Source organism: Polypterus senegalus, chromosome 8 (assembly GCF_016835505.1).
Source record: "Polypterus senegalus isolate Bchr_013 chromosome 8, ASM1683550v1, whole genome shotgun sequence".
Lineage (NCBI taxonomy): Eukaryota > Metazoa > Chordata > Cladistia > Polypteriformes > Polypteridae > Polypterus > Polypterus senegalus.
This window is the reverse complement of record NC_053161.1, coordinates 143,683,010-143,827,188: the sequence shown is the minus strand read 5'-3', so window position 1 is coordinate 143,827,188 and position 144,179 is coordinate 143,683,010. Positions and strand designations below refer to the sequence as shown.

The 144,179-nt window shown below is 39.8% G+C and overlaps 2 protein-coding genes across 2 annotated transcripts; both read left to right on the top strand.

Annotated features, from left to right (window-relative positions):
- Positions 1–8,834: 8,834 nt before the first annotated feature.
- On the top strand, positions 8,835–38,777 carry LOC120534604 (GTPase IMAP family member 4-like; the record flags this gene model as incomplete). The annotated part of the gene is given in 5 exon segments (XM_039762192.1): positions 8,835–9,012; positions 20,707–20,762; positions 24,215–24,261; positions 38,065–38,542; positions 38,544–38,777. Coding segments are annotated over 4 exon segments (780 nt in total), but the record flags the coding sequence as incomplete, so codon positions are not given.
- A 49,258-nt stretch (positions 38,778–88,035) lies between these two features.
- Positions 88,036–121,838, top strand: LOC120534603 (GTPase IMAP family member 4-like). The gene is made up of 4 exons (XM_039762191.1): positions 88,036–88,253; positions 94,746–94,882; positions 104,195–104,383; positions 120,468–121,838. The coding sequence occupies exons 1-4, from the start codon at positions 88,036–88,038 to the stop codon at positions 121,475–121,477; spliced, it is 1,554 nt and encodes a 517-aa protein (XP_039618125.1). The 3' UTR covers positions 121,478–121,838.
- Positions 121,839–144,179: the final 22,341 nt, after the last annotated feature.

Genomic DNA, 144,179 nt, shown 5'->3' with positions numbered 1-144,179 from the left:
TTCGGCCTTGACTCCTGGCGCCGCGCCATTTTATTGAGGAGGAGCCGGAAGTGGAGGAATGCCGGAAGGACCGCAAGGGAGGATGGGAAGGATAGCGTCAGGGCAAGATGGCGGAGGAAGGGGGAAGTATCGCGACGGCGATCAATCCAGGCCTATGGTGCAGGAAGGTCTTTTTTCTATGAGGAAGCAGAGGGAGAAAGTTAATACCCCACCATTCCCTGGCGGTGAGTGGTCCCAGGTGCTATGCTCGAATCAATCCGCGGCCTCCTACTCGGCGTCGTGATGATCCCCCTTAGCCCAGGACCGTCAGGTGAGGCCGGACCTAACCGAGAGAGCATGGAATACGAGAGGAGATCGGCATTGGCCTGAAGGGTGCCCGCCGATAAGTGACAGTGAACTTACTCGGCTGTAAGTCCAGGAACCACCTGGTGACCCGCGGATTCGACTCTTTGTGTAGGGACATCCACTGAAGTGCAGCGTGATCAGTCACCAGAGCGAATCGCGACCCAGCAGGTAATAGAGGTGGGTCACTGCCCACTTAATGGCCAAGGCCTCCCTCTCCACTGCAGCGTACCGGGTCTCCCGGTCCATCAGATTTCGGCTAAGGTACATCACAGGGTGCTCGACACCATAGGCGCTTTGGCTCAACCGCAGCACCCAGGCCTGTGTCCGCGCCGGTCTGAAAAATAAGCGGGAGCCCAAAATCGGGCGTCCGAAACACAGGTGCCGGCGTTAGGGCCTTCTTTAGGTCACTGAGCACGCTGTTCTGCTTTGTCGGTCCACACCACGTATAGGGAAGCGCCCTTTTTGTCAGGTCAGTCAAGGGTGCTGCTCTTTGGAGGCTTGAGGAACAAACCGGCGGTAGCTAACCCCAGCAAGCCCCAAGAAAGCCTGCACCTGTTTCTTGGTACTCGGGCAGGGCCATCCTAAGATGTCTTTAACTTTGGAGCTCTGTGGCCGCACCTGTCCTTGTCCCACGAGGTAGCCTAAATATTTGGCCTCCTTTAATCCAAAAACACTTCCGGGGTTTATGCGAGGCCGGCTTTAGCCAGTGTTCGAGGACAGCTGCGACCTGCAGTAGATGCTCCTCCCAGGTGCCGGAATAGATGACAGCGTCATCCAGGTAGGCGGCACTATAGGACTGGTGGGGCTTCAGCACTCTATCTACCAGAGCGTTGGAAGGTCGCGGGCCCGTGCAGCCCAAATGGGAGGACCTTGTACTGCCAGTGCCCGCTAGGGGTGCTAAAGGCCGCTTTTCCTTTGCGGATGCCGTTAAAGGAATTTGCCAATACCCTTTTGTCATGTCAAGGGTAGTCAGATATCGAGCCGTACTCCAGCCGCTCAAGGAGGTCCACAATGCGGGGCATGGGGTAGGCATCGAACTTGGAGATCTGATTCAGGCGTCTAAAGTCATTACAGAACCTCCAGGAGCCGTCTGGCTTGGAGGCGAGGACAATAGGGCTGGACCAGGGACTATGGCTCTCTTCAATTATGTCCATGTCCAAACATACGTTTCACCTCCAGTTCGACCTCTGCGCTGTTTTGCCTCCGGAGTCGGTAGGGCCTCTCCCGGACGATTACCCGGCTCCGCGGACTATATATGGGTGCTCAATCAGCGCGTCCGGCGGGCGACTCGCTCACTACCTCGGGGTGGCTCGGAGTGTTTGGGCTAACTCCTGCCGCTGCTTGAGGGTCAGCTCTTCGCCGAGGTTAAGGGCAGTGTATTGCTTGCGAAAGGGAGAGTGACCTCACGGGGCTGGGGAGCTCCTCTCTATCTCTCCAGGGCTTTAACAGGTTGACATGATAGATCCTCTCCTTTCGGTCGACGGCATTGGGCTGTTTCACCAAATAGTCGACAGTCCTTTCTCTCCTTAACCTCGTAAGGCCCTTGCCAGTGAGCTGAGCAGCCGAGTGGGAGGTCGGGGCGAGCACCATAACTCGGTCCCAGGCGGAACTCCCCTGAGGACGGAGTTGCGGTTGTAACACCGGCCTGCGCTTTGCGACGAAGTCACGCTTTTAGGAGGGGCCTGATCTTTGTGAGTCGGTCGCCAGTTGCGCCACGCATCTAAAATGTTAGAGGAGGGAAGAGCCTCGCCTCCCAGCCTTCTTTAGGATGTCGAGGATTCCCCGGGTTGTCGCCCGTTTGTAATTAAAAGGGGGGAAGCCCGAGGCCTGGGGGACCCCCCGGAGGCAAAAAACCCCAGCGGGGGGAGTTTCCATTCCCGCCGGGCCCACATTACCCTTTGGGGGGATCCTTGCCGCCTGATTAAATCGTCACCAACCCCCCTTTGGGGGGATAGATACGCTTTGGTGCTTTATCTGGGGAAAATTTTGGGTACCCCCTTTAACGTTCCGGGAAGGGCGATTTGGTCCGGAGGGCCCCTTGGGGTTCCCACGGGAAAAAAGTTCCAGTTCCCGTGGGCTTTTTGTATTAGCGAGCGAGGGAACCGCCTACCGGGTGGGAAATCCCCCAGACAGGATATACTTGTGGGCCCCCGGGGTTTGGGGGCCCCGGGGGGCCCACCAAACGACCCCCATCCTTTCAAAGGGGTGTCCAAAGGGGGGAAAAGGGGCAGAGGGACGGTCCCCCCAGGAATCTGGGGTCTGGCACGACAGGATTGAAGAAACCGGGACCTCCCATTGATCCCCGGCCGTAAAAGGGGGGGAACTTCCAGTGTTTTTCGGCCCGAGGTGGGGCCAGGGGGAAGTGCCAACTGTACTCCGCCCCAATACCCCGGGAAATTTGCAACAACTCCCCACCCCCCCGGGGAGCCACCGACAAAGATCGCTTCAAGACAAAGAAGGGGTTTCCCCCGGGGGATCCGCCGCTGTGAGCGGGGCAGAAATCGGATTCCGGCAAAGCGCAGGGGGTCATCATTCCACGTCTCTTAAAAGGGGGCCGGGGGACCGGGGAAAATTTCCCGCCGAGAGGGGGTTGGGGGCCCGGGGGGGAAGAGTTCCGGCGTCCCTTTCCCGGAATCTTTCCGGGGCGGGCCGAGCCCGAAACCCCCCGGGCACCAGGGCCCAGGGCCTGCCCGGGACGGGGGGAGGCCGGAGGGGGGCCTTTTCCCCCGACAAGATCCAACAGGCCCCCGGGGCGGGGAATGGCTTTCCCTGATCCTTTTTCCAGTCTTTTCCCAGAATCACTGGGGAAGGGGGGTCAGGGAACACAGCATCCCCTTTTTGGTTCCCCCTTCCAGGTAACATAGCAGGAGCGAACCAAAAAGTCCCCCCCTGCACCGGTAACCAACAAGTGCTGTTTTAACCACTGTTGGGGAAAAAAAACGGGGGAAAGCAACAATGGTAATGTTGCGCCGGGAAACAAACAAAACCACCACGGCGCCCCCAAACAACACCACCCCCAGATTGACTCGCCAAGGATGGGGAAGTACCCTCCGGGGATGTCCGCGGGGAGTCCTAGGCTCCGGGGAGGTGGGGGGGTTTTGGGGTGGGGGGTCTCCCACACTTAAAAAAGGCCGGGGGGACCCGCCTCTCTTTTCTTGGGCTTTGCAGCGCTGGGGGGGTTGGGGCCGGTTCGGGTTTCCCCCGAAAAAGGCTTTTCTGCCCCCAAATCGGGGAGGACCCCCAACTGAGCCCGACGCCGAGGGAGGCCCAAATTCTGATAGGGGGGTCCCGGGCCCGCCGGGGGAACTGGGGGGCCCACCAGGCCTTCCCGGCCCCGGGGCCACCACTCCCCCTCCGGGGTTCGGCGAGCGGCCCATCTTGCCCCAGAACTCAACGCCTGGGCGAAAAGGGTTTTTTGGGGCAAAGACCCAGTTTCCCCCATTCGGCTTGCTGGCCCCGGGGTAACCGGGGCCAGGTTTTTGGGGTTTAGGAGGTCGAATTGGGGGCCCCCCCCAGGGGGGCCAGGCCCCCAGCGCCGGGGCCTTCAGGTTGGGGGCCCAAAAGGACGCCCCTGACCGCGCCACTGCCCGGTGGCCCCCCTCAAAATGCCCAAAGGATCGACGCCCCGGCCCATCGGAACATAGGAGGGGCGCCTGGGGGGGTCTGGCCCCTGCTGGCCCACTAACCTGCCTTTTTGGCCCCAGCCCCGGAGGGTTGCTTGCTGCAGGGCCCGAGTGGGCGCCCTTCCCCGGGAGTTAGGGGCCTGTCCCCCCGCATTTGGGGGTTCTGAATCCTGCCGACCCCCTTTTTAAAAACCCAGAGAAGTAGGTGTTGTTTTTCCGCCCCGGATATTGTAAAATAAAAAAAAAAAAGGGTCAATATCATAAACAAAATAGTTCATTGCGCGACCCCCCGGCGTCGCGCTTTTTATTGGGGAGACCGGAAGTGGAGGAATGCGGAAGGAAGGAGATGGGAAGGATGACGCCAGGCAAGATGGGAGGAAGGCGGTATCGACGGCCAACCAGCCTATGGTGCAGGAAGGTCTTTTTCAGAGGCAGGGGGAGGAATACCCCATCTCTGGGGCAAGTGGTTTCAGGTGCATCAATCAACTGCCTCCTACTCTAAGGATAATATATATATATATATATATATATAGAGAGAGAGAGAGAGAGAGAGAGAGAGAGAGAGAGAAGAAAAAAATAGTAGGTTTTCCTGGGATTGCCTTGCAGGAACCGCGAGGGGACGGTAGAGAGCAGTTCATCACCCACTGTAATAGATGGCAGTGTCCCTCACACAGAGTCCAGGTTTGGATCCCTGCAGGGCTGCATGGGATTTGGGAGTCCACATGGGCAGAGGTAGGTGTCTCGGGCAGATGATAGAGGGTGTGCGGGGGTAGGCCCTCCCTTGCTTCTCATCACCCAGAACTTTTCCCCGGGCCCAAAGATAAGGACTGCCATATTTTAAAATGAGTCGACCTGGGAAAAAGGGGAAGGCACCCCCTGCTTGAAGAAAGAATAGTGTGGGGAGTAAATAGAGTAGAGAGGCAGAGTAGAGTAGAGAGAGCAATTGTTTATTGTTATACAAGATATTTGTGAAATCAAAAACCCTTTGATTTGAACAAGGGACTATTTTGTCATCTGTGTTTGGATTGTTTTGATTAGGATTTCTAGCCATCCAGGGCTGAACCTGTTTTAAATGTTTATTGTGGAAGAAAATCCCACAAGATTTTGCATTGTTTTCCTGTGACCGTCATAACTGTTATAATGGGGAGAAAATGCGGAAGGAAAAATAGAATGACCTCAAGAACTTATTTTGAGCTATCTGGTTGAAGAAAAGAAACAGGGTGACCCGAGAACCCTGCTTCAAAAAGACGGGACTATGACAGGAAAGAGACGGATGAATAACCTTGCAATAGCTACAATGAAAGAGGAATTCAGAGTGATTGTTTACCACCGCGCTCGCAGTCAGGGAATCATATTAATTATTCCCATATCCGCCTCTTCAGCACGGGGAAAGTGTATGTTAGCTCGCCACATAACGGCCTACCTGGATAAGATCCCCTACAAGGGTTAGCAACTTAGTACAACCTTGGGTCCCGTCCAATGTGAGGGTCAGTGGGCATTTCGAGGATCCTAAAAACCAAGATGGTGACTGAACTATTGGCCACCGGTCCTGATTGCAGTCAAAGCCAAGGAAAAGACATGGGGGTTCGGGGTTTCTCCTAGGGCAACCAGACAGAGCAGGACAAGTTTTCTGATCCCGAATAACCCTTTACTGAGAGAAATAGTCATGGTTGTAATCGTCCAGAGCCACCCCCCCTCAGATCCAACAATGTTTAATGGAGTCTCAGAGGAAGTCAACAGCGCCCGACCTAGGGTTTGATGGAAACACACAAAGTCCCCACCAGCAGCCAATATACAAAAAGTAAACCCCCCACGAACCTAGGAAACCTTGGTGGAGTTACAGAACGATCAAAACACTCTGGATCAACCTGTAAGAGGGAAACAGTGTAAGTGAGATCCTGAGAATTTGGAAATTCCAGCAAATTCACCATATTTATTTAGGAAGAAAACTACCCTCCCGAATCGTGGGCTTGGAGAGACTCTTTAGACTAAAAGTGAAGACAGGTAAAATTTGAAAAATGTGGGAAAATTTAGTAACACTCTCACATTAGTATATAATAAATATTTACCCCCCTGGTGTGATCCCCCCCAGACGTATTTGCTGAAAAGAAAGGGAAAAACAGGTGGATTGGAAAGCCAAAGTGCAAGAAATCAAAACTTTCCAAATAAAATTTAAGTCCAACACAATTGGTCTGTTCACCAACACCTTCTTCTTTTCAAGAAACCTACACAACTTTTACTATAAAGTTCTCTCTTTAAAACTAGAAGCCTTGAAGCTTACGATTTTTCACAGTCCCTGACCTTCTTAAATTTTACTGACATATGCCAAGAAGTTTAGCAGCCATAACTGCACTAAGAGCCCTGCTTTTGTTTTACCAATGTGCAGATTAGCAGATGGCACAGTGGAAAAGCTACTGGTTAGCATTCTTGAGTTAACAGGTTCAAATCTTGCCTCATCCTTTGATTTAGCGCTTTTGAGGGAGTTAGCTGCTGTTATTATTACATAATAAAAACATACATTTGATGTGAGCCTGTAGCAATCTTTTAAATTTATGGTCCTTGTAAAAGTTAGAACTGAAGCAGACATACAAACACATCTCAAACTCGAACATTCACATCAACACATTATTTGAAAATGTTTTTATTCAGTTTTATTCTTTTGATTCTGAAAAGAAACAGAATAATGAAAATGCCTATTTAATTCCTTACAAACGATCATGAGATAAACACTTCAACACAGACTTAAACTGTGAGGATTGCAACAGGGTTGTGCTCTTGTCATCTACACATTTGCAAAACAAAAGTGGCAGTGATAAGGAGCTATGAGCTTCTTGACGATGTCAGGAAAATTAAAGGTCAGATACAATGCAAAAATCATAAACTTCAGGATTCTAGTGTTAAAAAGAACTTTATGGTAAATTTTGTATGTTTCTTCAAAAGGGGAAGGCGTCGGTAAGTAAACAATCTCTCACCTGCTGGACCAGTTACACTTGTGTTGGATTCATGGGATGAATACACCAGATGCATGCATGAAGTAATGTCCTCTCTCACCACAGATGGCTTGTCTTTCAATAATATTTACCCTCATAGTTTACAAAGACAGGACAAACAGGATGCAGCTGGAGTAGATCCCCCACTCCATGTTGTTTGTTATAGTAGAAAGTCTGTTGGTGCTTCATGGCTGTATCATGCTCCTTAATAAGATCCCTGACTGGCCATTTGGAATGTGAGTACACTTTAACAGTGGCAAAGTAGTATGCAATGTGTGTCCCATCAATTGCTACACTGGGCTTTCATCCTGTACTTGTTGTTGGAGTAGCTCTGTAGCATGACAGCCAATAATGGATCCTTCTATCTGTGAATCTTTTAGCTTTTTGGACTACATGTTGAGCATGTCCATGTTCTTGATGTGTGGTGAGAACTAGATATTGCAAGTACAAATTCAAAGTCTTGTTAAATGCTTTAAAGGTGCTATCTGTAATCTGTAGCCCATTGTCAGATATTATTATATTTGTGATCTGAAACATCAAAAAATAGCTTTCAGCTTCTTTTCTACTTGACCTGTGGTTGTAGTAGATAAGTGTAGAATTTCCTAGTAATGTGAGTAATAGCCTGAAACTATATTGTGGCTTTCCCTATTGTACTCACATATCTCAGTGCCAATGCATTGATATGGATATTCCTGAAGAGGGTTGATGTGGGACATAGTGGATCTTAATTTTGTGATCTTTTCTTTTCAAAACAAAATTACACCTTTCAATTTTTTCTTGTAGATCTTGTAGATGGTAACCCATCACAAGGTTATTTTCTCTGCATTTAGGAACTCCTTGATGACCTTCGTGTGTCCATGCCAATCTGTCTTGTCTAAAACGTTTTGGTATGACAGTCTGTTTCCCAATATGATTAAACCCCCAATCTCTAGAAGAGATTCCTGAACTGGCAACCATCTCTTACCTTTGGTGGTATGTTTTTTCAGGCCATCTCTTATTAATTAGCCCTCTCATTCTCTGCAATACTGGATAAGTTTGGGTCATGGTCCTGATGTTGTCGCATTTGTGTTGGGAGATCAGAAGCATGTTTATAACTGCATCCACATAGTAGTTCACACCTGCCTCTGTGCTGCTTTCTCTGTCATTCACTGGGCTCCCTGACAAAGCATCTAGTACTGTCAAAGTTATTTCCCAGGTCATAGTCTGCTGTAATCCCAAATCTCATTAATCTGAGTAATAGCCTTGGCAATGGATGGGAACAGTGTCCATGCCTTTAGTGTTAATTAATGAAACAAGTGGCTCATGATCTGTGATTAGTTTAAACTCTGCTCATTACGCTCAGATACTTCTCAAAGCTCTCACATGCCCATACTCCCAGGAGGCATTCCATTCTCTACCTGAATATAACATGTTTCAGCTCCTGTAAGTCTTCTTGAACAGTTTTCAATGCATTTTCTTGAGATGCATCTCACCTCCATACGGTGCTATTTTTAAGGAAAGCATATGGTGTCCCCCAATCGTTGTGCTCTTGTGGCCATTTTGTGACTGGCTTTACCTTTGTTTGTTAGGAATGAGATTATGTTACGTGTCAAACAAGGGAAGAACTCAATGGTCAATTACAGCTTACAGACTTTATAAAACAGGAATTTATTCCAATTAGTTGATAAAAGCGCCCTCAAAACTTAAAACATGGCCATAGAGGACTAGCATGAGTATAGAAAAAATCTTCCTAGGCTAACAAGTGATTTGGGAGACAAAGGAAAAGGAAGCATAAATAATATTACATACCTGGTGTCTTTGATGAGTAATCACCTCCGGGTGCTGCTCCACCCTTAACCACCTGTTCTAATGGTAAGCTAAACAAAGACCTCCTCTGTTGGCACAACTGCTAGTTGTGACAGGACTTCTTTCAGAACAGCTATTCTCTCTCAGTCTTGCTATGCCCACACAAACATAGGTTTTCAGAGATATAAATATTTTTGCTAAACTAAGAGAAGAGGAATTTGCATAGATGAACAGCTTCATATTACTAGAAGCAGACTGAAAAAAACTTGGTAAGTTATTTATGGCCTGACTGTACTTGTATGCTTTATTTAATGGTACTACTGCATATGTGGGAGCAGTAGGGTGGCACAGTGGTTAGCTCCCCTGCCTCTCAGCTCCAAAGTCATCAGTGTGAATACTGGTTAGCACTGTGAGGTAAGATGGTTGCTGAATCTAGACTGGCATTGTTTAAGTGAGTGGTTGTACCCTGCAGTGAACTCAGGCATATGGCTTGTGAACCATTGTCAAAAGCAGGAGGTTAAGTACATGGATAGATACTGAAGATGGACAGCGCATGAATTAAATATTTAATTAAGAAAACATTAATGTAAAAAAGTATATTTTGGTAAAATTAAATAGATTATTTTATGTTAAGGTGAGCATATCAATGTGTATTGTTATCTCTTTTATTAAATTATATTTTTAAACACAAATGATTGAGATGGAATAGGAATAGATCAGTTGATATTAATCAATTAATTATTGGCTACTGGACACTTAAAACGTCTCACACTTTATTTTCCTTAAATTTCTCTGTAGATGGAACTTCCCCGACACACTAAAAATCATACATGCTTTAAGAAACAGAATTATACAATTGATTGATGAGATGCAACACAGACAATCAACTGAAAAGAAGTCATTTTACTTTATTTAGGGAGTTTCTTGACTTTAACAAGAATTATCCTTTAGGCCAGCATTTCTCAACCTTTAAGTATTTTACCCAAGTTTTTATAGCAGTTTTAATCACGCTCTAGGTTTTTTGAAAGGAGCCCACTAATACCAATTCTTTTTAATTAATGATATATCATAGATGCATATTTTATTATACCTACTTAACTTTTATCGACATTTATCTAACTCTATAGTTATTTTTCTAGTATCAGAATGTAGTTTAAGTTAATTTGTTTTGGGTTTCAATGGATGTATTTTTCATATTTTCTATTCTTGTTTTCTTTGTTTCACATCTTCGGTCCCTTTTTATTACTTCAGGTTGCGAACCCCTTTTGTTTCTTCACCCTACTAGGCCGCCTCACAGATTGAGAACCACTGCTTTAGGGTTTCACGTTTTGAATTTTACGGATGGATGAAATAAGGTTGAAGTGTTAGGTGGCAACTCAAAGCTCCTTTGTCTCCTATTTAGGGAAAAGACTGTAAAAGGTAGAAGGTTACTTGGCGCAGTGATTCATTAACTCCCTGCACAATAAAAATGATATTGAAAGCAAGTCTTGGCTGACAAGTCACTAGCTAGTTAGAGTTCTAAGTTAAGATGGCCCTGATGAAGCAGTTTTAAGATAACAAAGGAGAAGCCTGATGCTACGTGGTTCCATGTTCAAGTGAGGAATCTTGCTTGCTTAAAGTGTACTTGTTGTTTTGCTATGCGGTCCTTTGCTCAAAGTGTGGCTTTGTCTTCCTCGATTACACTTGATACAATCTTTGGTGTTGAAGGTGAAAATTTGAGCCTCTTGAAAAGCCATGGTTCCTTGTTCTTTCTACACATACAGTATGTAGAGCTTTCAAAAGTATCATTGTGTGCATGACTCTAACTCTACTGTTCGCAGCATGTGAATTAAATCAAAAGGTTATCCTCTGAAGTTTATATCCACAGAATCATTTAGATGAAATGAGAAAATATGAGCTATTATGATACGACGCCTGCCGTAGCATACGGCGGTGTAAGAATAGGAACAGAAAACGATGAGAATTGAGAAAGGAATTCAGAAATCAAGAAGAAATAAATACTTCTTGAAAGACGCAGTGTACATGTGGAATTTCCGGCCAAGCAGGATTACATGTGAAAGTCATAAATAAATCAGGCTTTCCGAATTTACGTACAATGGCCATGGCATCCTGATAGTTTTGTTGCATGTATCTGGACTTCCTGGGAATGTGGACGGTATTATGATCATTTTGCCTACATGCACGTTGTTATTTTCAGCGTTTGCTGCAGTGCGTCTGTATTCAAACATTGTATTGTTCCACGCGCAGATCTTGTTGATATAATCTAAAATAGTTGAGACGCGCGCCCTCTTTTTTAACATACGCATCTACAACGTGCTGTTGGAATAGTTTGCCGCTGGAATGCAAAATACTAAATGTATTCCTCATTGTTAATCGGGAACATGTTGTATATCTTTGTGCCAGCCAATGTCTCCGTAAGGGAATAAAAGTGGGTAAACGATAGGATCGCAATTCATATTGAGCGTGGAAATCTGTTTACAGGAGTTGCGTATAGGACAGATGCAAATGTCCCTTTCGGCAGGTGTTTCACCATCTTCTCCGAAGAAAATCGCTGCAATGTCGGGGCATTGTATCATCATAAATCCTGCCTAGGGTTTTCTTTGAAAACCATTCGTACAGATGCTGTTCGATTGGACTGAGTGATTTCAAGTATGTGTTTGTATGATTTAGCGAAGGGGCTGATGGTTCTGAGCACGGAATCTAGCTGGAGAAGTACATTTTCGCGGCATGCAGAGTTTGCTTTATTTTGTAAGCGTACTGTCGTAGCTTGCGCTGTGTCAAAACATACAACTGTCCCTATCCTGGAAAGGTAGAAGTGTTAACGTATAGTGGAGAGATTTGGTGATAAATTTGCCCATGTATTTTAAAACAGTATGGTCCGTGGCCAGGAGGTTGAATTATCTATGCACCCATGGAAGCAAACGCTAGAGAAGAGTTGTACTCTCAGATGTGTTCACGATCATTTTAGCTTCTGATGTTTGCTGTGTAAGAAGCTGTTGTAAAGACACAGGTGGATCCTGCAAAGCTGGTAAAGCTACTTTACCGCTGTGGCAGCACCTCGAGTACTTGTTGGATGTATTACGCTCAACAGGCCAGCATAGTGCATGACATGGAAGACGACCAATAGGAATCGAGAAATGCCGTGTCGGCTGCGTGTGGGCGGGACCGGTTTTGAAGTGGAAGCAGGACGAACCAGAAGAGAAATATATATGAGATTTTTCGCCAATTTTAAAATTAATGTTGGATGTAACCTGTTTGTACAGTTAATATTTTTTCATGTTTTTCTCTTGCATTTCATGTCTTGTAAGAGTTAAACTTGAACCCTGCTCTATGTATGCGCCTGGCATGTGTCTGAGTCTCATATCCTTCTGAGTTTATGCTTAAAGCTGACGCTGTTATTTTATTGTTCACTATGATACATCTATTTCTTGTTATTTTATATGACCACTTAAAAGAAAAATGGTATATTTATGGCATAACCTTTCTTCTATAATACCGTTTCCTGTTTTTTGTACCAAAGCTGGATCATAAAATATATATACATATATAGGCCTATATAGGCCATTGTTCTTTATTTTAAACCATGAGAAACAGGGTTTATGTGGTGAAATTCACATAGCTCCTAAAATAAGAATAAAAATAATACATTTAAACTGTCATGTACATCCTAGGCAAACAGGACTATTAATCAAGTTGTGGTCATCTAAGGTATCAACATCTGCCATGTCCCATTAGCAACTAGTTTTAACCAAATCATGTTAAACGTGTTCTGAATTTGTAATGAATTACTTTTAAATAATAGTGACCTAATCAATGGATTGTATAAATAGGATGCAGTTGACACTTTTTTCTTTGCAAATACACTGATATAATGCTTTTGCCTCTTTGGAGATTGAGAAAATCAAGAAAAAAAAAACTTAGCACTTTAAAACATTCATTTGAATAAGTGATTAATTGAAAAAATCTCAATCCTAGTTCCAGTACACTATTAATAAATTAAATATTAAAATAACAGAAATAACATAAATATATGGACAATAATAATTCAAAAGTAGCACAAACTACAAAAAATAGAAAATAATTACAAGCTAGGGAAGAGACCAATACTGAAACACAATATCAGCCTTTTTTATATACTGTGAATGTCAGAATTTTACCAAAAATCTTATATTGATTGACCCTCTTAACCTGTATTAGTGATGATTCTAACTTTTAGAACAGATAATAGACAATTTAGGATGTTTTATGGAATGTAAACAAAAACTACCTGAATGGAGAGTAAAATCTACTAAGATAGATAGAATTTTATCTGTTTCAAGAGGAAATGTTGCATTTACAGAAGCTCAAGAAATATACAAATATGGATGGTCAAATGTGATCTCAAGGCCATGGCAATGTTTAAAATACATAACAGTTGTATATAAATGTGGCATTTGGAAACATTTTTTTTGTGAAGTCATGGTTCTTTACTACAAGCCGTAAGAAATCTGTGCATAAACAATGACATTTAGGAGTCTTTTTGGGACTAAGAAAAACAAACAACCCTAACTGTAGTGGAAAATCCATTAAAGTTAAAGGTGGATCAAAGTGACCTGAAATGCATAAGCATAAAAAGTAAATATTTTTGCAACCTGTACAAATTATTGGATGTTTAATTGTTGAAATGTTCTAAAAGTCACAAAGTGTGACTTTAGTGATAACTAACAGTAAAAAGAACACTCTTAACAGCTCTTTTCAGGAGTTTCATAGGGTGGGGCTGAACTGATATCAAAAAATTAGATACCTGTTGTGAGGATAGGAATAACATAATTTTGGGGCAAGGGGTAATTTTAAAAGTTCATTAACAATGTCAACAATTATTCATTTGCAGGAGGTATTGGCATTAATTTTTAATGTTTGGCATTAATTTGGCATTCAGAAGCTGCTGAAAATTTTATCAATTAGATAGATAGATAGATAGATAGTGTGGAAACTGGCCCGGACACAGACAGAAGGACATCTTTTTTGCACCCAACACACTCATTTATTATATACAACTATTTACAAGTTATTTACGTGCACCCCCAGTGCCTCCAGCACCGATCCCCAATGTCCAGTCCACATAGTTCAACTGCCTCCCTTCTCCTGGCCGCCTCCAGTCCTCTCTCCAGCTCCGTCTCTCTTCCACCCGACTTACGCTCCTGACTGAAGGGAGGCGGCCCTAAATAGGAACCCAGATGGGCTCCAGCTGCTTCCCGGCACTCCTCCGCAGACACACCCCAGTGTGGCGGAAGTGCCGGCTGCGCACCCGGAAGCCCTCCGGGTGTCCCCTGTCTTCTTTCCCCAGCACTTACTGATTTTACCAGGGCGGTCGCCTTTGCGGTCTGAAGGAGGTACAAGCCCTCGTCCGGTCCTCCTGGGTGTCCCAGCCAGGCTCCAGCCCCGCTGGATGCCACAATAGATAGATAGATATATCTTTATTTGTCCCCAGGAGAAATTTGGCTCTTTAAATAAATAAAAACATAAATCAGCAGATAAATAAGTATATTAATTATACACACAATTTGGTCTAAACAGACATCAGAATGACAATAAAGCAAGAAAATTAAAAAGAAAAGTTCTGACTTGGCTGTCACAGTCCCTGTGAGACACTATGCAGATGTATTGCTGTTGGCATAAAGGAGCCCCTGTAGCATTTCTTGACACACTTCTGCTGAACAATTCATTGGCTGAAAGTCCTCAGTGTTAGTGTATCAGAGAAAGGATGTGCAGCATTGTTCATGATGGCACTCAGTTTTCTTTTAATTATCTCCTTCACTACAACCTTCATGTGTCCTATAACTGACCTTGCCCTTTTAATTAGCTTTTGATTTGGTGGGCCTCTTTGACGTGAGGTTACAAGCCCAGCACACCACAGTATAGAAAATTACACTGGCCAACTCAGATATATGAAAGATGTGAAGGATGTCACTTCCCACATTAAAGGAATGCAGTCTCCTAAGGAAAAAGAGTCTTTCTTCCATAGTTCCTCTGTGTACCGAGCAATCCAACCTTTCATTGATGTGGACATCCAAGTACTTGTAGGAGCAGACCACCTCTACATTCACCTCAATTATGACCAGACATAGAGGCTCTTTGATGCGGTGAAACTCAATAATCAGTTCCTTGGCTTTTCTGATGTTAAGATGTAGATTATTCCCTTGCACTAAGAAACAATATTTTCCACCTGACTCCTGAACTCTGTATCATCCTTTTATCAATACACCCTATAAGTACAGAAGCATCTGAGAATTTCTGCAAGTGATGTAACCTGGTGTTATATTTATTCTGAGTTGTACAGAGAACAAGAAAACAGGAGACAGGACAGTTCCTTGTGGTGCTCCAGTGTTGTTCACATTAGAGACACAAATGCACAGTCCTTGAGTCTCATAAACTGCAGTCTGCCCAAAAGATAGCCCATTATCTAGGATACCATAGACTCATCCACCTGCATATCTCTAAGTTTACCATTTAACAGGGACAGCTAGATGATTTTGAAGCTGTTGGAGAAATCAAAAATATAATCCTCAGAGTGCTGCCAGCTTTGTCCAGGTGATAATAAGCCTTGTGGAGCAGATAGCTAACCTCATCATCCGCTCCAGCCTTTGTCCAATAGACAAAATGCAGTGAGTATAGGTTGTCTACTACAAGAGGACTCGTATAGTTAAGGGCCAGTCCCTTGAAGGTCTTCATGATGTGAGAGTTTTCAGTGTGGATGCTTTACTAAATCACAATTTAGACCACCCTGGAAATTTTATATAATTGATGAGTCTGTAATGGAAAAGCATTTGTTTTTCCCTGGGTCTCCATTGACTTTTCAATGAATGATGAACCAGATTCTGCGCCCCATCACACGTAAGTCGGAGCACATCTCGATGATGTGGTCATTTTCAGTAATGACTGGAAGTCACATCTTAACCGCCTGCAGGAGGTGCTTGACAGTTTGAGGCTGGCATATTTAATGGCTAACCATAAGAAGTGCAGATAGGGTATATCGAAACTAATTATTTGGGATATTCCATGGGAATGGCCTAATCAAGCCCCAGATGGATAAGGTGGGGAGGTACTTGCATATCCCCGCCCCAAAACGCAGAGGCAAGTTCATACCTTCCTTGGGCTTGCTGGTTAACAAGCTGTTAATTATGAATTTTGAGCATTGAGCAACCCCTTTCACTGACTTGACAAAAGATAGAAGGAACCATGGTATTGTTTGGACTGCTGCCCGTGACAGGGCCTTCTCAGACCTAAGGGCTGCTTTAATCTCATTCTGGGTTCTACGAATCTGGACTTTCGAAGGAGTTTTTCTGCAGATGGATATAAGTGCTTTTGTTTTGGGACCTGTGTTTTCTCAGTGTTTTGATGGGTAGGAACACCCCATCACATTTCTCAGCAGGAAACTGCTTCTCAAGGAATGCCACTACTTAACCATTGTGAAAGAAGATTTAGTGATGAAGTGTACAGTGGAGGCTTTCTGGTACTACTTACAGGGCGGTAGTTTACACTGGTGTTGGACCACGCCCTGTTTCAGAGGCTCTACAAACAGAAGGATGTGAATGCCCAGCTCACTTGGCGGTTTATTAGCTTACTATTGTTTGCTTTTGATTTTCACCACTGTCCTGAGGCTGCGCAGATCAACGCTGATGTTCCCTCGCCTGACCAAGCCCGGCTTATGTGGTTACTAAGGGGAGGGTGGGATTTGAAGTTTCTGAGAACATTTGAGACCCTCCCCAAAGGTGCTGAATGCCAAAACTTGATTGATGCGTCTGTTTAGGGCTTCTTGTCCGTTGCTGAGGCAACCATAGGTTCATAGCACGCTGCAGGTTTGCAGAGGCACCAAGACAATTGTAAGGTCACACCCTTCCCCATAACACGCCTGTTGCCCGATGAGTGATGCAGGTAACATTATAAGCCTGCGCTGACCTGTATCCATCCCTGCTCATTTTCTTTGTTTGTGTGTAGGGAAGTGATACCTCCCATTTGAATAAATAACCTTACTGTTCTTGTTTGGACTGAAATAAAGCTGGATTTCATGAAGACTTTAGATTCAGCATTTTCTTTAGGGTGCAAGACAGTGGCTCATGCGTCACAATATCCTTTTGTTGCTTCCTTATAGAATCCCAGCATATACGTGAAATACAATTTGCTCTCTCTGAACTCTTGCTGACTGCTTTTTAATATTACTTGTCTTGACATGACCTGCTTGATTTGATCCTCAATAATTCCTTCAATGAATTCACCCATGATTAATATTAAGATGGCCCTGGTTATTTGAATGAGCACAATCACTCTTTTATATAACAAACTAGGGGCTCTGCCCCTGCTCACTTTGCTCGACCACCCCGGGTTTGGTTTTCTGGATATACAATTTAAAGAGATTGTTATTTTCATGGGAATTTTACATATGCATATTTTTCACGTTTACTTTAAAACTTTTGTAAAACAGTACTTGTCCATTATTTCCAGCCCCGGGCGTGGTTAAATCTTCTCGCAGGACGATAACGCTGCTTGTGTTGTGAAGGGGGTGGCTGTAGGATCAGCTGCTGGTGCTGTGTGTTCTGCTTGTCGCCAGCTGAGAACACAAGATGTCTGTCTGCCAAAAGCATTCCAACACTGCTTGGTTAGATGTCCGTGAACTTGTTTTAAATATTGTCTCACGTGATGTTAAAGTGTCTCTGTGGGACATCAAATTGTCTTCTGAGAAGATAACGCCTTGTCTCCCCTAGTCTCTGCCCCAAGATTTTTTTTATAACAGAGATATTTCCTAGTTTCCTATCTTTAGAAGCTTCCCCAGCTTACAAAGATTTTTGAGTAAGTAAGCATCAGCTTTAAATAGGTTATTGTGTATATATATTTTATATTTTTACAATTTTCTTATAGGCATTGATAATTAATAATCAATATGTCACCACCCAGGGGACTCAAATCTAAGAAAGAGTGTGATTTATGTGTCCATCTAAAGTGATGCCAGTAATTGCTGGAAATGGAAAGATGAAATTAACTTTGTTAAATAATCTGTTTTTCCTTCAGCAATACTGGTAATCAAATAATTTGGTAAGACTACTACATTATTTGCCTGACCTTTCTGTTTTAGGAGGAATCCTTTAAATTTATATCAAGGTAACTAAAGCACACTCAGTTTAAGAAACAGAATAGTACAATTTAATAGTAAACACAAAGATTATAGAAATATGATAATTGCATATATATAATTATATTCTGTCATATATATTGACATATAAGACAGGATGTAGATAGACTAGACTGATAAATATTGTATGTAACAAAGAAGACGCTGGCTGTTTACTTGCTGTTTAGAGTTCTAATTTATCTTGGCAGAGACAAATAGTTTTACTATACCAGGACCTCAATGGTGATGAATAATGTTCTGTGGAATGGTTGCTTTGTTGATGTTCTATGTTCAAGTGAGGTATTCTTCTTGCATTGGAGTGCACTATTTCTCTTTGCTGCATAATCCTTTATTTGTATTGTGAAGAGTTTCTTTCAGCTAAGCCTTTTCCTGCGTCATCTTCAGTTCTTTCTGGCACAAAAATTTAGAAGTTCTTTTCTTGAAGTGATGTCTGCTTTCCAGCTTTTTCAGCCCTCTAGCCCACTTGGCTTGGCAAAGAGATTGTAAATTGTGATACACAAAGAGAAAGAGGATGTTCCCCAAATAGAGGACAGCTCACCTTCTTTTAGTTTCAGAACGCAGGTTTCAGAAGCTTTCAGTAATTTTTGAGAGTTTTCCATCTGTGAAAGAATCCCAGAGGGGGGCCACAAGAAAACTTCCAGGAGTTCAGTTAGAATGTGCAACAAATATTCTGAATTCCCTAAATGGGATGAGTGTAATTAGTTTATGAAGAGAGGTGGAATCTCTCATGAGTGTATTAAACAGTGCCTCCTCATTGACGAGTTCTTCTGTCCATAATTCATTGTCATTCATTGATTTACATGTCTTTAATGTCCTTGCTTAAGTCCATTTTGCACCTTCTGGCTCAAGAAGTCTGCAGAGAGGAGACTGGAAAGATGTCAGTTCAACATTTGATATACTGTACATCTTTGTTATCAGATGAGGTCCAGGCAGATCCAGGTACAAACTGGAGTTCAGTCACTTAGTTTGGAATGTAAAGGGGGAGGGGGATGCAGCTGGAATTCTGCTAAATCTCATGCTTTAGCAGTCCAGTTGTGCCACTAAAGCCTAGCAGAACAGGCAATACTTACTTTGTCCTACAGTCTGTATATTTTAGTTTGTGTTTACCATTTATAGCACACTTCCTCCTCCTTGACCATTGATCCACCACAAAGATATTTAAAAAATCTTTTTGCATTTTTTGCAATATTTCTCCCCAAGTTCTTTTTAACTTGACTATAACCCTTTTAAATTGCTGTCATGTGCTCATAATCTCTATAGTTCTTTACTACTTTTAAATTTTGAGATAAACTTGTCCTTCCTTATACGTCAAAAAAAACATTTAAACCTGTCCCTCATCTCCTCAACTATCTACACATTTAAAACCTTATCCCAGTTTACCTTGATTTTGCTGTATCTGCACAACATTTTCCCTATTAAATTTAAACCTAACAGTTGTAATTTTTGAATATGCTGTCTGACAGAACATCGTTTAATCGGTTTAATCATTGACCCCTAAATCCTGTCCTGATATTTGCTGAATACTAAATCTAGACAAGCTCCCTACACTCATTTGTGCTTTAACATATTGTGTTAAAAAGCACTCACTGATTATGTACAAACACTCTTGTTTTTTTGGAGTGTGTAGAGCTGGTATAATAGCAGATATGTTTGCCTGACTGGATGTTATAAAACATTCGTAAAATAAGCTAAAGAAACAAAAGGTTGGTTGAATTTTAATTAATTGCGAGAAAAATATAAACATAATGAGTAAAAATAAATACAAGGAAATATCAGAAAAAAACACTATAGCCCCAATCCACACTTCCATCAACCCAGTGAACTAATATAATGGACTACAGGAGTTTCCCTACAATTCCTAATATCAGAACATGAAACAACCCAATAAGCTTCAAACAGAACATTCATCCAACACCTATGAGAACATTGAAGCACAGGAACTGAGAGGCAAGAGAATATGAATAGAGAACTTGACTACCACTTAAAATTGTAATATTGCAAGCAGCTATCTTTTACAATATATTAGCCAATAATGAAGATTAACCAGTTCTGATGAACTCCACATACTGTATGGGCCAGACTGAAAAAAAAAGGACTAATAGCTTCTGTAGCATGACGGCATAACCCTGAAAAATAAAATACATTTAAAAGTGGATAACAAAAATGGAAGTCCAAGGAGGTTATGCTCAACCTTTGTAACATATTGGCAAGGCCTCATCTGGAGTACTGTGTGCAGTTTTGGTCTCCAGGCTAAAAAAAGGACATAGCAGTGCTAGAAAAGGTCCAGAGAAGAGCGACTAGGCTGATTACACACTACAGGGATTGAATTATGAGGAAACATTAAAAGAGCTGAGCCTATACAGTTTAATCAAAAGAAGCTTAGGAGGTGACATGATGAAAGTGTTTAAAATTATGAAGGGAATTAGTCCAGTGGATCAAGACTGTTATTTTAAAATTAGTTTATCAAGAATATTGGGACACAGTTGGAAACTTGTTAAGGGTAAATTTTGCACAAACATTAGGAAGTTTTTCTTTACACAAAGAACGATAGACACTTGGTATAAGCTACCAAGTAGTGTGGTTGACAGTAAGACTTTAGGGACTTTTAAAACTCGACTTGATGTTTTTTTGGAAGAAGTAATAGGATAGGACTGGCAAGCTTTTTTGGGCTGAATGGCCTGTTCTTGTCTAGAGTGTTCTAATGTTATAATAATCCTGATATAGCCTTGACTGTATTCTTTTACCTTTGTTAAAATCCCTAACTCAAACTTTCAATAAATGTGTTCTTTTTCCACAGGGTGAAGTCTTATTTGGTGAATTAAACTGACAAGAATGAACAAAATAGAGCAACAGGTATTCTTTAATTGTTAATCAAATTTATTTTTATATCTAGAGAAGGTACGAATTTGTATAATAGTGCTTGTGTAGTGATAAATGTTTTATCAGTATTAGTACTCTGTAATAAGGTTTCCATAATTTGCAATAGTGGATGGTTAAAAAGTGAACTATATTGTATTTTAATTTTCATTTCATGGTATGCAAGCTGCAGAGATACCAACTACATCTTTAGGATGGGATCATGCCATAGTATTCTTTATGTAACAATTTTGTTGTTTTATTTTATTTTGTTTACATTTTATTTTCTTTCATTTTATTTTGCTTTATTTTTCATTTCAATGTTCATACACTGCAGTGGGTTGGCACCCTGCCCAGGATTGGTTCCTGCCTTGTGCCCTGTGCTGGCTGGGTTTGGCTCCAGCAGACCCCGTGACCCAGTGTTCAGATTCAGCGGGTTGGAAAATGGATGGATGGATGGATATTCATACACATATTGGTCATATTGGTCTCCATGAAGTCAGAGGTCACTTGGCGTACAAATAATATGCCTTGCAACTATGCAGCATCATAACAGTCAGACACACAAAATGATGTATAAACATATAGTCAGTCAGTCATTAGCTGACCCACATTTCCTGAACAGCGTCACAGGAGTCTGCTGCAGTCTATCCCAGCTAGCACAGGGTGCAAGGCAGGAACAAACTCTGGACAGGGCTCCATGGGATCTATCTATCTATCTATCTATCTATCTATCTATCTATCTATCTATCTATCTATCTATCTATCTATCTATCTATCTATCTATCTACCATCACAGAGTGAAAGCACACGCACACACACACACACCAAATACACACTAGGTTCAATTTAGAGTCACCAAGTCACTTGACCTGCGTATCTTTGGAATGAGGGAAAAAACCAGAGCACCCAGAGGATACCCACATACTGTAGACATCACGAGAACATGCAAACTCTATACAGGGAGGAACAGGGGTGCTAACCCTGGTCTCCTTACTATAAGACAACGGTGCTACCACTGTGCCACCTTATAGACATACAGAGCTACTAAATGTTTATGTGATTATGTCACCAAAATAATATTGTAATAAAGCCAGGGTAAAACTTTTTTACAGAAAAAGTAATTCTAACAAAGAGAACCAGAGAATCTCTGGTTGCAGTTGGATGCGTGATTTAGAAGTTACCACGTACCATCTGCATTTTTTTTCTCTGTCTCTCTGTCGCTAAGCCCTCTAAAACCATAACATTTGAATGTTACATTCTTATCACAAGCATCACCATGGACCATGCCAATGACAGCTGTGTTTTTAATTATTTATTATTTTATCAGTGTGTATATCATAGTTCTGTATTTCCTAAAAGGCTACACTACAAAAGCAATTGTATAGTTGCTGTTGTAACTATAACATTCAAAGCAGATTGATAATATTTTTCTTTATTTTTTACAATAAAGGATTCTGCATTACTTTTACAAGAAACCCTATTAAACGATGGTAGCCAGTGTAAATGATGCATTTGCATATTCTTTTTCCTTGAGAAATCCTCTCCTGCAACTTTTAGTGACATTATTAAATACTGTTGCCCAAGTTAAAATTGCTGTCTCTCTTCAACAGACAACTCGAAAATAATCACCAAAAAAGTGTCATACATTTACACTGTTTTGGTAAACGTTTAGAAAAAATAATAATTATTTCAGTTGTTTTATTGTTAAAGTGTCCACAAAAGCATTTTAGCTATTTAAGGTTCTTTTTCATTGGTGGACAAGTTAATCATAGAAATGCCTAAACAATGTTCATGAGCTTATTAAGCTTGATTCATATCCCACAATATTTACTTCTGGAATCTGTAACAAGAGCAGGCTACACACAGCTGAGACCAGTTTTGCTTTCAGTTTTTCATCTCTGAAATTAATTAACTCTTAATCTTGGAATACCTTAACAATGGCTGAGACCAATCTTGCTTTGTTTCAAGAGCTGAACTATATCTACCAAGGGCTAGCTACCCTAAAAGATTTTCCCTAGCCTGAGTGGGACACACCCAGTTATATTAGTAGACGTCATGTGACCTAGTTTAGGATCTTACAGAACCTGGATAAGTATCCCAGTCACACATCCTAAAGAACCTTTGATCCTCTGCTGATTGCTAGTGTCACAGAAATCACCAGGTAGTTTTAATGAGATGATGACAACATTTTATTTCTATCTAAACTGATGTTTATTTGAAGAGAAACCAGGAATCTTAAATACTAGAAGTTTGGGTCAGGTCAGTGTCACATTGAGGAGCTTGCATTGGTACAGTGTATTGGCACATCCACCACATGACAAAACACATCAGGATAATGCTTTGCAATCCTCCAGGCACACACACGGTCCAGTCCCACCCCCCAGAAATAACCATTTGTCTGCTGCAGCCAGGTGTTATATAGGAGTTCTCATGGACTGGTCACGCAGCTCGGTCCTCAACAATGAGTATCCTGTGAGCTGGATCATCCGCTAGAATCGCCTCCATATGGCCATAGTGCGTAACTGATGCTCCCTCACAATGCAGGTAATGTACCTCATTCAAGACTTTATGAGCAATATTGAGAGTTTTATTCAACAGATTGTAAAAGCAAAATATTTTATGCCAATAAACACAGTTAGGCAAAAAAAAATCACTATGAAATTGAAATGGCATCACAAAATGGCATCATGTTTTTTTGTCACAAATTTTGGAATGCAGAATACACAGCTAGGATTGATGTGATGTGGAGAAAACAAAACGCACCAGAACTGAAAAATAATTATTTGATATTTGTGATTTGTGAGCTGAATGCAGCTGATGCAAAGACAGTTCTTTTAAGCCGGGACTTGGCTGATTAAAGAAATTTTGACCAATTACTTTCAGGCAGAAGCCATGTGTGATTAGAGCTGGTGTACTGAGGGTAGACAGGGAAAAGGTGCTTTTTGGGTCTTAGAAGAGCACAATCCATAAATAACATATTCAAATACACACAAATGGTAGTTCCGCCATAACTGTCAAATTTCATACAAGCTCATAGAATATGCCAAATGTGTGAGTGTTTATAAGGTGAGGGACCATCGAGAAGCCAGAAGCCATCTGCAAGAAGAGTGCTACCTGGGCTCCATAGAACTGCACATACATATTTCTCTCATTTGCTTATTTCCACCATGGTTACTGAAGGATCATATATACAGGTTCTAGGTTGTCCTGTATTTCTAAAAAAGAATGCCTTGCGAAGGAGCAAGAGTTCCCTGCTGGAGACACAAGCACAACCAAATATTTTGTAATGAGACAAACAAATTTAAAGAATGTAATGTTTGATATAGTCAAAGAACTAAATTTTGAAAATTACAATTAAACATGCATCACATGATGGAATTGCCCGTGATCCATTTTATTGTACATGTACAGTAATTGATTTTATGGGGGTATTTTTGTAATTTCAGAAAGGACCTTCTACACTTGAGTCACAAGAAAAAAAGAAATCCATAAGGTATTTAAAGAGCTTTCAAGAATGAGTATTATCATTGGGTGGGAGTAGTTGGGTTGGGTTACTTTGTATGCTTATTATTTATTTATTGATATATCCTGTCAATTTGTCTTTAGTTAAAAAAGTTGATCACAAAAAAGAATAAGATTACTACCATAAAATTTGAATTGGCATGTAAATATATAATTGCCATTCATTGTGTTAATGTATTTATGTACTTTTCATCCACAACAATGTCAGTTGCATTACATAGAATTTAAAGAAGCTCATACTAAATATCAATCAATATAAACGTATACCATTTGAACATAACAAATTATCCTTCCTAGACAGCCCAGAAAATATCGAGATAAGTCAGTTAAAAACAGTTCCAGAATGAAAATGCTAAGTTAATGCATTATACAAATCAAAGTTAAACAGTGTTATGAAACACTGTAGTCTTGATAGCCCTAGCCCTAAGAAGTGTGTGATGAAATAAATAAAAGGATTTTCTTTTAAAAAATCACCTATCAAAAATATACAATTGTACTTTTTAGCCAGGTCACATAGCAAGTTTCCAGATACATTCACAAACAATCACTGGGGAATGCATGCACCTTAGTTGCTCTCCAGTCCTCACCCCTTACACTTGAGCGTCTACCATTGAATATTTCAATCTCTATACCAGTGTTAAACAACTAAAAAGGACTTTAATTTACATGTAGGGGGATCTGTGATGTTAGTCTTGTCCCTTACTTTCCTGGGTCTGCCTTGGGCGGAACTTATTATAGAAATCAATGCAAACTCTTTCACTGACCCACTTTTAGACTGAGTTCCACCCATAATTAATAAATGTGTTCCACCTGCCTCTCCCGCTCTGGCCAAGCTTGTTTCTGATTTGACATTGGTTGATTCATTTCGAGTCTTTAACCCATCTGCTAAAGAATCCTTTTTCTTTTCTACGTGTCACAAACCTTCCTCCAGAACTTTTTCTCTTAACATATCGTTCCACCTTCTATCTGATTTCAGATTTTCCATGTTAAATCCAACCATCCATCCATTATCCAACCCGCTATATCCTAACTACAGGGTCACAGGGTCTGCTGTAGCCAATCCCAGCCAACACAGGGTGCAAGGCAGGAAACAAACTCCGGGCAGGACACCAGCCCATCGCAGCCATGTTAAATCTTCATCTTCAATTTTTTCAAACTGCCACACTGCACTGAATTTATTCTACAGACCTCATGCATTTGAATGAATGTATTGAGGTAAATGTAAACTTGTAAAGCAATCTTTTCTTTGTGTACAGCAGATGGCTATTAATTGATTTATAAGAGAGTTTCTTATTTCTTTTGCTGCCAGTTGCACACATAAGGCATGGGAATATCTGATCTTGAATATCACTTACACAAATTTGAGGGATCCCAACCCTAATATCTGATCCACAATATGAATCTCGTATCTCTCAGGTTGAGGCAGAACTCAATGACTGTCTTTTAAAGAAAGCTAAATTTCAAAACCATGTACCCATACCAAATTGTATTTGTGAAACTTCAGAAAAAGTGACACTGACTTCTTAAACTCTCAGATAATTGTAGATGAAATTAAAAGGCTTTATTCTCTCTCGTTAAAGGTAAGGCACCAGCACCTGACAAGGATACAGCCTTAATAGTTTGGTTCAAGCTCGCACAGCTGTTGCCCCTTTGGCTTTCATATCTTTCCTATTTCAATTCTGCCATGTTCAGATTGCTTCTTAAATCTGACAGGGATCTTACAGATTGTTCTAGCTACAGGCTACTTTCCTTGATGAACTTTAATGTAAAATTGTTTGTCAAACTTGTGACCTCTCATCTTCAAATTGTTATATGTAAGCTTGTTCACTCCGACTTCATTTGCAGTGAATAGATGAATAACCGTTGTTGCTTGCTACATATTATTAGTAAGGATCACTCCTTATCAGCATCTTGTGGCACTCTTTTCATTAGATGCCGAGAAGGTTTTGACATGCTGAATTGAAGCTTTCTGTGGAACATGTTGTAAAAGATATTTCCATGTTAAATTTTACCGTATTTTGGAAGAGACAAGAAAATATCTCATTCCTTGGACTAATCTTACTTTTTCCTTTCAGTTCTATTTATCTAGAATAAAGACAAACCACATTGAACTATGTGAGCATAAAACTACCTCTCCTCCCTGCCTCAATTTTTAGAAAATTCACTACAGCTCTCATACTTCAGATGAAATGCACATCACATGAGGATTAACCAATTAGTTCTCATCTTGGCTAGGGCTGATGGAGATGTGTACCTTCCCAGCTCCAAGCCTTACTATTGTGCCTTTGTTTTGCATCCCTTATCTTTTTGTTGTTTTTTCTCTTCACCCTTCATGGATCTTAATGGAAACTAAAGTAACTCTGCGCAGCATCAAATATTCTGCACCAAATGAAGTCTATCTCTAACAAATTAGGTTTTATTATTTCATATGTCAAGTCAAGACACGATTGCATTTTGTGTAGAAATGGTGTTTGCAGACCCCTCTCTTTTATAATAAAGCTCCAAATACAGTATTGTTGTTCCACTTTAGGTATTTTTGGGGAATCACAGTTTCTTTCATTCCACGATCTTTTTTTTTAATTTTCACTACATTCTTGCACTTTCTTCTTTTACCTACAGCTCAGGTTGGTCTTTAAAATATGTGGCATCTTTTTTATTATTCCCTATCTCATCTCATTCTTTTTCAAAACAGTTTTCAATTAAAACATGCCTCAGTGCTTTATGCACATCTCCAAGATACTGGTAAAAGAATCTCACCATTATTGTTAAGTGGGATTCTATGGAACTGGAAGTCAATCATTAAAGAAATCAAAAACTGCTCTAAAATTGAAACACCAGTTAAATCAGTATAAAATTCTTCATGGATTTATACAACTTTTTAAAATTATGTAAAGGTTTAGCCTCCTACCCAATTTATGATCTCTTACAGTACTTGGTTCCTTTTTCATATGTTTTGATCTAGCCATTCTGCAGCATTTTGTGGACATCCATTGTCACCTCTCTTTTACTTGTTTGGGATGTCTTTATTCCTTGTTCTCCTCAACTTTTTAACTTCTTGATTTTTCATTATATTCTTTTTTCATCCTCTAATAAGAACTTGATTTCAGTAAGTTCTTTAGCTGCTAGGATCTTCCTGGCATCTCTTTGGGAAAAGCAAGATCAATGTCTAGTAAATTCCCAGAGGAACTTATTTTATAATGTATTTCTTTTAGAACTTTCAGCAACTCATGTTAAATTCTCTTCTCAATCCATTATATCATCCATGGAAAAAGGAGATGCACTTATTAAAATTGCTTATTTTGTTGTAATTTGGATGTGTAAGGTGTGCAGGTAGTACTTCTTGTTCTGTTCAGCCATCTCCGAAAGGGGAAGGGTGGAACAGTTGCCAGTGGGATGGGGACTTTATCTTTTTTGATATTGAACTTTTCTTATCTGGTTGTCCCCATCTTCTTTTGACTATATGAACTTGTCACTGAAACACACTGAAAACTAACTACATACAAATCTGAAATAACGAGGCAACAATCTAGATTTCTCGTAACATGAGAAGTGATGGTTACAGATAAATGGGCTAAGCACATTCAGTACACAGATTACAAAAGCCATGAATCTAAACGGAATACCATTGACAAAAATGGAATACACTTACTAGGAATATGAATACTAATGAACCACAATCTGAGTACACAACTTTTCCAGAAGACAGCTGTCCACCACAGAATAAAATGTTCTTGCCAAAGGATTAAAGTTCAGTGACAAAGATGCATCCGACACACATCATGCAAACCAAAAATATACCGGCAGACAATGCACAAAAATAAAGTGTGTTGTGGCCAACCAGTTACATGCAAAATTTCTGGGAGTGCTTGTCTCTATTATAAAAAAATCTTGGAAGGAGACAAAGACGTGATTTTCTCTGAGAGACACTTATCGTCCCGTGAGACAAGTCCACACCCAGGGCTGGAAATAAAGAAAAAGAGTAGATGACAACGTAGAACATAGTAAAGAATTCAAAAATGTTTATGCGGCACACATGCAGAGCAGGTTAGATATAATGGAAGTATGAAAATTCTAAAGTCTCAAAAAGGATAGTAAAGATCACCTTAAGCGCAAACAAATGGAAATTATTACTCTGTGAAATAACGGAACAGCGAAAAGAGATTAAATATATTGTTTGGATTTAAACTTTAAATTGGAGACTTGTAGATCATTTAATTTGTGATGCCAGCGAGAATTAAAAGATTCCAAAACGTTGGCACAGTATGAAGTCCGTGAGACGGAGACTTTTAACATGAGATTCTTTCAAGTCATGCCCTACTTACAACTATTTTCAAACAAGACCACTGTCATCTAACCTCAGTGGTGTGAATGTTTTTGTCAGTCACAATTCCTGTGCTCTCAGATCTTATTTGTGTGAAAGCTTTTGGCAGACACACTTCCTGCACTCTCATCTCTTATAAATTTTATGACATGAGATTCTCATGTCAAAATTAATATGTTTTAGATGACATGTCAACGACTAAGTGAAGAAGAAAGAGCATGGACAAACATTCGATGAAGTCATTTTATTAATTAGAGAGAAACAAACGATATTCACTCACAGGCAGTTATAAGTTGCATTATCACGATGCAAGTCCAAACATAGAATCAAAATTCAATGCGATCTTGAAAAGATTAATTCCAAATATTGTTTTACTAAAGTTTTAAACTAAAAGTGAAAATAATGTATATATAACAATTCCCAAGAAAATGACAATCTCTTAAAATTGTATTTTTGGCGTCTCCATGAAGACAACTTTTATTATGCTTCCGTAATAGAAGGAACTGGGGGAGTGAACACGCACAGGGCATTACCTAACCTGGAGCACTAGATGGCTGACCCCCCCGGGTTGCTACAACAACAACAACAACATTTATTTATATAGCACATTTTCATACAAACAGTAGCTCAAAGTGCTTTACATAATAAAGAATAGAAAAATAAAAGACACAATAAGAAAACAAAATAAATCAACATTAATTAACATCGAATAAGAGTAAGGTCAATGGCCAGGGGGGACAGAAAAAACAAAAAAAACTCCAGACGGCTGGAGAAAAAATAAAATCTGTAGGGATTCCAGACCATGAGACCCTCCAGTCCCTCTGGGCATTCTACCTAACATAAATGAAACAGTCCTCTTTGGATTTAGGGTTCTCACGGAAGGGCTTGATGATGATGGTCACGTAGACTTCTGCCTTTTAATCCATCCATCATTGTTGGAGCATCATGAAGCTTTGAGTAGGTGGAGGTGGCGCAGGCCACCACCACAAAGAAACCGGAAAAGAAACAGAAAAGAGAGTAGGGTCAGTACGATTTTAGAGCCACCATGAATAGTTATTATGATGAATTGAACATACAGAGTATCAGGATTAAGTTAAAGTGAAGTTATAAAAGGCCATGTTAAAGTAATGTGTTTTCAGCAGTGTTTTAAAGTGCTCTACTGTATCAGCCTGGCGAATTCCTATTGGCAGGCTATTCCAGATTTTAGGTGCATAACAGCAGAAGGCCGCCTCACCACTTCTTTTAAGTTTTGTTCTTGGAATTCTAAGGAGACACTCATTTGAGGATCTGAGGTTACGATTTGGAATATAAGGTGTCAGACATTCCGATATATAAGATGGGGAGATTATTTAAGGCTTTATAAACCATAAGCAGAATTTTAAAGTCAATCCTGAATGACACAGGTAACCAGTGTAGTGACATCAAAACTGGAGAAATGTGTTCGATTTTCTTTTCCTAGTTAGGATTCTAGCAGCTGCATTCTGCACTAGTTGCAAACGATTTATGTCTTTTTGGGTAGTCCTGAGAGGAGTGCGTTACAGTAATCTAGTCGACTGAAAACAAAGCGTGAACTAATTTCTCAGCATCTTTCAGTGATATAAGAGGTCTAACTTTACTTATGTTTCTTAAGTGAAAAATGCTGTCCTAATGATCTGATTAATATGTGATTTAAAATTCAGATTACAGTCAACAATTACCCCTAAGCTTTTTACCTCCGTCTTGACTTTTAATCCTAATGTATCCAGTTTATTTCTAATAGCCTCATTGTATCCATTATTGCTGATCACTAAGATTTCAGTTTCTCTTTATTTAACTTGAGAAAGTTACTATTCATCCATTCTGAGATACAAGTCAGACATTGTGTTAGTGAATCAAGAGAATGGGTCATCAGGTGCTATTGATAAGTACAGCTGTGTGTCATCAGCATAGCTGTGGTAGCTCACGTTGTGCCCTGAGATAATCTGACCTAACGGAAGCATGTAGATTGAGAATAACAGCGGACCCAGGATAGAGCCTTGTGGAACACCATATTGGATATCATGTGTCTTGAGTTGTAATTACCACAACTAACAAAAATTTTCTCCCTGTCAGGTAGGATTCAAACCAATTTAAGACACTGCCAGAGAGGCCCACCCATTGACTAAGGCGATTTCTAATGGTGTCAAATGCAGCACTCAGATCTAAGAGGATGAGAACAGATAAATGGCCTCTGTCTGCATTCACGCAAATCATTTACTACTTTAACGAGTGCAGTTTCTGTGCTGTGATTTGTTCTAAAACCCGACTGAAATTTATCAAGAATAGCATGTTTATTTAGGTGGTCATTTAACTGCATAATGACTGCCTTCTCCAGAACTTTACTTAAGAAAGGCAGGTTAGAGATGGGTCTAAAATTTTCAAGAGCGAGGGTCAAGATTATGTTTCTTAAGTAGGGGTTTAACTACAGCAGTCTTAAGACAGTCTGGGAAGACCCCAGTATCTAATGACGAATTTACTATGTCAAGAACATTATCAATTAGCAGCCTGATACTTCTTTGAAAAACCTTGTTGGTATTGGGTCAAGGACGCAGGTGGAGGTTTTAATTGAGATATTATTTTTGTAAATCAGGTAAATCTATCCTAGTGAAAGAGTTTAATTTGTTTATAACAGGATGCTGGGGTTTAGGAGGATCCTTAGTGTTGGGGAGATATACTATGTTATTTCTAATAGCATTAATTTTTGATTGAAAATACAGCATAGCCTCACAGGTTTTACTGGAAGTACTTAGGAGGCATTCCTTTGAGTTACCTGGGTTTAGTATCAATTGTAGAAAATAAGACTCTGGGATTACTAGCATTGTTATTTATAATCTTGAGAAATAGCAGCCTCTCAAGACGGACAGTGTTATTGTATTCTGTTATTTTGACTTTTAATATTTCATAGTGGATAGTAAGTTTAGTCTTCCTCCATTTACGCTCAGCTCTACGGCATGTTCTCTTTAAATCAGACACTCTTTGGGTCTTCCATGGTATAACAATGCTAGAAGAACTATGTCAACAGCAGCTCTCACTTTAGTATTAAATCTTTCCACCTTACTATTTACATTATCCTCGCTATTATAGTTGGCACTATAAACGGACTGATTGCTTAGAATGTTTGTAAGTTTTAAAGCTGCTGCTGAGTCAAAGAAGCGTTTTTAACAATATGCTTCTCATGAGTGTTTTTATCATTATTTCTATATTAAAAAGTAGAAGAAAATGGTCTGATAGACCAATATCAATGATCTGTTTTATATCAACTTTCAGTCCTTTAGTAATCACTAAGTCTAACGTATGACCTGCTTTATGTGTAGGCTGATTTATGAGCTGTCTCAAATCAAAAGAATCCAGGAGGTTCATAAATTCTTTTACTTTTAGATCACACTGATTATCTATATGAAAATTAAAGTCGCCAACTATTAGGAGTGTGTCATAGTTAATAATTAAAATTGACATTAAGTCAGAGAATTCCTCAAAAAGACGTTGAATTTTGGAGGTCTATACACGGATAATACTAGAACTTGAGAATCTCCATGATAACAACGCGAGATACTCAAAGGACTTGAACTTACCAAAACTGACATCTTTACATTTTAATCGGCTCGAGTAAATGTTTGCCAAGCTGCCCCCCTCTTTTTCCCTGGCGGTTTGCGCGAGTAAAACTGTAATCCGGAGGCGCAGATTCGATTAAAACAGCCGCTGTCTGAATTAAGCCACATTTCACTTAGTGCAATAAAATCTATTTTTATCACTAATAAGATCGTTGATAAAAACGTTTTGTTAGTTAAAGCTCTAACATTTAATAGTGCCATATTTAATGTTTGGAGGTGCAGAGATGAATACTATGTGCGTTATTGATATTTGGAATAGGAACTAAATTATTTTATTAGCCACTCTGTGTGTATTTTTGTTTAATCTGTGATCTGTTTTTATAGTTTTAATACATTGTTCCTCTAAAATAGTAATTTTAATTAGATTATTGGAGTTTATGCTGCATTTCCTAGATTTTCTACATTACATTGAGATCGCTATCGACGATCCAGACGCCCAGGGATGTTGCCCGATCCGGAGTTGGGAGAAAGGAGACAGAGCTTGTGAGGAGGGAGTAGAGGCCAGAGAGAGAATGAGAGAGAAGAGAAATGGGGTTGCAGTTTTGTACATTGTGAGGAAAAAAAGGAGAATAAACGTGTGTGTTTTGACTTTCTAGTGTCTGTCTGTCTGTGTCCAGGGGCTGACCTTCCACACTGGTTAATCAAACCTGGTCATGGGCAAGCAAGGTGAGCAGGGGCAGATCCCTAGTTTCTTTAAAAGAACAGAAGGTTTTAAGTTCTAAGGATAACAGCATTATTATTACACCAGCCGCCAAAGGAGGTACAACAGTTGTATTAGACAAAGAACAGTATGTCACAGCAATAGGAGAAATGGTCTCTGACACCACTATTTATGAACAACTAACCAGCGACCCAACTAACAGACTCAACACCAATCCGAATAAGATCTGGAGTAACAACCGTCTAAACTCACAGGAATATTACAGAATGAAATCTTATTATGCAAGCTACCCTGAATTCTATGGCCTCCCAAAATACATAAAACCCTTTGTAAAAGATGCAACAGGAGGCAACAAAAGGTTTGGGGTTTTCCGCCCCTTATATTGTCGACACTCCAGACTTTATCCAAAAAATAATTCGGTCAGACATAAACAAAACAAGATTCATGGTCGTAGTAAGCTGGCGCGCGTGGGTCCCTTCAGGTAGGGCGCCAGGATGGACGCCCACGGACCGCTGCCACTGCTCCGGTGGCCGCCCTTTCAAGATGCCGAGGTATGATTCGACATCGCCGGCCTCTGTCATAGGCACTAGGGGTGGAGCCGTGAGGCGAGGTGAGTCAGATCTTGTTCTCCGGGCCTTGGCCAGCTGGGCCTTCGTTTGCTCCAACTCCCAGTTGGTCGCGGCCTGTGCTTGCTGCAGGGCGCATTTGGTCACTCATCCCTGGAGTACCGAAGTTCAAGTCCTGTCCTTCAGAAATTTTATCGGACAACTATCCTGCCGGCTATGCCAATGTAAAAGATGCAACAGGAGGCAACAAAAGGTTTGGGGTTTTCTGCCCCTTATGTTGTCGACACTCCAGACTTTATCCAAAAAATAATACAGTCAGACATAAACAAAACAAGATTCATGCGCGACACCATACTAGGCGTCGTAACCATTTTATATGGGAGGAGCCGGAAGTGCAGGAATGCTGGGAAGGAGTCGTGATGGATGATGGGACTGCTGACGCCATTGAAGATGGCGGAGGAAGGGCGAAGTGATCGTACTGTGGGCAAGGTCTTTATGGCGGAGCATCTTTAGTTCTGGAAAACAAAGAAACAAGGTTAGTACCCGCCATTCCCCCGCTTAACGCCCTTCAAACGTGTTTTAAGATCCATCCGCGGTCTACTAATCGCATGCGTGACACCTGTCTAAAATTCAAACCGGTTGTGCAGTCTAAAAGGTGGTCCAACTTATAACTCATCTAAATGACTTTTCAAATGCTTAAACATTTAACATATGATTCAGAATATTCTGTTAATAGCACCAAGATGGCATTACAGCTTCTGAAAAATGTATCCATCACTGACAATCAGATCATGGTCTTGTCTGATATTGTGTCACTGTGCACCATGATTCCAATTCATTTGGCCACAGAAGCTTTACAAACAAAGCTAAATAACAACCCCACCATAACAACACAAATGAAGTTGGCCACGAGCAATATAATGCATCTAGTTTCACTTTGCCAGAAATCTCACATTTATTTTAATAGGAAATACTACAGATAAAAACAAGGCATGCCAATTGGATAACTATTATCAGGACTCTTAGCGGAACTGGTAATGATTTGAGAGCATGGCTCTAACACAGTACACACTGAAACCTTGGATATGCTAAGTTGATGACATATTCATCATATTAAAAATTGACCAGCTCAATGATTTCTATAACCACATTAACGCAATAAAACTTCATAAAAGAGAAAGAGACAAATTATTAAAATCAAAAAACAAAAAACAACACAAAGCTCCTTTAAAATTTTATTATTTTCTTGACAGGATTCAAATGGTTTTCAGAAAAAAGGATGAAGAATAATCTCAATGACACCAAATCTAGTACCTTAAATACAGGGGTCAAATACATTAAATCCAATAACAAAAAGAAGAAAAGATTTAAAAAAAGCTGAATCATAAACCTACTGCTGGAGCTGCTGTGCCTCGCCAGCGTTCTCTTAAATACTGCTGTAGATAGAACCCCAGCTACCGTAAATAGGTAGCCTACCTCTTTAGGTTCCACATACTGTACATTAAGCAGGGCAATGAACAGTCTGACACAGGCACTTAAAATAATACAAAATTGAAAAATAATTAATGAACAACATCATATTACATTGGCAAAATACAGGCAGAACAAAAAAAAAATAGAACTAATATCAACATTTGAATAATAATAAATAAATTATAAAAAGGTTAAATAACCAAGGAATAAACTTAAGCTAGACAGTAGCCCTGGGTGTTCCATAACAGATGAGATTAAAACCCAGAAATAAAAAGTGGTTTCCATAGCCAGGTCTGGGTCTTCTCCAGGCTGTGGCATGAGACATGTAGAGGCAATAGTGATCTTTGGGCCTTTAGGTTCACCCTTCAGTTTCAGACTCTTGGCCTAGCACTTGGTAATGGTGATCATCTTATTTAACAAATTTGGTTTCTTGTTGTAAGCTTCAAGCCTCTGTCGCCCTATAGTTCACATCCCTAACCTTACTTAATCCTTCAATAAAACCCATGAACCCCCTCACACTAAGAAAATGTAAGAATCAATGTCAAAATAATATTTTATTTATTAAAGAACAATGCAAAATACAATTAATTGTATTTTTATTGAGTATATTAATTAAAAATATTGAAATAACATAAAGTATAATACTTTAAGCTTCTTGCTTACTTTAACTGTTACAACTGCCTACTCCACAAGAACTCAAACCAGGCTAAGAGAAGAAAGCAGAAAAGTCAACCTGAACAACAATATATGGAAATCTACATAATGCCTGAGTACAAAATTCTGACAAACAAATTGAAATATTCAGCAATTTTTTAAGCTACAGGAGGTAGTTTTCTGAAGGTATTAATTGCAAATAAGTAAGGAATAGGACTACAGCAAACTAAAAACATTACAGTAAACATAAACATAGAAAATATACAGGAATGGGAGAAAATGACAACATTTCGTAAAGTGAAAAACATAACAAAACAAAGACAAAATCCTAAAGAGTGATTTTTCTGCATTAAGTGCAAGAAGCACAGCTTGTTGATGCAATGTGAAATAAGTGATACGTTTTCCTCAGTAATTTAACTTATTATTAAAATGTTTAGAACAACTTTCAGCTTTATCTTCTCAACAAAGTTTTCAAGTTTCTATCATTTCCTTAATGAAATTAGTTATGTACAATAATAGAATAGGATTGTTTCATTCTAATATGTGAAACAGTCTTCATGCCTAGTCCTGCAAGTCTGTTTTTGACTGAAGATCTGAGTCAATTGCCTCTTCAGTGTTCCCCGTACCCTTGGTGCAGTGTTCAACCTGAAATTTCCTGTTTAGCAATGGGGCTTGAAGGTCATCATTTCTATTCATTTTTGTTTAATCATGTTTGCAATTCCTGTTCTGAATTCTGGTATAAAATACCAAATTGAGTCTAGTGTTCAAAATGTTTTTCCAACAACGTTAATTAGGCTTGAGCCTACACAGTTGTAAACCAAAGGATAAACCCATAATCAGAAATCCTAAATAGTCAGCACCAAAAAGTTATAATAAGAGACATAAACAGTGAAAGCAGAAACCTTGACAACCTGCATGAGATATTGGCATGGCTTAGCTATTAGATAAACAAACAGGCTTCATGGACTGAATGGTTTCCTCTCATTTATCAAATTTCTTATATTATACCTTCTTATAATTGTCAAAATTGTCTCTTTAAAAATAGTGGACATTTATTACAAAAAAATGAATAATACAAATATTACAAAGTGCAAAAATTATAATAAATAGAGACCAGAACAAACACAGTCAGTATGAATATTAATACTGAAAAATCCACAAAGACAAAACCAAAGCAAGCAAACATAAACCAGAAAATCCACAAAAGTGGTCATGAAAAAGATTCTACTACATCCATCTGGATGGAGAGCCTGACCTCTCTGTCTGGGATATACAGGCTCAGGGTTGTCCTCCAAAGCTGAATTGTCACTTTGGCCCTTCCCTGAACTCCATATAAAGATGACAGAGCAAATAACTAAATGCATTAATACATAACTAATAGACAGCAAATATAAAAGTAACATTCAAAACACAAAGATATACATCATGATTAATGCCATAATATATAAATTAATATTTACCAAAAATAGAAATAATAAAACAAGTAGAAAAGTACTGTCAGGGATAAAGGTCCGGCTACACCATAATGATTTCTGTTCAAGCTTTTTCCAGTTGAGACAAGCATACACCAGTGAAGAAGCATGAAATGTCCAGTACTGTTTATATACTTATAGGCAACCAGAAAAATTGAAATAAAAATAAAATAATTAAAAAATGAAGAAAAAAGAGATCAACATCAGGAAAATATCAACTTTTACCCACCACTGAAATACATTTTTAAAAATCCCCAAGAAATCCTACATCTGCTCCTACATTTAGGAAAATAAATAGTATTATGTTTTTGTTTCAAAGAAACACAAGTATGTACAGTATGTAGAAAATTGTTTTTTAAATTGTTTTCTGGCCTGGGGCTGACCAGCCAACACCTGGGCAGGTGATAGTTACGCAGCATATGGAGACAAATGTTTAATCATTTGAAAATGGCATTTTAGCAGTTTTCTTTACTGGATAAATGTCTGACCTTTGAAATAAAGACATCTTAGTTACTGAAGTGAAAACCTTGTGCATGCTTGTAGTAGGCTATGCAGCAGCCATTTCGGCATTCTGTGAAGACAATGGGAAATTTAGAAAAACAGGAGCACCGCATTTTAACAGGGTAACTGTTAACTTTAAAAGTAACAGTAAGTAGAAAAATCACATCACTCATCCTCTAAAAAATTGCCTTATTGTCAGTCCTGGGAATAATGAATGGGGGCAAAGGTTAGTGCTTTCAAGCTACTGGAATTATTCAGCACAGTGTTACTGCACCATTCATTACTGTCATTGTGCAGAACAATTAAGGGGAGAGGCTTTACAAACTGGAGCTATTTATACTAGAAAAATAATGTAATAAATGTGCTCCTTCCTGCCTTTTTTGAGCAACTCAGAAGTCCAACTGTGACAATAGCTATGAGATACTTATATATACAGTTACACATAATCTTATACAGTGTGTATACTTAAGTTTTCATGTTTTTATTTTTTTTTTCAGACCAGAACCCTTTAGTCATGATGATGAGCACCTCAGAATTGTACTGGTTGGGAAGACTGGAGTTGGAAAAAGTGCTGTTGGGAATACCATATTGGGGTTTAAGGAGTTTAAATCAACAGCCTGTAGTAAATCAGTAACATCTAAGTGTGAAAAGAAAAAAACTAATGTTGATGGCACCAACGTGGCTGTAATTGACACCCCAGGGTTGTTTGACACAGAGCTTCGCGATTCAATAAAAGAAGAAATTGTAAAATGTGTTCAAAAGTCTTCTCCAGGACCTCATGCATTTTTGATGGTGATTCAGGTTGGAAGATTCACTGAAGAAGAAAAGAAAACTGTCGACCAACTTGTGGAAATGTTTGGAAAGGAGTGTTTGGAATATGTCATAGTGCTGTTCACCCATGCGGACGACCTAGATGAGGACATCACTATTAAAGAGTATATTGAGTCATCAGAAAAGATCTCAAGGACTTGGTTGAAAATGTGGTCACAGATATCATGCCTTCAATAATAAAGACATTAATAACCGTGAGCAGGTCGAAAAACTCTTGAGGAAAATAAAGAAAATGGTGGAAAAGAATGATGGTACCCATTATACTCATGCTATGTACCAAGAGGCAGAGCGGCTTATCAAGCAGAAAGAGATGGAGATAAAGAGAGAAGCTGAAGAGCAAAAGAAGAAGGAAGAAGAAGCACTCAAGAAGAGGGAGCAAAAATTAAAACAACAATTTCAGCAGAAAATGAAGGAGAAGGAAGAGGAACTAAAAGATAAAAATCAAAACGAAATTAAAAGAATTGAAAAAGAGAGAAAAGAGATGGAAGAAAAATTTAAGAATGAGAAGAAAAGACTCGAAGAAGAGAAGGTCAAAGTGCAAAGAGAAGCTCAAGAAAAGATGAAAGATGCAAGAAAAGAGGCAGAAAGAACAAATCTATTCAGTAAAGTGTGGAAATTTGTAACATCTCTTTTTAATGAGAAGAGTAGGTTCAAAGGTTCACTTACTGTATATTTAGTTTAGTTTAGTTTTTTGTTATTTCCTAAAAACTAGTCAAATGAGTTTGCAAATTATTCTGACTCCTCTCACGCAGTAATCACTGACATATTGTTTATTTTTTCTAATTCTTAATGTTAACAGTAGCCTATCAAATATTTGGAAAGAAGTTTATAAAATTCTGCCATATCTTGTAAAAGTGGATTTCTGTTGAGATTCTAAAAGCATTCTTTAATTCAAGTATACAAATATGCACAGCAGAAAACAACACGTTTTCCAGTTATTGTATAAGAATGCATATCACAAATGTAATTATTTGCTACTGTTGAATAAATAGAGATGATAAACATACAATTGTTTTGATTGTTCATTCATTCTGAAAATTTAAACTACAGTGTTATGTTCCTGATATAGCTAATGTTGTCTTTTTCTGTTAATATTTTTAGTACTTATTTTATAATACTTTTATTATAATTTAGTCATTTATTTATCATGGCCTGTACACAGGTACTGTGAGTGCTGTGCAGAGTGGAGGCAGAACCTCTGCATTTTTCCAGGTTGATTCTGGGGTTTGTTTTCTTGCTCCTACTCTGTTCAGTTCTTGCATGGACTGCGTGTTGTGCAGGGTTGTGGGATCCAGTAGCTGTGAGACATTCACTGATCTTGACTTTGCCGGCAATGCTGTGATCTTTGCAGAATCAATGGAGGCTCTGATTGGTGCTCTTGAGAGACTGAGTGAGGAGTCTGAGTGTCTGGGCTTGTGAGTGTCCTGGATAAAAAACAAGATCCAGGCAGTTAATGACCTCTTGGGCACAGCCTTGAGCAGTGTGTCTATCTGCTGAAAGAATGTCGGCCTTGTCAAGAGGTTTACTTACCTCGGCAGTGACATTCATGTCTCTGGTGATTCTTCCTATGAGATCAGTAGACTGATTGGGAGAGCATGGGGGTGTGTGGTGCTCTCGATATTTTTGCAAAAGGACAAATATCTAAGTCCTTATCGTTCTGGTACTTCCTGTTTTACTATATGATTGCAAGACCTGGATGCTATCCAGTGACCTGAAATGAAGACTGGACTCCTTTGGTACTGTATCTCTTCAGAGAATCCTTGGGTACCGCTGGTTTAACTTTTTATTAATCCCAAATTAGGCACATTACCTGCATTGTGAGGGAGCTTCAGTTATGGCACTACGGCCATGTGGCGTGATTCCCAGACTACGGACAGTGCCTAAAGCCTGGAGCCTTTCAATCACTGGTGGCAGCATATGACCATACAATGGTAGCTCAAGACAGTGATTTAGCATACAATTTTTTTTTTTTTGGTCTCATCCGATGATGAGAGATGGACGTCTGAAGTGGAGCTCCGCTAGCAGCGGTGTTATTTTTCATATTATTTGCTTATTATCCTGAGATATCCTGTATTTATTCAACCTGAGGGGACTGCTACAGTATATGTAAACATATATAAACATGGCCAACAAGAAAGGGGTCGAAGAATCGAAAACTAAAGCTGCACCCAAGCTAAGATCAGCAATCCCTAGTTCAAGATACGGCCTTTCAGAGACAGACCTGGATCAGATGGGCGAAAGTACAGACTCCTCGGGCCACGGTCCGCTACATCGTCGCCGGCTGAGAGCGAAAAGGGGAATGAATGTATTATCATGAGTGCAGGTCTCGATAGCTCATCGATAGGAGAAGATAACCTGAAACTGGAAAAGGCCTTGCAGTCCACAGTTTCAATTACTCCACGCGAGCCGGAACAGTGGGGACACCAGCTACAATAGAGTCTGCCGCTTCACCTACGGTGCAAGAAAGCACAATTGAACTGTCTGAACTGAAGGTGATGTTCGCAGAGCTCATGCAAGAGATAAAGAAAAGCGAGAAGGCAAATGAGAAGGCAAGAGTAAAGGCAAGTGAGAAACTGAGACAGGAGTTGAGACAGGAGTTGCAACACGCAAATGAAAGGCTGTGACAGGAACTGAAACAGGCAAACGAAACGTAGCGGCTGGAGCTGCAACAGGCAAATAAAAGGCTGCAACAGGAGCTGCAACTGGAGTTGCGACTGGTGCTGGGTTAAATTGAAGAGCACATTCAGGAAAACTCGGTTAAACTGAGCACACTTACTGATCAACTGGAGGATCTCAAGGAGACATTCATGACTGGATTGAAATAACTGAAAATTTAGCTGCCAGTGCGAAGAAAAAGCAGTAAATGTCAGCTCCGAATGCAAAAAAACTCGGAGACAGACTGGCTGCTTTGGAAGATGGAAGCAGAAGGTATAATGTCAGAATTGAAGGTCTGCCTGAGAATCGAAAAGTCAAACCCTGTGAAATTCGCAGCTGAACTTTTTCTAAAATAAGGAGGTGGACTTTAAAGCAGATTCTGAGATAGCAGCGGTTATCGCAGACGCTGATCAAATACCATTAGATCCAGATCTTTTATTATTCGCTTTGAAAGATTATCATTTAAGCTAGAGGTGATGGCACTCCTCAGAAACAAGCAAGAGATATATATATGAAAATAACCACATTGTATCTTCCTGACTTCTCTCCAGCAACAGCTACTAAACGCGCAGCCTTCTACAACATTAAACAGCGGTTACGGCAAGCCAACGTCAAATACAGCCTCTTGTATCCGGCCAAACTGAAAGTGGAATTGCAGGGTCAATTCTATGTCTTCGCTAGCAAGGAAGAAGCAGAAAAGAAATTAAGAAAGCTGATCCGGGACTATTCTGATACATAATAGTGAGTCATGGCGTTAATGATATGGCAAGGATTAATAATCTACTGTCTGATCTATTTGTTTAAAATACGGGTTTTTATCATCATATATTCTCATTATTACTTAGTATTACTAGGGCGCTATCTGTTTATGTTTTATTGTGCTTAATTACTTTTTCTTTTTTTTTTTTTTATTAGCTAATTATTTCTCTCTACCCTAAACGAGACTGTTCAACATCATACCCTTGGTTTATTGTTATTGCTATTATTGCATTAAGACTTATTATGCTTATTCTGGACAAATTTCTAACACCATCCCCCGGGTTTATTATCTGGGTATATTATCTTAATGCACGAAGATTGCTGAAGACCATATATATTTTAAGTGCACAATTTTTTTAGACAATTTTTTTAACCCTAAAACGCCGCTGCATGGGGGCTTGTTTTGCTTTGGACGTGCTCTGTCTCTGGGTATGTCAGAGGACTGGGACTGTGTGAAGTGGGTTCTAGCCTCACTTGGGGAGGCAAAAAGGAGGGTGGGGGTTAAGGGGGGAGAGAAAGAGAGCAGGCTTGATCTATACCTAATCTATCCTTTTAATCTTTATAATTATAACTACCAACGTAATAATAAGCTGCATGGCAACAACTCTAGGGAAATAGGAAATTAAGGCCAAGCTGTCTCACTTCCAGTTAAGACTATAAAATGACATCAAAAACTCAGAATCAATGTCTCCATGATGGGACAGTTAACTTCATGAGCTGGAATGTTAAAGGCCTGAATCACGAATTAAAGAGAAAGAAAGTACTCTCTCACCTAACAGGTCTAAACACTAAAATAGTATTTTTACAGGAGACCCACTTACTAAGCAAGGATCAGTTCCGGCTGCAAAAAGACTGGACTGGCCAAATGTTCCATTCTAGTTTTACAAAGAAAACTAGAGGTGTGGGAATTCTCATACATAGAACAGTACCATTTGTAGCATCAGATGTAGTATTGGATCCTGAAGGGAGATATGTAATGGTCATGGGAGACTTATCTAACTGTAAAATGATCTTGATAAATGTTTATGCACCTAATGTTGATGATAAGGAATTTATACAAAATTTATTTGCATCCATTCCCAATCTGAACACTCATAAAGTTATAATGGCTGGGGACTTTAATTGTGTTCTAAATCCACTTTTAGATAGGACTTCTTCCACAGGGGAACGCATCTAACACTGCAAAGATAATTACAAAGTTTATAACTGATCACAACTTATCAGACCCCTGGAGGTTTTTAAACCCAAATTCAAGAACATATTCTTTCTACTCACCAGTACATCATTGCTACTCAAGGATTGATTACTTCTTTATAGACAATAACTTCTTGCCTATGATTAAATCTTGCAAATACGATGCTATTGTTATTTCTGACCATGCACCTATGATCTTGGAGCTAAAATTACTAAGCCCCATACACTCACCCCGCAGATGGCGTCTCAACCCACTTCTATTAGCAGACGAGAATTGTACAGAATTTATATCCAAACAAATCAAATTCTTTCTAGAGACAAATACATCCTCAGAGATCTCTGCAGGAATACTCTGGGAAACTCTTAAGGCCTTCTTAAGAGGACAGATTATCTCATATCTTTCCCACAGAAATAAATTAGAAGCCAAGAAAGTAGCAGAGATAAAAAGTGAAATTACTAGAATAGATGAAGAACATGCCAGACTACCAAGCGAGACTCTACATAGAAAAAAGCAGGCTCTACATTCAGAACTAAACCTCTTGACAACTAAAGAAACTGAACAACTAATTTATAAATCCAGACATCATTACTATGAACATGGAGAGAAAGCTAATAAGCTTTTAGCTCAACAAATTCACAAGCAAGAAGTGCAAACGCAATCTCAGTAATCACCAACATGAACGGAGATAAAATCGTCGAACACAAAAATATAATGCACACTTTCAGAGACTACTATAAATCCTTATATACTACTGAGTTTAAAGAAGACAATACACAATCTAATGCATTTCTGGATACATTACAAATACCACAAATAGACACTTTTAGTGGGGGAACTTGATAAACCTCTGGCGTTCTCAGAATGACTAGATGCTATAAAGTCACTCCAAGGCGGGAAAGCAGCAGGCCCTGATGGCTACCCTGCAGAATTTTACAAGAAATTCTCTGCTCAGCTAGCTCCCCTCCTATTAGCAACATTTACAGAAGCCAGAGATAACCAATCTCTTCCTCAAACCTTTCATCAAGCACTAATCACCTTTTTCCAAAACAAAATAAGGACTTATTACAATGTGCATCATACAGACCAATTTCACTTCTGAATAACACGTTAAAATACTCTCTAAAATCATAGCTAGAAGGATGGAAAAAGTGCTCCCGTCAGTAATATCACAAGACCAAACTGGATTTATTAGAGGCCGACACTTATCTTCAAATAAAACATGACATGATTGAATGGAAACACCTTTTTACTACATTGGAGAAGTTTGGGTTTGGCCCGAACATTTGTGCATGGATTAAATTACTGTATACTAACCCAGAAGCTTCAGTTTGCATCAACAACATTTGCTCAGACTACTTTAAACTAGAGCGTGGTACTAGACAAGGATGCCCTTGTCACCGCTGTTTGCAATTGCCATTGAACCACTGGCAATACATTGTCGAAATACTGATCAGATAAAGGGATTAGCAGAGAAGGACTGGAACAGAAAATTTCATTATATGCAGATGATATGGTACTGTATATATTGGACCCAGAAAATTCTGTGCCTGCAGTCTTAACAGCACTCACAGAATTTCAAAAGATCTCTGGTCTCAGAATTAATCTGAATAAAAGTGTACTCTTTCCAGTGAATTCTCAAGCATATAATATTAGATTAGATACCCTACCTTTTATCATTGCAGAACAGTTTAAATACCTAGGGTAAACATCACAAGTAAACATAAAGCTCTTTATCAACAAAATTTCGCCGTCTGCATGGAAAAAATTAAACAAGACTTGCATAGATGGTCAACCCTTCATCTCACACTAGCTGGAAGAATTAACACTGTTAAGATGAATATTCTTCCTAAGCTCCTTTTTATTTCAAAACATTCCAATATACATTAATAAATCATTCTTTAAGCAATTAGATTCAACAATAACCTCATTTATTTGGAATTCAAAACATCCACGCATCAAAAGAGCGACCCTACAAAGACAAAAGGCAGAAGGCGGCATGGCTCTACCTAACTTCCAGTTTTATTACTGGGCAGCAAATATACAGGCGATAAGAACCTGGACACAAATAGAAGAACATACACAGGCTTGGACGCAATAGAAGTACTTCTTTGTATTCCTTGCTCTGTGCTCCAATAAACACACGTTATCGGCAATATACTAATAACCCAATTGTGCTCCACTCACTTAGAATCTGGAACCAATGTAGAAAGCATTTTAAGACGGAGAAGCTTCTATCTGTGGCACCTCTGCAAGAGAACCACCTCTTTCAACCTTCACAAACATATGCAGTTTTAATATCTGGAAAAATTTGGAATTAACTTGCTTAGAGATCTTTATATAGACAACGTCTTTGCATCCTATGAACAATTACATTCCAAATTTAACATTCCAGCTACAAATTTCTTTCACTATCTTCAAATCAGGAACTTTGTTAAACAGAACCTTCCAGATTTTCCTCATCTTGCACCCTCATCCATGCTGGAAAAAATATTGCTCAATCTCAAGGACTTAGACTCCATCTCTACAATATATAAAATCATTTTACAATCCCACCCTTTCAAAGATCCAAGAGGACACTGGGAAAAAGATCTCTCAATTAATATATCAGAAAAGGAGTGGAAAGTAGCAATGCAGAGAATTCACTCGAGCTCCATATGCAAAGCATACAATTATACAACTCAAAATTATATATCGAGCACATCTGTCTCGTCTAAAACTCTCCAAAATGTTTCCAGGGCATGATCCAACCTGCGAATGCTGCAACCAAGTCCCAGCCTCACTGGGTCACATGTTCTGGGCCTGCACCAAATTAACATTATTCTGGACAAAATTTTAATTACCTTTCAGACAGCCTTGGACTCACAATCCCTCCTAACCCATTAACAGCTGTGTTTGGGGTTCTTCCAGAGGGTTTAAAGTGGAGAAAGACAAACAAATTGTGATTGCATTCACTACACTTTTGGCACGCAGACTTATTCTGATAAACTGGAAGAACCCAAACTCTTCTCTTTAAGTCAGTGGGAAACTAATGTGTTATATTATTTGAAATTGGAAAAAATCAAATACTCAGTTAGAGGATCCGTACAGACTTTTTTCAAAACATGGCAGGATCTAATCAGTAATATTTTAAAATAAGCTCATAAAGCACAGAGAATTTATTAATTTAGGTATGTTTACAAGCCTTAAACTTCACGCGTTTGCTTGGTCTCTCTCTCTCTCAGGGGTGTGGATCGATTTGTCCTTAACTCAATTATTCTTTTGTAAAACTTGATTGATTTGTATGGATTGCAATAAAATTAATAAAAATAATAAAAATAAATAAATAAATAAACACAGGTGTCAATGGAAACACATTAGATGGAAAAAAAGAAAAAACAATTGCTAGTGCTTCTTCAGCAGTCTCCCTCGCTATTGGGTCATTACAGTATTTTTAAAATTTAGAAAAAAGCCTCACTTCAGGATACAATTTATTAATTAAACGATTTTAACGATTAATTTTACAACATCCTACTTTAATGACAAAATAAACTATGAGACTGAAGTGGACATTTGACCTTTCTTTCACTATGTCCCTATTTTTTTTTCTTTCCTTTGTACCCTAATATTCTGCCGTATGACACTCAGACAGTGGGCAATGACTTGCCTTTTACAGCAACTTTGATATCTGACCACATATTGATTTGCATATTAAAATATACAAAATTCTGGGAGGAGTCAGGTGGGGCAGCAGGTGTGTGCATGAGCATTACATTTCAAGCTGACCAGGATTTATAGAGCGGAGAACGTGTAAGTTGGCATACGCACAGATGTATGTATCTGATTTTTGTGCATATGCACATTTCTGGTTTTATCGGTACACCATGTTTTAGTGTGAATTCTACACAAAGTGTTATACATGATACCCCTGGTGATGATAGTGTAAGACAACCTCTGGAAAGCAAAGAATGTTTAGGACTAAGTCAAGCTAGTTTTCCTGATTCTATTATTAGAGTTGTTGGTGAGTTATTAGCCAAGACTACGCAGCCTTATAATGAGAATGCAGCCTGTTGTAGACTTCTCTTACTTTAAGGATGCATGCCCATTCCAGTGGGAGAAGAATGTTTTGATAATTGGATTGAACAAGTACAACTCTTAACAGAAGAATGCGACTGTTCTGACAGAGAAAAAAGATGAATTGTGGAAAGTGTGAAAGGACCGGCTTTAGAAATTAGACAGGCTGTGAAGGCTGCAAATTCTGATGCTGGCCCTGTTGAATATATATAGGACTTGAGTCTACATTTATTGACTTAGTATGTGGAGGAGAGCTCAATTTTGAATTTTGAATCTTTAAAAAAAGTTGTAAAAAGAGGAGGGTTACACAAGGGGGGCAGCTGAAAAAGCCCTGATTGAACAGCTTAGAAATAAAATTTTAGTGCCAGATGCTAGCAACAAAGTGCAAACTCTGAAATGTCAGCTTCAAGTTTTTCAGGAACAGATGGCAGTCATGAATGTCATGTCAGCTTCTAATGTACGAAAGCCAGCTCCGATGGGCAACAAAAGTCCCTATCTTTCTGAGGCTGCAAAACCCAGATGGACACAGGTATCAAATAATTACTTCTGCTATAGATGTGGAGAAGATGGACATATATCCCCTAATTGTGATGGTTCTGAAGATTTACCCAAGGTGATTCAAAAGTTAATTTAGGCACTGAAAAAGGCAATGTGTAGCCAGAAATGACACAACCTTAGCTTCCCTATGACTTAAGAAACTAATTGTTCTGTTTAAAAGAGTGGTGTATTTCCACAGGAACGTAATTGTCTTCCAAGGGGGCTTGTGCGACTTTCTTCAGTTGTTGTGGTGAAAACTAATGGACACCTGTGCAAAGCTTTACTTGATAGTGGCTAACAAGTTACTACAAAGAGTATCTGAGAGACGTACACATGCAGCCTATAAGTGGATTGGCCATATGAGGTCAAGTGACTCAAGCTATCCCGACAAAGGGTACATTGTGGTTAACTTAGGGCTTCCTGAAGAATTTACAGATTTTGAAGCTGATATGTCTGTTTTGGCTCTGATTTGTCCTGAGCCCTTGTGCTCCTGTCCAATTATTGGAACAAATGCAAGTTTCTTCCATAGGCTGGCTCATTTATGTAAAGAAAATGATGTAATTAGCAATGTTCACTCACAGCGGTCCACCTTTTGTTCTATCAGGCCTATATAAATCATTTGCATCAGTAAAAGCAAATCCAAGTTGAATTGGCTGGAAAAGTAATATGGTCTGTCCCGGACCTTTAATTAATGAAAATCAAGAATTGAAAGATATGTTACATATCATTCAGTTGTTCTAATAAATCAAGCAAAAGCCCCATTCAGGTAGATATACCATCTTCATTAACATTACTCACTGGTGTTATGGTGCAGCTGGTTGTGTTTCTGTCTTCTGTTTTTGATTCTAAAAGTTTCACTGTTACTATTAAAAAATTAATCTAGTAAAGAAGTACAGATTCCTGCAGGGGCTGCAATAGCCCATTTATTACATACCAATGTTGTCACTGAGACTAGCTACAAAAGCATGGAACAGCCAGACCAGGGCCTCATGCATAACGCCGTGCATAGAATTCGCACTATAACATGACCTGCTGTCCCACCCCAATTCCTCCCAGATTTACGCCTCTATCAATATGCAAATCAATATAAATAGCCCTTAAGCTCAGTGTGCTGTGAAAAGACAATGGGAAAAGCACGGGGCAAAATATAAGAATTTCAGCGAATACCAAGTGGAGGCAAAGGAAAAACATACTATTTGTTGATTTAAACAGTGGTATAATCAACAAAAGGAAGTTGGTCGAGTGACATAGCATATTGGACAAACTTGAAAGCTCAAGTTCACAAAGTCGCACAGTGCCCGAAATAAAAAAGAAGTTGTCAGATATCAAAGTCACCGTGAAAAGGTGAGTTGTAGCCCACCGTCTGAGTGCCATATGAAAACTTATTATGGTACACAGAAAAACAAAATAGGCCCACAGTGGGGAAAAAGCATGAAATGTCAACTTTAATCTTGAAATTTCCACTTTAATCATGAAGTTTATTTTGTCATTAAAGTAAAACATCATAAACGCCATCTTAAAATCATTTAATTTACTAATTTTTCTAATCCCATCAGTAACTAAAGTAGCATGTTAAATGCTTTGTTTTGTTTTTGATCTTCTATGTGCTATGTGTGTGAATCACTACGTGCTTCCGTTCTTTCCCTTTCTCCGACAGGACACAGAATCCATTACATTTGTGAAATTAAAACTCTCGGAATAATTAAAATACTGATATATATACGTGATATCATTTTCATGATGATTAAAATGAAAGCATATTATTAAACATGCGAACATGATGGCGTAGTGATTGTTCATGTCTCACACAAGATGCTGCTGCATATGCGTGACCTTCGATGAAATAATTTATTGTAGCAGTACTGTCTCTTTCAAACGTACTAACCTCCAATTCCTGTGCTTACTTTTCTTTCTCCAAATACCCAATCGCCACACAATAAGCTCTGTAATAAAGCGTTAAGACATCTGTAAGCTTACAACGACTATTCTTCAAAACTTTTAAGGAACATTGAAATATCTTCATAGTATGCGTGTTTAATTATTCTATCTGTCTATCTTTCCAGTGTCGCCAGCCTCAGCAAATATACAGCCTGAGGCAGGAACAATCTGTGAACTTACTAGAGCTGTGGCACTGTGTCCTCACATGTTTAATTATTAACAACTAGCAAAATGCCTGCTTCGCAGCGAGAAGTAGTGTGTTAAAGAAGTTATGAAAAAGAAAAGGAAACATTTTACAAATAACATAACCTGATTGTCAATGTAATTGTTTTGTCACTGTTATGAATGTTGCTGTCATCAAGGATTTGATTATCATTATTTCTTTCAATCAGGTTTGTATTTGGAGGACGTTTTGTTTTGAGGTTACATTCCGTGTTTGTCAGCCGTTGTAAAGATAATAGGTTTCATTCATCAAAGTGTTCACTATGCAAATCGCTACTCGTGAATGTAAGATGTTTAACAGGCATTCCCGGTATTAACTTGTGCTAAACGTACCATTTTGTGGCGTGGGGAGCCGACTGTAAAAGGCAAGGAGGCACGTATTTTGAACGAAAAGGAGAAGACAGCAAAGGAGTGGAAAAGTGAGAAGGAAAACTGTTTAAATAAAGAGCCAGGAAGGTGAATGGAAAGAAGCAGCCAGCGGTAAAGCAAGGAAAACCTCGTAATAAGCATGGTTGGGTGCATGTAGAAGGTGTAGCAATAAGATTGTTAAGCCTTATGATAATGTTCCCGCACGGAAGGTTTAGAGAGACGCACTGGGAGAAGTATAATCTGAACCTCTCTACAGTTTCGTTTATTTTCGGTTGTAATGTTCATCAAATTTACATATCATCTGGTGACCAGACCAGTGGCGGACCGTGCATTTCACACCTAGGCCTTCAGTAGTGCTCCGTCTGAATCAACCCCCCTCAAAATCTAATTTATGGTTTTAAAACCACCTTAATATGCAGAAATACAGTATAAAGAGCCGCTGCATCTCAGACAGATAACTCCTGTAGCCACAATAAATGCCTTTATTGAATAGACAAACCAGGGGTGAACAAGTTCCTTTCTACTGCAGCTACACCTGCGACACATAAAAACATCAATAATAACTCATAAACTTGCAATATTATTTAGGAAAATCGTAACATTTTACTCACCAAAAATTCGGATTATTTGTAAACAAAATCCATCCTCCTCTCTTTCCTCAAAAACAGTTTAATTACTCTGTCATTATAGATTATCCGTGCGCTTCAGTTCCATCAAAAGTCCCTTTCTATTGCCATCGAAGCTAATGCTGAAAGTCGAACCTGCCCTGTGTATTTCTGGCATAAGTTTTTACTTTGCTTTAGGGCTGAAAATGTCCGCTCGACAGAAGCACTGGACACAGGAATGGTCACCGCCAAATATACCAATGTGTACAGCTGCCCCATGCTCTAATTCAGATTTTTCTGATGAAGGAAGTCAAGGAGATCAGTGGAAGATTTTGCTGCAAAATCATCCATGGCATACATTACAGTCAGTTCTGTTTTTAGCCGAGACAGATCAAAAGTGCTCTGTGGCTCCATGGCTCCATGGCTCAGTGTTAAACTGCAGAAGGCTGCATGCGGAAATTTTTCTTGTATTCCCGAAACTTCTGGGGTTGAGGGCGTGACAAACATCAGTTTTCGTGGTCTTGAAATCTGGTCTGTGTCTGGCAAATAATATTGTCCAGAATCCTGCCATAGAGTTGGCGGTAGTGCGCCACGGATCTTGCATTCGGAGTGCCTGCGGTGCGTTCAGTGGCCTTGTAGTGTTCCTCATATCGGCTTTATCCAAACAATGGGTCTGAATATGGTGGCGTTGCCGTCGCCTGCTAGAGGGCCCTACTGACACCAACTCAAAATCTGATTGGTTGAAGCAACAGTTTAATCAACATTTATTTTGTGTTACAGGGCCTGCAGAACGGATTGTGAAGGCCTTTCTGGCTGGCAACAAATTATGCCTGAAATTAGATTAGATTAGATTAGATTCACTTTATTGTCATTACACATGTATAAATACAGGCAACGAGATTCAGTTTAGCATCTAATCAGAAGTGCAAAGAGCAGAAGTACAATAAATATAATATGTGCATATTATGTACAGTTAAATACGATATTTACAGTTAAATGCGATATATACAGTTAAATACGATATGTACAGTTAAGAGCACAGTGAAGATGGGAATAGATATATAGATATATATAAATAGATATACAAATGTTCTAAATGCGGATGGCAAATATACATATTTTACAATATACATTTATGTACCTATACATGTATCTGTATGTACTATGATACTATAAGTACTATATATATATATATATACATATACATACAGATGTACAACATACAGGTGTGTTATGTATGTGCAGTAATAATATAAGTACTATTATATATATACACAGATGTACAATATACAGATGTGATATGTATGTGCTGTAATACTATGAGTATTGTAATATATACAGATGTACAATATATGATATATGATGTACAATGTACAGGTGTGCTGTGTGTACAGGTATGTACAGATATGTACAAGGAAGGGAAGAGGAGTAGTGTAGAGGATTAAGTGTGTGGATGTTAAGGTTCAGGCGTGCACGGTGGCGCAGTGGTAGTGCTGCTGCCTGCAGTTAGAGACCGGGTTCGCTTCCGGGTCCTCCCCTGCGTGGAGTTTGCATGTTCTCCCGTGTCTGCGTGGGTTTCCTCTGGGCACTCCGGTTTCCTCCCACAATCCAAAGACATGCAGGTTAGGTGGATTGGCGATTCTAAATTGGCCCTAGTGTGTGCTTGGTGTGTGGGTGTGTTTGTGTGTGTTCTGCGGTGGGTTGGCACCCTGCCCAGGATTGGTTCCTGCCTTGTGCCCTGTGTTGGCTGGGATTGGCTCCAGCAGACCCCGTGACCCTGTATTCGGATTCAGCGGGTTAGAAAATGGATGGATGGATGGATGTTAAGGTTCAACGGGGGACTGAGTTCAGAAGTGTGACCGCTGTGGGGAAGAAGCTGTTCCTAAACCTGCTGGTTTTAGTTGGAAGGCTCCTGTAGCGCCTTCTGGAGGGGAGGAGCTGGAAGAGTTTGTTGGCTGGATGAGAGGAGTCCTTAAGAATGCAACGAGCTCGGCGTAAACATCTCTTCTTGTGAACGTCCTCAATGACCGGAAGTGGGGTCCCTATGATGCGTTGTGCGGTTTTCACCACCCGCTGCAGTGCCTTGCGGTCAGCAACAGAGCAATTCCCATACCAGGCTGTAATACAGTTAGTCAGGATGCTCTCTATCGCACAGTGGTAGAAGTTGCCCAGTATGACAGCAGATAGTTGGCTCTTCTTCAGTATCCTCAAGAAGAAGAGGCGCTGATGGGCCTTCTTGACCAGGCTGGAGGTGTTGTTTGTCCATGACAGGTTCTCCGAGATATGTATCCCCAGGAATTTAAAGCTGGAAACACGTTCGACAGCCATGCCATTGATGTGAATGGGGTGGTGGGTGTCTCCCTTCTTCTTCCTGAAGTCCACAATGAGCTCCTTGGTTTTGGTGGTATTCAGGAGCAGGTTATTTTCAGCGCACCACGCAGCTAAGTGTTTTACCTCCTCCCTGTAATTAGACTCATCGTTATCACTGATGAGACCGATCACCGTGGTATCGTCTGCAAACTTGATGATGGAATTGGATCCATACATGGGCCTGCAATCATGAGTGAAAAGGGAGTAGAGGAGCGGGCTCAACACGCAGCCCTGTGGAACGCCAGTGTTGAGTGTAATGGTGGTAGAGCAGTTATGGCCAGACCTGACATGCTGGGGTCTGTTGGTCAGGAAGTCCATGATCCAATTACAGATAGAATTATTGATACCAAGATCCACAAGTTTAGTGATCAACTTGGAAGTGATGACTGTATTAAATGCTGAGCTGAAGTCAACAAACAGCAATCTTGCATAGGTGTTCTTATTGTCCAGGTGTGAGAGTACACCGTGAAGCGCTGTGGATACAGCATCCTCTGTACTCCTATTGTTACGGTAGGCAAATTGGTGAGGATCCAGTGTGGGGGGCAGGCATGTCTTGAGGTGTGCCAGTACCAGTCGCTCAAAGCACTTCATAGCTATGGGCGTGAGTGCTACAGGGCGGTAGTCATTCAGGCACATTGGTGATGAGTGTTTCGCACTGGCACTATGGAGGTGGTTTTGAAGCATGCTGGCACTGCTGCCTGGGCAAGGGACAGGTTGAAAATATCCGTGAAGACCCCTGCCAGCTGTTCAGCACATGCTCTAAGGACACGTCCAGGGATGCCATCAGGGCCAGCAGCCTTATGAGCATTGATGCGCTTAGTGCGTTATGAACCTCCGTGTGGGTGAGTGTGATGGTATGGCAGTCATCAGAGGGTAGGGTTATGGTGGACTTTTCCTTGTTGTCCTTGTCAAAGCGAGCGTAGAAGTCGTTCAGCTCATTGAGGAAGGACATATCCATGGCTGTCTGTGTGGAAGTGCCGCACTTATACTCAGAAATGGCCTGGATGCCCAGCCACATACGTCGGGGGTCAGAGTTGACAAAGTGCCCCTCCACCTTCAGTTTGTAGCTAAGCTTGGCCTTGTTGATGCCCCTCTTCAGTTCTGCCCTGGAAGTACTGTAGGCCTGTGTGTCACCTGATCTGAAGGCATTGTTACGTGCCTTTAGCAGAAGCCGCACTTCCCTGTTCATCCATGGTTTCTGATTCGGGTACATTGTGATCCGCTTCTCTGTGGTAACACTGTCAATTGTGGTGCTGATGTGTTCCAGTACTGAGTGTGTGTAGTAGTCAATGTTTATTTGTGAGTCGAAGGTGGCCTGAGAGGCAAACATGCTCCAGTCTGTGTCCTTAAACCTGTCCTGGAGTGTAGAGTCAACCCCCGCTGGCCACACTTTGATGGTCTTCACTGTTGGTCTCACACGGTTGATAAGTGATGAGTATTTGGGGGTGAGAAACAAAGAAAGGTGATCAGACTGTCCCAGGTGGGGGAGGGGTGTAGCTGTGTAGGCTCCAACAATGTTAGTGTAAACATGATCCAAGGTTTTATCCCCTCTGGTATGGCAGGAGACATGTTGGTGAAATTTAGGTAGCACCGTCTTTAGGTTGGAGTGGTTGAAATCACCTGCTACAATAAATGCAGCCTCAGGGTGAGCAGATTGTTGTTTGCTAATGGCTGCATAGAGTTCTTTCATAGCAAGCTTAGCATTAGCATCCGGTGGGATATATGCAGCTGTTATTATAGTGGAGGTGAACTCCCTCGGCAGATAGAATGGTCTACACTTAACCATGAGATACTCAAGGTCAGCTGAACAGTGTTTTCCAACAATGACAGAGTTTGTACACCAAGCCTTGTTAATATAAATGCACAATCCTCCGCCTCTTGTCTTACGGAATCATCAGCTGTTCTGTCCGCCCGAGAATGTGGCCCGACTAGCTCTATAGCATCGTTAGGTATACCGCTGTGTAGCCATGTTTCTGTGAATATCATGATGTTACAGTCCAGTATTCTCCTATTGTCGGTGATCCAAAGTCGCAACTCGTCCATTTTATTCGCCAGGGACCGCACATTAGCAAGGAAAATACTGGGTAAGGATAGCCGATGTGGTGTTAGCCTTAGCTTAGCTGTTAGCCCTCCGCGTTTCCCCCGCCTTTGTTTACGGTCTCTCCCGTCTTCGAGTACTTCCAGTCGGCCGGGTAGCCTGCGAAGCGTCGGGTGTTCTTCTTATCTCAGGGATGAGATGAAGGTTGCTAATAAAACAGTCCGAGTTGTGTAGATCAATATCCAAAAGCTCTTGTCGGGTGTAGGATGTAAAAGCGAAGCTGTTCTGAACGAACAGACCGAGATGAGCAGGAATAACACTGCTATTTTGCAAAATCTGAAGAGCGCTGAGCCTCGGCGTGACGCACGCGCCCGCCATAGCAGAAATGATTTAATATGAAAATACATGTCTGGAAGCAGCACAACCATCGGAAAAGCTATGAAAGGAAGCGGACAGACTATTTGGAGTTATTTAATAAGTATTCATTGACAAGATATAATTAACATCAGTTTGTAATTCAGATATTTTTAGGCCAGCAGAAAGCCTTGCAGGCCCTCACAGCTCACCACTCAAGCTCATGGTTAACTCATCAGGTCTTACATCACGGTCAGCGCCTGACACAATTCTCTGCCACTCTCTCCAATAAGTTAACGGAATAATCTGACCTTAGTATTTTACTCTGCCTCTGCAAGTTTTGTGTATAATGTGAACTCATCCTTCCATGTTCTCCATGACTTCAGGTCTTTAGCATCGAGGCTTTATACGCTGCGTCTTCTCATTAAACTTGTATCTCGCGAATATTTAGATGCGATCTTGCGATATCCACGGCTTTATTTAATTTTAGCTCAGACCCGGCACTTAAAAGTTTCTCTCGACTTTTCGCTGAGTTTGTGCCAAACACTAGTCTATCCCTGACCATCTCATCTTCGTTTGCATAAGCACAGCCCTTCACCAGCAATTTTAACTCCATTAGAAAATGATCAAAAGTCTCATTTATACCCTGCGTCTTCTCAGTAAACTTGTATCTCGCGAATATCGTATTAGTCATAGGCATGACAAATGCCAGCGCAGCGTGTCTATGAACTTAATTTAAACTTAAGGTTTACACCATGCTTTGTTTCCACAGTAGCTGCACTTATGAATATGCTTGTATGCGTCACTTTCGCTTCATATTGTTTTGCTGCCTTCTCAATTGTGTAATGCGTTTTTGAACAGGTTTCATTACGAAGTGATCACTACCAAATCGGTACTCGTGAATCTAAGATGTTTAATAGGCATTCCGGTATTAAGTTGTGGATAACCATCATTTGATCATGTTTTACATTACAAAATTGGACAGCCCTCATCATTAAGTTGGAACCAGGATGACCCACATATGAAAAACTGAACTGTTTAATGAATATTTGCTTGTTGTACCAGCATCCAGTAAGACTAAAATCATTGGCAGCTATGCCGGTAAGCACAGCACGGAGCTTTACTTATAAGAGCTAAGCTGCTGCAGCTGGAAGCAGGTGAGAATTCTTGAGTCAGCAAGCACAGTGCAAAAGCCTTTATTAATGAACCCTTAAATTTTCATATTGCTCAAAGCCAACTTATATAATACATGTTGTTTTACCTTTATTAATTAAGATATTGATTCATGAGGAAGCATTGACATAGGAACTTAAATGCTATCTAGAATGTATGTATAGGTGCCTATGTTGCAGCCTGTGAGCAAAGACAGCTGCGTCATTAGCGAGTGACACACAGCCACATACGGTCTGACTTACCAATACTGGGACTAAGCTTGATAATCAATTTCTTTAAACTTCTCTATAATTCAAACTAACTAATACAATACAGCTTGCCTTTAATCTGATCATCTGAAATGTTCAAGAGCCTTAATATATAAATTTAAATGCTAAAATGTTTATGTGTTTATAAAGTGTTTTATGCGCTAACGTGCAAGTTTACTTAGTTTCCTTTAAGTATGGTAGCGTTGAAGGTTTTTTTTAGACTTTGGTGAGTCAAAAGGCCCAGCAGAGTAGTGTCACAGATGGCCGGGATACTTGTCCGGCCGGGACGCCTCTTCATTGTATGGACAGGGGGCGCAAACCTGGTCAGGACAGTACCTCCCCGGGAATGCTAGATGGCAGCTCTCCTGGGTTGCAGCAGTGCCTGGGACTCCTGTAGGGCTTCATGGGAGTTGGAGTTGGGTGCAGCCCTGTTGTGATCTGGGGGTGCTGCTGCTTGGGCAGGTTTTCCGCCACACCCGGAAGTGCTGCCGGAAGTAGGTTAACGAGCACCTGGATCATTTCCGGGTGGGCTATAAAAGGAGCCAGCAGCCGCCACTCTGGGAGCCAGAGTCGGGAGGAGGAAGACAAAGCTTGCCGGAGAAAAGTGGAGGAGGTAAAAGAAGAAAAAGTATAGTAGTGATTTCTAGAAAGTTGATTCAGTTCATCTGGACATAGTTCTTTTCCAGGGAGATACATTACATCACTCATCCAAGTGACTTCCTCAGTCTCAGTTGACTGCAGGTTTCTCCAACCTTATAAACAGTACCTAATGACCAAAACTAGCACCATTGATTAACAATGGGCCATGTGATCAATGATATGCAAAGAGAGTTGGGGAATGGCTGCAATCACAGCATTGTAAGATGGTGAAAGATGTACCCTTAGGCCCCCTCTATGGTTCAGAGATGGTCATTCCTTTTTCACATAAATGGCCTCCTTGACTCCTCGCTCAAACCAGTGTTCCTCCCTGTCCAGGATGTGCACATCTTCATCACTGAAAGAGTGACCACTGCTCTGTAGGTATAAATAGACTGCGGAGTCATGGCCTGACAAGGTAGCTCTTCTGTGTTGTGCCATCCGCTTAGCGGTGGTTGTTTGGTTTCCCGATGTATAATTCACGGCAGTCCTCTTGACACTTAACTGTGGACTGATTAACATTCCCAGGTCCTGCTTAAAAGGCGCCCATCGTCTCAACTTGTGGAGTCAGAGTCGGTGTCATTGGGTGACACTCACCAGGAGGGAGGAACGAGAGAAAAAGTCCACCTAACATGAAATTATGTGCATTTTCAAAATATTGATGATCAATAAAGATCCCTTATTTGAAGTGGGGACTGTAATTGGTGTTGCTGTGTCTGGCATTCGGTGGCTCAGTGGCACCCCCTACTGGTTTTATATACAGTAATCCCTCGCTATATCGCGCTTCGACTTTTGCGGCTTCACTCTATCCGGATTTTATATGTAAGCATATCTAAATATATAGCATGAATTTCTGCGGACAATGGGATCTTTTATTTCTGGTACATGCTTCCTCAGTTGGTTTGCCCAGTTGCCCGGATGGCTGAGAAGCTACCCAATCAGAGCACGCGGTTAAGTTCCTGTGTGCTGATTGGCTCAGCAACAAGCGCTGAATTCGATTCCACTCGTTGACCAGGAAGTCTTGTCTCGCTCATTCAGCATCAACGTGTTTCACTGTGTAAAGAGTTAACTTTTGTGTTTATCTTCGTTATGGCTCCAAAACAATCTGCTCCTGCTACTGCTTCAGGGGCCCAAGCAGCGAAGGAAGATGCTACCGATTGCTGAAAAGGTAAAAGTTTTGGATATGTTGAAGGAAGGGAACAGCTACACCGTTGTAGGACGCCATTATGGCATCAATGAGTCCATGGTTCATTATATTAAAAAGGAGAAAAAGAATATAAGATCTACGACCGCAGTGTCCTTTAACCAGGGTGCAAAGCGAGTTGTAAGTGGACGTATTAAGGTGGTAGTCGAATGGAATCTGCTTTAGGGATTTGGTTTGAAGACTGCCAGAAGAACAACGGCGGTGCTACACAGTCGCCTGAAGAGCTCCTTTAGAAGAACTGTAGCGCTCTCCTTTGTTGTGCAGTAAATTAAACTCATAGTTATCGGACAAGTTGTCGTGTCATTCTTGGTGAGTACCCATAACTAATTTTCTCATTACTTAGTACATATACATTACATTTACTGTCACTGTACACATTTTACTGTACAGTAATCCCTCCTCGATCAGCGGGGTTGCGTTCCAGAAACCCTAGGGATAGATGAAAATCCATAAGTAGAAACCATATATGCGTACTTATTTCGATGGTATGATGCCATTGTCGGCCGCCATATTGAATTTTCCAAAGCGTCACTAATTCTCCAACCTCCCGTGTAGGTGGAAGGCTGAAATTTGGCAGGCCCATTCCTTACAGCTTACTTAAAAAAGTTAAGCAGGTTTCATTTCGAAATTCTATGCGTAACGGTCATAGTGGTCAACAACGTCCGCCATATTGAACTTTCTTATTCATGGCACCATCTTCACGAAATTTGGTATTCGGCTTCCTGCGCTAACTGAAACCATTGTACATACTTATTTTGGTGGTATGGCGCCACTGTCAGCCACCATATTGAACTTTCAATGTCACTAATTCTCCAACTTCCGTGTAGGTAGAAGGCTGAAATTTGGTACTTATTTCGGTGGTATGATGCCACTGTTGGCGCCATATTGAACTTTAGCGAAACTGATGTCTGTACTTATTTCGTTGGTATGACACCACTGTCGGCCGCCATATTGAACTTTCCAACATCACTAATTCTCCAACTTCCCGTGTAGGTAGAAGGCTGAAATTTGGCAGGCTCATTCCTTACAGCTTACTTACAACAATTAAGCAGGTTTCATTTTGAAATTCTACGCGTAACGGTCATAACGGCCAACAACGTCCGCCATGTTGAACTTTCTTATATACGGCCCCATCTTCACGAAATTTGGTAGGTGGCTTGCCTGAGCTAACTGAAACCAATATGCGTACTTATTTCGGTGGTATGATGCCACTGTCAGCCGCCATATTGAATTTTCCAACATCACTAATTCTCCAACTTCCGTATATGTAGAAGGCTGAAATTTGGCAGGCTCATTCCTTACAGCTTATTTACAAAAGTTAAGCAGGTTTCATTTCGAAATTCTATCGCGTAATGGTCATAACGGTCAACAACATCCACCATGTTGAACTTTCTTATTTATGGCCCCATCTTCTCGAAATTTGGTAGGCGGCTTTCCTGCACTAACGAAACAAATGTGTGTACTTATTTCGGTGGTATGATGCCACTGTCGGCCGCCATATTGAACTTTTCAACAGTCTTTGTTACGTATGGGCCCATCATCAAGAAATTTGGTACACGGGTTCCCAGCGCTAACTGAATCCTACTTACGTACATATATACGTCCATAGCCTGCAGCTCAGTCACCGTGTGAGGCGGCGTTGGGGCCCCCATTCCCACGCCTCCCACGTTGTTGGCTGCCTGCCTATATAAGGCTGTCCGTCGTTCCGGTCTCTGCATTCCCTTCCTTGCTTTGCCACGGGATTCACGTCTCCCTACTGATAACTATAGCCTTTTGTTTAATCCACGGCTTCTCCGCTGTTTTATTGTTTGTTTATTACGATTATAGTTATTGTGTAGGTATTTTACACTTACTTTACATTGCTCAGGTACCCATTTCCTTTATCATTCCAACCCCCATTACCATGTCTATCGAGATGATCACTATCGATCAAAGAACTGTCACTTACGAGTGGTTTCCATGCCGAGATACCACCTACCTTTTCCATTCTTTTGTTACATATTGCCGCGGCCATATCAGGCTCACTCTTAATATCTGGAGAAACATTGTGTCTTATGTATTGAATGACTGGGACAGGTTCAAGGTGTGGACTGATGACGGTACAGGAGATAATTAGACTACACATGAGCTTTATAAGAGTGAAATGCTTAAGGCCTTCACCTATGGTTTTGCATGTGAGTTGATGGCTGCCACTGAATTGTTCGGTTGTCGCTTTCAAGTGTACCGAAAAGGCCAAATATTTTACACCTTTCGACAACCGCCAATGCCTCTTAAACATCTTAGACTGACAGGTGACAATTTCAGTAGTGGACACTTTGATGTTTATGAATGTTTAAACTCTCAAAAGCTGGATGTGAAGTTATCGATGAAACCTTACAACGCTTGACAGATGCCAAATGTCACTTCAACACAAGTCCTACAAATACTGTCGTAATTGAAACAAACCATGAAACTCAAACCGATTATGACAGCAGCAATCCAAGCTGTGAGATTTGAGACAAGATTACTGTTCACATGGCCAACTGTACGTTACATGCTCAAGAGTAAGCTCAGCGCACAGCTTGGTCAGATTACAACCGGAGGGCCGAACTGACAACATGGTATACAAAGAGATCCTTAACAAATAATTATTGGCATATTTTCCCACAGTTTAAAAAGGTTTAATTTTCTTCTTAATAAAAATTTTAATGCACTACTTACGCTGAAGCTTGGTATTTGCTAATATGTAATACATGCTCTGATTGGGTAGCTTCTAAGCCATCCGCCAATAGCGTCCCTTGTATGAAATCAACTGGGCAAACAAACTGAGGAAGCATGTACCATAAATTAAAAGACCCACTGTCTGCAGAAATCCGCGAACCAGCGAAAAATCCGTGATATATATTTAGATGTGCTTACATTTAAAATCCGCGATAGAGTGAAGTCGCTGAAAGTCGAGCGTTGATATAGCGAGGGATTACTGTATACAATTTTTCTTGCATTGTACGTATTTATTGCTGGTGGCCTGTCTATCGTAATGGGTGTAGCATATGTGATATCGGAGATGCTTGATATCTTTAAAATAATATTTAGGTTTTACTGTATGTAAACAGTGTGTTTACATACATAATTTCAATGAACCATACCTAATATCTAAGAGAATAATAGAAAGGGTTTATGCTGTATAACTGAGCAGGAAATGTTTATAAGAGTGTGGGAGAGTTTATAACATCTTAAAATACATAAAAATAACCATATAAACATATGATTTTTACTTCACAGATTTTCACCTTTCGCGGGGTTTCTGGAGCGCAACCCCTGCGATCGAGGAAGGATCACTGTATGTATATAGTCACACATGCACATCTGAGGAACTCCTCGTGCTCTAAAGAAGCCCAGCTTCTCCCCTGAGAGCAAATAGCCAAATGGAACTCCCAAGTGAATGAACTTTGTTTTTCTTTGAAATCCGAGAGCTTATTTAATGTTTTGTAACCGAGTGGCTGGTTTTCCTTTTTGCCTTAAGGAGTTCCAAGATGTTCCATGCACCTAACTGGATGGGCCGCCTCAAATTGGGACCTGAGTGCTGCGGGCAACGCCTCAGCACCACACCAGTTCTGATCCCCTGTGGGTGAAGAAAGTTTCACTGATCTTGATTTTGCTGACGATGCTATGATCTTCGCGGTGTCAATGGAGGCTCTCATCAGCTCTCAAGAGAGAGACTGAGTGAGGTGTCTGAGTATCTGGGCTTTCTAGTGTCCTCAATAAAAACCAAGATCCAGGCCTTTAACAACCTCTTGGGCACGGCCATCAGCAGTGTGTCTGTTTGCAGAGAGAGTGTCGACTTTGTTGATCGGTTTACTTACCTCGGCAGCAACATTCATGTCTCTGGTGACTTTCTATGAAGTCAGTAGATGGATTGGTAGAGCATGGGGGGTCATGAGGTTGCTGGAAATAGGTGTGTGGCATTCCTGATATCTTTGCAAAAGGATGAAGGTCCAAGTCTTTAGAGTCCTGGTGCTTCCTGTTTTGCTATATGACTGCGAGACATGGATGCTATGCAGTGACCTGAAACGAAGACTGTGCTCCTTTGGTACTGTGCCTCTTTGGAGAATCCAAAGTACCGCTGGTTTGACTATGTGTTGAATGAGTGGTTGCTCATGGAGTCCTGAATGAGGCACATTACCTACATTGTGGCGTCAGTTACAGTGCTATGTCCATGTGACATTATTCTCTGAGGGTGATCCAGCTCACAGGATACTCATTATTGAAGACCTGAGTGGCTGGACCAGGCCAAGGGGATGCCCATGTAACATCCGGGAGATAGACGGTCATTTCCAGAGGGAGACTGGGCGCATGTCTGGCTGAGAGGTTTACAATGAGGATCCCAACCTGTTTAGTCACGTGGTGGTTGCAGCAACGCACTGTATCAGTTCATCCTCCCAACCTAACCTGACCTGTCCTTAAGGAGTATTTTGAGTTGGACTTGCTGTAATTAAATGGGACAACCAAGTTGATGTCCCAACTTTCCAACATTGCCCGTCCTACCATTCCTGAAAAAGGCCACAATATATATACCATTTACCATATATACCATACTGTATATACAGTATATTAATTTATTTAGCTTCTGTAAAAAGCCAAATTTCCTCCTGGAGAAAAATAATGCCTAGTACTGTCACCAGCAATCATAAATGTGGCTATAATATTTCCCTGAATAATTAAGAAAATGTTTTAGTTGCTTACCAAAAATTGAAACTACTTAAATAAATGAAATGCTTATCCCAATTTTTATCACAAAAAAGGAGGAATATAATTAGAAATCATCCATCCATCCATCCATCCTCTTCCGCTTATCCGAGGTGGTCGCGGGGCAGCAGCAAGCAGAGAGGCCCAGACTTCCCTCTCCCGGCCACTTCTTCCAGCTCTTCGGGAGAATCCCAAAGGCGTTCCCAGGCCAGCCGGGAGACATAGTCCCTCCAGCGTGTCCTGGGTCTTCCCGGGCCTCCTCCCGGTTGGGCGTGCCGGAACACCTCACCAGGGAGGCGTCCAGGAGGCATCCTGATCAGATGCCGAGCCACCTCATCTGACTCCTCTCTACGCGGAGGAGCAGCGGCTCTACTCTGAGCCCCTCCCGGATGACTGAGCTTCTCACCCTATCTTTAAGGGAAAGCCCAGACACCCTGCGGAGGAAACTCATTTCAGCCGCTTGTATTGCGATCTCGTTCTTTGGTCACTACCCATAGCTCATGACCATAGGTGAGGGTAGGGCGTAGATCGACTGGTAAATTGAGAGCTTTGCCTTACGGCTCAGCTCCTTTTCACCACGACAGACCGATGCAGAGCCGCATCACTGCGGATGCCGCACCGATCCGCCTGTCGATCTCACGCTCCATTCTTCCCTCACTCGTGAACAAGACCCGAGATACTTGAACTCCTCCACTTGGGGCAGGATCTCTCCCCAACCCTGAGAGGGCACTCCACCCTTTTCGGCTGAGGACCATGCTCTCGGATTTGGAGGTGCTGATTCTCATCCCAGCCGCTTCACACTCAGCTGCGAACCGATCCAGAGAGCTGAAGATCACGGCCTGATGAAGCAAACAGGACAACATCATCTGCAAAAGCAGTGACCCAATCCTGAGTCCACCAAACGGACCCCTTCAACACCCTGGCTGCGCCTAGAAATTCTGTCCATAAAGTTATGAACAGAATGGTGACAAAGGGCAGCCCTGGCGAGTCCAACTCTCACTGGAAGCGGGCTCGACTTACTGCGGCAATGCGGACCAAGCTCTGACACGGTTGTACAGAGACCGAACAGCTCTTATCAGGGGTCCGGTACCCCATACTCCCGGAGCACCCCACAGGATTCCCGAGGGACACGGTCGAATGCCTTTTCCAAGTCCACAAAACACATGTAGACCGGTCGGGCAAACTCCCATGCACCCTCAGGACTCTGCTAAGGGTGAAGAGCTGGTCCACTGTTCGCGACCAGGGCCGAAAACCACACTGTTCCTCCTGAATCCGAGGTTGACTATCCGGCGGACCCTCCTCTCCAGAACCCCGAATAGACTTTTCCAGGGAGGCTGAGGTGTGATCCCTCTATAGTTGGAACACACCCTCCGGTCCCCTTTTAAAGAGGGGACCACCACCCCGTCTGCCAATCCAGAGGCACTGTCCCGATGTCCATGCGATGTTGCAGAGGCGTGTCAACCAAGACAGTCCTACAACATCCAGAGCCTTAAGGAACTCGGTATCTCATCCACCCGGGGCCCTGCCACCAAGGAGTTTTTGACCACCTCGGTGACTTCAGTCCCAGAGATGGGAGAGCCCACCTCAGAGTCCCCAGGCTCTGCTTCCTCATTGGAAGGCATGTTAGTGGGATTGAGGAGGTCTTGAAGTACTCCTCCCACCGACCCTAGCGTCAGTGAGGTCAGCAGCGCACCATCCCCACCATATCACGGTGTTGACACTGCACTGCTTCCCCTCCTGAGGCGCGGACGGTGGACCAGAATCTCCTCGAAGCCGTCCAAAGTGTTCTCCATGGCCTCTCAAACTCCTCCCATGCCCGAGTTTTGCCTCAGCAACAACAAGCAGCGTTCGCTTGGCCTGCGGTACCTATCAGCTGCCTCCAGAGACCCACAGGACAAAAAGTCCTATAGGACTCCTTCTTCAGCTTGACGGCATCCCTCACGCGGTGTCCACCAACGGGTTCGGGGATTGCCGCCACGACAGGCACCAACCACCTTGCGGCCACAGCTCCGGTCAGCCGCCTCAACAATAGAGGCGGAACATGGCCCATTGGACTCAATGTCCCCACCTCCCTCGGGGCGTGGTTGAAGTTCTGCGGAGGTGGGAGTTGAAGCTACTTCTGACAGGGGACTCTGCCAGCCGTTCCCAGCAGACCCTCACAACACGTTTGGGCCTACCAGGTCTGACCGGCATCTTCCCCACCATGAAGCCAACTCACCACCAGGTGGTGATCAGTTGACAGCTCCGCCCCTCTCTTCACCCGAGTGTCCAAGACATATGGCGCAAGTCCGGCGACACGACCACAAAGTCGATCATCGACCTGAGGCCTAGGATGTCCTGGTGCCAAGTGCACATATGAACACCCTTATGCTTGAACATGGTGTTCGTTATGGACAATCCATGACGAGCACAGAAGTCCAATAACAAAACACCTCGGGTTCAGATCGGGGCCATTCCTCCCAATCACGCCCTTCCAGGTCTCACTGTCATTGCCCGTGAGCATTGAAGTCTCCCAGCAAAGCGAGGGAATCCCAGAAGGTATGCCCTCTAGCAACCCCTCAGAGACTCCAAAAGGGTGGATACTCCAAACTGCTGTTGGCATACGCACAAACAACAGTCAGGACCCTTCCCCCCACCCGAAGGCGGAGGGAGGCCACCCTCTCGTCCACCGGGGTAAACCCCAATGCACAGGCTCCAAGTGGGGGGCAATAAGTATGCCCACACCTGCTGGCCTCTCACGGGGCAACTCCAGAGTGGTAGAGAGTCCAGCCCCTCTCAAGGAGATTGGTTCCAGAGTCCAAGCTGTGCGTCGAGGTGAGTCCGACTATATCTAGCGGAACCTCTCACCTCGCGCACTAGCTCAGGCTCCTTCCCTTCAGAGAGGTGACATTCCACGTCCCAAGAGCCAGTTTCTGTAGCGAGGATCAGACCGCCAAGGTCCCTGCCTTCGGCAACCACCCAACTCACACTGCACCCAACCTCCTTGGCCCCTCCCATAGGTGGTGAGCCCATGGGGAGGAGGACCCACGTTACCTCTTGGGCTGTGCCCGGCCGAGCCCATGGGTGCAGGCCCGGCCACCAGGCGCTCGCCATCGAGCCCCACCTCCAGGCCTGGCTCCAGAGGGGCCCGGTGACCAGCGTCGGGCAAGGGAAAGCGTCGTCCAAAGTTTTGCTCTTCATTGGAGGTTTGTTGAACCGCTCTTTGTCTCATCCCTCACCTAGGACCAGTTTGCCTTGGGTGGCCCTACCAGGGGCATAAAGCCCCGGACAACATAGCTCCTAGGATCATTGGGACACGCAAACCCCTCCACCACGATAAGGTGACGGTTCAAGGAGGATCTAATTTCAAATAACCAACCAATTATCAGTTCTCAAATCAAATCAAGTTTTATTTGTCATATACACATTATACATTTAGTAGCTCAACTACAATGGCAGTGTCTTTAAGAAGAACTAGGGGCTCCGCCCCTGCTCGCTTTGCTCACCCACCCCGTGTTTGGTTTACGGATATACAATACAATACAATTTATTTGTGTATAGCCCAGAATCACACAAGAAGTGCCACAATGGGCTTTAACAGGCCCTGCCTCTGACAGTCTCCCAGCCTTGACCCTCTAAGAAGACCAGAAAAATCTCCCAAAAAAACACTTGTAGGGAAAAAATCGAAGAAATCTTGGGAAAGGTAGTTCAAAGAGAGACCCTTTCCAGGCAGGTTGGGTGTGCAGTGGGTGTCAAAAGAAGTGGGTCAATACAATACAGTACAATACATAGAACAGAATAAATCCTCAATACAGTATAAAAATAAAATTCTAGAAGTACGGAGTAGAATTTCACATTAGATGATATCATATAATGTGCTTTGGATTTGTTTTAAGTCCTGGATACTTCATTCATCAAGCTGCCTCCCCATTTGGCCATTCCACAGCTGAAATAGCACTAATCAGATGAAAGGACACCTCTTTCCCACGATTCCTGCGATCCTTCATCAGGGATGACTTTACCTTAGCCAGGCAATATGCAGCGTTGTGAAGGGAGGTGCGTCTGAACGTACGCTAAGGATATGCCGTCGCGTCATCTGCTGTCTTCCTGCTGTTGGCAAGCTGCACGTTTTGCTTGTCTCTTGTCGTTGTTTTAAGAGCTAGGAGCACATGATGCTTGTCTGACAGATGCAATCCAACAACTGCTAGGTTAGATGCCTGAGGACCTGTTTTAAATGATGGCTCACTGGCTGGTCTCCGTGACGTTCTAAAAACAATAGTTGTCCCTCCCTTTTATTTATGGCTCGGGCATGCTGAAATTCTTTCTTGCAGGACGTATAACGCTGCCCTTGCTCGCTCGCTCGCTTGCGGGGTTGCTGGCGTTGTGCTGCCCTTCGATCTTTTAAAGCCTAATACTCAGTTAGAGGATTCATACAGACTTTTCAAAACATGGCAGGATCTAATCAGTAATATTTTAAAATAAGTTTATAAAGCACAGAGAATTTATTAATTTAGGTATTTTTACAAGCCTTAAATTTTACGCGTTTGGCTTGCTCTCTCTCTCAGGGGTGGGGATCGATCTGTTCTTAACTTAATTCTTCTCTTTGTAAAAACTTGATTGCTTTGTATGGATTGTAATAAAATTAATAAAATAAATAAAATAAAGCCTTTACAGCCACTGTCCTTTTTCCTACTTTGTGTCTCTGCTGCTCAGCGTTCTCATTGTTTCTCCGTCATCATAAATATACACCTGACGAAATGTGTTTTCTTTGAAATTACACTTGTCGTTGCTTTAACTATTCTTGGGTCCACAGATTCTCATAGTGTGTTCCATTATTGTGTAAATCTACGTTTTATGCATTGAATGATGTGCACTGAGACACCTGTATCTGTTTGTGCTGCTTCCCTATCCCCTACTGTTTTTTTGTTTTTGTTTTTTTGCCCATTCTCTTTGTCTCGTGGTTCTTTTATTTGTCTTTCGTGATCTTAACGTGAAGATCATGTATTGTCTACTAGTTATTCATTACATAGATTTCCTTTTATAATAGAGACAAAAGGAACAATAACAATATATTGCTTTATAAATATTTAATAAAATAATGAATAGAATTATAAATATGTGATAAAAATAAAATAACTTAAATAATGTTACAGAGTTTACAATTGGGCATCATGTAATTCTTGACACTTTTTTTTATTCAACATGGAGATGGACTGCGTCGCTGTTAGGATGACTGGTGTCTCTGACAATTTTCCTTGCCCTGATCTGTCATTGCTTTGTGTAGATGTCTTGGAAGTTAGGAAGTGTACACTCAATGATGCATTCAGCTGACCAATGCCACTCTTTGCTGTGTGCACTGTGTGCTGTTTCCAATCAAGGCAGTGATACTTCCTGACAGAATACTTTCAATAGTGGAGTAGCAGAAGCTTTTTAGGATCTGGGAGGGCAGCCTAAATTCTCTGAGGCATCTCAGGTAGTAAAGATGCTGATTTGACTTCATCATCAATGTGTCGATGTGCTTGGATCCAGTGAGGTCTTCCATGAGGTAGACACCTAGGCACCTGATGAGTTTAAAAAGGATTACTGTGTTAATTTCAGAGCTATAATCTTTAAATAGCATTTGCTTATAGTTCCTACTCTTGTTGTCCAGGTGGGCAAGTACTTTATGAAGGATCACAGTGATGGCATCCTCTGTGGATCCACTGGAGCAATATGCAAACTGTAATGGATTAGGTCTTTTGGCAGAGAAAAGCATATGTGATTTTTGACTAATTTCTATAAGCACTTCATATGTGTTAGTGCAACAGGACAGTAGTCATTCAAGCAAGTTGGATTTAATCTCTTATGTACAGGGTCAATGGTGGATCTTTTAAAGCAGGTTGATACAATAGACTGAGTTAAGGCAAAATTAAATATTGTTGTGAACACTGGTGCAAAGTGACCAGCATCTGGAAAACACATCCTGCCTTCCTGGTGTTTACTCTCCTTATGTCATGTTCTGACAAGGTAAGCTCTATTTCCTTATTGAGTGGTTCTCCTGCTGCAGTTGTGTTGGACTGCTAGCTGGTATTAGCTGCTTTCACATAAAATTACATATATAAGTTATTAGCTCATTTGCCATAGAGATGTCTGTACTCACCATACTGGGAGTAGTTGCTTTACAGTCTATTATTGTCTGCAGACATTGACACATGGTCCTAGGATCGAACTGTTCAAATTACCCTTACACTTTCTCCCCATATTATCACTTACTTGCTTTCATAGCCCTCCTTATATTTTATGAGGTGCTTTTGTAATCATCCATATTCCCAGACATGAGCTGTGTGTCCATGTAGTAGTGTGGGATTCTCAAATGCATCTCAAATGGTTTTGTCAACCCAAGGTTTCTGGCTTGGGTAAGTCCTAATGTTGAATTTGGTGCGATTTTATGAGAAACCCAAAATAAGATGTCACAGTTTCCGTAAACACATTGATATGGTCATTAGGGCTTCCCCTGAACATTTCTCAGTCAGCAACATTCAGTGTGTCCCGTGAAATAGCCACTGATTGATCTGTCCAACACATGACCTCATATGTGACTGGAGCTTCATGTGTTAACTTTTGTTTTTGGTTAGATTTGCCAAGCAGAGGTAGTGTCTTTGTCTTATAGCCATCTTTATATTGAGTATAGCAAAGGTCAAGTATCCTGTCCCTTCTGGTAGCCTCCTGTCCCTAATGTGCTGAATAAAGTTCAGAATTACTTTTGTAACCCCCTTGCACTACCCTTCCTTTAATCAGCGTGCAAGATTCTGAGCTTTTATTATGGTGTCGCCACCTCTATGGTTGGCATGTACAATATATGCCACCTTCAGCCTTTGAACACATATTCAAATCACAGTTTACTCCAAATTTAAGCAACAAAAAACTTTCTCTTTACTTAAATGCAAAATGAATACAGGTTTCCAATCTTGGCATTTTACAAATATATACAATAAATAATAAAACACAAACACTAAATTATTTACAGCTATACATATATCGTCCTTCCGATACTACTGGTGAGCTCCCCCTTATTAATTACCACAGTCTGTGAAGTTTACTCACTCAACAAACAAAATAGAACTGGCCTCTTCATTTGAGGATTTAACTCAAGCCACTTAAAACAAACACAAATAGAACCACACAAACCTTGTTTGAATGTACTCTACTTATTCTTCGGGTACTTCCTTTGGGCCTTTCGTCTCCCTCTCTCTTGAACAACCTCCTCACTCGTGGTTTGCCAGAGCTGAACTCGTGTCCTGCCATCTTTTTATTATTTAGGTCACCAAATCACTCCGTCCACCACGTGTCAGGCCCTCTCCTCTCTCGACTCTCTTTGCATCCTGCACTGGCACACTTACGTGTCCTTTCCATTGGCTATAGACACCCTTTATTTGATGGTGCACTCCTACAGTGTTCCCCACTTGCTTTCTCCTCTCTGAAGTATCTATCGCTTCGGTGCATCACTTTGTGCATCAGCGTTTGACTAAACTGTTCTTTCTCACTCGTTGCAACTTTTCAATACACTGTATATTTCAGATTCCCTTTAGCGTTCTTCTATCGCGTGTTTCTGTCTAATCAGTTTAGCGTGTTGCTAAATCTTTCTCTTCTCGCGTCTTCTCCTTTAATGTTTTAGCGGTTTGCTAAAAAATTTTCATCTTTTTTTTTCCCCGTCTTGTTTAGGCGTTCTGCCTGAAACTGTCCTTCTCTTTTCCCTTTTTGTTTCGGCATTCTGCCTCAACTTGTCCTTTATTCCCTTCCCCCCATTATCTTACCTGGACATATTAAACTTAACCTTACCCAACCCCCATTATTAAACTTAACCTTACCCAACCCCCATTTCAGTCAATAAACTTTATTAGCACAAAACCTGAATTCGGATATATATATATTTTTTTAAACCTAGCCCAGGTTATACTTTTTGAGACCAAACATTCTGGTGGTGACTGAGTGTCTCATACAGTTCTGCGTGGGCAGTGTCAGAGTCTACTTGAGGTTGAATATACAGTACACGCTTCTAACAATGACTGAAGTAAACTCCCAAGGAAGATAAAATAACCTAAATTTAATTATCAGGAGCTTCTGATCACGCAAGCAGTAGTGTGATAAGACTGTTACGTTCCTTCTGTTGCACCACTTGTTATTGACCATGATACACACACCTCCACCTTGAGATTTACTAGACTCCTCTGTTTTGTCCAAACAGTATATGGAAAGTAAATCAGCAGGCCAAATAGCATCATCCGGTATGGTTGAAGTCAGCCATAACTCTGTGAGGCAAAGCGGTTGCAGTTGCAAATATCTCACTGGAACTTTATCTTGCTCTGGTAACGTCCAGCTTGTCCTCCAGTGAATGGACTTTGCCTAGCAGAACATTGGGCATTGGTGGACATTGTGTTCTTGCCCTTAAGATCTTTCACTGTCTGGTACATCTTCCTTGGTGTTTATTTTGGGTGCATCTGCTGTTATTGCTGCCATTTTTTTTGAATGATCTTATGCAACCAAGCTGAGTCAACGAATGTGGATGCAGGAAGCTGGTGAGTGATCCATTATTCAATGTTTATGAGTATCTGGCAATCATAATCAATGCAACCCAAAGTAGTGGGTATAAAAAAAAGTAAAGAAAATAACAAAAAGTAAACACAGTCTGATTGGACCTGGCACAACAGGGAGCATACTCAGCTGTACAACGTTATGAGTAAAACATGGATCAGTTACAAAATATTTCATCACTTTTACACACTGAAAATATTTTTATCTTTTCATCCTATATACAAATGTAGAACATATAGAAAAATAAAGAAAAAAACAAAAACATGTTCAAATAAAAAACAAATATGTCCAAAAACAGTACAGAAACATAATCGAGTAATTTCTAATTTTGACACTTTTTTTCAAGCTCAAGAATTTGATCCCAATATTCAGAAGTTAAGAAGGTTTGTTCAGACCATTCAGTTTCATTCCTGTGCAAAGGTCCATGAAGATCCCGAATTGTTTTGCCCAATGCGAGAAAAAAATCGGCTAATGCTCAAAGATAACTTATTGTTCAGAATGATTAAAAATATACATAGAAAAGAGGTCCAACAATTAGTTCTGCCTAAGAAGTGCCATCATATAGTCTTAAGAACCATGCATGATGACCTAGGGCATCTTGGGGTGGACAACACTACTGTTCTGATTAAAGATTGGTTTTATTGGCCAAACATGTCATCCAACATAGAGCAGTAGATAAGAAATTGTATGAGATGTACCACACGAAAGACCTTATCACAGAGAGCTGCAACATCATAACATATTACCAGTAAAGGTCCTCTGGATTTGGTGTGTATTGATTTTCTTTCATTGGAGCCTGATATTACTGGTACAGTTAATATACTAGTGATCACAGATCATTTTACACATTATGCTCAGACCTTTCCAATTAAGAACCAGAAGGCTATCTCAGTGGCTAAAGTACTTTGGGAAAAGTATTTTGTGGTCTACAGCGTACCTGCTAAGATTCACGCACATCAAGGCCATGACTTTGAAAGCCGCTTGATTAAAGAGTTTCTGAATATGTTGGGAATTGGTAAGTCTCAAACAACTCCATACCACCCAAAAGGGGATGCCGAACCATAGAGATTTAACAGGACACTCTTTTCAATGTTGGGTACACTTGATCCCACAAGTAAACAGCATTGGAATCAACATCTATGTAATTTGGTGCATGCATATAACTGCACCAAAAATGACGCTACTGGATACTCTCCATATTATCTAATGTTTGGGAGGCAGGCAATACTACCTGTGAACATTTGTTTTGGGGTGTCTGTTGATGGGAAGTTTAAGGTACAACAACAAAATGTGGTGGATTTAAAATGAAACCAGAAGCAAGCCTACCAATTGGCTACTGAAGCTGCTTGTCAAAATCATCAAGTCAAGTCAAGTTGGGGAGCATGCACTGGTACAGCATGTTGCCGCATCCACTACATGACGAAACAACTCGGGATCCTGGTTTGCAACCCCCCAGGCAGATACATGGTCCAGTCCCACCCTCCAGAAATGACCCTCTATCTGGGCGACTCCTTGGCCTGGTCCAGCCATGCTGTAACTGAGGCTCACTCACAATTCAGGTAATGTGCTTCATTCGGGACTCCATGAGCAACTGCTCATTCAACACAAAGTCAAATCAATGGTACCCAAGGATTTTCCGGAGATTAACAGTACCAAAGTAGTTCAGTCTTCACCTCAGGTCACTGGATAGCGTCCATGTCTCACAACCATATAGCAAGACAGGAAGCACCAGGACTCTAAGGACTTGGACCTTCATGCTTTTGCATACATATCAGGAGCACCACACACCTTTCCAGTGACCTCATGACCCCCATACTCTCCTAATCCGTCTACTGAGCGCCTATCATAGGAAGAGTCACCAGAGACTGCTCATGAATGTCACTGTCTTCATCTCAAGGTAAGTAAACCTCTCAACACCTTCAGCATAGATATCAGGAGCAACACTCTCATGACCCCCATCCACAACTTCATAGGAAAGTCATCACAAGGTAGAGGTCAACACTCTCTCCACAAAATCATACTAGAAATAAAACACATTTTGACTGGACAGTCCTTCACCAGCTAGTGGCTGAAAGTGATCCAGTGCTAATTCGCAATTTTGGAACAGCTGGAAGACAAATTGCAAGATAAGTGGAAGTCCATACCCTATAGAGTAATTAGTAAGCTACCAAGTTTGCCAGTGTACTATGTGAAACCTGAAAATGGAGAGGGAAGTGTGAAAACTATTCATACAGACCATTTTTTGCCCATTGGGTATCTGGTCAGGCTACCCTCTCAAACAAAAGGGCAATGTCCTTAAAGAGTAATGACTCATTCCCAAACTGAACAAAGGAGAAGACAGAGACAAATAAGTATGCCACAAAAATGTTTTAGTGCAGAGTTCTCAAATCCTGAATCAGAAGAGGAGGACTAATGTTATTTCCATAGCTCTGCACGTAACACTCAAAGAGACTGGCCCACAAAGTCTATCGGGAATTATGTAATGACACAGGGCGACCATGTGTTGCATGAAACTGAAATGATAAGTGAGGGAGATGGCAACATAGGGCCCTTTTCCAAAGGGATTACAAGTAGGGAACTCTTACTCTTCATGCCAGGAAACTAGCATGCATATGGACTTAACCCCAGAAAACCCTAATGCAGCTGAACCCAAAGGGGCAGAAATAGTAGGTGAGCAATCACAAAAGTGGCAAATTAGACCAGGTGTTTGCCTGACTTATGGTGAAATTGGGAAACCCACTGACAAATCTTAATCAGTAATACACAGGTGCATGCCCTACATGGTAACCCCATGATAGATGATCAGTTGAACAGCTGTGAAGACTGACATTTGCACATTGTTTACATGTCATCTTAGTTGACTGTCAGGAGAATCTAGCCTGTTGACAACAAAAGACATTTAAGTGGGGGAGAATGTAACCCATGGTAAATATTTAAATAAAGAGAGAAAGAGACAGGGATGGCTTTAGGTATTAGTGAATACTTAGTTTTATTAGTGCTCTCATTACAATAAAATATGGGTAGAATAAAAAGGTGAGAGAAGGAAATAACTCAGTTACGAGAGTGGAAACAGAGGGGTGTGGTTGAAGATGCCGAAAGAAAGGAGAAAAGAGACAAGAACGCTACCGAATTTATTTTTGTGATTGGGCAACAAAGAGGATTGGAAGAAGTATTACTGGAGATGATAGTGATGGGCTTTATTATATCTTCATATTTTGTGTACTTTATATAAGCAAAGAGACATTGTTAAATTAATTTTGCCACACCACATGCAAGAATAATCTCAGGCCTGCACTGTTGGATGTAAACTGTTTAAATTATAAAGTGGGCCCACTCTGAGAAGGAAAAATGAAATAAACCTGGGATTACGTGTTATAAGTGTAATTGTTCAAATAATTTCAAAAGGACCATTGACATTTCTGTATATTTGTTTCATATTAAGGTTTAAGAATGTGTTCTTTTTTTGTCAAGTAAAGATCTGCAAATAGTTTTAAATCGCGTGTGTTTGATTAATTTTTAATGTTTTATTGAAGGTTTAATGTTATTCCATAGGACTCTGGAATTAGTTACTAGTTCAACAACCTAATTTCAGATTAGTATTTTAAGGGAACTCACAAAGCCACTTTTAAAGAAATCATTGAAAGGGTGTACAGCCATAACTGACGCTCTCTCACAATGCAGACAATGTGCTTCATTCGGGAGTCCATGAGCAACCGCTCATTCAACACAAAGTCAAATCAGTGGTACCCAAGGATTCTCCGAAGAGAAACAGTACAAAAGGAGTCCAGTCTTTGTCTCTGGTCAATGGATTCTGTCCATATCTAACAACCGTATAGTAAAAAAGGAAGCACCAGGACTCTAAAGACTTGGACATTCATCCTTTTGCAGAGATATAGGGAGTGCCACACACCCCTTTCCAGTGACCTCATGACCCCCCCATCCTCTTCCAATCTATCTACTGACTTCATTGGAAGAATCACCTTAGACATGAATGTTGTTGCCAAGGTAAGTAAACCTCTCGACAAGGTTGACACTCTCTCCACAGGTAGATACACTGCTGATGGGTGTGCCCAAGAGGTAATTAAAGGCCTGGATCTTCGTTTTTATCCAGGACATTAGCAAGCCTAGACACTCAGACTCCTGGCTCTGTCTCTCAAGAGGTCCAATCAGAGCCTCCATTGACTCCGTGAAGATCACAGCATCATTGTCAAAGTCAGGATCAGTGAATCTTTTTTCACCAACAGATGACCCACGACCCTTACCAACACCCAGTCCATGCAAGCATTGAACAGAGTAGGAGCAAGAACACAACCCTGACGAACCCCAGGATCAACTGGGAAAAATGCAGTGATTCTGACTGCACTCTGCACATCACTCACAGTACCAGTGTACAGGCCAGCCATGATATCCAGCAACCTCGAGGGGATCCCGCGAACCCTCAGGATGTTCCACAGCTCAATTAACTGAGTCGAACACTTTATGAAAATCAACAAAGGCTGCAATGAAACTCTGCTAATATTCTCGTTTGCACTCCAAGAAAACCCTCAGTACCAGGATGTGATCGATGGTAGACTTCTTAGGTATAAAACCAGATTGCTCCGGTTACTGTTAAGTGAGAAAATGATTATGGATGCTATTGAAGATGAATCTAGCAAGGATCTTACCCAGCACCGAGACCAGTGTTATCCCCTGTAGTTACGATCACCCTGCACTTTCCAGATGGGGATGAAAAGTCCCATTTTCCAGTCATTTGGGATGACACCCATCTCCCAAATGGAAGCAAAGATTGCTTGCATTGAAAGGATGACAGCCTTACTACCAGCCTGGAGAAGTTCATCCCAGATACAACATATCCCTGCAGCTAACTCTCCCCTCAGCTGGTTCACCACCAGTGCAATCTCAGGATGGATCACAGCTAATTGGAGGATCAGCCTCAAGAACCGTGGACCCAGAGATATCCAATGTCTAAGCTGGGCATTCAGCTTTAAACAACTGCTGAAAGCAGCCAGCCCAGCGGTTCACAATTACAGCAACATCAGTAAGGACCGTTCCATCACCCACTCTTACTGCAACTGGAACAGATTTGGATGTGTGTAATGCTTTAATTCCTCTGTAAGTAGGATGTGGGTCACTATACCATAGATGGTGTGTCACTTGCTTAAAGATATGAGATGAAACACCTCCTTCTAGAAACATTGGTTACACCAACACAACCCTCAGCAGCCTTCAGGGTCTTGTCATGGAAGGTCTCCCACATCACATTAGGATCAGCAGTCACACCCAAGTGTGCAAGTTCCTCACACAAATTGCATGCACACTCATTAGAAACAGTCTGATCTTGGAGTCTGGCCAGGTCCAGCCTCATTCTCCTAGTAGGTGGTAGCCTACTGGACCTAAGCTGGATCTTCAGATTAGCAACAAGTCTGTAGTCAGAATTTACAAACTGGGCACTTCAGTAGACCCTACAGTTTTGAAAGAGCCTCCAGTGTCTGCCGATTAGGATGTGATAGATCTCTTTAACCGCACCACCAGTATTTGAGAACCAAGTCCAACAATGCAGCTCAGGCCACTGGACCCAGGATCCAGTGAAGTTGCGAATAAAATGTCTGCCTCACCGAGACATCACTCACTGTGGTTGAAGCATAGACTGAGACAACAGAGAGTGCCTTATTATAAGTCTCGTAATACGCTCATTAAAAGGAGTGACATTGGATAACTTCAGAAGGAGCCGATCTGCCACAGCAAAAGCTACTCCCTGGGTTTGACAGCCATCAGAGCAAGCACGCCAATAAAAGTTGTACTTACCTACAGAGATCTGGTCAATACAAGGTCTTTGCACTTCAGAGAGTGCCGTCACTGAAGTGCTTCTCCAAACTGTACGAAGTTCCTCCGACAGTAGAGGAATATGGTCATCATCCTGGAGAGACAAGACATTCCACGCACCTACCTGTTGGGTCACCTCAAAATGGGACCTGAGTGCTGCTGTGCCTCAGCACCACACCAGTTCCAATCCCCAACAGGTCTGAACCCATAGGCTGTCGGACAGTTTTGACTCTTCTGGGGATGCAGCTCCTGAGGGCTTTCCCCCATCCCCTTCATAATGCACATACTTCATATGGGCAGCTGCAGTAGTTCTATTTCAATGGAGAACAGAAAGTAGTCCAGTCTGCCGTTTCAGAGCTGCGTGATATTTTTACAATGGCTGTAGTGCCAATCTTCCAACCATCCCCCAAGTTTTGCTACAAGTTGGAGGACCACTTGCAGGGTGGATACAGTTTAGCGTCATACCCAGGATAGAAGGGGACTGGGCGCATATCCTTGCCTTATTACTGACTGGAGAATTCTAAAAGGTGTATTATGACCTTGACAGGAGGACCATGGAATATTATAAAATTTGCAAAATGAAATACTCATGTGTTACAGCCTGTCTTTGGTTCAACAGGATTGGAAGATCCTGGAGTGATGATTTGACTCCAAATGGCTAACTAGATCTTAATGGGGAAAATGGTGTGGAGTAAATTGCTGAGATAATCGAATTACTATGTTGGCCAAAATAGCTACAAAGAAGTCAGAAGAAAATCTAATCAAGTCGAATGACAAAATCAGAATCTGGATGATAAGAATTTGAGCCCGACGAAAGGAACATTAACCATTTCTTCTCTGCTGTTATAAGTGTAGAAAATTGGAGTACACCATTTCAAAGTATCCCAAACTGGACAAGCCTATAGATTGTGGATGGGCACAAAAGGGAAGGTACTCTAAAACCACCCACAGCCAACTTTCCATCAGTTCTTTATGCAAGTGTAGTAATTATTAACCAAAGGGTATTGGCTCCAGTCGGCTCGGACAGTAACATTTCCATTGTAATATTTCTCCTCAAGCAACTAGGTAAAACTCAATATCTGACAACCTTAAATATGGCCAAAGGGTACCTGCATATTACCATAAATGATTCCCCACCAAAGAAAGAGCAAATTCAGAACCTCTAGTGGAAATTGACAGCACAGGACATCAGTTACATTCAGCGGTCTGGTGAACGGACTGCCTGTAGTGTGCTGCCTATCTGGATGACATGAACGTTTGTTCTGGCACCTGAGGAGCATACATGCAGCATGTATTAGCTGTATTGCACACCCTTTGTAATGCAGGTTTGTGAACCAAACCAAAAAAATATTTCTTCCGTGGGGGAAGTCTTATGGTTAAGCCACAATGTTGTAAAGTTGCTGTTGGCCCCAATTACAAACCAAGAGGCAGATACCATCTTTTGGACTGAGTTCAATAAAATAAAATGTAAAAATTATCTTTATCTATAAAGGAGTATGTATTCTCTAAATTCTACTAATAGGTGTTGACTCAATACACTTTACCATAACTGCTTGTTATTACTTTTTTCACAATTTTTTCATTTATTCTGAAATACGCAGAAATCCCATTCTGGGTTAGCAGAAAGCAGGAAATGGCCCTGAACCAGATGCCAGTTTATCACAGGAGCCCATTTCATTAATAAAGATTTTTATTTTTCTTCAAAGTTGCAGAACCCAGAATGATAATGTGATCACTAGTGATTAATAGTCATTGGCATGTTTTTTTAATTGTAAATTCCCTATTTTATGGATTAATTTATTCCAGGTTAATGTCAAATAAGAGGAAAAGTCTACTGATGTTTTCAATTGTATTTTTATACAGTACTAGCAAAATACCACTTTGCAGCGGTGAAATACTGTCTGAATATTTTATTAATAAAAAGTAAACTTTTAGACTGAACGAAAATATGCAAAAATTAATTGTTAAGAATCTCTCTGTATACCACGTTGTCAGTTGCCCTCTGGTTGTAATATGACTAAGCTGTGTGCTGAGCTCACTCTTGAGCATGCAACATACAGTTGGCCATGTGAAAAGCAATCCGCCTCAAATCAATGCCAACCTTTTGTAGTGTTTGTCCCTGAGACTTATTAATTGTCATTCGAAGCAGAGCCTTACTGGAAATTGAGCAGCGTTTGAATTGAAATGGGAGATTAGATGGTATAACGGGATGCGAGGAATAAAAACTGTGTCACCTGAGGCACTGCCAGTAAATATAGTTGCTTCAATTAGGTTGTTTTGTAGAGATGTGACCTGAAGTCTTGTGCCGTTACAAAGTTTCGTGGTTGTAAGTTTCTGCTTCCTTGGCGAAGGTCGTAAGCGAAAGAAGACACGCAGTGAACACAGAAGAGAACCCGTGGATTAAATAAAACCTACACAATAACTATAAAAATCGTAATAAATGAACAATGAAAGAGCGGAGAACCCGTGGATTAAATAAAAGGCTGCTTTGTTGGCGAAGCAAGGAAAAGGACTTTCTTATATATCGTTCGTTTATTAAACAGTGCAGAAGCTCTGAGAAAGCTGCTTCGCCATAAAGTAAGGAAGCGACCGAAGAGGCGGGGGACGCTGTAAGTGTTCGCAAGGCAGCTGAAGCGTTGCATTATGGGATCTGTAGTTTTGTGTTACCAGTGCTTCATATCCCCGGGCCATTAATAACAATAATAAAGTATATAAAATGATCTCGCGGGCGGATATAATTACGCGCGGGCGGATGTTGCCTACGGGCCTTGAGTTTGACACATATGGAGTAAATAGAACTTGAAAAGATATATTTTTCGTACATCGAGCCAGCGTGCTATTGTGGTTTTGCTTGCATGCCTCAATAAGTCATCCTCCTCGCTCCTACTTTTTACCGTTCATCTAATGAATACACTGAGTATGACAATCATTGATGGCGAATAAAGTATCCATTATTTGAGTATGTAGATCGGGTATGTATATACATATTTATATACCCCAGCGTAGCGAGAGCGTAGTGTGTTAAAGAAGCTATGAAAAGAAAAGGGAACATTTTAAAATAAAGTAACATGACTGTCAATATACAGTAATTGTTTTGTGAGTTTTACTGAGTGTTGCTGTCATCAAGGATTTGATTATCATTATTTCTTTCAATCAGGTTCGTATTTGTAGGATGTGTTGTGTTCAAGTTACATTCCGTGTTTGTCAATCGTTGTAAAGATGACAGGTTTCATTCATCGATTCGTTTCTTACTGTATCAATAAACAGCTCGTCTTCTTCTTTATCTGAGACCCGACACACTGCATGCACGGGTTTTTTTACACTGTCTTCCTTTAGCGGGACATTGACTTTTCCACCGTGTGCTTTGTTTCGCAGTAGCTGGATTTATGAATATGCTTGTATGTATCAGACGCTTCATATTTTTGCTGCCTTTTCAATTGTGTAATTCGTTTTTTGTTCAGCGCTCTTTGGAACTGTTGCTTTTGTCTGTGCACTGCGTCAGTTCCGTGAGCTTCGGTGTACATGCATCGAAGGTTCCCAGCTGTGCTGGTGCCATGTCGTGCTATGTCCATGGCTGTATCTAATGTTACGAAGTCCGGCACTTAAAACTTTCTCTCGCAGTTTGCTGAGTTTGTGCCAAACACCACACTGACCATCTCATTTTCCTCTGCATAAGGACAGTCCTTCACCCGTGAATATTTACCCGTGGCAGTTTGCTATTGGATTGCCGCTGACGGACGGCCTTATATGGGTAGGCACTAAATTACAAACGCCAGCGACAGCCTGTCTATGAACTTAATTTAAAGTTTAGGTTTACATCGTGCTTTGTTTCCGAAGTAGCAGAACTCATGAATATGGTTGTATATGTCACTCGCTCGCTTCTTATTGTTTCGCTGCCTTCTCAATTATATAATGCATGTTTTCTTCAGCGCTTTTTGGGCCTCTTCCTGGTTTTCTACGTACTGCGTGATTACGTGGAAGGCGTGATGATGTCACACGAAACTCCGCCCACGGGTTTCAAGCTCATCTCCATTACAGTAAATGGAAAAAACAGCTTCCAGTTATGACCATTACGCGTAGAATTTCGAAATGAAACCTGCCCAACTTTTGTAAGGAAGCTGTAAGGAATAACCCTACCAAATTTCAGCCTTCTACCTACACGGGAAGTTGGAGAATTAGTGATGAGTCAGTCAGTCAGTGAGTGAGTCAGTGAGGGCTTTGCGTTTATTAGTATAGATTTAATAAATAAAAGGAGCAATATTATTTCAATGTTTTCATTCTATGTCTCAGTCTCTCTCATATATCTTATGCTCCATACATACACATATGTGTCTAACATGATTGGTCTGTTCCCTGACGCAATCACACTTTAAAGAAGTCTACACAATATTTAACAAAGAGTTCTCTCTTTAAACATTTTTAGGAACCAACCATCTTACTGACATTAAACAACAGAAAACAATTTTATTTTAAACTTTTCTTCTTTCTTGAATCGGTTCACAAGTTTACGCTTTCTGCTGGTTTACTTATTCTCCCATACCTCATTGCTGTTGGTACTTTAGAGGTCTGGTTAGACATTGCCTCTACCTACTGGTATAGTGTCACACTTGGTAGACCAGCTAGAGCTGTGTTGGTATATACAGTAAAGGTGGGTGTATAATACAGATAGTCTCTACATTTTTCACAGATTAAGGGGCAAAAATTCTAGCTTGCCAGAGTGGATTCTGGATCCGTAGCCAATTACGCGTAGTTTGCCATCCTGCTGTTGGTAAAGTACTGCTCCCAGTCCTTCGTTTGATGCATCAGTGTGCAAAACAAAGGACCTTTCAAAATTTGAAAAAGCAAGTATGGGTGGATTGGTGAGTATATCCACAAATTTAGCAATGACTGTATGATGTTCATTAGTCTACTGAACTGGTGTCCTTGAAGGTAGCTGTGCATTGGATTTTATCCTCCCTTTTGCTGTAGTTGCCAAGCTGGACTTTCCAGTATTTTCAATAGTACCCTTTAAAAGTTCAAAAAAGGTTTTGACAACCTGGAAAAGTCCTGTATGAAGAAGCGGTAATAACTAAGAATACACAGCAATGATCTGACTTCTCCAACTGTTGTGGGATCCTTTTCCATTAACTCTTGGACTGCTTCCAAATCCGTAGGGTCAATCTGCACCCCCATTTCAGACACTAGATGACCTATGTACCAGATCTGTTGTCTGAATAACTCACATTTCTCTGGATGTAATTTTATTCCATGCTCTCTCATTTGACTCAGTACCCATCTTAAGTCTTCCACATGGTCATGAAATGTTTTGGAAAAGCAAAGTACATCATCCAAATATAGAGTGCAACATTGATCTCTCAGTTGCTCCATTACACCTTCCATGCATCTTTGAAATGCTGCAGGAACATTACTCAAGCCAAAAGGAATGCGTACCCTTATGTAGCCCCCATGGGTTACTGAAGGCAGTGACAGATCTTGAGTCCTCATCCATGAAACCTTGATGGTATGCACATCCATGATCCACGATTGAAAACCATGGGTAGCCCCCAGGGTTACCCAGCAGGTCTTGAATGCATGGTAGGGGTTGTCTGTCAGGAATGGTTTTACAATTTAGCTCTCTAAAGTTCATACAAAGATGCAAACTTAAGTCTTTTTTCCTGACACAGACAACTGGATGAGAGTAAGCTGAAGTGGATTTCTTTATCCAACCATGGCTCAAAGGTTCTTGATGTATTCTCTCACCTCTTTGTATAAGGACTTTGGAATAACATTGTACCTTTTCTGCACAGGAGTATTATCCTTTAAGTGGATTTTTAGCTGGAATGCAACCAATTTCACCATCTTCATGTGAAAAAACATCTGATTCTTCATATAACATGCGCTTGACTATCTCTAGTTCTTCCTCTTTTAAGTGGGAGAAATCTACTGGTTGGTTCCATTTCTCTCTAGCAGTAACCTTGTGCTTGTCATTTTCCTGTTTAACTCTACTGTACTCTGTGTGTGCAGCATTGGCTTGACCATCAATTGGCTGGCTGAATATTACAAAGCCAGATGATGGGGGAAGGACTGGCCATATATCAATCATTTCTTGTAGAGTGCCTAATATTGTTCCACTAGGAAGGAAGATATCAAGTAAGGTGAAAATTTGGAGAGGTATGGTAATTAGTTTTGAAGAAACAATTGGACTGTCAACAATGGCAGGCAGTAGTTTGATGCCCTCTGGGCAATGATTCTTTGCTAGTGGCTCAAATGACATTGTGCCTCCACTAGGCAAAACCCTAGTTTTACATCTCACTTGACATATTTGACCAGCTGGGATAACAAGTCCCTTTTTCCCCATCCTTACTGTAATACATGGTGATATTACTTTTAGTACAGACTTGACTACTTCATACTCAATAAATCCCTCATGTAGTCCTGCATCTATTTGTTTGCAGAGGTTACTGTATGAAATTTCAGAACCCCCTTATTGATTTGCCCACCATGGACTTTGAACTCCCTGCGAAGGAGAAAAGCAGCAATATCAGTGAGTCTTACAATGTGATCTGAAGTCATATAAGGAAGGCATCCCTTCTCCAAGTCCTCAGCACTCCTATTTTCAGAGTTTGTGCCTAGATATTTAGCTTAGATCAAATTAGTTTCTTGATCCAGTCCTGTGGTGATGACACCTGTACAATCCTTACTCCTAGCAGGGGTGAAATCCTTTCCGGTTAAGAGATGTGCAATCATATCCGGGAGGTGAAATAGGTGTGACATGCCTTCATCCTCCAAATTCCTCAACTTATCACCCTTAACAGAATCAAAAAGGAAATAATAAAGTTCTTTTTCACGTAGTTGTGAGAGTTCTACAGTTTCATCTCCTTCTCCATCTTCTATACTTACATCCAAAAAGTTGTTGATTGTAATCCAGCAATACTAATTTCCTATGGATATCCCAGATCAGCATCTTGCATGGTCCAGATGTTGCCATCTCCCTTCTGTACCTAAAGCTGGGCTCTCTGGATGACACACTTACAGGAGACATCCCTGAAGCTTCACAACAGGAATTCCCAGGCATACTGATGACTGTCTCCACAACAGGGTGCTGATCCCGGACAAGACCCCAGTTGTTATTGGCCTCAGGCCTAGGGGAACCTGGGCCAGGTACAAGCCACTGTTGCTACAGGGTGTAGCCACAGCAATATGGTGAAAAAGCATAAAAAAAAAGCAGGCAACAGTCACAAGTCTCAGACCATACTTCTCTGTTCTACTTTATTCTCATTAACCCAAAATATATAAATGCTTAAGTCTCTACATAGATCAACATGACGATCAGTTAAACAATGGTGCATGCCAATTTCCTCTGCAGAACAATAGCATAAACATATTTATTTTGGTTCAACAATAGTATGTTATCAGATATCAAGAAGTACCTGATTAGAAACCAATGTCCCCAGAACTCACTGATTTTCAAAGGAAGCAGGCAGTTATGTATCACCACATTGTGTGTGGATGAGATACTAATCAAAGCAGTCTGATTATTCAAAGCAGGTGACTCTTTTGCAAGGCAGGTAAATATTTATGTCCTGTGGATAGCCATCAACAATAACCTGTAGCAGAATTTTCTAGGAATTTTGTTTTTTCTTTAAACCACTGGTTTAGCCCATTACACTAAGCAACACACAGAAATGTCATTTTCTTTAAAACACTGAATTCTAGCCCATTACGCATACTCGTGACTACCTGCCTCCTTCCTTCCCAGCCCAGGCTCTCCTGATCCTGGCCCTTTCTTATTCCTTAACCTCTGTTCTTTCTTTTCTTGTCTTTCTTTCTTTCTTTCTTTGTTTGTTTGTTTGTTTGTTTGTTTGTTTGTTTGTTTGTTTGTTTCTTTCTTTCTTTCTTTCTTTCTTTCTTGTCTTTCTTTCTTTCTTCTGTCCTTCCTCTGCCATGCAAGCTCTCTTTATAGCCCCATTGGGTGCAGGTGTTATACTGAATACACAATCAGCCAAGCACCCCAATCAACCTTGGAGCAGCATGTGCATGCTTGCACATGTACCTGCACCTGCTTGGAGCCTGCATGCTCTGGGACTTCCTATTATTTTTTAAAATCTTGCTTTGCCTCGAACCTCTTATCACAAAATATTGCAGAGTGTTATTGCTTAAGTTACGAAGAATTCAAATTTTTGGTTTTTTGTCAGACTTTCATTTCCTGGTCAGAAAGTGGCTGTAAGAATCATTTATATAATAATATGTAAACGCCTGCATTAAAGTATTAGTATCAGTTGATTAATCATGCCTTTGTGTACAATAAGTAGGTGATGTATTAGTATGTCCTACGCCTAGCTTTAATTTTGTAAAGATTGATGGTTGAGGGATTGTTGCTGGAAATGGAGCAACAATTTTTTGAATGTTTTAGCTGGCTATAATTACAAAGGTTTAACAGGAAAGAGAATTACATTTTTGAAAATACATTAGGCCAAGTTTAAGGTCAAGCTTAATAAAATTATTATGTACTTTAATTAATGTATATTTTATAATAAACTTCTTCAAATCATATGGAAGAAGTTACGAGTAGTTTAACACGTCAGATACTTCAGTCCTGCTCAAAATAGCACTCAACAGGGTTTAGTCAGAAAACTGTTTTGTTTTGGACTTTCCTATCTAATACTAAGAACAAACATCTTTTTGCATTATATATTGAATTATAAATATTAAGTAATATAACAAAGAAAGAAATGCTTATCAGAAGAAAAAAGTACTAATGCTTTTGCTGCGTCTTTGCTAAAGCACCATGATGTTGCCATTGTGAGAGAACCAGAGGTTATCGCCGTGTCCAGGCTGTGAGATCACATCAGTGTAACTGTGCATTTATATTGCCATCATTAAGTTGAAAAGATTAGTGATCATAGTGCAAATATTAAAATGGATCCAAAAGAGAAGGATACACAACCAAAAGAGTAGTTAAGCTTACTGTTAAGGTGAAAGAAGACAGGCTTAACCAGCTAATAAGAGTTCAGGTGGCAAAGTTGGGCATGTTAAGGAAAAAGCTAACGGAAATTGAAAGTTTAATGGAACATTTTGACAATGTTGAATTTGTGTCTACAATGTTGACTATGCAGTTCTTAAAGCCATATGTGGAGTTTTGTGACATTAATAATGCAGCAAAGGCACATACGTCTGAAGAAGAAATAAATCAGGATTAGACTGAGTGGGAGATAAAAGGTCAAAGGCAAAATCATGTCAAAGGGGCATGGAAATGTGATGCTGTGATCCGGCCGACTGACATTGCTTCTATGATTGTGACTTCAACTCACGCTAAAGGGAAACAGAGGAGTTACATAAGTTGTCTGACTTCAGTATTGTCTACCACTTCATACTGCTAGATTAAGAATAGCTGCTGAACTAGCATTGTTGCTAGCCTATGGAAACGTGTTCAAGTAAACACAGGATATTGAACTGGTAGAGGCTCACCTTAAGAAAAGAAAGAGGAGTTGCAGTTACAAATGGCTATTGCTGCAGTCAATGCTAAGCTACAAGAATCTGCATGCAATTCATCCATAATGCTGCAGGAAGAGCCTGATGTTTTTTAGAAGTAACAGGAGCTCTGAAGTTAATATCGCACGAGAAGCATTTGATTATTTGGTTGTCATGTGGAGATGCCACAGACAATTAGACAGAAAGGAGTGTCAGCTACGTCAGATATTTTTCTGTGGTCAGATCACAACAGTAAAACAAACAATTAGCACGCAGTGAATCAAATGCCCTGGACTTGATTAAAATCATACAACATCAAAATGTTATTGCTGATGTTTTGGTGAAACAGCAGAGACTGTCTTCTCTTCCTCATTTGGATATTCCAGTATTTGAATGCAAGTTTGTTCATGAAGGTTTTTAATTGAGGACAGAACTGAAGTAACAAAGACGAGCTATATTTCCTGGAGCAGTACACCACCAGACTGCCCAAGGTGCTTGTTCACAGTTGCCAACATATGGAATTCAGATAGAGATTATGAGGAGGCAAACAAACTGCTACATAACAACTTTGGGAATGAATACATATTTGCTACAGCATGTATTGAAAAGACTTTGATCTGGCCAGTTATTGAATTAGAAGACGGAAAGCATTAACAGCCTTTGCAGTTTTCTTACTAATTGTTGTAATACCACAGACAATGCAGAATACTCAGATAAAATAAATAGCTCAACTAATATGCAGACTATTGTTTCTAAGCTTCCATACAAGCTGAGAGAAAAATTGAAGGGTGTTACTTATGAGATGCTGGAAAGTGGCTGGGAGACTAAATTTACAGATATAGTTAGTTTTGTGGACAGGCAAGCAAAGTTTAATTCATACCCATTATATGGAAATATTCAAGAGGCTGCAGTGGAAAAAGATATTGATAACTCTGTTGGCAAGACAAGCCCAAAGTATGATAAAGAGAAAACACTTTGTTATAAGCATAAAGTCTGTGCCCGAGCATAAAAAAAAGGAAGCAAAAATAAATAATGTTGCTAAGAATTCTGCAAATTACAGACAATGTGTCTTTAGTTATAAAGAGCATAGTTTGGAATGTTGTAAATCATTTAAACAGAAGTTACAAAGAGAAACTTGATTTCCTGAAGTCAAAGAGTTTAAAGTTTGGGTGTTTGTCAGAGGGCCACTTAAGCAAATGTCAGGAACGACTAAGGTGTTTGAAATGCTCAGTGAAACACCCTACCGTTTTGCATTTAGATAGTAAAGTAAAGGACTTGGCACCATCAAGTGGTCAAGCTTAAAATAACACACAAATTAGTGCATTGGTCTTCTTGGACAGTAAAATGTATGGTTATACAGGGACTGTAATGAAGCAATTGTTCCAGTTAAAGTGAAATCTAGAAAAAGTAATCACTTCATTGTAACTTATGCATATCTAGATCCAGGAGCAATATTCTGTACTGAAGAACTTTTAATAAGAATTAAAAGTAACAGGTAGGATAACCAACATTCTTCTGCGTACCATGGGGCAAGAAAGGAAGGTCAGTACAGACATTGTCAGAGAGCTTGAAGTTTGCAGCTTAGATGGAAATTGTGTTACTGAGCTTCCACAAGTCTTTTCCCCTGAAGATCATTCCAGGAAGTAAAGAAAATATCTCACAACAGAGTGATGTGAATAAATGGCCTTATTTGGATGAAATATGCCTCACCTATATTGATAAAGAGTATAGATTTGTTAATAGGAGCAATCATACCTGAAGAATTGAAGCCATAGCAAGTTATAAACAGTAAGGGAGACGGTCCTTATGCAATAAAGACTGTACTAAGATGGACTATTTGTGGACCAATGCAGAAGGAACACTGTGATGAAAAAGAAGACACTTAATGGCCTCAACCAATTACACATAGTATTTCTTTTGGAATGCTAGAGGAGCTTATACAACATCAAATAAAGTATGACTCCTCTGAGAGTCAGCAAGTTGGGAATTCAGAAATGTCCAGAGAAGATAAACAGTTTGTAAAATGTATCTCTCAGTCAGTTAGACTTGTCACTGGTCATTATTGCATTGGTCTTCCTTTGAGAAACAGAGAAATGGAGTTTCCTAACAATCACTCTGTAGCTCTGAAAATAGTCCATAATCTCAGATGAAAGCTTGTTATTACTGAAGGTTTTTAAGGGAAATGCTGGAAAAAAGGTTATGCTGAAAAATTTCAAAGGAATAGATTAGTGAAAAGTCAAATAAGATTTGGTACCTACTGCATCAATAACCACATTAAAACAGAAATTTAGAGTCGTGTTTGATTGTTCAGCAACGTTTAAGGGAATTTCATTGAACAGCTTTTACAAGGTCCAGATCTGACAAACACTCATATTGGTGTGTTAATGAGAATTAGAAAAGAAACAATAGCTTTTTTGGCAGATGCAAAAGGAATGTTCCATCAAGTAATGGTTCAAGAAGAAGATAAAGATTTCTTAAGATTTCTTTGATGACCATGAGGCCTCATGTATAAACAGTGTGTATGCCCAAAAATGTTACATATGCCTGTTTCCATACTCACATCGCAATGTATAAAAACTAAACTTGGAGTAAAATCACTCACATTCTCACACCAGCTCCAACCATAGCGTACACAAGTTTTCGGCTTGGTTTTTCAAACTGGCAGCACCCAGCATCAAAGCAGTGCTACTGTTCCTGGGTGGCCTACCTTTATTTTTTAGATTCCCATCCCTGACGCCATATTATTAAATAAACTGACATTAACTGCATATCGTTTTTTAGTTTAAGGCATCTGATTGTAATCAACCTGTAACCATATAATGGTGCATGGAATGGCCAAACTTTTCCAAATACTACAACTGCTTTAGGATTGTTACTCTCAGTGCACCACTGAGTATTTTAACCCATTGTGTCTGAGTGTGGAATCACAGCTCTACAGCAGCTGATTGGAAACTGTACCGCAGATTGCGTCAAGAGTGGAGAGAATTATTGGGGTACAGCTACTAGCAAACACTGCCTTAGCCATGTGCACAGTCTGAATTTCTCTCATTCGGAAAAAAAAACTTCAGAGCCTTTCCTGCATGAACCTTGCAGTTTAGAAACAGTTTCATCTCAAGAGCAATAAATGCACCCAAGCAGTCTATCAGGTGCTCCCAGTAGAACTGTTAGTACTTATAAGTACAATTACCTCACCGTGAACTTGCATTACAGTTGTAATATTGCATAACCTGAGCCACTTTTTCTTTTATATTTTATGTTTTTCATTTTTTTATCGTATTATTGTTATTATTGCTGTTTTTGTTGTTATTTTACCAATTTATAGGAAAATAGGTTTATGGAGGATTTGCATATTATATCTCATTGTACTACACAATAACAATAAAGGAATTCAACTCAATTCAATAGAAGAGAGTACATATTTACAGATGATGATGACTGGTTTCTAAGTCGATTTAGATTTCCTGGCGCAATCTTCTTGGAGCTCATGATATCTTTTTTCAGATGAAATGCAGTCAAGTATATATATTACATTATACAGATACATTTTTAATGTAATTTAAAAAATGTATATTGTTATTAAACGTGTGGACAGCGGTAGCAATGAACTGGTTCCCTGTTCAGGGATTGTTTCTGCCTCACGCTGTATGCTTCCTGGGACTGGCGCGACCCTGGATGGATAGATGGATGGAATAAGTAAACATGTACTACAAAGATATTGCAATTTTCCTTAAACGTTTGGAAGAGTTGGTGTTCTTCCAGATGGCTTAACGTCTATGACATAGTTGATTGTGTGGCGATTGGTTACTTGGAGAAAGAGAAAGGACAGGAATTGGGGGTTAGTATGTTTGAAAGAGACAGTACTGCTGCAATAAATTATTTCATCGAGGGTTGCTCACAGCGAAGCAAGCATCTTGCAGGAGGCAGGAACAATCTCTGGACGAGGTGCCAGCTCGTCGCTACCATTGTGCCACTGTGGCCCCATGTTTAATACATGCTTTAATTCATTTCATAATGAAAATGACATCAAGTATACATCGTAATATTTAAATTCTTCAGAGAGCTGTAATATCATGAATGTAATGTATTCTGTGTCCTGTCGGCAGAAGATAAAGTCTGTTTAAGAAGCAAGTAGTGATTCACACACATAGAGTACATTGAAGAACACACAGAATATGAAGCATTTTATATGCTACTTTAGGTATGATGGGAATTGAGAAACTAGTAAGTTAAAAGATTTTAAGTTTAAGTTTATGATGTTCTACTTTAATGACAAAATAAACTATGTGATTAAAGTGGAAATATTCAAGATTAAAGTTGGCATTTCAAACTTTTTTTTCCACTGTGTCTCTATTTTTTTTTTCTCTGTACCCTAATAAGCTTTCATATGACAGTCAGACGGTGGGTTATGACTCGCCTTTTCACAGGGACTTTCATATCTGACAACTTCTTTTTTATTTCGGGCACTATGCGACTTTCTGAATGTGATCTTTCGATCAACTTCCTTTTGTTGTTTATACAACTGTTTAAACCAACAAATAGTAAGTTTTTCCTTGCCTCCACTTGGCATTCACTGATATTCTTCTTTTTTCCCCATGCTTTTGCCATTGTCTTTTCACAGAATGCTGAACTTAAGGGAATATTTATATTGATTTGCATATTCAAAGAGGCGTAATTCTGGGAGGAGTCTGGGAGGGGTGGCAGGCGTGTGCACAAATGTTACATTTCACGCAAACTCGGATTTATGTAGCTGAAGAACGTGGAAGTTGGTGTTCGTACAGATTTATACATCTGGATTTTTTGTGCTTACGCCATGTTATAATGTGAGTTCTACGCACATACATGAGCCCCCCTGGTGTTTGATCGTCCCCACAGAGGAGCCCATGCTCAGAAGGGGAAGCTCAAGTCAGAGAAGAAAGTCAGGGGGTGGGATATAAAGGACCAGCTTTTAAGTGCCGATGTCCAAACTGTTCAATCCCCTACAAGACCCTCCGTCTCTGATATACCCACATACAAGTTCTACGAGACACATAATAAAAAGACTTAATAACCAAAACCATCTGAACTCCATCCATCCATCCATCCATCCATCCATCCATCCATTTCCTAACCTGCTGAATCCGAACACAGGGTCACGGGGGTCTGCTGGAGCCAATCCCAGCCAACACAGGGCACAAGGCAGGAACCAATCCTGGGCAGGGTGCCAACCCACCGCAGGACACACACAAACACACCCACACACCAAGCACACACTAGGGCCAATTTAGAATCGCCAATCCACCTAACCTGCATGTCTTTGGATTGTGGGAGGAAACCGGAGTGCCCGGAGGAAACCCACGCAGACACGGGGAGAACATGCAAACTCCACGCAGGGAGGACCATCTGAACTCCACCTTATTAATTCACCCCCCTTACAGCCCCTATTTGCTGTGTATTGCCTTTGATTCCTGTACGTCTAATCATTTCCCTCTGAAGATGAACCTGGTAGACTGTTGAAAACTTAGGAATAAAAAAAATATTTTAAAATATGTGACTCATATTGTCTTTTTGTGGAATTCTAGCTACTAATTATTCATGGTCCTTTTTAAATTGTAAATTCCCATAGCTTACACATAATTTTAAGTTATTACAGGTTAATGTCAAATGAGGTGAAAATGTACTGATGTCTTCACTTGTACATTTATGCAGAAGTCTACTGTATAAATAACAGGAAGAATGTTCTTTCAGTGTTTTCTATGTATCTCACTCACAGTCTCTCTCACATACTGTATCTCATGTTCCACAAACATGCAGAAGTCCAACACAATTGGTCTGTTCACCAACACCTTCTTCTTTTCAAGAAACCTACACAACTTTTACTATAAAGTTCTCTCTTTAAAACTAGAAGCCTTGAAGCTTACGATTTTTTTCACAGTCCCTGACCTCGTTAAATTTTACTGACATATGCCAAGAAGCTTGTAGCGCCTCATCACTGCACTAAGAGCTCGCTTTTGTTTTGCCAATGTGCAGATTAGCAGATGGCACAATGGAAAAGCTACTGGTTAGCATTCTTGAGTTAACAGGTTCAAATCTTGCCTCATCCTTGGATTTAGCACTTTTGAGGAGTCAGCTGCTATTATTATTACATAATAAAAACATACATTTGATGTGAGCCTGTAACAATCTTTTTTAAATTTATGGTCCTTGTAAAAGTTAGAACTAAAGCAGACATACAAACACATCACAAACTCGAACATTCACATCAACACATTATTTGAAAATTTTTTTTATTCAGTTTTATTCTTTTGATTCTTGAAAAAGAAACAGAATAATTAAAATGCCTATTTAATTCCTTACAAACGTATCATGAGATAAACACTTCAACACAGGCTTAAACTATGAGGATTGCAACAGGGTTGTGCTCTTGTCATCTACACATTTGCAAATCAAAAGCGGGCCATTAGGGCAGTGATAAAGAGGTATGAGCTTTTTGACGTATGTCAGGAAAATTAAAGGTCAGATACAATGAAAAAAATCATAAGCTTCAGGGATTCTAGTGTTAAAGAAAGAACTTTATGGTGAATTTTTGTATGTTTCTTCAAAAGAGGAAGGCGTCGGTAAGTACAAAAATATCTCTCACTTGCCAGACCAGTTACACTTGTGTTGGATTCCTCTGAATCTTCTTGTACATGATGATGATTTCTCTCTTTTTTTTTCTCATGGGATGAATGCAGCAGATGCATGCATGAAGTAATGTCCTCTCACACTACAGATGGCTTGTCTTTCAATAATATTTTACAAAGACAGGACAACCTGGATGCAGCTGGAGTAGATCCCCCACTCCATGTTGTTTGTTATAGTAGAAAGTCTGCTGGTGCTTCATGGCTGCATCATGCTCCTTAATAAGATCCCTGACTGGCCATTTGAAATGTGAGTACACTTTAACAGTGGCAAAGTAGTGTGCAATGTGTGTCCCATCAATTGCTCCACTGGGCTTTCATTCTGTACTTGTTGTGTCAATAGTTCTGTGGCATGAGAGCCAATAATGGATCCTTCTATCTGTGAATCCTTTTAGCTTTTTGGACTACATGTTGAGCATGTCCATGTCCTGATGTGTGGTGAGGACTAGATATTTCATGTACAAATTCAAAGTCTTTCTTGAATGCTTTAAAGGTGCTATCTGTAATCTGTAGCCCATTGTCAGATATTTCTATATTTGTGATCTGAAACATCAAAAAATATCTTTCAGCTTCTTTTTTACTTGATCTGTGGTTGTAGTAGGTAAGTGCAGTATTTCTTAGTAATGTGAGTAATAGCCTGAAACTATAGGGTGGATTTCCCTATTGTACTCACATATCTCATTGATATGGATATTCAGGAAAAGGGTTGATGTGGGACATAGTGGATCTTAATTTTGTGATCTTCTCTTTTCATAACAAAAATTACACCTTTCAATTTTTTTTCTTGTAGATCTGCTGGTAACCCATCACATGGACCTTCGTGTGTCCATGCCAATCTGTCTTGTCTAAAACGTTTTGGCATGACAGTTTGTTTCCCAATCTCTGGAAGAGATTATATGAACTGGCAATCATCTCTTAGCTTTGGTGGTACTTTTTTCAGGACAACTCTTATTAATTAGCCCTCTCTTTCTCTGCAATACTGGATAAATTTGGGTCATGGTCCTGATGTTGTCACATTTGTGTTGGGAGATCAGAAGCATGTTTATAACTGCATCCACATAGTAATTGACATCTGCCTCTTTGCTGCTTTCTCTGTCATTCACTGGGCTCCCTGACAAAGCATCTAGTACTGTCAAAGTTATTTCCCAGGTCATAGTCTGCTGTAATCCCAAATCTCATTAATCTGAGTAATAGCCTTTGGCAATGGATGGGAACAGTGTCCATGCCTTTAGTGTTAATTAATGAAATAAGTGGCTCATGATCTGTGATTAGTTTAAAGCTGCTCATTCTGCCCAGATACTTCTCAAAGCTCTCACATGCCCATACTCCCAGGAGGCATTCCTTCTCTACCTAAATATAACATGTTTCAGCACCTGTAAGTCTTCTTGAACAGTTTTTAATGCATTTTCTTGAGGTGCATCTCATCTCCATACTATGCTATTTTTATGGAAAGCATACAGCGGCCCCCAATAGGTGTGCTTTTGTGGCCATTTTGCGACTGGCTTTACCTTTGTTTGTTAGGAATATGATTATGTTACGTGTCAAGCAAGGTAAAACTCAATGGTCAATTACAGCTTACAGACTTTATAAAACAGGAATTTATTTCAATTAGTTTATAAAAACGTCTTCAAAACTTAAAACATGGCCATAGAGAACTAGCATGAGGACAGAAAAAATCTTCTATGCTGACAAGTGATTTGGGAGACAAAGGAAAGGGAAGCATAAATAATATTACATACCTGGTGTCTTTGATGAGTAATCACCTCCGAGTGCTGCTCCACCCTTAACCACGTGTTCTAATGGTAAGCTAAACAAAGACCTCCTCTGTTGGCACAACTGCTAGTTGTGACAGGACTTCTTTCAGAACAGCTATTCTCTCTCAGTCTTGCTATGCTCACACAAACATAGGTTTTCAGAGATATAAATATTTTTACTAAACTAAGAGAAGAGGAATTTGCATAGATGAACATCTTCATATTACTAGAAGCAGACTGAAAAAAACTTGGTAAGTTACTTATGGGCTGAGTGTACTTGTATGCTTTATTTCATGGCACTACAGCATATGTGGGAGCAGCAAGGTGGCACGCTGGTTAGCTCCCCTGCATCTCAGCTCCAAAGTCATCAGTGTCAATACTAGTTAGCACTATGAGGTAAGATGGTTGCTGAATTTAGATTGGCATTGTTTAAGTGAGTATGAGATTGTGCGTGGTTGTACCCTGTAGTGGACTCAGACATATGGCTTGTGTCAATAGCAGGAGGTTAAGTACATGGATAGATACTGAAGATGGACAGCGCATGAATTAAATATTTAATTAAGAAAAAAATGAATGTAAAAAAGTATATTTTGGTAAAATTAAATAGATTATTTTATGTTAAGGTGAGCATAGCAATGTGTATTGTTTTCTCTTTTATTGAATGAAATTTTTTAAACACAAGTGATTGAGAGTGAATAGGAGAAGATCAGTTGATATTAATCAATTAATTATTTGCTTGGCCACTGGACACTTAAAAAGTCTCACACCTTATTTTCCTTAAATTTCTCTGTAGATGGAACACACCAAAAATCATACATGCTTTAAGAAACAGAATTACCCCTCTGGGTTTTAGCATGGATTAATGTCATCAATGGGACATCTATGAGTTTAATTTACACAAATACAGAAACTTGGGGCATAGCCAGTTTCAAAGATCTTCATCAAAACAATCACTTAAGTTATCTAGCAGACAACAGGGGAAAAATGATGACAGCTGCTGTCATCTTCAGCTTTTACTGCACACTGCCCCATCTTTAAAAGGTTGTAGCTTGGTCACCAGCAACATTCTCATTCACCTTCTCAGTGCCACTTGGATTGTCACTTATTGGGGAGGAGAGTGAATACATTTAAAGGCAAATTATTTAATTTTTTGTCCACCCATTAATCCATTTTGATTCTAGGTTTAGATAATTCTACAGAAGATTTTTTTTTCATTTCTGCCTAGACTTGTCTAAATAAATACAGAAAATAATAAGGCAGCATTAATCTGTTTCTGATGTGACCAGACAGGTCTTTATACAAATCGGCCTCATCCCTTTTGGGATCAGCTCCAAGATGCTAATAGAATATGTGAAGTAATTTTGGACATATGCATTCTTAATAAAAAGATTTATACATTTTCTGTATAGTTACACAGTTATATCTACTTTACAATTGGAGACAAAACTATTCTTCTTTTTCAATGTGTCAATATGTTAGGCCTTGAGAAGCTGCTTCTTTTGGACAGGAAGTTTAATTTTCCAAGTGTTTTTCTAGAACTCATACACAGGATGGCAAACATACAGTAGCTCTGCCTACTTGTGCTTTTAAAAATATTGTTAGTTGGTAGTGAATTGATATGAGGGCCGATATAAAGTGACAAATGTTTTATGAAAATTTAAGAGTGACAATCGTTTCATTTAGTGCTTAAGACAGTTACATGATTTTTCTTGTATTAAGTCCCGCTGCTCTACTTTAACATACTCCTTGAACATTATGCCTACTCAACAGGAAGAAATGTGTTTTTAGGAAATATTTCAAATATGACACAGAACATTGTAGAGGGTTTCACTGGGCATATTTTTTCACTTTGGTGCCTGATCCATGTGATGTTGTAGTTTTGTTTCTGTTTCTGCTGTACATTTGAGAAAGTCTATGATTTCTGAGAAGTCAAGCGGTGGTATGAAATTTGCATATCCAATCGTTGTGTTTCCAAGGGGAGTGTCCTTTAAGTACATAAAAGTAACATGAACCAGATACTAAATTTTGTCTTCCATAATTCTAAAACTAATCATTTCTTTTTATTTTTCATTCATTTCTTTTGACTTGTAATTCATACTTTTTTCAAATTAAAATTTTAGATGTGAATATTTAATTTTAAATACTGTATATTATAGTTTTCAGAGATATACATATTTTTACTAAACTAACAGAAGACTCATTTGCTTAGACAAACATCTTCATATTACTAGAAGCAGACCGAAAAAAATTTAGTAAGTTATTTATGGCCTGACTGTACTTGTATGCTTTATTTAATGGTACTACAGCATATGTGGGAGCAGCAAGGTGGCACGGTGGTTAGCTCCCCTGCCTCTCAGCTCCAAAACCATCAGTGTGAATACTGGTTAGCACTATAAGGTAAGATGGTTGCTGAATCTAAACTTGCATTGTTTAAGTGAGTATGAGATTGTGTGTGGTTGTACCCTGCAGTGAACTCAGGCATATGGCTTGTGAACCACTGTCAAAAGTTGGAGGTTAAGTACATGGATAGATACTGAAGATGGGTGACGCATGAATTAAATGTTTAATTAAGAAAAACATTAATGTAAAAAATTATATTTTAGTAAATTTAAATGGATTATTTTATGTTAAGGTGAGCATAGCAATGTGTATTGTTATCTCTTTTATTGAATGAAAATTTTTCAAGCACAGATGATTGAGATGGAATAGGAATAGATCAGTTGATATTAATCAATTAATTATTTGCTTGGCCATTGGACACTTAAAAAGTCTCAAATTGTTTTTTCCTTACCTTCCTCTGTAAATGGAACTTCCCTGACACAATAAAAAATCATACATGCTTTAAGAAACAGAATTATACAATTGATTGATGAGATAAAACACAATCAACAGAAAAGAAGTCATTTTACTTTATTTAGGGAGTTTTTTGGTTTTAACAAGAATGATCCCTTAGGTCAGCATTTCTCAACCTTTAAGTATTTGCGACCCAAGTTTTTATAACAGTTTTAATCGCGCCGCCCTAAGGTTTTTTTGAAAGAAGCCCACTAATACCAATTCTTTTTTAATTAATGACTATATATAAATATATCATAGATGTATATTTTATTATACCTACTTAACTTTTATCTACATTTATCTAACTCTATAGTTAACTTTTCTAGTATGAGAATGTAGTTTAAGTTAATTAGTTTTGGTTTCAGTGGATGTATTTTTCTTATTTTCTATTCTTGTTTTCTTGTTTTCACATCTTCGCGCCCCCCTTTTTGTTTCTTCACGCCCCACTAGGCTGTTCTACAGGTTGAGAGCAACTGCTTTAGGCTTTCACGTTTTGAATTTTACAGATGGATACAATAAGGTTGAAGTGTTATGTGGCAAGTCAAATCTCCTTTGTCTCCTATTTAGAGAAAAAATTGTAAAAGGTAGAAGGTTACTTGACACAGTGATTTATTAACTCCCTGCACAATAAAAATGATATTGAAAGCAAGTCTTGGCTGACAAGTCACTAGCTAGTTAGAGTTCTAAGTTAAGATGGCCCTGATGAAGCAGTTTTAAGATAACAAAGGAGAAGCCTGATGCTACGTGGTTCCATGTTCAAGTAAGGAATCTTGCTTGCTTAAAGTGTACTTGTTGTTTTTGCTATGCGGTCCTTTGCTCAAAGTGTGGCTTTGTCTTCCTCGATTACACTTGATACAATCTTTGGTGTTGAAGGTGAAAATTCTGAGCCTCTTGAAAAGCCATGGTTCCTTGTTCTTTCTACACAAACAGTATGTAGAGCTTTCAAAAGTATAATTGTGCGCATGACTCTAACTCTACTCGTTCGCAGCATGTGAATTAAATCAAAAAGTTATCCTCTGAAGTTTATATCCACAGAATCATTTAGATGAAATGAGAAAAATATGAGCTATTATGATATACTAGCCGACGCCTGCCGTAGCATACGGCGGTGTAAGAATAGGAACAGAAAACGATGAGAATTGAGAAAGGAATTTAGAAGTCAAGAAGAAATAAATACTTCTTGAAAGACGCAGTGTACATGTGGAATTTCCGGCCAAGCAGGATTAAATGTGAAAGTGATAAATAAATCAGGCTTTCCGAATTTACATACTATGGCCATGGCATCCTGATAGTTTTGTTGCATGTATCTTAGACTTCCTGGGAATGTGGACGGTATTATGATCATTTTGCCTACATGTACGTTGTTATTTTCAGCGTTTGCTTGCAGTGCGTCTGTATTCAAACATTGTATTGTTCCACGCGCAGATCTTGTTGATATAATCTAAAATAGTTGAGACGCGCGCCCTCTTTTTTAACATACGCATCTACAACGTGTACAACTGTTGGAATAGTTTGCCGCTGGAATGCAAAATACTAAATGTATTCCTCATTGTTAATCGGGAACATGTTGTATATCTTTGTGCCAGCCAATATCTCCGTAAGGGAATAAAAGTGGGTAAACCACAGGATCGCAATTCATATTGTGCGTGATAAATTGGTGATAAATTTGCCCGTGTATTTTAAAACAGTATGGTCCGTGGCCAGGAGGTTGACTTATCTATGCGCCAATAGAAGCAAACGCTAGAGAAGAGTTGTATTCTCAAATGTGTTCACGATCATTTTTAGCTTCTGATGTTTGCTGTGTAAGAAGCTGTTGTAAAGACACTGGTGGATCCCACAAAGGTGGTAAAGCTACTTTACCGCTGTGGCAGCACCTCGAGTACTTGTTGGATGTATTACGCTCAACAGGCCAGCATAGTGCATGACATGGAAGACGACCAATAGGAATCCCGAAATACCGTGTCGGCTGCGTGTGGGCGGGACCGGGTTTGAGATGGAAGCAGGACAAACCAGAAGAGAAATATATAGGAGATTTTTTCGCCCATTTTAAAATGAATGTTGGATGTGATCTGTTTGTACAGTTTTTTCATGTTTTTCTCTTGCATTTCATGTCTTGTTAGAGTTAAACTTGAACCCTGCTCTATGTGTGCACCTGGCATGTGTCTGAGTCTCATATCCTTCTGAGTTTATGCTTAAAAGTTGACGCTGTTATTTTATTATTCACTATGATAAATGTATTTCTTGTTATTTTATATGACCACTTAAAAGAAAAATGTTATATTTATGGCATAACCGTTCTTCTATAATTACTGTTTCCTGTTTTTTGTACAAAAGCTGGATCATTATATATACATATATATATATATATATATATATATATATATATATATATATATATATATATATATATATATATATATATATATATATATACATATTGTAGCGTCTTCCAGACGTAATGACGATCCGAGACGGTCACTTGGTTAGTTCCCTCTTTATTAGTCACAAACAAAAAAATGGTTGCTGTTGGCCACAACCACGCCGAACAGACAGCAATCAAAATAAAAACTCTCTTAGTTAGGCTGACAAGAACGTCCTCCTCTCCTCTCTCACCCCACACCCCTCCTCCATTTTCACAGCGCTCCCCGCCTCGGCTGTACCCACATCCCACCGGAACCTCCTTTACCTTCAATCTCTATTACAGTCCATCAGAAATAACAGGGACAACAGAATAAATAACTGAGAGGGATGTAAATCACAGAACACAAACTGCAGAACAGAACTCTACAATAAAGAACAGAACGCTACAATATATATATATAGGCCATTGTTCTTTATTTTAAACCAGGAGAAACAGGGTTTATGTGGTGAAATTCACATATCTCCTAAAATAAGAATAAAAATATTACATTTATCCTGTCATGTACATCCTAGGCAAACAGGACTATCAATCAAGTTGTGGTCATCTAAGGTATCAACATCTGCCATGTCCCGTTAGCAACTAGTTGTAACCAAATCATGTTAAACGTGTTCTGAATTTGTAATGAATTACTTTTAAATAATAGTGACATAATCAATGGATTGTATAAATAGGGTGCAGTTGACACTTTTTTCTTTGCAAATACACTGATATAATGCTTTTTGCCTCTTTGGAGATTGAGAAAATCAAGAAAAAAAAACTTAGCACTTTAAAACATTCATTTGAATAAGTGATTAATTGAAAAAAAATCTAAATTTTAGTTCCAGTACACTATTAATAAATTAAATATTAAAATAACAGAAATAACATAAATATATGGACAATAATAATTCAAAAGTAGCACAAACTACAAAAAATAGAAAATAATTACAAGCTAGGGAAGAGACCAATACTGAAACACAATATCAGCCTTTTTTATATACTGTGAATGTCAGAACTTTTACCAAAAATCTTATATTGATTGACCCTCTTAACTTGTATTAGTGATGATTCTACCTTTTAGAACAGATAATAGACAATTTAGGATGTTTATGGAATGTAAACAAAAACTACCTGAATGGAGAGTAAAATCTACTAAGATAGATAGAATTTTATCTGTTTTGAAGAGGAAATGTTGCATTTACAGAAGCTCAAGAAATATACAAATATGGATGGTCAAATGTGATCTCAAGGACATGGCAATGTTTAAAATACATAACAGTTGTATATAAATGTGGCATTTGGAAACATTTTTTCTTTTTGTGAAGTCAGGGTTCTTTACTACAAGCCGTAAGAAATCTGTGCATAAAAGATGACATTTAGGAGGCTTTTTTGGGGCTATGAAAAAACAAACAACCCTAACTGTAGTGGAAAATCCATTAAAGTTAAAGGTGGAACAAAAGTGACCTGAAATGCATAAGCATAAAAAAGTAAATATTTTTGCAACCTGTACAAATTATTGGATGTTTAATTGTTGAAATGTTCTAAAAGTCACAAAGTCTGACTTTAGTGATAACTAACAGTAAAAAGAACACTCTTAACAGCTCTTTTAAGGAGTTTCATAGGGTGGGGCTGAACTGATATCAAAAATTAGATACCTGTTGTGAGGATAGGAATAACATAATTTTGGGCAAGGGGTAATTTTAAAAGTTCATTAACAATGTCAACAATTATTCATTTGCAGGAGGTATTGGCATTAATTTTTAATTTTTGGCATTAATTTGGCATTCAGAAGCTGCTGAAAATTGTATCAATTAGATAGATAGATAGATAGATAGATAGATAGATAGATAGATAGATAGATAGATAGATCTTTATTTGTCCCTCAGGAGAAATTTGGCTCTTTAAATAAATAAATACATAAATCAGCAGATAAATAAGTAAATTAATTATACACACAATTTTGTCTAAACAGACATCAGAATGACAATAAAGCAAGAAAGTTAAAAAGAAAGAAAAGTTCTGACTTGGCTGTCACAGTCCCTGTGAGACACTATGCAGATGTATTGCTGTTGGCATAAAGGAGCCCCTGTAGCATTTCTTGACACACTTCTGCTGAATAATTCATTGGCTGAAAGTCCTCAGTGTTAGTGTATCAGAGAAAGGATGTGCAGCATTGTTCATGATGGCACTCAGTTTTGTTTTAATTATCTCCTTCACTACAACCTTCATGTGTCCTATAACTGACCTTGCACTTTTAATTAGCTTTTTGATTCGGTGGGCCTCTTTTGACGTGAGGTTACAAGCCCAGCACACCACAGTATAGAAAATTACACTGGCCAACTCAGATATATGAAAGATATGAAGGATGTCACTTCTCACATTAAAGGAATGCATTCTCATAAGGAAAAAGAGTCTTTCTTCCATAGTTCCTCTGTGTACCGAGAGCAATCCAACCTTTCATTGATGTGGACACCCAAGTACTTGTAGGAACAGATCACCTCTACATTCACTCCTCGAATTATGACCAGACATAGAGGCTCTTTGATGCGGTGAAACTCAATTATCAGTTCCTTGGCTTTTCTGATGTTAAGATGTAGATTATTCTCCCTGCATTAAGAAACAATGTTTTCCACCTGACTCCTGAACTCTATATCATCCCTTTTATCAATACACCCTATAAGTACAGAAGCATCTGAGAATTTCTGCAAGTGATGTAACCTGGTGTTATATTTATTCTGAGGTGTACAGAGAGCAATAAAGCAGAAGACAGAACTGTTCCTTGTGGTCCTCCAGTGCTGTTCACATCAGAGACACAAATGCACAGTCCTTGAGTCTCATAAACTGCAGTCTGCCCAACAGATAGCCCATTATCCAGGATACCATAGACTCATCTACCTGTATATGTTTGAGTTTACCATTTAACAGAGATGGAAGAATGAATTTGAAGACATTGGGGAAATCAAAAAATATAATCCTCAGTGTGCTGCCAGCTTTGTCCACGTGATAATAAGCCTTGTGGAGCAGATAGCTAACCTCATCATCCACTTCAGTCTTTGTCCAATAGACAAAATGCAGTGAGTCCAGGTTGCCTACTACGAGAGGACTCATATAGTTAAGGACCAGTCTCTTAAAGGTCTTCATGATGTGAGAGACTTCAGTGTGAATGCTCTACTGAATCACACTCCAGACCACCCTGGAAATTGTATATAACTGATGACTCTATAATGAAAAAACATTTGTTTTTCCAAGGGTCTCCATTGACTTTTCAGCAAATGATGGACGAGATTCTGCATCCCCATTACATGTATGTGGGAGCATATCTTGATGATGTGATCATTTTCAGTAATGATTGGAGGTCAGATCTCGACCGCCTGCAGGTGGTGCTTGACAGTTTGATGCCAGCGTGTTTAATGGCTAACCATAAGAAGTGCAGATTGGGTATGTTGGAAACTCATTATTTGGGAAATTCCATGGGGAATGGCCTAATCAAGCCCCAGATGGACAAGGTTGGGAGGTGTTTGTATATCCTCTTCCCAAAATGCAGAGGCAAATTCATGCCTTCCTTGGGCTTGCTGGTTAGTACAGGCGGTTTATTCTAAATTGTGACCATCAGGCTGCCCCTTTCACTGACTTGACAAAAGACAGAAGGAACTGTGGTATTGTTTGGACTGATGCCTGTGACAGGGCCTTCTCAGACTTAAATAATAATCAGTACATCACCCACCCAGGAGGACTCAAATAAATCTTGGAAAGAGTGTGTTTTATTGTGTCCATCCAAAAGGATGCCAGCAATTGTTGGAAATGGAAAGATGTAATTTACCTTGGTTAATGAATCTGTTTTTTTCCTTCAGCAATACCGGTAATCAAATAATTTGGTAATACTGCTACTTTATTTGCCCAACCTTTCTCTGTTTTATGAGGAATCCTTTAAATTTATATCAAGGTAACTCAAGCACACTCAGTTTAAGAAATAGAATAATACAATTTAATGATAAATGATAAAAAGATTATAGAAATATGATAACTGAAGGTGATGACTAATGTTCTGTGGAGTGGTTCCTTTGTTGATGTTCTAGATTCTGAGGTATTCTTCTTGCATTGGAGTGCACTATTTCTCTTTGCTGCATAATCCTTTATTTGTATTGTGAAGAGTTTCTTTCAGCTAAGCCTTTTCCTTCATTGTCTGCAGTTCTTTCTGGCACAAAAATTTAGAAGTTCTTTTCTTGAAGTGATGGCTGCTTTCTCAGCCTTTTCAGCCCACTAGGCTACTTAGCTTGGCAAAGAGATTGTAAATTGTGATACACAAAGAGAAAGAGGATGTTCCCCAAACGGAGGACAGCTCACCTTCTTTAAGTTTCAGAACGCAGGTTTCAGAGGCTTTCAGTCATTTTTGAGAGTTTCCCATCTGTGAAAGAATCCCAGAGAGGGTGCCCCAAGAAAACTTCCAGGGAGTTCAGTGAGAGTGTCCAACAAATATTCCGAATTCCCTAAATGGGATGGGTGTAATTAGTTTACGAAGAGAGGTGGAATCTCTCATGAGCGGATTAAAGTCACTTGAAGTGACAAAATCAGTGCCTCCTCTTAGACGAGTTCTTCTGTCCATATTTTATTGTCATTCATTGATTTACATGTCTTTGTTCTTGCTTGAGTCCATTTTGCACGTTCTTGCTCAAGAAGTCTGCAGAGGGGAGACTGGAAAGATGTCAGTTCAACATTTGATATACTGTACATCTTTGTTATCAGATGAGGTCCAGGTAGATCCAGGTACAAGCTGGAGTTCAGTCACTTAGTTTGGAATGTAAAGGGGAGTGGGTGGGTTGTTTTTGCAGCTGGAATTCTGTTAAATCTGATGCTTTAGCAGTTCTGTTGTGCCACTAATGCCTAGCAGAATAGGCAATACCTACTTTGTCCTACAGTCTGTATATTTTAGTTTGTTTTTGCCATTTCTAGCACACTTCCTCCTCCTTGACCATTGTTTCACTACAAAGATATTAAAAAATGTTTTTGCATTTTCTGCAATATTTCTCCCCAACTTCTTTTTAACTTGCCTATTATCCTTTTTTATAATTGCTGTCATGTGCTGATAATCTCTATAGTTCTTTACTACTTTTAAATTTTGAGATAAACTTGTCCTTCCTTATACGTAAAAAAACCCATTTAAACCTGACCTACATCTCCTCAGTCTACACATTTAAAACCTTATCCCAGTTTACCTTATTTTGATTTTGCTGTATCTGCACAACATTTTCCCTATTAAATTTAAACTTAATGGTTGTAATTTTTGAATATGCTGTCTGACAGAACATCATTTAATCGGTTTAATCATTGGCCCCTAAATCCTGTCTTGATAATTGCTGAATATTAAATCTAGGCAAGCTCCCTCCACTCATTTGTGCTTTAACATACTGTGTTAAAAAGCACTCACTGATTATGTACAAACACTCTTGTTTTTATGGAGTGTGTAGGGCTGGTATAATAGCTATGCTATATAATAGATATGCTTGCCAGACTGGATGTTATAAAACATTCTTAAAATAAGCTAAAGAAACAGCAGATTGATTGAATTTTAATTAATTGCGAGAAAAATATAAACATGATAAATAAAAATAAATACAAGAAAATACACTACAGTCCCAGTCCACATTACCATCAACCCAGTGAACTAATATAATGGACTACAGGAGTTTCCCTACAACCCTCAACTCCTAAAATCAGAATGTGAAACAACCCAATAAGCTTCAAACAGAACATTCATCCAACACCTATGGCAACACTGAAGCACAGGAACTGAGAGGCAATAAGTCTTGTTTGGTGACTTAATCTGACGAGAATGAAGAAAAGAGAGCAACAGGTATTTTTTTAATTGTTAATCAAATTTATTTTTATGTCTAGGGAAGGTATGAATTTATATAATAGTGCTGGTGTAGTGGTAAATGCTTTATCAGTACTAGTACTCTGTAGTACGGTTTCCATAATTTGCAATAGGGGATGGTTAAAAAGTGAACTATATTGTACTTTCATTTTTATTTCATGGTATGCAAGCTGCATAATAAATGTAGTCAAATAGATACACATGAACTCATTTACTAAAACAATAAAAACAATTTAAAGGTAAATTCATACCTTATATAACAATTTTGTTTTTTTTATTTTATTTTTTTCATTTTATTTTGCTTTATTTTTAATTTCAAAGTTTATACACATATTGCTCACATTAGTCTCCATGAATTTAGAAGTCACTTGGCATGCAAGTTATGTACCTTGCAACTATGCAGCATCATAACAGTCAGACACAGAAAATGATGTATAAAGATATAGTCAGTCAGGACAGGGCTCCAGACCATTCAGAGTGAATGCACACACACACCAAGCACACACTAGGTTTAATTTAGAGTCACCAAGTCACTTGACCTGCGTGTCTTTAGAATGTGGGAGGAAACTAGAGCACCCAGAGGATACCCGCATAGACATCATGAGAACACAAATTCTATACAGGGAGGACCAGGGATGCTGGTTTCCTACTGCAAGGCAATGGTGCTACCACTGCACCAACTTATAGACATACAAAGCTACTAAATGTTTATGTGATTATGTTCAGCAAAATAATATTGTAATAAAGCAAGGGTAAAAATTTTTTTTACAGAAAAAGTAATTCTAACAAAGAGAGCCATAGAATCTCTGGTTGCATTTGAATGCGTGATTTAGAAGCTACCATGTACCATCTGCATTTTTTTTCTCTGTCCCTCAACTGCTAACACCTCTAAAACCATACCATTTCAATTGTACATTGTTATGTCAGGCACCACCTTGGACCAGGCTGCACTACAAAATCAATTGCATAGTTGCTGTTGTAACTATAAAATTCAAAGCAGACAATGTTATTGATGATATTTTTCTTTAATTTTTACAATAAAAAATTCTACTGTATATTACCTCTGCAAGAAACCCTATTAAACGATGGTAGCCAGGTGTAAATGATGCATTTGCATATTCTTTTTACCTTGAGAAATCCTCTCCTGCCACTCTTAGTGACGTTATTAAACACTGTTGCCCAAGTTAAAATTGCTGTCTTGCATTGCATTTCTGCAATATATAAAACTATTTTAAAGTCCCTACCTTTCAAAGATCCAAGAGGACAGTGGGAAAAGTATCTCTCACTCAACATATCAGAAAAGGAGTGGAAAGTATCAATGCAGAGAATTCACTCGAGCTCCATATGCGCAAAGCATACAATTATACAACTCAAAATTATATATCAAGCACATCTGTCTCGCTTAAAACTCTCCAAAATATTTCCAGGGCATGATCCAACCTGCGAACACTGCAATCAAGTTCCAGCCTCACTGGGTCACATGTTTTGGGCCTGCACCAAATTAACATCATTCTGGACAAACATTTTAAGTGCCTTTCAGACAGCCTTGATGTCACAATCCCTCCTTATCAATTAACAGCTGTGTTTGGTGTTCTTCCAGATGGGCCTAAAGTGGAGAAGGACAAACAAACTCTGATTGCCTTTACTACACTACTGGCACACAGACTTATCTTGCTAAAGTGGAAGAATCCTAACTCTCCTCTTTTAAGTCAGTGGGTAACTGATGTTATATATTATTTGAAATTGGAAAAAATCTAATTCTCACTTAGAGAATCTGTGCAGAACTTTTTCAAAACCTGGCAGGATCTAATCAATAACATTTTAGAATAAGCTCTTAAAGCACAGAGGAAGTATATTCCCTCCGCATTTCTTTTTCTTCTCCATTTATCTTTATTCACTTATTAATTCATCTATTTACTTTTTTTTTACTGGCTATAAGTTTTGTTCTGCTGACCACGCTCTCTTTCTCAAGGGTGGGGGCTGATTTGTTTTCAACCCTATTTATGTAAAATTGATCTATTTTTATGAAAGGTTGTGTGATTGCAATAAAGTGTCATACATTTACACTTTCAGTAAGCATGATGAAAAAATTATTTCAGTTGTTTTATTGTGAAAGTGTCCACAAAAGGCATTTTAGTCTTCTAAGATTCTTTTTCAATGGTGGACAAGTTAATCATAGAAATGCCTAAATAATGTTCATGAGCTTATTAAGCTTGATTCATATCCCACAATATTTACTTCTGGAATCTGTAACAAGAGCAGGCTACACACAGTTGAGACAAGTTTTACTTTCAATTTTTAATCTCTGAAAGCACTTAACCTTGGAATACTTTAACAATGGCTGAGACCAATCTTGCTTTGTTTCAAGAACTGAATTCTATTTACCAAGGCCTACAGTAGCTACCCTAAAAAGATTTTCCCTAGCCTGTGTGGGACACACCCAGTTATATTAGTAGACGTCATGTGACCTAGTTTAGGATCTTACAGAACCTGAATAAGTATCCCAGTCACACATACTATAGAACCTCTGATCCTCTGCTGATTGCTAGTGTCACAGAAATCACAAGGTAGTTTTAATGAGATGATACCAACATTTTATTTCAATCTAAACTGATGTTTATGTTAAGAGAAACCAGGAATCTCAAATACTAGAAGTTTGGGTCATGTCAGTGTCACATTGAGGAGCTTCCACCACACGATGAAACAGCTCAGAATAATGGTTGGCAACCGTCCAGGCAGACACGCGGTTCAGTCCCACCCCCCAGAAATAACCATCTGTCTGCTGCCACCAGGTGGTATGTGGGAGACCCCTTGGACTGGTCCAGCAGCTCGGGTCCTCAACAATGAGTATCGTGTGAGCTGGATCATCAGCTAGGAATCGCCCCATATGGCCAGAGTGCCGTAACTGATGTTTCCTCACAGTGCAGGTAATGTACGTCATTCGAGACTCCATGAGCAATATTGAGAGTTTTATTTAAGAATTATGCAAAGAAAAAAATCACTATAAATTTACTTAAAATGGCATCACAAAATGGTATTATTTTTTTTGTCACAAATTTTGGAATGCAGACTACACAGTCAGTATCATTGTGATGTGGAGAAAACAAAACACACCAGTGTAACCAGAACTGAAAAATAATTATTTGATAATTGTGATTGGTGAGCTGAATGCAGCTGATGCAAAGACAGTTCTTTCAAGCAGGGACTTGGCTGATTAAAGAAATTTTGACACATTACTTTCAGGCAGAGGCCATGTGGGATTAGAGCAGGTGTACTGAGGACAGACAGGGAAAAAGGTGCTTTTTGGGTCTTAGAAGAGCACAGTCCATAAATAACATATTCAATTACACACAAACGGTACTTCCCCATAACTGTCAAATTTTATACAAAGCTCATAGAATATGCCAAATGTGTGAGTGTTTATAATGGTGAGGGACCATCTAGAAGCCAGAAGCCATCTGCAAGAAGAATGCTACCTGGACTCCATAGAACCGTGTGTACATATTTCTCTCATCTGATTATTTACACCATGGTTACTGAAGGGGTATATATAAGGGTTCAATTTTGTCCTGTATTTCTAAAAAAGAATGCCTTGCGAAGGAGCAAGAGTTCCCTGCTGGAGACACAAGCACAACCAAATATTTTGTAATGAGATGAACAAATTTAAAGAATGTAATGTTTTATGCAATCAAAGAACTAAATTTTGAATATTATAATTAAATGTTCATCACATGATGGAATTGCCCGTGATCCATTTTATTGTACATGTAGTTGATTTTTATGGGGGTATTTTTTGTAATTTCAGAAAGGACCTTCTACACCTGAGTCACAAGAAAAAATGGAATCCATAAGGTATTTAAAGAGCTTTCAAGAATGAGTATTATCATTGGGTGGGAGATGGCGGGAGTGATTGGGTTGGGTTACTTTGTATGCTATGTCCATTTATTGATATATCTTGTCAATTTGTCTTTACTTAAAAAAAAGTTGATCACAAAAAAGAATGAGATTACTACCATGAAATTTGAAATAGCATATAAATATATAATTGCCATTCATTGTGTTAATGTATTTATGTACTTTTCGTCCATAGCAATGTCAGCTGCATGACATAGAATTTAATGAAGCTCATACTAAATATCAATCAATATAAACATATAACATTTGAACAGAATAAATTAACCTTCTAGACAGCCCAAAAACAATCACTTTAGCAAAAATATCCAGATATATTAATTAAGTCATTTCAAAACAGTTCCAGAATGAAAATGCTAAGTTAATGCATTATACAAATCAAAGTTAAACACTGTTATGAAACACTGTAGTCTTGATAGCCCCAATCCTAAGAAGTGTGTGATGGAATAAATAAAAGGATGTTCTTTAAAAAAACACCTATCAAAAATATACAATTGTACTTTTTAGTCAGGTCACATAGCAAGTTTCCAGATACATTCACAAACAATCACTGGGGAATGCATGCACCTTATTTGCTCGCCGATCCTCACACTTACACTGAATAGTTCAATCCCTATACCTGTATTAAACAACTAAAAAGGACTATATGTGATGTTAGTCTTGTCCCTTACTTTCCCTGGGTCTGCCTTGGGCAGGGAACTTTAGTTTTTAAATTGTTTATTGGGGTTCTATTGAGTAATGTTGGGGAGAGTGGGTATTCGGAAATGGATGATGATCCACTTTGCTGTGCACTGCTCTTTATTCTTGTATTCATATAATTTTTCTTCATTGTCTTTCTGTTCTTTTTTATGACTTTCTCTTTTGTATGGTATAATGGCTAATTTTAATATTCTCTCTAGCAAAGTCAGAATGTTCCTGCCTTGTTCTCTGTGTTCACCTGTAAAAGTGGAATTATGATATTAGTTAGATAATCATTACAGTTTAAGATTCTTGCCTCTGGGGGTAACGGTGAGAGAAGAACCTGATACACTTCAGCTAAGTTGATTTACACTCCCACATATACTTTCTTTTTGACTTAGCTAAAAACATTCTGCAATTTATTAGTTTTGAACTTATTATAGGAATCAATGCAAACTCTTTCACTGACCCACTTTTAGACTGAGTTCCACCCATAAATGTGTTCCATCTGCCTCTCCCGCTCTGGCCAAGCTTGTTTCTGGTTTGACATTGGTTGATTCATTTCAAGTCTTTATCCCATCTGCTAAATAATTCTTTTTTTCTGCATGTCACAAACCTTACTTCAGAACTTTTTCTCTTAACACATTGTTCCATCTTCAATCTGACTTCAGATTTTCCATGTTAAATCTTCATCTTCAATTTTTGTCATTTAGGCCTGCATGGTGGTGTTTGAACACTTCACTGCTAAACTGCACTGAATTTATTCTATAGACCTCTTGAAATTTGAGTGAATGTATTGAGGTAAATGTGAACTGGTAAAGCAATCTTTTCTTCGTGTACAGTAGATGGCTATAAATTGATTTATAAGAGAGTTTCCTATTGCTTTTGCTGCCAGTTGCACAAATAAGGATGGGAATATCTGATCTTGAGTATCACTTAAACGAATATGAGGGAGCCCAAACCTTAATATCTGAACCACAATATGAATCTCGTATCTCTCAGGTTGAGGCAGAACTCAATGACTGTCTTTTAAAGAAAGCTAAATTTCAAATCCACTGTACCCATACCCAATTGTATTGGTGAAACTTCTGAAAAAGTGACACTGACTTCTTAAACTCTCAAATAACTGTGGATAAAATTAAAAGACTTTATTCTCTCTCGCTAAAGGTAAGGCACCAACACCTGACAAGGATACAGCCTGAATTGATCTTAATAGTTTGGTCATGGCTCGCACAGCTGTTGCCCCTTTGGTTTTCATATCTTTCCTATTTAAATTCTGCCATCATCAGATTGCTTCTTAAATCTGACAGGGATCTTACAGATTGTTCTAGCTACAGGCTACTTTCCTTGATGAACTTTAATGTAAAATTGCTTGTCAAACTTGTGACCTCTCATCTTCAAACTGTTCTATGTAAGCTTGTTCACACCGATCAGACTGACTTCATTTTCAGTGAATAGGTGAATAATCTTTGTCGCTTGCTACATATTATTAGTAAGGATCACTCCTAATCAGCACCTGCGGCACTCAGATGCCAAGAAGGCATTTGACATGCTGAATTGAAGTTATCTGTGGAAGGTTTTACATGTTATGGGTTTTGGTGATTCCTTCATTAACATGATTAAGACATTATATTCGACTCCCAATGCATCAGTTCTTTCCAATTTGGACTTGTCTCGCCTCTATCCCATCTTCAGGGGAATGAGAAATGGCTGCCGGCTGTCTGCTATGCTGTTAATTCTTTCAGTTATTCTGCTTGTGGCACTTTTGAGTGAATCACAACTGATTTATCCTATAATTATTATGTAGTATTATCCTCTCAGAAGATTTGCAATTTATATTTTAGAATTTTTTAACACATATGTGAAATTCTTCAGATATAATTTAACTACAGTAAATATGCCCTTTTCCACCTATTTTTTCCAATGGGCCATTACCTATCCTCCTTTCTATCCCCACTGTAAGATTCTTTAAATATCATGGGATCACTTTAACACCTGTTGTAAACGATATTTCCATGTTAAATTTTTACTGCATTTTGGAAAAGACAAAACAATCTCTCATTTCTTGGACTAATCTTACTTTTTCCTTTCACTTCCATTTATCTATGACACAAAGACAAACCACAATTGAACTATATGAGCATAATACTACCTCTCCCTCCCATGCCTCAATTTTTGGAGCAAATTCACTCACAGCTCCCATACCTCCGATGAAATGCACATCACATGAGGATTAACCTATTAGTTCTCATCTTGGCTAGGGCTGATGGAGAAGTGTACTTTCCCAGCTCCAAGCCTTACTATTGTGCCTTTGTTTTGCATCCCTTATATTTTTGGTTGTTTCCTGCTCTTCACCCCTTCATGGATCTTAATGGAAACAAAAGTAACTCTGCCGCAGCATCAAATATTTTTTTCATTCCGCACCAAATGAAGTCTATCTCTGACAAATTAGGTTTTACTATGGTGGTGAACATGTGACAGTCTTCCCATCAGAGTCTATTTCTGTGTGTATGTGTGTGTTGATTTTAGTTTGTTCTACATCCTGTTGGGCGAACATATACTACGGTACCAACACGATCTTCTTAAGATTGGAGTCTGCTGTGACGGGAGTATAACGGCAGACTTCATTCACTCACACAGCATTCTGGTGGATATAGCCAAGACACCCAGCTCCCCATGGATTACCATCCCTGGAGGCCGACGACATAGGCGGCACAGAGAGAGGAAGCAGAAGCCAGGTTGCAGGGCCCGTGCGCTAGCTAGACTATGAAGACAGCATCATAAACCTCCTTTTCCAAGCCTTTATACATCCAGTGAGACGAGTCTACGACCGGGGCTGGAAATAATAGAAAAAAGGGTAGATGGCAAAGTAGAATGTCATAAAGAATTAAAAAATGTTGGCGCAGTACACATGCAGAGCAGGTTAGAGATAATGGAAGATCGTCTAATTTGTGTTGCCAGCGAGAATGAAAAGATTCCAAAAACATTGGTGTGGTATGAAGTCCCATGAGACAGAGACTTTTAACATGAGATTCTTTCATGTGATGCCCTACTTACAACTATTTTCAAACAAGATAGTCATCTAACCTCAGTCGTGAAAATGCTTTTGTCAGACACACTTCCAGTGCTCTCAGCTCTTAGTCGTGTAAATGCTTTTGGCAGACACATCTCCTGCAATCTCAGCTCTTATAAATTTTATCAGGAAAATAATTTTATATGTTCTAGATAACACATCAATGACTAAGTGATGAAGAAAGCACGGGCAAACATTCGAAAAGTCGGTTTATTTATTAGAGAGAAAGAAACGATATTCACTCACAGACAGTTATACGTTCCGTTGTCACGATGTAAGTCCAAACAAGGAATCAAAATTCAATGTGATTTTGAGGAAAAGTTAATTCTAAATATTGTTTTTACTAAAGTTTTAAAGTAAATGTGAAAATAATGCATATGTAACAATTCCCAGGAAAATAACAATCTTTTAAAATTGTACTTCGGGTTAACCAAACCCGGGGGTCGGTGAGCGAAGCGAGTAGGGGGCAGAGCCCCCTAGTTTCTTTAAAAGAACAGAAGGCTTTATTATTACACCAGCCGACAAAGGATGTACAACAGTTGTATTAGACAAAGAACAGTATGTCACAGCAATAGGAGAAATGGTCTCTGACACCGCTACTTACGAACAACTAACCAGAGACCCAACTAACAGACTCAACACCACTCGGAATAAGATCTGGAATAACAACCGTATAAACTCACAGAATATTACAGAATAAAATCTTATTATGCAAGCTACCCTGAATTCTATGGCCTCCCAAAATACAAAAACCTTTCTAAAATTCAAACCGGTTGTGCAGCCAAAAAGGTGGCTCTAACTTAGTACACATTGAAACCTTGGATATGCTATGTTGACGACATATTCGTCATATTTAAAAGTGACCAGCTCAATGATTTCTATAACCACATCAACACAATAAAACTTCATAAAAGAGGAAGAGACAAATTATTAAAAATAAAAAAACAAAACAAAGCTCCTTTAATATTTTATTATTTTCTTCACAGGATTCAAAAGGATTTCAGAAAAAAAAGGATGAAGCAAAAATCTCAATGACACCAAATCCAGTGTCTTAAATAAAGGGGTCAAATACACTAAATCCAAGAACAAAAAGAAGAAAAAAAGCAAAATCATAAACCTAATGCTGGAGCTGTTGTGCCTTCACCAGCTTTATCTTAAATACTGCTGTGGAAAGAACCCCAGCTGCCTAAATAAGTAGCCTATCTCTTTAGGTTCCACTTACTGTACATTAAGCAGGGCAACAACACTCTGACACAGGCACTTAACATTATACAAAATTGAAAAATAATTAATAAACAACATCATATTACATCGGCAAAATACAGGCTGAACAAAAAACAAAAATGGAACTAATATCAACTTATGAATAATAATAAATTATAAAACGGTGAAATAACCAAGGAATAAACTTGAGCCAGGACAGCAGCCCTGCCTGTACCATAACGGATGAGATTAAAAACCCAGAAATTAAAGTGGTTTCTATAGCCAGGTTTGGGTCTTGTCCAGGCTGTGGCATGAGACATGTAGAGGCAATAATGATCTTTGGGCCCTTAGGTTCACCCTTCAGTTTCAGACTTCTTGGCCTAGCACTTGGTAACGGTGATCATCTTATTTTGTTGTAAGCTTCAAGCCTCTGTCGCCCTATAGTTCACATCCCTAACCTTACTTAATCCTTCAATAAAACCCATGAACCCCCTCACACTAAGAAAATGTAAGAATCAATGTCAAAATAATGTTTTCTCTCTATTATAAAAACAATCTTGGGAGGGAGACTAGGAAAACGAGACGGGATCCTCTTGGAAGACAATTTGATGTCCTGTGAGAGACACTTTAATGTCATGCGAGACAAGGGAGTGAGACAACATTTAAAACAATTAATTTTATTTTATTGAGTATTTTAATTAAAAATATAGTGATTTTTCTGCATTAAGTGCAAGTGGCACAGCTTGTTGATGCTATGTGAAATAAGTGATACATTTTCCTCAGTAATTTAACTTATTATTAAAATGTTTAGAACAAGCTTCAGCTTTGTCTTCTCAACCAAGTTTTTTTCATTTCTACCATTTACTTAATGAAATTAGTTATGTACAATAATAGAATAGGATTGTTTCATTCTAATATGTGAAACAGTCTTCATGCCTAGTCCTGCAAGTCTGTTTTTGACTGAAGATCTGAGTCAATTGCCTCTTCAGTGTTCCCCGTACCCTTGGTGCAGTGTTCAACCTGAACTTTCCTGTTTAGCAATGGGGTCTGAAGGTAATCATTTCTATTCATTTTTGTTTAATCATGTTTGCAATTCCAGTTCTAAATTCTGCTACAAAATACCAAAGTGAAGTTTAGCCTTTTAAAATCTAGGCCCAGGCTATACTGAAGTCTAGGTTTCAAAATGATTTTACCCCAACATTAATTAGGCTTTGGCCTACACAGTTGTAAACCAAAGGATAAGCCCAGAATCAGAAATCCTAAATTGTCAGTACCCAAAAGTTGTAATAAGAGAGGTAAACAGTGAAAGTAGAAACCTTGACAGCCTTTAAGAAGTACCTCCATGAGATATTGGCATGACTTAGCTATTAGATTAACAAACATGCTTCATGGACTGAATGGTCTCCTCTCATTTATCAATTTTTTTTATATTATATCTTCTTATCAAAATTTTCCCTTTAAAAATAGTGGGCATTTATTACAAAAAAATGAATACTGTACTACAAATATTAAAAAGTGCAAAAATGACTATAAATAGAAATCGGAACAAATACAGTCAGTATGAATATTAATACTGAAAAATCCACAAAGACAAAACCAAAGCAAAAAATTATAAACCAGAAAATCCACAAAAGTGGTCATGAAAAAAGCTTCTACTACAACATTTAATGCTGACCCTCTCTGTCTGGGATATAAAGGCCGAGGGTTGTCCTCCAAAGTTGATTTGTCACTTTGGCCCTTCACCTGGAACTCCATATAAAGATGACAGAGCAAATAACTAAATGCGTTAATACATAACTAATAGACATAAAATATAATAATAATATTCAAAACACAAAGATATACATCATGATTAATGCCATAATACATAAAGTAGTATTTACCAAAAACAGAAATAATAAAACAAGTAGAAAAGTACTTGTGTCAAGGATAAAGGTCTGGCTACACCATAATGATTTCTGTTCAAGCTTTTTCCAGTTGAGACAAGCATTCACCAGTGAAGAAGCATGAAATGTCCAGTACTGTTTATGTACATATAGGCAACCACTGTAATTTGAAATAAAAAATTGAAAAAAAAGAGATCAACATCAGGAAAATACAAATTTTTACCCACCACTGAGATAAATTTTAAAAAATCCCTAAGAAATCCTACTTTTGCTCCTAAGTCTAGGAAAAATAAATAGGCAGTATTATGTTTTTGTTTCAAAGAAACATAGAATGCTGGTGTAGAAAAAAACAAGCATGTACAGTATGTAGAAAATTGTTTTTAAATTGTTTTCTGGCCTGGGGCTGACCAGCCAATTTAGAAAAACATGGAGCACCTTATTTTTAACAGGGAAACTGTGAACTTTAAAAGTAATAGTAAATAGAAAAATCACATCACCCATCCTCTAAAAAAATGCCTTATTGTCAATCCTGGGAATAATGAATGGGGACAAAGGTTAGTGCTTTCAAGATACTGGAATTATTCAGCACAGTGTTACTGCGCCATTCATTACAATACAATACAATACAGTTTATTTTTGTATAGCCCAAAATCACACAGGAAGTGCCGCAATGGGCTTTAACAGGCCCTGCCTTTTGACAGCCCCCCAGCCTTGACTCTCTGAGAAGACAAGGAAAAACTCCCAATAAAAACCTTGTAGGGAAAAATGGAAGAAACCTCGGGAAAGGCAGTTCAAAGAGACCCTTTCCAGGTAGGTTGGGCGTGCAGTGGGTGTCAAAAGTAGGGGGTCAATACAATACAATATACAGAACAGAACAATTCCTTAATACAGCATAATAATAAAAATTTTAGAAGTACGGTTTAACAGTAGATGATATGACATAATTAGGTTTGGATATTTTTAGAGTCCTGGAGACCTCATCCATCTAGCTGCCTCCCCATTTGGCCATGCCACGGCTGAAACGTTGCTCCGATGAAAGGACCCCTCTTTCCCATGATTCCTGTGATCCTCCATCAGGGATGACTTTACCATAGGCAGGCAAACAACTTGGCAGGTGGGCGTGGCACCAATGGCCACATTTGGGTACCGAGAAAAGAAACAGAATAGGTGAGGGTTAGTATTCAAATATAATTATCATGTTACTTATGTTATAGTGCTAATGACTAACAACAGAGATGCAGTCTGTACAGTTAATCAGCAGCTCTAGTCAGGATATGCTAAACTGAAGTAGTGAGTCTTCAGCCGGGATTTAAAGGCTGAGACTGAAGGGGCATCTCTTATGGAAGCAGGAAGACCATTCCACAGTTTAGGGGCCCTGTAACTAAAAGCTCGACCTCCCACTGTTATTTTATTAATCCTTGGAATCCTAAGCAGACCGGCATCTTGAGATCTTAATGTGCTCAGGTTTGTAAGTCATGATAAGTTCAGACAAGTAAGCGGACCTTGGCCATTTAATGCTTTATATGTTAAAAGGAGGATTTTGAAATCTGCCCTAAACTTAACTGGGAGCCAGTGTAAAGATTTAAGAACTGGGGTTATGTGTTCATATTTTCTTGTTCTTGTAATAATTCTTGCAGTGCATTTTGGATTAACTGGAGGCTGTATAGAGAACAGTTTGAACAGCCAGTGAACACCGCATTGCAGTAGTCAATCCTACTAGAGATAAATGCATGAATTAATTTCTCACAATCCTGTTTATTTAGAAAGCGCCTTAATTTCCTAACATTTTTAAGATGGAAAAACATGTTTTGGACGACTTTGTAATAAATGACATAAGTGCTTTAAATGACATGCTAGAGTCAAAGATAACTCCTAGATTGCGGGCTGATTCAGTAAAATTAATTGGGATTCCAACTGAGTTAAATGACGACAAAATATTGCTGTGATCAGCGTCATTCCCTCAACAATTAACATCTCTGTTTTATCTGTATTTAAAGACAAGTAGTTCTCATTCATCCATTCCTTTAATTCACTAACACAACTAATTAAAGACAACATCGGAGAAACTTCATTTGATTTAAATGAAAGGTATAACTGGGTGTCATCTGCATACGAGTGAAAATTAACATTATGTTTCCTAATGAGAGATCCCAGTGGAAGCATGTAAAGTGAAAACAGTAAAGGTCCCAGTACTGAGCCCTGCGGGACACCATATTGAACTTCTGTGTATAATGATGGAGTACTGTCTGCACATTTCTGTACATACTGGAATCGATTTGATAAATAAGAACTAAACCAAGCGAGCACGGGGCCTGTAAGCCCAACATCGTTTTCTAGCCTGTGCAGTAAAATAGAATGGCCAATGGTGTCAAATGCTGCACTTAAGTCCAACAACATAATTACAGTGGAATTTCCTTCATCAGAGGATATCAGAATGTCATTTACAACCCGTGTTAGTGCCGTTTCTGTACTATGGCCAGTGCGAAAGCCAGACTGGAATTTCTCAAATAAATTGTAACGCGTAAGGTGTGACTGAAGCTGACTGGCTACTACTTTCTCTAGTATTTTAGAGAGAAATGGTAAATTTGAAATAGGCCTATAATTATTTAGTATGTGTGGGTCTAGGTCTGACTTTTTAAGTAAAGGTTTAATGACTGACACTTTTAGTGCATCATTACTGTCATTGTGCAGACAATTTAAGAGGAGAGGCTTTACAAACTGGAGCTATTTATACTAGAAAAATAATGTAATAAATGTGCTCCTTTCTGCCTTTTTTGATTAACTCAGAAGTCCAACTGTGACAATCAGCTATAAGATACTAATATACAGTATACAGCTACAATAATGTTATACAGTGGGTATACCTTTAAGTTTTTATGTTTTTATTTTTTTTTTCAGACCAGAACCCCTTTAGTCATGATGATGAGCACCTCAGAATTGTACTGGTTGGGAAGACTGGAGTTGGAAAAAGTGCTGTTGGGAATACCATATTGGGGTTTAAGGAGTTTAAATCAACAGTCTCTAGCAAATCTGTAACATCTATGTGTGATAAGAAAAAAACTAATGTTGATGGCACCAACGTTGCTGTAATTGACACCCCAGGGTTGTTTGACACAGAGCTTCACGATTCAATAAAAGAGGAAATTGTAAAATGTGTTCAGAGGTCTTCTCCAGGACCTCATGCATTTTTGATGGTGATTCAGGTTGGAAGATTCACTGAAGAAGAAAAGAAAACTGTCAACCAACTTCTGGAAATTTTTGGAAAGGAGTGTTTGGAATATGTCATAGTGCTATTCACCTATGCGGACAACCTAGAAGAGGACATCACTCTTAACGAATTTATTGAGTCATCAGGAAAAGACCTCAAGGACCTGCTTGAAAAATGTGATAACAGATATCTTGCCTTCAATAATAAAGACATTAATAACCGTGAGCAGGTCAAAGAACTCTTGAAGAAAATAAAGGAAATGGTGAAAAAGAACAATGGTACCCATTATACTCATGCTATGTACCAAGAGGCAGAACGGCTTATCAAGCAGAAAGAGATGGAGATAAAGAGAGAAGCTGAAGAACAAAGAAAGAAGGAAGAAGAAGCACTCAAGAAGAGGGAGCAAAAATTACAACAAAAGTTTCAGCAGAAAATGAAGGAGAAGGAAGAGGAACTAAGTAAAGAGATTCTTATGCAAAAAGTTAAACATCAAAAAGAAATGGAAAGAATAGAAAAGGAGAAAAAAGAGATGGAAGAACAACTTAAGAATGAGAAGAAAAGACTCGAAGAAGAGAGAATCAGAATACAAAGAGAAGCTCAAGAAAAGAATCATGTTGTAAGTTGTGATCTAGGACAAACAAATTTATTTGAGGATCTGTGTAAATTTGTAGTATCTCCTTTTAAGGGATGGCGTTTTTAATGAGAAGAGTAGGTTCAAAGGTTCACTTACTGTATATTTAGTTTAGTTTAGTTTTTTTTTATTTCTTAACAACTAGTCAAATGAGTTTGCCAATTATTTGGACTCCTCTCAGACAGTAATCACTGCCATATTTATTTTTTGTTAATGTTAACAGTAGCCTACTAAACATTTGGAACGAAGTTTATAAAATTCTGTCATATCTTGTAAAAGTGGATTTCTGTTGAGAGTCTAAAAGCGTTCTTTAATTCAAGTATACAAATATGCACAGCAGGAAACATCATGCTTTCCAGTTATTTTATAAGAATGCATATCACAAATGTAATTATGTGTAACTGTTGAATAAATAGAGATGATAAACATACAATTGTTTTGATTGTGCATTCATTCTGAAAATTTACGCTACAGTGTTGTGTTCCCTGATATAGCTAATGTTGTCTTTTTCTGTTAATATTTTTAATACTTATTTTATAATACCATCCATCCATTATCCAACCCGCTATAGTCTAACTACAGAGTCACGGGGGTCTCCTGGAGCCAATCCCAGCAAACACAGGGTGCAAGGCATCAAACAATCCCTGAGCAGGGCGCCAGCCCACCGCAGGGCACATGCACACCACGCACACACTAGGGACAATTTAGAATTGCCAATGCACTTAACCTGCATGTCTTTGGACTGTGGGAGTAAACCGGAGCACCCTAGAGGAAACCGATGCAGACACGGGGAGAACATGCAAACTCCATGCAGGGAGGACCCGGGTCTCCTAACTGTGAGGCAGCAGTGCTACCACTGCACCACCAGGCCACCTATTTTATAATACCTTTATTATAATTCAGTCAATCATTTATCATGGCCGGCCTGTACACTGGTACTGTGAGTGCTGTGCAGAGTAATCCTGGGGTTCGTCAGGGGTGTGTTCTTGCTCCTACTCTGTTCAGTGCTTGCATGGAGTGGGTGTTGGGCAAGGTCGTGGGATCCAGCGGCTGTGGGACATCTGTTGGTGAAGGAAGATTCACTGATCTTGACTTTGCCAGCAATGCTATAATCTTCGCAGAATCAATGGAGGCTCTGATCGGGGCTCTTGAGAGACTGAGAGAGGAGTCTGAGTGTCTGGGCTTGTGAGTGTCCTGGATAAAAACCAAGATCCAGGCCTTTAGTGACCTCCTGGGCACAGCCATCAACTGACTGTCCATTATGAAATATTGAAGGTTAAAATAACAGAATACAACAACATAGTCTGTCTTGAGAGGCGCTGTTCTTTCTCTAGAATTATAAATAATAATGCTAGTAATCCCAGAGTCTTATTCTCTATGATTGATCGTCTGTTAAATCCAGGTCACTCAATGGAATGCCTCCAAAAAACTTCCAGTGAAACTTGTGAGGCTTTTTCTGTATTTTTTAATCAAAAAAATGAATGATATTATAAATAATATAGTACATCTCCCCAATACTGAACCACTTAAACCCTGGAACTCCATTTCAAACAAATGAAATTCTTTCACCAGGATAGATTTACCTGATTTATATAAAATAATTTCTGAGACCCCTCACCTGCATCACTGACCCAATACCAACAAATTTATTCAAAGAAGTATCAGGCGTGCTAATTGATAGTGTTCTTGACATAGTAAACTTGCCATTAGATACAAGGGTCTTCCCAGACTGTCTTAAGATTGTTATAGTTAAACCACTGCTCAAGAAAAATAATCTTGACTCCTCTGCTTTTGAAATTTTTGACCTATTTCTAACCTGCCTTTCTTAAGTAAAATTCTAGAGAAGGCAGTCATTATGCAGCTTAATGACCACCTCAATAAACCTGCTATTCTTGATAAGTTTCAGTCAGGTTTCAGAACAAATCACAGTACAGAAACTGCACTCGTTAAAGTAGTAAATGACTTGCGGGTAAATGCAGACAGAGGCCATTTATCTGTTCTCATCCTCTTAGATCTGAGTGGCGCATTTGATACCATTAATCACAATATTCTTAGAAAACGCCTTAGTCAATGGGTGGGCCTCTCTAGCAGGGTCTTACATTGGTTTGAGTCTTACTTGGCAGGTAGAAAATTCTTTGTTAATTGTGGTAATTATACTTCAAAGACACATGATATTCTATATGGTGTTCCACAAGGATCTATCCTGGGTCCGCTGCTGTTTTCAATTTACATGCTTCCGTTAGGTCAGATTATCTCGGGGCATAACGTGAGCTACGACAGCTATGCTGACGACACACAACTGCATTTATCAATAGTGCCTGACGACCCTGATTTGATTCACTGACACAATGGATATAATGAGGTTATTAGAAATAAATTTGATGCATTAGGATTAAAGTCAAGACGATGGTAAAGAATTTAGGGGTAACTATTGACTCTGACCTGAATTTTAAATCACATATTAATCAGATTACTAGGACAGCATTTCTCCAGAAATATAGCAAAAGTTAGACCTCTTATATCACTGAAAGATGCTGAGAAATTAGTTCACGCTTTTGTTTTCAGTCGACTAGATTACTGTAAGGCACTCCTCTCAGGACTACCCAAAAAAGACATCAATCAATTGCAACTAGTGCAGAATGCAGCTGCTAGAATCTTAACTAGGAAAAGAAAATCCGAGCACATCTCTCCAGTTTTGATGTCACTACATTGGTTACCTGTGTCATTTAGAATTGACTTTAAAATACTGCTTATGGTTTAAAAAGCCTTAAATAATCTCGCTCCATCTTATATATCGGAATGTCTGACACCTTACACTCCAAGTCGTAACCTTAGATCTTCAAATGAGTGTCTGCTTAGAATTCCAAGAGCTAAACTTAAAAGAAGTGATGAGGCGGCTTTCTGCTGTTATTCACCTAAAATCTGGAATAGCTTGCCAATAGGAATTCGCAAGGCTAATACAGTGGAGCACTTTAAAACACTGCTGAAACTAACATTACTTTTATTCTATGTTAATTAGTGTTCCCTTATTGTAATTTTTATTTATTTTGTCTTTTTTATCTTTCTTTATCATGTAAAGCACTTTGAGCTGCATTATTTTGTATGAATATGTGCTATATAAATAAATGTTGTTGTGTGTCTATCTGCGGAAAGAATGTCGGCCTTGTCAAGAGGTTTACTTACCTCGGCAGCAACATTCATGTCTCTGGTGACTCTTCCTATGAGATCAGTAGATGGATTGTGAGAGCATGGGTGGTCATGAGGTTCCTGGAAAGGGGTGTGTGGTGCTCTCGATATGTTTGCAAAAGGAAGAAGGTCCAAGTCCTTAGAGTCCTGGTACTTCCTGCCTTACTATATGGTTGCGAGACATGGGCACTTTCCAGTGACCTGAGATGAAGACTGAACTCCTTTGGTACTGTGTCTCTTCAGAGAATCCTTGGGTACCGCTGGTTTGACTTTGTGTCTAATCCCGAATGAGGCACATTACCTGCATTGTGAGGGAGCATCAGTTACAGCACTATGGCCATGTGCCTGATTTAACTGAATCCTTTATTATAGGTTATTTAGGCTTTATTTTGGAACCATTTGGAGCAGTTCATTTTTTCTGGTTATTGTGACCATTATGAAAAAAGTTGGTGATCAAGAAAGAAACTAAAGACTTAAAGAAAATAACCAGAAAAATCCATCCAACCCACTATATCCTAACTACACATCACAGGGGTCTGCTTGAGCCAATCCCAGGCAACACAGGGCACAAGGTAGGAAACAAACCCCAGGCAGGGCACCAGCCCACTGTAGGGCGCACATACACCCACACACAAAGCACACAATTCTAGGGACAATTTAGAATCGCCAATGTACCTGACGTGCATGTCTTTGAACTGTGGAAGGAAACCGGAGTACCCTGAGGAAGCTTACGCAGACACGGGGAGAACATGCAAACTCCATACAGGGAGGACCGGGGAAGCAAACCCGCGTCTCCTAACTGTGAGGCAGCAGCACTACCCACTGCGCCACTGTGCCACCCTAACTAGAACCAGGACGAATAAAAAGGAGCAAGCAAATTTGTTGTCTAAGGACAGGCTGAGGCTTGGACACCAAAAAATGGTAAACAGAAGTTTAAGTTAAAGTAAATGTTTCGAAAGGTCCTGTTACTAATTTTTTGCTATGCTGTATCAGTATACTGTAAGTCTGAAGTTTGGTTTGAAAGGAATTGAATGCACAGAAGCATGCTATTTGGTGCCACCATGTTTTATATGTGCAGTGGGATGATACATCATTTCACCAAAGTTGACTCTTTATTTATTTATTTTTTTATTTGTTAGCAGATATGCTAATTGCATATGTGCCAGAATTTTCCATCTAAAACTGATTTATTCAATCAGTTATGGGGTCCCCATGAAGTTTTGAGTGGCAGTTCACAAGTGGTACATTGCACACTGAAAAAAGGTACGCAGCCAAATTGCATGTCAGATGGTCTTTGTGTCACATGACCGGCAAAGCGAATAGTAGACAGGCATCTGTAATGCTCATAAAACAATGTTTCTGTCTGAATGATATAAAGAAAAATAATTAGAAGAATGCACACAAATATTTAAAAAAATATACTAAATTGATTTTAAATGTGTCAAAACAAAGATAACACTGATGACATTGTCTTTTGACCTTATCTGGTAGTTGAGTCATACCTTGTGTAGAAAAAGTACCAAGCCCCACTATTACACCAGTAGATGTGACACTTCTTTTATGCTCACAGGGAGCTGGTACAATCTATCCTACATTCTAGCATTACTTACTGTAATTATAATATGCTGATTAACACTGATCATCAGAGTCTGCAGGTAAGAACACAGGAAAGAGGCACATCTTTGTAACATTATTTTCTTTACCAACCAGATACTAAAAGCTCATACTGGAATGCTATACAAAATATAAAACCATGTGGTTAGTTTCCAAAATAATGAGCAAACTATAAACTTTTCCTTATGTCCCATGGTATGGTTACTTCATCTGCAGCAACAAGCAATTTGTGGCAAACACAGCCTTGTGCCTCATTTGACAAGAATAGTGGCCCAAAGAAATGATGCCTCAAACAGCTGGAGAATGATATCACATGCCAAAAAACAAAACCCTGCTTCAACATGGGGCAAATGCTACTAAGAATATTATTCTTATATACTGCTCAAAAAATTAAAGGAACACTTTTTAATCAGAGTACAGCATCAAATCAATGAAACTTCTGGGATATTGATCTGGTCAGTTAAGTAGCAGTGGGGGCTGTTAATCAGTTTCAGCTGCTTTGGTGTTAATGAAATTAATAACAGGTGCACTAGAGGGGCAACAATGAGACGACCCCCAAAACAGGAATGGTTTAACAGGTGGAGGCCAGTGACATTTTTTCCTCCTCATCTTTTCTGACTGTTTTTTCACTAGTTTTGCATTTGACTATGGTCAGTGTCATTACTGGTGGCATGAGGTAATACCTACAAAATGACCTCCAACAGGCCACTGGTGTGAATGTCTCTGACCAAACATTCAGAAACAAATTTCATGAGCATGGCCTGATGGCCTGACGTTCTCTAGTAGGCCTTGTGCTCACTGCCCGGCACTATGGAACTCGATTGGCATTTGCCATCGAATACCAGAATTGGCTGGTCCGCCACTGGTGTCCTGTGCTTTTCACAGATGAGAGCAGGTTCACCCAGACCACATGTGACAGATGTGAAAGGGTGTGGAGAAGCCATGGAGAACGTTATGCTGCCTGTAACTTCATTCAGCATGACCAATTTGGTGGTGGGTCAGTGATGGCCTAGGGAAGCATATCTGTGGAAGGATGCACAGACCTCTACAGGTTAGACAACAGCACCTTGACTTCTATTAGGTATCAGAATTAAATGCTTGGACCCACTGTCAGACCCTATGCTGGTGCAGAGGGTCCTGGGTTCCTCCTAGTGCACCACAATGCTCATCTCATGTGGCAACAGTATGCAGGCAGTTACTGGAGGATGAAGGAATTGATACCATTGACTTGCCCCCACACTCGCCTGACCTAAATCCAATAGAATACCTCTGGGACATTACGTTTCTGTCCATCCTATGCCTCCAAGTTGCACCTCAGACTGTCCAGGAACTCAGCGATGCCCTGGTCCAGATCTGGGAGGAGATCCCCAGGACACCATCCGTCGTCTCATTAGGAGCATGCTCCAATGTTGTTAGGCATGCATACAAGCATGTGAGGGCCATACAAACTACTGAGTATGATTTGGAGTTGCTGCAGTGAAATTTCGCAAAATGGACTAGCCTGATGCATCATTTGATTTTCGGATGTCTTTGAATTCAGCTGTTTGTAGGTTGATACTTTTCATTTCCATCAAATGATGTTGCATCCTTTCATTCCTAACACATTCCCAATCCATATCAGTATAGATATCCAGCATGATTTTTTTCCCATTGACATCTGATGTGTTTTCAAGAGTTCCTTTAACCATCTATCTTTTGTTACAAGCATTAGTAGAACATAACAACTGCAAAAAGAAAATTGCAGAAGCCAAAGTAAGATTATAAGTGGAATATAGCTTGGCCCTGGGAGCTTTTGGGTTGTCATAACTCCACTCATGGCGAAGGCTGTGAGCAGACAAATGAGTAGGAAATGTATTCTTTACTCAAGAAAAGCTGTTCCAAGAATCTGTGATAAAATAATTATTTCAAATTTCCTTTCATTATCACAAGGATGCCATTTAAATGGAAAAGGCATGTTTTCTTGAATCAAAACCTTTGCTGCTTCAGTTATTTTAAGGCTTCTGCATTCATCTAAGGACTTGTGTACCCTTAAGGCCCATTGTAAGCTGCAAGAACTATAAAGGTAACCACACAGGTGAGGTCCATACAGCAGCTGAGGAAGGGATGGAGCTGTGGCTGATAAGTGACATAAAAAGGGAACAAAACAGATACCTGGAGAAGAGGTTCTGAGAAGGAAAGATTACAAGACTGGTACTGCACTACCAGACAGCGCCTGAAGCCTGGAGCCTTTCAATCGCTGGTGGCAGCATATGACCATACAATGGTAGTTCAAGACAGTGATTTAGCATCCAGCAGGGCATACAATAAAGAAAGCATTTAACAATTGCTAGTGCTTCTTCAGCAGTCTTCCTTGCTATCGGGTCGTTGCAGTATTTTTAAAATTTATAAAAAAAGTCTCACTTCAGAACACAATTTAATATGGCAAATTAATATATATAATGATTGTGAAAAAATTATTTTGACTTGAAAAATACTGAACTTATTTTTTAAGGATAAGTCAGCTAGTCCATTTTAATGTTTCAAAAAAGGCTTAGCAGTTTTATAACAACGAAGAAAGCCTGTCCAAATTAGCATTTAATAAAAAATTTGTACAACTTAGGCTTCTAAATCGATTTAGATTTCCTAGTGTTATCTTCCTGGAGCTCTTGATATAATTTTTAAGGTGAAATGCAGTAATGTTTATTACATTAACTTAATTTAAATAATGTATACTGTTAATAATTGAACATGTGGGCACGGTGAACAGTGGCAGCGATGGGCTGGTGCCCCGTTCAGGGATTGTTCCTACATCACATATGCTTGCTGGGACTGGAATAATTGAACATCTACTACAAAGATATTTCAATGTTCCTTAAAAGTTTTGAAGAATCAGCGTTCTAAGCTTAGAGATGACTTTACATTTATTAAAGAACTTATTGTGTGGTGAATGGTTACTTGGAGAAAGAAAAGGAAGGAAAGGAATTGTAAGTTAGTATGTTTGAAATCATCTTGCAGGAGGCAGGAACAATCTCTGGATGGGGCACCAGCACTTAGCTACCACTTTGCCACCGTGCCCTCATGTTTAATACATGCTTTAATTTCTATTACCATGAAAATGATATCAAGTATACATCTTAGTATTTAAATTGTTCAGAGATCTGTAATATCATGAATGTAATGTGTGTCATGTCGGTGGAAGAGAAAGTCTGTTTAAGAAGCACATAGTGATTCACACACAGAGTACATAGAAAAAAACATAGAATATGAAGCATTTAACATGCTTACATTGGCTCTTAAGAAACTAGTAAATTAAATGATTTTAAGATTAAGTTTACTATGTTCTACTTTAATGACAAAATAAACTAAGATCCTGAAGTCTACATTTGACCTTTCTTTCACTATGTCCCTATTTTTTTTTCTTTCCTATGTACCCTAATATTCTGCCGTATGACACTCAGACAGTGGGCAATGACTCGCCTTTTTACAGCAACTTTGATATCTGACCACTTCTTTTTTTTCAGATATTGTGCAATTTTATGAACTTGAACTTTCGAATTTCTCTGCACTCTGTATCATTCGATCGACTTCCTTTTGTTGTTTATGCCACTGATTAAGCCAACAAATAGTATGTTTTTTCTTGCTTCAACTTCGCATTAGCTGAAATTCTTTTTTCACGTGCTTTTTCCATTGTCTTTTAACCAAACACTGAACAGAAAGGGCTATTTATATTGATTTGCATATTAAAATATGCTAAATACTGGGAGGAGTCAGGGTGGGGCAGCAGGTGTGTGCATGAACGTTACATTTCACGCTTACCGGGATTTATGGAGTGGAAGAACGTGGAAGCTGGCATACGCACAGATTTATGTATCTGGATTTTTTGTGCGTATGCACATTTCTGTTTTTGTCTGTACACCATGTTTTAGTGTGAATTCTACACACAGTGTTATACATGATGCCCCTGGTGATGATAATAAAAGACAACCTCTGGAAAGCAAGGAATGTTTAGGACTAAGTCAAGCTAGTTCTCCTGAGTCTATTATTAGAGTTGTGGGTGAGTTATTAGCTAAGACTATGTAGCCTTATAATGAGAATGCAGCCTGTCGTAGACTTCGCTTACTTTCAGGATGCATGCCTACTCCAGTGGGAGAAGAATGTTTTGATAATTGGATTGAACAAGTACAACTCTTAGTAGAAGAATGTGACTGTTCTGACAGAGAAAAAAGATGAATTGTAGAAAGTGTGAAAGGACCGGATTTAGAAATTAGACAGGCTGTGAAGGCTGCAAATGCTGATGCTGGCCCTGTGGAATGTTATATAGGCTTTAGAATCTACATTTGGTGAAACAGTATGTGGGGAAGAACCCTATTTTGAATTTTGAATCTTTAAAAAAAGTTGAAAAAGAGGAGGGTTACATGAGGGGGGCAGCTGAAAAAGCCCTGATTGAACAGCTTAAAAGAGGGGCCACAGAATCTGATATGTTGTTGTTACACTTGCAATTATGTGAAAGAAGGAGGAGCCCACCATCATTTCTGACTTTGTTGAATGAGATACGAGAGGAAGAAGAATATGAAACCTCCAGGCACAATTTAAACATTAATGTAAAACCAAATAAAAGTAAAATGGTTAACTTTGAACAATTTGAGGCACACAAGTTAATGGCAGAAATTAAGATGTTACGTGACAGTTTAAAAAATCTGAAGGAAGAGTTCCAAGCTCAGAGGTTGATTAGTGCTCTTGACCCCCAGCCTAATAGAAATAACATTTTAGTGCCAGATGCTAGCAACAAAGTGCAAACTCTGAAATGTCAGCTTCAAGTTTTGCAGGAACAGATGGCAGTCATGAATGTCATGTCCGCTTCCAATGTACGAAAGCCAGCTCAGATGGGCAACAGAAGTCCCTGTCTTTCTGAGGGTGCAAAACCCACACAGACACAGGTATCAAAGAATTACTTCTGCTATAGATGTGAAGAAGATGGACATATAGCCCCTAAGTGTGATGTTTCTGAAGATTTACCCAAGGTGACTCAAAAGTTAATTAAGGCACTGAAAAAGGCAATGAGTAACCAGATACGACACAACCCTAGCTTCCCTATGACTTAAGAAACTAACTGTTCTGTTTAAAAGAGTGGTGTATTTCCACAGGAACATAATTGCCTTCCAAAGGGGCTTGTGCGACCTTCTTCAGTTGTTTTTGTGAAAACTAATGGACACCTGTGCAAAGCTTTACTTGATAGTAGCTAACAAGAGAGAGGTACCCATGCAGCCTATAAGTGGATTGGCCATATGGGGTTAATTTGACTCAAGCTATCCCTACAAAGGGCACATTGTGATTAACTTAGGGCTTCCTGAAGAAGTGACAGATGTTGAAGCTGATATGTCTTTTTTGGCTCTGATTTGTCCTGAGCCCTTGTGGTCCTGACCAATTATTGGAATAAATGCAAGTTTCTTCTATAAGCTGGCTCATTTATGTAAAGGAATGATGTAATTAGCAATGTTCACTCACAGGTACACCTTTTGTTCTGTCAGGCCTATATAAATCATTTGCATTAGGAAAAGTAAATCCAAGATGATTTGGCTGGAAAAGTAATATAGCCTGGACTAATATGTTTAATTATGGAACCAAGAATTGAAAGATATGTTACATATCGATTCAGTTGTTCTTATAAATCAAGCAAAAGCCCCATTCTAGTAAAGACACCATCTTCATTAACGTTACTCACTGGTGTTATGGTGCAGCTGATTGTATTTCTGTCTTCTGTTTTTGATTCTAAAAGCAGCACTGTTCCTATTAAAAATTAATCTAGTAAAGATCTACAGATTTTACAGAAGTACAGCCTATTTATTACATACCAATGTTGTCACTGAGACAAAAGCATGGAACAGCCAGACCTGGACCCTAGGTGTTTTGATTTTGTGGCCTCATCAATTCTGGAAAGTTGGAAGAAGCGACTCGGTTAGAAATCATCTAACCGTGCCAATGTATTTTCCCTGGTTGAATGGGATGTTGGACTGGCTAAAAGGGTTGCACATCATACCAGACTTAGAGGTCCAAACACTTTCTGAAAGAGAACTCATTGATCGAGTCCAGCTGATATTAATGATGTATGGAGACACCTTCAGGAATTGCTGGCCACTGGAGTCATTAAAGAGTCTTGCAGTTTGTATGCATCACCTATAGTGGTAGTGTTGCGGAGAAATCTTCAGAATAAATGAGCAGAGTCTTCAGAAAGGCAGTCAGAATTTAGACTTTATTGCACAGCATAAAAAAACAATTGCAGAGCAAACCCTGGTGGTTTGGGTGCAGTTCAGTTTTATTTCAGTTCTAATCATAAAAACATCCCTATTTTGTACATAATTCTCGTCATCCACTTTACATGTTATCTTTGTAATAACGACTTTGTGCTGTACCTTGGGCTGTACCTGAACGATTACCTTGCCTTGTAAACTTCTTTCCCCAATAATAATCAGTCTTTTCATAACAATCATTAGGACTCGAAGGTAGTACTTGCTGCCTGGCCCGGAGATAACCATCATTTGGTCATGTTTTACATAACTCACATTCCAATTCTTGACCTAATAAAATTTGGAGAGCTTTTGATTAATAAGCCCTAATTGTTAAGTTGGAACGAGGATGATCCACATATGAAAAACTGAACTGTTGAATATTTGCTTGCTGCACCAGCAACCAGTAAGACTAAAATCATTGCCAGCTATGCTGGTAAGCACAGCACTCAGCTTTACTGATAAGAGCTAAGCTGCTGCAGCTGGAAGCAGGTGAGAGGCCTTGAGTCAGAAAGAACAGTGCAAAAGCCTTTATTAATAAACCCTTAAACTTTCATATTGCTCAAAGCCAACGTATATAATACATGTTGTTTTACCTTGATATATTAAGATATTGATTCATGAAGAAGCATTGACATAGGAACTAAAATGCTATCTAAAAGGAATGTATAGGTGCCTATGTTGCAGGCTTTGAGCAAAGTCAGCTGCGTCATCAGTCAGTGACACATAGCCAAGTCTGACTTACCAATACAGGGGCTAAGCTTGATAATCAATTTCTTAAAACTTCTGTATAATCCAACCTAACTAACACAATAGAGCTTTCTTTTAATTTGATCATCTGAAATGTTCTTAAACCTTAATATATAAATTTAAATGCTCAAATGTTTATGAGTTTAAAGTGTTTATGCGCTAACATGCAAGTTTTCTTAGTTTCCTTTAAGTTTGGGAGCATTGAAGGTATTTCCAAAAACTTATTTAGACGTTGGTGAGTCAAAATCCTCATTAGAGTAGTGTCACAGATGGCTGGGGTTCTTGTCCGGCCGGGGCGCCTCTTTATTGTATGGACTGGGGGAGCAAGCCTGGTCAGGACAGTACCTCCCTCGGAACACTAGATGGCAGCCCCACTGGGTTGCGGCAGTGTAGGAGCCAGCAGCCACCGCTCTGGGAGCCAGAGACAAAGCTTGCCAGAGAGGAGTGGAGGAGATAAAAGAAGAAAAAGTATAGTGGTGATTGTCTTTGGTGCTTATTGGAACCGTGTTGTACTTGTGGGAACAGGAAAGGTGTTGCCCACAGGCTAAGAGAAATAAAGCATTTATTTGTTTTATAAGTCTGCCTCCTGTGTCTGTCAGTGTTGGGTTGAGCACTTGTATAGTGCCTTTGTCACATTAGCTATGTTCCAAAACAAAAACACAGCATCCTTGGTCCTTAAAAATAAGGCAAGTGAAAAGTAAGCAAGCAGGCCACATTAAAACAAAAGCAGCATCCTGTGAAATAATAGTGCCTCACTAAGCTACTTAATAAGATGTCAAACAATTCCTGATTATTTATCAAGGCATCCATGCTCACCCAAAAATGGGGATAAATGGAAGGAAATACCACTGGTAGGAATCAAAGCTATATTTTAGCAGACTAAAGCAAAAGAATATCTAGAAATGATAAACCAATTAATAGACCAGTTAGGAACATCTGATGAAATAATTCCAGAATACTATGTTATCCTGACAGTAGATCAGAACACCTCCCACAGTTAAGTAAAGAATACCTGTATCAAGCTCAAGAATGTGATCCCAGTTTTCAGAAGTTAAGAGGATTTGTTCAGACCATTCAGTTTCATTGCTGTGCAAAGGGACAGGAAGATCGTGAGTTGTTTTGCCTAATGTGAGAAAAAAATTGATTAATGCTCAAAGATAACTTATTGTTCGGAATGATTTAAAATGTACATTGCATCTTGGGGTGGACAACACAACTGTTCTGATTAAAGATTGGTTTTATTGGCCAAAAATGCCATCCAACACAGAACAGTACATCAGAAATTATATGAGATGTGCCACCAGAAAGACCTTATCACAGAGAGCTGCAACATCATACCATTTTACCAGTAAAGGTCCTCTGGATTTGGTGTGTATTTATTTCACTGGAGACTGATGGTACTGGGACAAATAATATAATAGTAATCACAGATCATTTTACATATGATGCTCAAGCCTTTCCAACTAAGAACCAGAAGGATATCTCGGTGGCTAAAGTACTTTGGGAAAAGTATTTGTGGTCTACAGCGTACCTGCTAAGATTCACGCAGATCAAGGCCATGACTTTGAAAGCTGCTTGATTAAAGACTTTCTGAATATGTTTGGAATTGGTAAGTCTCAAACAACTCCATACCACCACAAGGGGATGCCAAACCTTAGAGATTTAACAGGACACTCTTGTCAATGTTGGGTACACTTGATCCCACAAGTAAACAGTGTTGGAGACAACAGGTATGTAATTTGGTTCATGCATAGAACTGCACCAAAAACGATGCTACTGGATACTCTCCATATTATCTAAAGTTTGGGAGGGAGGCAATACTACCTGTGGACATTTGTTTTGGGGTGTCTGTTGAAGGGAAGTCTAAGGTACAACATCAAAATATGGTGGATTTAAAATCAAACCTGAAGCGAGCCAACCAATTGGCTACTGAAGTTGCTTGTCAAAATCATACTAGAAATAAAATACATTATGATTGGGGCAGAAATAGTAGGCGAGCAATCACAAAAGTGGCAAATTGGACCAGTTGTTCATCTGACCATCCATCCATTATCCACCGCTTATCCAAGGTCAGATCGCGGGAGTAGCAGCCTAAGCAGGGAAGCCCAGACCTCCCTCTCCCTGGCCACCTACTCCAGCTCCTTTGGGAGGACCTGAGGCATTCCCAGGCCAGCCAGGAGATATAATCCCTTCAGCGTGTCCTGGGTCTGCCCCGTGGCCTTCTCCCAGTGGGGCATGCCCGTAGCACCCCCCAGGGAGGCGTCCAGGGGGCATCCTGACAAGATGCCTGAACCACCTCAACTGACGCTTTTTCAAAAGAAAGGTGGAAAGAGACAAGAACGCTAGCAAATTTATTTTTGTGATTGGACAGCAAAGGGGATTGGAAGAAGTATTGCTGAAGAGGATAGTGATGGGCTTTATTATATCTAATTTTTCTAATGAAGATACTTTTCTTTCCCCTTTTCATTTTTTTGTACTTTTTGTAAGCAAAGAGACATTGTTAAATGAATTTTGCCACACCAGAGGAAAGAGTCATCTCAGACCTGCACGGTAGGGTGTAAACTGTTTAAATTATAAAGTGGGTCCACTCTGAGAAGGAAAAATGAAATAAACCTGGGATTATGTGTTATAAGTGTAATAATTGTTCAAATAATTTCAAAATGACCATTGACATTTCTGTATATTTGTTTCATATTAAGGTTTAAGAATGTGTTCTTATTTTTTGTCAAGTAAAGATCTGTGAATAGTTTTAAATTGCATTCTGTTTGATTAATTTTTAGTATTTTATTGAATGTTATTCCCCTTTCCAGTGACCTCATGACCCCCCCATCCTCTCCCAATCTGTCTAAATACTTCATAGAAAGAATCACCTTAGACATGAATGTTGTTGTCAAGGTAAGTAAACCTCTTGACAATGTCGACACTCTCTCTGCAAATAGACACACTGCGGATGGCTGTGCCCAAGAGGTCATTAAAGGCCTGGACATTGGTTTTTATCCAGGACACTCACAGGCCCAGACACTCAAACTCCTGGCTCTGTCTCTCAAGAGACCTGATCAGAGCCTCCATTGACTCCGTGAAGATCACAACATCATTGGCAAAGTCAAGATCAGTGAATCTTTTTCACCAACAGATGGCCCACGACCCTGCCCAACACCCACTCCATGTAAGCACTGAACAGAGTAGGAGAAATGATGAACCCCAGAATAAGCTGAGAAAAATGCAGATTCTGACTCCACTTTGCACATCACTCACAGTACCAGTGTACAGGTCAGCCATGATATCCAGCAACCTTGGGGAGATCTCACAAAGTCTCAAGATGTTCCATGGGGTAGCTCGAACAACTGAGTCGAACACTTTACGAAAATCGACAAAGGCTGCAACAAAACTTTCCTAATATTCGTGTTTGCATTCCATGAAAAGCCTCAGTGCCAGGATGTGGTCAATGGTAGACTTCTTAGGTCTAAAACCAGACTGCTCCGGTCACTGTTAGATGAACAAGTGATCTTGGATGCTATTGAAGATGAACCTAGCAAAGACCTTACCCAGCACCGAGACCAGTGTTGTCCCTGTAATTGCGATAACCCTGCACTTTCTAGATAGGGATGACAAGTCCCATTTTCCAGTCAATTGGGATGACACCTATCAGAAAGCATCTGTCAAAAGAACTGTTAGATTGATTGATGACTTTAAGCCCCGCCCCAAAATATGATCGATGACTTTAAGCCCCCCCAAATATGAAAATAAGATTTATGAAAATATAATTATATGTAAATATAAAAATATGAAAATATAAAGATATGAACTATACCCCGCCCCTGGGGGGTTGGACCGCCTTTTAGGGTGGGTCTTTCGTAAACCGGACACTTATCACTCCCCATTAACAATACTCACGCCCTGAGTTACGCTTTATCTCTCTCTCCGATTTGAGGAAGAAAACTGGGAGTCAACCACCCCCTAAGTGAGCGGAGATAAATACAGAGGTCTTTTCCATAGTCTACATTAACCTAAAACCCTATTGAGATGTCTTCAACTAACTACCCTTTCGAAGCTGGTGCTAGCTGGGCCGGTGGTCTCCTGTTCTCTCGGCCTCTGAGGTGGCAGAAGTCCTCGACATTTTGATGCGCTCAAGAACCAAGTCTCGGGGTATGTAACATACGCCCGCCGCTGACTACCTGTTTTGGCCGGCTAACCTTCAAGCCAACACCGCCTACTCTACTCGACCAGATGATCGACCCTAACCTACAGCCCCGTTACTCTGCATCAGACCAGATGCTGACAGACAACAATGTGTTTTGGCCGGCTAATCTTCAAGTCAACACCACCTACTCTACTCCCGACGAGATGATCGACACTAACCTACAGCCCCGCTACTCTGCTGCAGACCAGATGCTGACAGACAACGATGTGTTTTGGGCGGGTAATAACCAGCACCCCGCCAGCTATATATTCCTGATTAGGCCTGTTGGTCTATGTTTTGGCCACACACATCGCATCTAACTCCGGATACTCTGCTCCTAACAATTCTCTTTCAGACCCACCGCCTTGGTCGGATCTTCTGATGCCCTCAAATGACCAGATCTATTGGCCCGAACCTCAGTTACCCACCCCTGATGATATGTATTGGCTGGACAGTCTCCTGGAGAACCGTACAGTACCTGACTTTTTTTGTCCCTGCTGAGGATGACGGTCACTGAGGAGATAGCAATGCAGACCATGCATCAAGAAGAGACTGTGGATGACTTGGTAGATGCTCTGGCCGCTTGGAAGCCATCTTCCCAGGATTCTGATTATGAGGGCATGGACATTGAACAAACTGACAGGCCCCTGGGTGAAACACTTTGAAAGACTCTGAAACTGATCAAGAGTTTGATTGCGGCTCTGCTGGACATAATAGTCGATCGGGACCTAAAAAGCACCTGTCAAGGTTGTTTCATAGACCACCCCAGTCAGCAGCATACGTGTCTGTTTGAGCCTGACTCTGTTTATCAGGTTGGCCGCTTTCAAGAGGTTCTGACTGTTTTCTGCAAACCGTGGCTCAGGAGCCTGGTCGTAAAGACTCTGGGATGCTTCAACATCTTTCCGCCTTTTCACAAGGTTCATTCATTTGTTCAAAATGCTGTAGATGAACTGGAAAATGAACATTCTATTAGCGAGGCTATTGTGCAAGCCTTTCACAACATGGACGATCCCTCTTACTCAAAAATACGTGAAATAGCCGATGCTTCCTCTAAAAGGCATTTTTCTGTACCTGACATGACCAATGCACCGTTGGGGTTTTACGGGGAGTACGACAAAGAAAAATCAGACAAAGTGTCTGAACTCAATGTGCCGGTGCTATGAAATGTTATAATGTTTTTAATACTGCTGTTTTGAAATTTTAATAATGTTTTGAAAATTACCAATAAAGCCTCATTTGATTTTTAAACCATTGACATTTTTCTTTCACCGTCGGCGATGGAGGGTTACTTGAAAAAAGTTTATTATAACCCGGCAAATCCTGGTAGCTTTGGGGAAAAGACTCTTTGAAAAGAGCTCTTGAGGTTTCAGGTCAGAAAAGTAATGACCAACAGGTGTCGGATTGGTTATCCACTCAATATGCTTATACAATTCACAAACCCGCTAGAAGGCATTTTAGGAGAAATAAGATTTATGTATCCGATATAGACTCGCAATGGCAGATGGATTTAGCGGACATGACAAATGTGTCCAAGCATAATCTGGGTTATAAATATTTGTTAACATGTATCGACGTACTTTCTAAGTACGCGTGGGTACAACCCCTGAAGAACAAAACGGGTAAGGAAGTGACAAGAGCCTTCCAAGACATTCTGAGTGCCGGGCGTACTCCAAAGAAGCTCCAGACCGATAAGGGGAAAGAGTTTTTCAACCGAGATTTTCAAAAGCTGTTAAAGAAGATCGGAATAAAACATTTCACCACAGGAAACGAATTAAAGGCCTCCGTGGTGGAGAGATTTAACCGCACGCTAAAATCTAAAATGTGGAAATATTTCAGCGCTTATAACACGAGAACCTACATCGATAAATTGCCGGTTAGTATACTCTTACAACAAAAGTTATCATCGAAGCATAAAAATGGCTCATTCTGATGTAAACACGTTAAATTCCTGGAAAGTTTTCAAAAATGTATACGGCGTAGCCAACCCCCGGGTCCGCTGTTGTTTAAGTTCAAAGTAGGAGACACAGTTAGGGTGTCTAAAACCAGACATCCTTTTGAGAAAGGTTATGAACAAACATTTTCAGATGAAATCTTTACCGTATCTGAACTTGTACCTACACTGAAAAAAGTATAACATTGATGTTGCTCATTCAACATAAATTTTCTCTTTCAAGCAACTTAAGATTAGTCATTTAGTGTTGTAGCTTGGAATATTTGGTTTCAGATCTCAATCAAAGTAAAACAAATTGTTTGTACCAAAGTAAGTTATGGTGGAGGGAATAAACATAAAAATCCTATTTCAGTTAACCTAATATTTTAGTGTATTTGTGTGCTGTGTGGGAGGGGCCGTTTGTATTTTCTTCCAGTTGAGCTTTCCAGCATTCTGGCTTTTCCACTGCCAAAAAAGAAGAATGCTTTCCCGTGTGGAGTGGACATGGTTATACAGGTCTGGTCATTTTCAGTAGCAGACTTTTATAATGGAGGATTTCTGGTAAGTAACGCTTTTTCTCAGCTGTTAATTTTAAGTATAAAAACTCGTAATAAAACATATTTTCAACAAAGCTGTAGAAACATTTAATAATATTTTGTTGTATATTTAAGATTTACACTGCAAAATGCGTGTGTATTTGCAATAGATTTTTAAATAAATATAAAAAGTACAGCATTGGAATGTGTTATGTTCATAATATTTCTAATTGCATAAAAACTGGTTACGACCAATAAACCATTTTAAATTGCAGCAACTTAAAAAATAGATTTACTTCAGTATAAAACAAGTGAATTACACACAGTCACTCTAAATGATTTGCCTCAACTTAAAAATTGTGGGTTCAATAAGATAAAAAGAATTATATTGGTTCAGATTGAAAATATTAAGTGTGAATTATTGCCTTAATTATTTTAAGTTGAATGGAGGTTATACTTTTTTCAGTGTAGGGCACCGGCGGTGTACAAACTGAAAGACTACGATGGTGAAGAGATTGTAGGATCCTTTTACGACCCTGAATTACAGAAAATTAAAGTCGGATCCACAGACGTTTACAGGATCGAAAAAATACTGGCCAGGAAAGTTAAGAATAAAAAACGACTCATTTTAGTCAAATGGCTCAGCTGGCCAGAAAAATGTAACAGCTGCCCAAGATGTTCAATAAAATCCACAGGGCTCCTAATCGACTCTTCATTCTCTAGCGGTATACAATGGAGCGCAAAAGTTTTTGTGACACTCCGAGCAACGCTTCCTCAGACATTTTCCCTAACAACACCATTTCCAATTTCATGACGAAGCTTGCTAAACCCATAGAATTAGAAGGTTCTTGAAAAGTCGGTCTAGCAGAAATTCAGTACCCACATACGTGGAATACCATAGACAAACCAGATAATGAATTCTACGTTTCAGCCCGGTAAAAAACATTACTACATTCCATGCGGCTATTACGAAGGTATTCACGACCTACTGTCTTTTATGAATTCGACAACCTTAAGCCTACCCACTTTGACCGATGTTGCATCTGGATTTGTCCCTTCTGAGAACCCTGCGAAATTCAGTTATAATGCTGTGGAAAGAAGAGTCTACGTGGTACCGGGTGAAAAGGATGAAACTATACACTTAAAAGGACAGCTGGGTCGAATATTAGGAGCGCATCCTGATCAGACTCGGGTTTAACTTATAAGGCTCCTTTCCCCGCCGACATCAGGGCCGGCTTTTACACTTTGTATGCGTGTATGGGATATGGTATCTCATCAGAGAGTCGGAGACAGCTACGCACCTTTTGAGGTGTGTTCATATAGAGGATCAGGCGAATAAAATTACAACCATCACATATGACAAACCGCATTATGCCCAGCCAGCAAGAATCATTTTGACACAGTGACTATTGAAATAAAGACGGACCAGAACAAAAACATGCCATTTCAGTTTGGTAAGGTGATAGTGAAGTTGCATTTCAGACCCGTCAGACATTGTATGCACGACTGATACAATGAGGTCTTACCAGGACCCGACACCTTACATCCAATATTATCAGACCCAAGCGGGTAATGGCTTACCGGGATTCTCTGGATCCCCTGTAATGTATGGTGGGGGGATTGGAGGTATATTTCGAGGATTGTTTAGAAGAGCTTTACCTCTCCTGAAAAAAGGCTTTGACATCGCAAAACCACATATCAAATCCGGCTAAAAATATTGTAAAAGATGTGATCACGGGCTATATCCAGTGCTGCAGGTGGAGTCCTAGAAAAGCAGGAGGGAGCTTGATGGTCATGAGAAAGACAAAACGCAAGAGACCACCGGGTCGCGTCAGGCCCCGCCAGCAAAAAGGCCAGGTGCACTATTTTTGCAGCATTCTCTAAACGTCGTCAGAAGAGGAACAAGACTAAAGCAAGCAAAAAGAAGAGAGACATTTTTTAAGAAAAGATGGCTTTCGTACACAGAATGTCCGAAGAGTGTGTCAAATCTGAACTGGATCTGTTTACGGTGCCTTTCACTCAACGAGTGTAGATAAAAGTATATACGTTGAAGTCCCACCACTCTCAGCCCTCTCTGAAGTAGCCCGCTAGAATTTCTCATAGCCGGAAATGAGGAAGATTACCTGGATTTGAATAACACTCTTCTACACCTAAGGGAAAGATAGTGAATGCTGACGGACTAACATACCTGCCGGGCAAAGGTCGGATTTGTCAACTACCCTATAGCCAGTTTGTTTTCCCAAGTTGATGTCACCCTGGGGACCGTCTAATATCCCAGAGTTCAAATTGTTATCCTTACCGAGCTGTCTTAGAAGGCCTGCTAAATTACAGCCAAGAGACTCTTCATTCTCAGTTTGCTACAGGACTTTTTTACAAAGATACACTTAACAAATTGGAAGAGACAGACCCGACGGAGAAAACATCGGTTTTAAAACAGAAGCGCCTATACAGCCGGTAGCAGGACTGTTGAACTTCTGGGGCACATATTCATACAGATCTTTTTCCAGGAAAAACTACTATTGAACGGTCTAGACGTGAAGATTAAAATGGTTCGAACAAAGATGAATTCTGCTTAATGTCGGGATGCGAACGTTACAGAGTAATCATAACATCAGCCTCCCTGTTTGTAAAAAAAGTAAAAGTTTCACCGGCCGTGAAATTAGGACACGCTCATGCCCTTACATCAGCCAATGCTAAATACCCTGTGGAAAGGGTGAATATGAAAGTATTCAGTATGCCCGGGATCCGAGTATGCAATCAAGAAAACCTGTTTCTGGGCCAACTACCAAAGTATGTGGTGATTGGCATGGTAGATAATGAGGCCTTTTCGGGTCTTATACACGGAACCCGTTCAATTTCAAACACAATGATGTAGAGTTCCTGGCTCTGTACATGGACGGTGAACAGATTCCTGCCAAACCTTTCAACCAGACTTTGTAAGCGGCAATAGTGCCAGAGAATATTATAACCTGGTATTGGCCACTGGTAAGCATTTGAAGGATCAAGCTCTGGCTATCAGCCGTTCAGAGTTCTCGCAAGGATATACTCTTTTCGCTTTTGATCTAACCCCCGATCAAGAATGCGGCAATCATTTTTCATTAGTTAAAACTGGAAACATGAGATTTGAATTACGCTCCGCTCCCTCTCCCTCGGACCGTCAATCTAATAGTATATGCGGTCTTTGACAACATCATTGAAATCAACCAGAGACGTAATGTTCTGTATGACTACTAATAAACACCATGAATACAAAACAATTAACAGAACTACTGTCCCAAGACCCCTACACGAAAGATATTTCCGCGTGTGTTGGCGTGTGATCAACTACCGGAAAAAAATAACGGCTTGCCGGCCATGTTTGTAGTGAATACTCACCGTCAAACCCAACCCGGAGAACACTGGCTGGGGATTTACCTCACAGAAGACGGAAAGGGGAGTTTTTGATTCCTATGGAAATCCCCCGGACTTTATCTACTTCGAAAGACATTTACCATTTCTTAAGCAAAACTGTAAACAAATCATTTACAATAACCGACAGCTTCAAAGTTGGTTCTCGGACAAATGCGGTCATCACTGCCTCTTCTATCTGCATCAGAGAGGAAAAGGTCTCCCGTACACCTCTGTAATAAAAAAGTATTCTGAGGACGTGAACAGTAATGACTCTATGGTCTCTAAATTTGTTCGTTCCTGGCTTCCTTCACCGGACTCTGTTTTATCAGTACCCTTGCGTGCAAAGATCAGAGACCTATAAATATTTCAATAGACGGTTAAAGGATGACGACACTCTGTAATGAGATAAAATTGTATTTAATAAACAAATAATTTTACAAATTAATAAGCAATCCATTCCAGTCTTTTTTTTCTCGGTTTCAGTCGGTAGGGGCTAACTTCTGTTTGATGAGCAGGGAGGGGGCGGCGGGTGGTTTAAAACTTTCAAGGAGTTCTCTCATTTCATCATTAGGTACACAGAAAATGGAATGTTCAAACCGCCATGGCGTTTACAAATTCCTTCCACCCCCGCGGTCTCCTATGTTCAGGTATTGTATGAGAAGCGGTCAGATTACGGACCAAATCCACCATGTTGGATCCGACCAAAGGTTTACCTTCTAACAACAGCTCTCCACGATTATTCCAGAAGCAATGGGGATTAACGGACATTTTATGTAAAACAAATTCAACATTTTTCTTTGATTTTACAGGCGCGCTTCTCAAAACCTCTTGCCAAACCTTGTCCTCAGACACCTTGACTGTTCCAGGCCCCTCGCCACTTTCTTCTTTTGGTAATACGAGCGTCAGACTGCCAGCTTCTTTA

What these genes read in the sequence shown, in the direction of transcription:
- LOC120534603 (XM_039762191.1), top strand. Translation starts at nt 88,036, where the DNA reads ATGCAGACTATTGTTTCTAAGCTTCCATACAAGCTGAGAGAAAAATTG. An exon ending in GTTGGCAAGACAAGCCCAAA is followed by an intron (nt 88,254 to 94,745) that starts GTATGATAAAGA and finishes TTTTTCTTGTAG; the next exon opens with ATCTGCTGGTAACCCATCAC. An exon ending in ATCATCTCTTAGCTTTGGTG is followed by an intron (nt 94,883 to 104,194) that starts GTACTTTTTTCA and finishes TGTTTTTCCAAG; the next exon opens with GGTCTCCATTGACTTTTCAG.